This window comes from Rhinoderma darwinii, chromosome 4 (assembly GCF_050947455.1).
Source record: "Rhinoderma darwinii isolate aRhiDar2 chromosome 4, aRhiDar2.hap1, whole genome shotgun sequence".
NCBI classification, from domain to species: Eukaryota; Metazoa; Chordata; class Amphibia; order Anura; family Rhinodermatidae; genus Rhinoderma; species Rhinoderma darwinii.
Window position 1 is genome coordinate 378,422,979 of NC_134690.1, and position 104,283 is coordinate 378,527,261.

General features: G+C 44.3%; 1 protein-coding gene across 1 annotated transcript; it reads right to left on the minus strand.

Moving 5' to 3' along the window:
* Positions 1–1,924: 1,924 nt before the first annotated feature.
* PPP1R21 (protein phosphatase 1 regulatory subunit 21) lies at positions 1,925–80,402 on the minus strand. The gene is made up of 22 exons (XM_075863194.1): positions 80,087–80,402; positions 68,947–69,015; positions 68,713–68,859; positions 65,821–65,919; positions 64,462–64,626; positions 61,367–61,425; positions 59,044–59,138; positions 52,533–52,585; positions 46,645–46,794; positions 40,871–40,972; positions 40,690–40,778; positions 38,986–39,122; positions 34,866–34,958; positions 33,119–33,246; positions 30,872–31,024; positions 24,926–25,018; positions 23,229–23,435; positions 22,466–22,501; positions 16,774–16,890; positions 15,477–15,575; positions 8,316–8,444; positions 1,925–2,866 (listed from the first exon to the last, which is right to left on the minus strand). Exons 1-22 carry the CDS (start codon positions 80,141–80,143, stop codon positions 2,837–2,839), a joined length of 2,307 nt encoding a protein of 768 aa, XP_075719309.1. The 5' UTR covers positions 80,144–80,402; the 3' UTR covers positions 1,925–2,836.
* Between the last annotated feature and the right edge of the window lie 23,881 nt (positions 80,403–104,283).

Consider the following 104,283-nt stretch of genomic DNA (forward strand, 5'->3'; position numbering starts at 1 on the left):
TCTATATATACGCATATGCGCTTCTAAATAGATGAAGTATAGGGATTATTGGTCTGAGACACTTAATCTCAGTCTACAGAGATAGTATACATAGTTCACATCGTTTTATATTTGATCAATTAGACTTTATAGTGGATGGGATGTATGGGCAACATATGGAGTGATGTTGCCCTTTTTCAAAATGGGTCCGACGATCCTTTATGGGCATTGCGCAGATGTGAATCTACGATATGTCTAATGACTCATAGTTGAGACAGACAGGATCCGACGTCATTCATGAGAAACATCTATGGGTGTATAGCCCTTTTTCAATATGGCGACTAGCGCCTCTGGTAGACAATGCGCATGCGTATAATGACGTATCATGCGATGACTCATACACACAGGTGCTAGGATTACGCAATGCTTAGTTTCCATGTAGTAAGGAAGTGTACAACGCTATCAGCCGATCCAATGAGGGTAAGATGTTTTTAACTTTATTTTATACACCTGTTTTCTTACACTATCACATGTCATTATACACATGCAGCCCATCTGATTGATTGGCCTTATTACAGTGAATGCACGATTTATACTATGTATATGTAATGTTTTTATTTTTTTTTTTATTTATGTACTAGCACATTCACAGGAGATCCTATTGATATGAAAATTTTGTATACCTGTTGTAGCATTCTTGCACAAGTTTATTATATGTATGTAATTGGTTTGATGACCCTGTATTGCATATATATGCGTTTTGTATGTCACATTATTATGCTTGAGAAAGGCTCGTATTGAGCTGAAACGTTGCACCGTGGAATAAAAGGATCTTCACTTTGAAAATTTGGTAGTGCTGTCTCCATTTCTTCTTTATCTCTTATAATTGAGGATGCGGTTGCGTTCAGAATTAGCCAATCACATTTAAACTCATGTTAAATAGTAGTCAGTACACAGCTGCCATTATTTAAAGTGATTCTGAGCAACACCATATAAAGTTCAGCTCTTCCATTAGGATTTTCCTGACATTTCCTTTGTTACATGTGACAGCAAAAGCCATGGTCCGTAAAGAGCTTACAACACATCAAAGGGATCTGATTGTTGAAAGGCATCAGTCAGGAGAAGGGTACCAAAGAATTTCCAAGACATTAGCTATACCATGGAACACAGTGAAGACGGTCATCAAGAAGTGAATTACATTTGGCACAACAGTGACATCACCAAGAACTGGACGTCCCTCAAAACTTGATGAAAAGACAAGATGAAAATTGATCCGGGAGGCTACCAAGAGTCCTACAGCAACATTAAGGGAGCTGCAGGACTTTTTGGCAGGTACTGGTTGTGTAGTGCATGTGACAACCTTCTCCCATTTTCGTCATATGTCTGGGCTGTGGGGTAGGGTGGCAAGACGGAAGCCTTTTCTAGCAAAGAAAAACACCCAAGCCCGGCTATGTTTTGGAGATGCTCTCATCCAGTCGTTTAGCCATCACAATTTGCACTTCAGAGTCACTATTTTTCCTGTTTCCAACACATCAACTTCCAGAACTGACTGTTGCCTTGCTGCCCAATATATCGCAACCCTTAACAGGCGCCATTGTAACGTGATAATCAATTTGATTCACTTTATCGATCAGTGGTTTTAATGTTATAATGCTCCATATTTGTTTTCTGTGGTACACCTGACTGTACCTGGAATGTATTATATTACCCTGTATATACACAGAACACACATAGACGCAAGACGGACATTCATATGCATGAAAATTTGCAGACGCAAATCAGACACGCTCATGTGAATAAGGCCTAACTGTGCGGTTTAAAAGATTATTATTAAAAGGACCAGACATTATAATCACGAAACAGAATCACAGCCTCTGCTGCTAGTGACAAGTCCCCTTTAAGGGAAGCAGATCTTTTACATTATGGCATAAAAAGAGTCAATATCTAATTTTGTATGAATTTATTGATAAACGTAGTGATTTCTCTCTCTAGTTTTTGTTCAATGTACAGACATTCCGATTTCACAATTGGAGGAATCTTATTATTTATTTGCAAGTAAACAGACCTTGAACAGAAAGAAATTCTCCCTTTATGTCTCTGTCGTATGAGGTCACAGAGCAGAATAACAATGTAATAATACAAGTCCTTTACAAAACAGAACAGACAATAACAGACATTTTATGTGCATTATAAACGAAGCCTGAAAAAAAGTACAAAACAAAAAACATTTTAAAGCTGTATTCTGTAAAGAAATTAAAATTTGGTTAAAAAAAAAAAAAAGTCAAAGAAAAGTGCACCGTAAAAACTTTAAGGCCTCATGCACGCGATCGTAGGCGTGCGCACAGTCCGTGATTACAGCACGAATGGCCCAAGAAGTATTATCCGCAGGCCGCCCGCAATTACGGACCGTGCACATACAAGATGTGCATGGACTAAGGAGCCCTGCAAATGCGGCCCTTAAAATGACGTCCTATTTTTTTTGCGGTCCGGGCGATGGAAACAACGGTCGTGTGCATTGGCCCATAGGATAGAATGTGTCCTACACTATCCACAATTGTGGATAGTATGCGGACCGTAATGCGCGGTCATTGTACATGAGGCCTAAAGGAGGTAAAATGATAAAGTGGAAATATTCTTTCTGGATTATATTCCAAACTTTCCAGTCAGGTCACAGGTGTTGTCAGGACGTGGGGGGGGGAGGTTGACACGTTTCATGTTTGGCGAGATCCTTTCGCAGAGAGAAGGGATTCGATTCACATATATCACAGGGATAAGTTGATGGCAGAAATCCTTGTCTAACAAAGAGCATTCTGCGGGTGTGAATAGCAGCAGCGTTATCTGCCCTTCTCTGCATCAACTATCGATTCTTGTTCTTCTTAGAATTTCCCTGCGGTCACAAAGGAAAAACAAAGAAATAAATTAAAATGTGTATTACGCTTACATTCCAATTCATTTAATAAGACTGGGATTATTCCATCGAACACATTGAATGAGAGGAAGAAATGTAATAAAGACAGTGTCTGTGGGTTCTGAACTCCGTTATCTTACATCCTTCTAAGAATTTAATCAACTCTTTTTTTTTTTTTATAAAATAAACGCAATTGACTTTATTCATATTTGTTACTTTATTTACGGTGCCTTGCTAAAGTCTTCACCCCCTTGGTGTTTTTCCTGTTTGTTGCATTAGAACCTGGAATTAAAGTGAATTTAAAATTTGATTTTATGTAACGGATGTGAGAAAATAGTCCAAATTTTTGCAGTGGAATAAAGAAAAATACCCTGTTAACAAAAGGAACTAAAAACCGCTAAATAATGTCTGGCCTACCCCTTTAACCCCTTGCGTACCTTCGACGTAATAGTACGTCGCTGGCCGCTTATTCCAGCGTACCTTCGACGTACTATTACGGCGCAGGAATAAACTGTCACTAGTGAAATCACATAGTGACAGAACAGCGGCGGCAGCTGTCATTGACAGCTAACCGTCTCTGCTACCGGCCTGGGGACCAATTAGCAGTCCCCAATGCCTGCGATTGCTGTGATTGGTCAGTTTCTGAAGACTGACCAATCACAGCCGTCTGTGACGTCGTCTGCAGGAGAAAGCTCCTGTCACTTTCTCTGATCTCCTCACTTCTGTGAGATACGTGAGGAGATCAGAGAAAGAGGTGTAAAAAAAAAAACCACTATTTTTATTAACCCCTTCCCGAAAATGGGCGTATAGTAACGCCCTGAGGATGAAGCGGGCACAGGAGCTGTGCTCGCTCCATCTTCATCGGGTGTCGGCTGTAATATACAGCCGACATCCCACTGCAACTACAGCGATCACTGTCCTCTCCGATCGCTGTAGTTTAACCCCTTAAATGCCGCTGTCAATAGCGACAGCGGCATTTAAGTGATTGATACAGAGGGAGGGGGCTCCCTCTGCACCCCATTGCCCCCCCCCCCGCGAAAAATCGCGGGGTTCTGATGGTTGCAATGGCAACCAGGAAGCCTAGCAACGGCTTCCTGGTTGCCAGGTACGGGAGCCTATTAGGTCCTGCCCAAGGCAGGACGTAAAAGGCTCAACTGTCAGTTGTAAAGTGACAGTTACAATACACTGCACTACATCAGTACATACAGAAGTAGTGCAGTGTATTGTGCAGGGGATCAGAAGATCAGATCTTCCAGTCCCCTAGTATGTGTAAAATAAATTTAGATTAATAAATAAATACAAGTTTTACGTAATAAAAACAATAATCGCCTTGTTTCCCTGATCAAGCCCTTTATAATTAGAAAAAAAATGAAAAAAAAGACAAAAACTAGACATAATAGGTATTGCCGCGTTCGTATCGGCCTGACCTAAAAAAATATCATATTTATCCCGCACGGTGAACACCGTAAAAAAAATACCATAAAAAACAATGGCAGAATTTCCTTTTTTGGTCACGTTGTTTCCAAAAAAATGGAATAAAAAGTGATCAAAAAGTCGCGCGTAGCCAAACATGGTACCAATAAAAACGACAGTGTGTCACGCAAAAAATGTATGTACTCCGCACAGATTACATATGCCCCCACATTATAAACTGAAACACCAGTAAAACACTAAACAAAACTACTACCAAGCAAAATCTGCACTCCAAAAGCCAAATGGCGCTCCTTCTGGGCCTGGCAGTGTGCCCAAACAGCGGTTTATGACCACATATGGGGTATTACCGTACTCTGGAGAACCGCTTAATAATTTATGGGGCGTATGTCTCCAGTGGTACAAGCTGGGCCCAACGCATTGGGCACTGAAATAGCATATATGTGGAAAATGTCAATTTTCAATCTGCAACATCCACTGTGCACTAATTTCTGTAAAACCTTTGGGGGTCAAAATGCTCACTACACTTCTAGATGAATTCCTTGAGGGGTGTAGTTTCCTAAATGGGGTCACTTATCGGGAGTTTTCACTGTACTCGTACCTCAGCGCAATGCAACATGGCGTCAAAAACAAATTTTGTAAAATCTCCACTCCAAAAACGAAATTGCACTTTTTCCGTTTAGACCCTTGCCGTATGTCCAAATAGCCGTTTACAACCACATATGGGGTATTTCCGTAATCAGGAGAAATTGTGTAACACATTTTGGGGTGTCTTTTCTCCTGTATTCCTTGTGGAAATGAAAAATTCTGAGCTAAAGCTACAGGTTATTGGAAAAAAAAATGTTTTCATTTTCACGGACCAATTCTAATAAAATCTATAAAACACCTGAGGGCTCAAAATGCTCACTACACCTCTAATGTAATTCTTTCAGGGGTATAGTCTCCAAATTGGGATCACATCTGGGGAATTTCTACTGTACTGGTACTTCAGGGACTCTGCAAATGCGACATGGCCCCCAGAAACCAATTCAGCAAAATCTGAGCTGCAAAATCCAAATGGTGCTCCGTCCCTTCTGAGCCCTGCCATGGGTCCAAACAGCAGTTTATTACCACATAATGGGGTATTTCCGTAATCAGGAGAAATTGCTTTACAAATGTTGGGGTGCTTTTTCTCCTTTATTCCTTATAAAAATTAGAAAATTCTGTGTTTTTTCCAAAAAAAAGTCTCTTTTCATCTTCACAGACTAATTCCAATAAATTCAGCAAAAAACATGTGGGGTCAAAATGATAACTATACCACTAGAAAAATTCCTTGAGGGGTATAGTTTCCAAAATGGGGTCACTTTTGGGGGGATTCCACTGTTTAGGTCCCTCCAGGGCGTTGCAAACGTGACACGGCACTGAAAACCATTCCAGTAAAATCAGAGCTCCAAAATCCAAATGGGGGTCCTTCCCTTCTGAGCCCTGCTGTGGGTCCAAACAGCAGTTTATTACCACATATGGGGTATTTCCGTAATCGCGAGAAATTGCTTTACAAATGTTGGGGTGCTTTCTCTCCTTTATTTCTTGCAAAAATTAGAAATTTTTACGTTTTTCCAGAAAAAAAAGTAGATTTTCATTTTCACAGACTAACTCCAGAAAATATAGCAAAATACCTGTGGGGTCAAAATGCTAACTATACCCCTAGATAAATTCCCTGAGGGGTGTAGTTTAAAAAATGGGGGTCACTTTTGGGGGTTTCCACTGTTTTGGCACCACAAGACCTCTTCAAATCTGACATGGTGCCTAAAATATATTCTGAAAAAAGGAGGCCCCAAAATCCAAGAGGTGCTCCTTTGCTTCTGAGGCCGGTGTTTCAGTCCATTAGCGCACTAGGGCCACGTGTGGGATATTTCTAAAAACTGCAGAATCTGGGCAATAAATATTGAGTTGCGTTTCTCAGGTAAAACCTTCTGTGGTACAGAAGAAAATGTATTACATATGAATTTTGTAAAAAAAAATGAAATTTGAAAATTTCAGCTCTACTTTCCTTCAATTCCTGTAAAACGCCTAAAGGGTTGAAACACTTTCTGAATGCTGTTTTGGATACTTTGAGGGGTGCAGTTTTCAAAATGGGGTGTTTTATGGGGGTTTCTAATATATAGGGCACTCAAAACCACTTCAGACAGAACTGAACTCGTCCCTGAAAAAATCGCTTTTTGAAATTTTCTTAAAAATATGAGAAATTGCTGCTAAAGTTCTAAGCCTTGTGAGGTCATAGAAAAATAAAAGGATGTTCAAAAAACGATGCAAACATAAAGTAGACATATGGGAGATGTTAATTGGTAACTATTTTGTGTGGTATTACCATCTGTTTTACAAGCAGATGCATTTAAAATTGGAAAAATCATAATTTATTTAATATTTTCGCTAAATGTTGGTGTTTTTCACAAATAAGCAATGAATTTATCGACCAAATTTTTGCACTAAACTAAAGTACAATATGTCACGAGAAAACAATCTCAGAATCAATTGGATAGGTAAAAGCATTCCGGAGTTATTACCACATAAAGTGACACATGTCAGATTTGAAAAAATGGGTCTGGTCCTCAAGGCCAAAATGAGCTGGGTACTCAAGGGGTTAACTTCAGAAGTTACATAAGAAGGTTGACCTGTGTGCAATCAAAGGGTCACATGATCTGTCACATGATGTCCGCATAAATACACCTGTTCTGAAAGAGTCTGTAATACAACTAAGTAACATGAGGACCGAGGAGCTCTCCAAAAAGGTCAGACAAAGTTGTGGAGAGATATAGATCAGGGTTGGGTTATAAAAAAGATCTCAAAATGTGAACATCTCTCTGAGCACCATTGATCTATTATAACAAAATGGAAAGAATATGGCACAACTACAATCCTGACAAGAGAAGGTGCCCACCAAAACTCACAGCCCGGGCAAGGAGGGCATTAATCAGAGATTCATCAAAGACACCAACCATTACACTGAAGGACCCCCGGAGATCCATAGCAAAGATGGAAGAATCTGTCCATAGGACCACTATAAGCCGTACACTCCACAGAGAGGGGCTTTATAGAAGAGTGGGCAGAAAAAAGTAATTGGGGAACTCAAAACATGTTTTCTTATATTTTTCTGTAAGCAAACATCATGTGGCAGACTCCCCGAACACGTGGAAGGAGGTGCTCTGGTCAGATGAGGCTAAAATGTAACTTTTTGACTATCATGGGGAACGCCATGTGCGACACAAACCCAACACTTCCCATCACCACAAGAACATCATTCCCACAGTGAAGAATGGTGGGAGCAGCATCATGCTGTGGGGGCAGGGACTGGAAAACTGGTCAGGATTGAAGGAAAGATGGATGGCAGTAGAAATTTTTGAGGAAAACCTGTTTCAGTCTGCCGGAGATTTCAGATTGGGACGGAGGTTCACGTTCCAGCAGGACAAAGACCCTAAACATAGAACTAATCTACACTGGGGGCGTTTAAGGGGAGACAATTAAACGTCTTGGAATGGCCAGAACTCAATCCAGCTGAAAATCTGTGACATGAAGACGCTGAACACCAAACACAACCATCTAACAAAGGAGTCGGAGCAGTTTTTCCTGGAAGAATCTGCAAAAATCTCAGTGTCTAGAAGTGCCGAGACAATAGAGAAATAGCCCAAGAGACTTGTATCTGTAATTGCAGCAAAAGGCTCCACAAAGTAATGACTTTCAGGGGGTGAATATTTATGCACATTTAAGTGCTCCCTTTTTTATCCTCGTTTGTGTCGCAGCAAAAATATTTTGCACCGTCAAAGTGGTCGGCATGTTGTGTAAATTAAATGGTACAAACCCCCCAAAAATTCCATTTTACTTCCACGTTGTCATGCAACAAAACACTGAGGGAGTGTGAATTATTTTTTTTTCTCATTCATTTCTAGGGTTCGTGTCCCTTTACTGGTACCAATTTCTAGCCATCACAGCTCATTCCCGGTCCTGTGGTCTCCTCACTTACCTTACTAGCCATCTTTAATGTATCTATTTCCTCCCGTTGCTTTGTTAACGTTTCGTTCATGACGCAGAGGTGATCGCTCATCATGCTCAGCTGATCCTCATAACTTCTCTTTGTTGTAATTAACTCATCCTACAGAGGAAACAGGTTATTAAATGTATCTGAAGGAGATCTCTACTGTATATCGTACAGTTTGTCTATTAAAGGGGTCGACTAACTAAGACAGTTCTATTAGGAAATTATATATATATATATGTCATAGAGTGGGACCATCAGTCAATATCCCTATATATATATATATAGCCAGAGCAGCTAAGTATCAGCGGCTCCCGCTCTGGCGGACCTGGCCCATTGTTGTATTACATAGACGCCATGTAATAATACAGTTCCTCTGCAGTTGCCTGGGGAGTTAGAAGCCGGGTGCACAGCGTTCAGCTGATCGATTGGACTGGTTTTGGGTTTGTTTTTTTAAGACGGGGTTGTGGTGATGAGACTCACCTTTATGCAGTACCTCCTGCTACTAGATTTATACACTTCGACTCAGATCATACTGCTTTCGTAACGGACATTCACTACTATGGGACTTACGGAAACAGCGTAGGTCAGCGAGCTACGCGGTTTCCGTCTTCATGGTCGGAAATCGCACAATTAAGCCGGAGCACAGAGAGGTAGAACGGGGTTTAGGGTGCCCCTTTCTAGAGATAGGTGCGGGTCCGAGAGATGGGACCCGCATCTATCTGACACTTATGACATATCCTGTGGATATGTCCCAAATGTCCCTGATGGGAAAACCCCTTTAAGATGAACAGTTACCCTGGAATACCACTTTCTTCTTTTAATCTTACTAGGTTAAAATTCTGTGCTGATTGACTGCTTTAAAGGTAAATCAAGAAATTAATTTTTTTAAATTGGATACGTAGCTCTAAATCCCCTGCATAGACTTTAGATTTAAAACATAAAATGATGGCTGCCTGTAGCCACCACTAGGAGCTGACTATATACTGTTATACATTGAACGCTATAAGACCGTATACAGAAGGCTCCTAAGCTCCCTCTAGTGGCGGCTGCAGGCAGCTAGAATTTTAATATGTAACTACGTCTATAAAGAGGATTTGGAGCTCTGCGTTACAAAAACAAAAAGGTCAGACTGCTAAAAAGATGAAGAAATTAACGAACACAGAATTGTGGACCTAAAAACTACGACATGATAAAAGGTGGCGTTTCGCTTTAAATCAGAATCAAAAACAACAAATAAATTCAACGAATATAATCCAATTAATATAAACTAAAAAAGAAAAAAAAAGCAGAAAAAACATGAAATGCCGCATTTTCTTCTTTAGACTTTGCTGTTATTAAAATGTCCATGCATCTTCCTGACATTGCACAAATGGCAGACTACATTATTCATGTCCAAAACAGGAGACTGGAGCACCGCTGATGGCAATCTGTATTCTTCAACATAAAGGTCATCAAGGAATATAGCGTGCAGGGAACGAGAGCAGATAAGAGGAGAGAATAGGATAAAAGGCAATAATATACAGAGGAAAAATGAAATGCTATTTAGAAGACATTTCTAGAACGCTATCAGGCCTGATGTAAGAACCAAAAGAGGAAATCAGCAGAGACTTCTAATATTCGTCTTCTCTACGTGGTGACAGAATTAGCATGAGATCAAAAATGTCTGGCTACAAAGAGCTTCTACTTATCTGGCATGGTGGTAAAGTGTCAGTACAGTGTGCAAGGGTAAACAGGCCATTCTCACATAAAAATATACAGAAAACTTCATTTAAAGGGCACCTACCTACACACCAGACATTTTTAAGATGGGATGTCCAGGATTTAAAAAAAAATAGTCTGATTCGGCTTGGTCTAGTATTGCCACTCAGAATAAAATTCACATGAATATGATTGAGATGCAATACCAGACACATCCTATGGACAAGAGTGGCGCTATTTCTGAAAAAAAAAAAATGCAGACCTTTTTTTTTTTCCACAACTCCTTTAAGTTAAAGGGGTTAATCCCATAAGCACGGATGTCGTAGCAATAAGATAAATCAATAATTACGTATATGACTAATTTTAGAAAGTGAGGCCATCCAGGAGTTTTCTTGTGTAGCTGGACTAAACCAGCATATGACTTATGTACTTACTGCGAATCAATGGAAATGAAAGGAATTGTTAAAATGAAAGGGGTTGTCTGGTTTAGATTTTAAAAAAAATAATTAAAAAGTTTAAGAAGTTGGCCGCAACATGTAAAACAAGGGCTGGGCAAAATAAGAAAAACAAGTTATACTCACCTACTAAATCCCCCGCCGCTCAAGCACTACTACTCCAGTGGTCCCCGACGGTCTGTTTACCTCTATAGGAAGTGATGACGTCCCAGTGAGCTGAAGCCAATCACTAGCCTCAGGGATGTCGTGCCATTCTTGCCAGCATCTCCGCTAAGGCCAATGATTGGCCGACAATCACTTCCTGTAAAAGTTTACAGACCGGGTGGAAACCACTGGAGCAGCAGCAAAGGAATGGTATGAGAATTTACATGGGGAGTATGCCTGGTTTTGCTATTTTAGCCCAGAATAGCAGAGAGTGGTCCGGCACACAATCCAGGTAAAATCAATACTGATTTATTGTATCAAATTTGAAAACAAATAAATAAAAATCCCCGGGTGACGAACGCTTATGGGTTTCGAACCATTCGGTTCTTACTCATAGGTATATGTAGCTATGAGTAAGAACCGAATAGTTTGAAACGCGTAAGCGTTCTTCACCCAGGGATTCTTCTTGGTTTTAAAACTTGATACAATAAAGCAGAATTGATTTTACCAGGATCGTGTGCCGGACCACTCTATGCTATTCTGGATCTCCATCTACGTCCGAAGTAGAACCTATGTCTAAAGCACCGATACAAAATTGATGTAGTATAAAGACCTACATGTGTGGTGAGCGGACCAATGTTTTTTTTTTTTTGTCTATTTTAGTCCATACCCTGCCTGCAGCCTGTGTTTTACAAGTCCCGGACAACCCCTTTAATAAGGCCATGTTCACACAACATAATTTCAGGCGTATTTCAGGACGTAAAACACTTCGAAATACACTTGAAAAATGCCTGCACACAGCTTACCATTGATTTGAATAGGAAATACTCTGAGTAGTTCATCTAAGGTGTATTTTTATACTTTAAAGAGCGCTTCATAAAAATATTCTTCGAAAAAAAGTGACATGTCTCTTCTTGAAGCATTTTACCAGCTGACTTTTCCCATTCCCCATTGACACTCCAAAAAACACTTTGAAACTACAACTCAAAATCCACTTCAAAAACGCTCGTGAAAATCTGAAAAGCTTTGAAAATCAACTCCAAAAACACCTGGATTTCAGTGGCTGCGCTCCCTTGACATCCGCCTTGTATTTTTTTAGCCTGAACATTTGCCGTGTAAACATAGCCCAAAGGAGAGTCCCTCGTTCAGGACCCCCATCTATAAGCAGGTAGCAACACTTTCTCTCTGAAGGACCAGGCCGGTCTGTGCATTACACAGTTTATTGATTTCAATGTGCATCATGTAAGGTTTCTTTTGCCCTCTGGTGGCGCTGCAGGAGAAATGAACACTTGCTGCCTGGTCCTCCCATAGATTACAAGCGATTGCTGGGAGTCCTGGTAGTGGGACACCTTATGATCAGCTCATTTTAGTGGAAGCCTTTAAACAAAAATGGGTTGCCCAAATTGGACATCCCTTTAAAGAGACCCATGAAGCAGATGGGGCAATGAACATGAAATATCATCATACTAAGATAAGAATGTCAGCGCCAATAACCTGGATCCGCAATTAATGGTAAATAGAGTAGTCACCAGCATTTTATTGGGGTAAAGCAGAGATATGGTCCTATGAAGGGCAGGACAGGGATGCAATAATAGCTCATTGTCCTACAAAAAAAAAAAAAAAAAAAAAAAGATAGAGTCCCCTTGTTAAATATCTCCATTTCTTTAGAAAAGTTGCTAATGTTTTTCATAGACAGCATTTCAGGGCACTGATGTTATAAAGAAAAAAAAAACGCTGCGTTTTGCGTGCGCAAAAGGCACTTAACAGCTCCGTGTGTCATATCTGTATGATGCGTGGTTGCGTGATTTTCGCGCAGCCGCCATCATTATGACACTTTGTATGTTTGTAAACAGAAAAGCATGTGGTGCTTTTCTGTTTTCAATCATACTTTTTACTGCTGTTGCGCGAATCACGCGCGTCCCACGGAAGTGCTTCCGTGTGCTATGCGTGGTTTTCACGCACCCATTGACTTCAATGGGTGCGTGATGCGCGAAATACACACAAAGAACGGACATGACGTGAGTATTCAAAATCACGGACTGTCTGCACGGCCCCATAGACTAATATGCATGGACGTATATCACGTTGGTCTGAATAAGCCCTAAGAGTTAGGATGAGTGCAAACAAATTAACTCAGAAAACCCCTTTAGAGGGTTCGTTCACACGGCATATGTTTAAGGCAGATTTTAAGAAAACAAACTGCCTCTGGATCCAGATGTTTTTGGAGCGGATTTTCAAAGCGTTTTTCAAGCATATTTTGAGGTGTATTTTCGAAACTTTTTTATGTAGTGTCAATGGAAACTCAGCTTGTAAAAAGCTTCAATAATTGACGTCACTTCTTTTTTACGAGGCGTTTAATTCAGCAGCGTAAAAATACACCTCATATGAACAACACAGTGTATTTCCCATTGAAATCAATGAGAAACTGTTTGCAGGTGTATTTCAAGTGTATTTTGAAGCATAATATGAGCATTTCACGCACCGAAATACACACACACAAATATTGTCACCAACCTATGGATTGTGCAGTGAGGACTACTCACTATTCACACGACAGGGTCCGAGTGGCGGCCGATAAAAACGGGCGTTTTAGAACGTTTTTCCCGGCCGTTTTTCATCCGTTCGTGTTGCAGTTTTTAAGGGACGATTTTGACCCGTTTTGCATCCGTTTTTTGCCCTGTCCGTTTTAAAAATCGGATGAATTTCATTTGTAAATATTTTTTGCCACACTTCCCTCTGTAGATACTGGCACACAGCCCCCCTGTAGGTAGTGCCGCACCGCCCCCCTGTAGGTAATGCCGCACCGCCCCCCTGTAGGTAGTGCCGCACAGCCCCCCTGTAGGTAGTGCCGCACAGCCCCTCTGTAGGTAGTGCCGCACAGCCCCCCTATAGGTAGTTCCACACAGCATCCCCCCCTATAGATGGCACCCCCGCTACCTTTCTGCAGATAGTGCCACTGGTCAGGGACTTCTCCTGGAGCGGAAACACTGGCCACAGCGCCGGGGATTCTGCTTCAGAAGTCCCTGACGTCACTGTGTCCATATATGGACACAGTGAAGTCGGGGACTTCTCCTGGAGCGGAATTCCGAAGCGGTGGCCGGGAATTGGGGTTTCCGCTCCTACAGGGAGTAAAAAAATACCCTCCTCCTCCTCCTCACATGCACGTCGCACTGTGGGGAGAAGGAGAGAGCGAGCGACGGAAGACACAGCCATCACTTGGGACACATTCCAGTGATGGCCGTGTATTACCCGGCCCCATAGACTTCTATGGGAGCTGGGCGGCCGGCCGGCCAAAAATAGGGCATGTCCCATTTTTTGACGGCCGGGTTTCCAGGGCCATCAAAAAAATCGGTCGTGTGAATATCCCCATTTGGGGTCTATTGTTCCAACTGCGGCTGTGTGACGGCCGGGAAACTCTGTCGTGTGAATAGGACCGAAGACAAATATTTTGAGAGGTCTGCAACAAACATTCAGCAAATTGTCTAGCAGGAGGATGTCTGAAGAGGGTGAATGCTGACGTAGACACGAGGAGTTAACTGGTGAGAAGTAATAAATGAAATGTCATAAGATGAGACCTAATAAATTAGTAAGAAAATCTTAAACCGGATTATCATCCGTAACACTCCTATATGATCTTTGGGAAAACTACCGGTAGACCCGGCCGGAAGATCTAAACCTCTGAAAGTAATTGATCTTTTTATTATTCATTTCTTAGTTTTTCCACCATTAGTTCAGTCTATTTGCTGATTCGCTATCTGGCTGTTCCCATGGTTTCTGGATACTTGGAAGCCGCGGGTTATAAAGATTCAAAAACACCAGAAACCCGTTATTCGGAACTTCTCTACCCAAATGGAAAACAAGGAGACTTTGCACGTCTACAATTCCCTGTCAATAAATGTTTTCACGATAAGGTTAAGTGCACACAGGGCGGGTACGCTGTGCAAAAGGTACACAGCGTATCCGCCCAGTTGCCCGCAGGGAATTCCGGCCGAAAAACCGCACCAAATTGTGGTGCAGTTTTTCACCCGGAATGTCCACTGTGGAAATCCTGCAATAAAAAAAACCCCACAAAAAAACGGCTATACTTACCATGGCGACGCATCCCTCCGACGTCCTGACGTTCTCCAGCCCTGGGATGACGTTTCATCCCATGTGATTGGCTGCAGCAGTCACATGGGATGAAACATCATCCCAGGAGGCCGGCATGGATGAAGAAGTAAAGAATTTTAGGTAAGTATAAGATTTATTTTTTTTCCAGAGTTGCGGTTTTTGCGGTGGAATCTTTTCCGCTAAAAAAATAGCAACATTTGCTATTTGTCGCGGGTTTTACCTCCCATTGAATTCAATCCTGCACCAAAAAAGCAGCGATTACGCAAATACAATTGACATGCTGCAGAATAAGAAAAACGCAGGTCAATTTCTGAGCGTTTATTCCGCTCATCATCTACGCAGCGTGTGGATGAGAATTTTTCAAATTTCATCAACTCTGTTGCTACTGTATTAGGCTGCGGATTTTCCGCAAACTAAATAAGTTGAGGAAAAGCTGCAGTGTTTACGCAACGTGTGAACTCGGTCTTATTGTAGTGGTCACTGCCAAAAGTGACGTATCAACCACAATTGCTGCACAGAAAACCATTATTAATGCGTTACTATTGTCGGTGTGTGGTTTACTAATAACAGTAAAAGTGTCATGTCTTTTCCGATATTCACTGGCACACAGGTCACGCAGTGGGGGGATACGGAGCACGCCGCTGGCCTTTGTATTTAGTGATCGTCTTCACTCCGGATAGTCATTGTGAGAGATCAATGGACGAGTGTGCGGACTGACTTGCCAGCTGGCCGCCCTTACCTGCAATCTGCTGATGCTCAGACTGGCCGATTTTGTTTCTTCTGTTAAGCTCTGATTGGATTTTTCTGCCAATGTTAATCTTTTAGCAAAAGCACGGCACTGAAAATACAAACACATAAATGACGACCGTCCTTTATCTCATGCTTGCCCAAAATGGAGTATTATAGTATTTCTAGGCAGGAGGGACTATTACTATACACGGCTTGAATATATGTTATTAAAAAGAAAACTACGGAAACGATTAAAGTAATTACTACCACATAATCCTTCCTTACTGGCTTTCTGGTAAGAGTGGTTGAGTGTGTAGTTAGCAGAGACGCTGTAGCGATCTATAAATGTAGCAGAGCTAAATTCGTCATTTCATTTTATTGGGCTGCGCAATGTTCTATAAAACAAACCGATTTGCATCCCTGTGTAAATAGAGATATGACAAAGTGCTGTGGCAAGTGACCACCTCAGCTCTACAATATCTATATCCTAACATTTAGCTAAAAAGTTGGACGCCATAAAACGACATTAAATGCGTGCGTCTTTTCATTGTATTAAAAAAAAAAAAAAAAAAAAAAGACCTGCCAGCACTCCAGTTATGTCGGTTTAAGTAAATCCTAGTATTCCCAATAAAATAACGTAGTGTAGAATCTTTTCTTAGAATTCTGCATTGTGTAGTTCCTCTGTTACTCCTCCTGGAAGTATATGAATACATTTACAACTAGGTTTTCTCATTTCCCTGGTCAATTGGGGATGCCCCTGCATAGGGTGGGACTGATTTGGAAGTGTCAGACTGTGTAGGGATAAGGGGGAACAGCAGCACCCAGTTCTAGTTGTCAATTTATTCACACATTTCCATGAGGAATAACAGAGGAACTGCAAAACAAATTCTGAAAAACAAAAGATGCTCCAGAATGGTTATTTTACGGGGAATGTATTACTAAAACAGACATGACAGGAGAGGTGACAGTTGCTCTTGCAATTTGGAAGCCTTTTTAACAGCACAATATTAATGCCAATGCCTTCTATTAATCCACTAGGATCTATGCTTGGTATTTGCAGATAATGCAATTGATTTAGGGTCTGACACCTTTATTTTTACCATTCTTCATTATGTTTTAGTAGCAACGAGCATCACCTACACATGGAATACGTTCTGGAGACAGGTAATAGCGGGTTGATTTCCAAAAGAAATAATGAGAAGTGCTTCTAAATCTACTCCCAGCCTCCTGCCGAAAGCCATCTCGCTATACACAAGAGTATTTCATTTCTATATTAACAGCTGACAATTACTAGTACCCAGACATACCTCAGCATGGAAATGGACGGACTTGCTGTCTGCCAGCTGTAGTTGTGTTGTGAGTTCTGCAATTCTTGTCATGTAATGATTTTTTATCAGTCCTTCCCTCGAGTCGTGATCTGAAACCTGTTCATGACAATAAGGGGATTATTTTTAGACTGACCGGTCGGTCTCGGAGCGCTGATCAACATCTGTGCTGTCAGTCAAACTTCCTGCGGGCATTATCTAAATCAAACCCGGACCTGTGCAGCCGGCGCACCGATAATGACTGCAGCTCAGATAGACACAATGTGCCAAAGCATCTAGGAAAAAAAGAGTGCCCTTGCTGTTTAAGACGCACATTAATCTCGCTGAGTGTGGAGACGAGTCTGCAGCTAACAAAAGCTCTACAGGAAACAAGTCAACAAGATCTGTTCAATGCGTCTCTTCCTACACAGCTTCCAGATGAGTCAATGAAACTGGTAAACATTTTTAAGCTGTTCTGATATAGTGCAGACCTGTATTTAGTCCCCATAGGAAGATAGGGGAGGGGGTAGGTGTCCCTGTCCGAGCTTCTCAGCAATACCACTGGGTCACGAATGACTAGTTAGACAGCGTGAGTTGTTCTGCGGTTAGGAAAGCTTGATGACAAACCAATTAGATGGGTTGTCCCCCAGATTATTCCACGATTCCGGAACAGCAGATTTTCAGATTTTATTTTTTAGCTCTAACAGGAGAAAAAGATGTCACTGCAAAGGGCCTGGATGAGAGGTAGGCAAAGGTATTTTGCCACACTGTGAGGGGGGTGCAATTTTCCAATGACTGCTTCCATCAGTGATGGAGGTGCTCATATGTACCGGAGGCCTGGCGTAACGGTGAGCGTGGCTGGCGGTAAACTCACGATTCTTCGGTTCTCTTCTTCTCCTGACACCAACGCTGCACTCAGGTTCTTGTCGCCGACCAGCGTCAGTACGTAGTGTGTGGCGGCGCACACAACATCTGATGCTGGACAGTGTCAGGATCCAGAGTGGTGGCACCCAATGTACACTACGAGGATCCAGTGCAGCGGAGATCAGCAGTAGAGAAGCGAAGTAGTACATTTGTTTTTTAAGCCTGGTCTAAGGGCTTACTGTAGGGGTCCGGAGTCACAGTCTACAGGGGGCACGGCGTGTGCGTCACAGTCTACAGGGGGCACGGCGTGTGCGTCACAGTCTACAGGGGGCACGGCGTGTGCGTCACAGTCTACAGGGGGCACGGCGTGTGCGTCACAGTCTACAGGGGGCACGGCGTGTGCGTCACAGTCTACAGGGGGCACGGCGTGTGCATCAGTCTACAGGGAGCACGGCGTGTGCATCAGTCTACAGGGAGCACGGCGTGTGCATCAGTCTACAGGGGGCACGGCGTGTGCAGCAGTCTACAGGGGGCACGGCGTGTGCAGCAGTCTACAGGGGGCACGGCGTGTGCAGCAGTCTACAGGGGGCACGGCGTGTGCAGCAGTCTACAGGGGGCACGGCGTGTGCAGCAGTCTACAGGGGGCACGGCGTGTGCAGCAGTCTACAGGGGGCACGGCGTGTGCAGCAGTCTACAGGGGGCACGGCGTGTGCAGCAGTCTACAGGGGGCACGGCGTGTGCAGCAGTCTACAGGGGGCACGGCGTGTGCAGCAGTCTACAGGGGGCACGGCGTGTGCAGCAGTCTACAGGGGGCACGGCGTGTGCAGCAGTCTACAGGGGGCACGGCGTGTGCAGCAGTCTACAGGGGGCACGGCGTGTGCAGCAGTCTACAGGGGGCACGGCGTGTGCAGCAGTCTACAGGGGGCACGGCGTGTGCATCAGTCTACAGGGGGCACGGCGTGTGCATCAGTCTACAGGGGGCACGGCGTGTGCATCAGTCTACAGGGGGCACGGCGTGTGCATCAGTCTACAGGGGGCACGGCGTGTGCATCAGTCTACAGGGGGCACGGCGTGTGCATCAGTCTACAGGGGGCACGGCGTGTGCATCAGTCTACAGGGGGCACGGCGTGTGCATCAGTCTACAGGGGGCACGGCGTGTGCATCAGTCTACAGGGGGCACGGCGTGTGCATCAGTCTACAGGGGGAACGGCGTGTGCATCAGTCTACAGGGGGCACGGCGTGTGCATCAGTCTACAGGGGGCACGGCGTGTGCATCAGTCTACAGGGGGCACGGCGTGTGCATCAGTCTACAGGGGGCACGGCGTGTGCATCAGTCTACAGGGGGCACGGCGTGTGCATCAGTCTACAGGGGGCACGGCGTGTGCATCAGTCTACAGGGGGCACGGCGTGTGCATCAGTCTACAGGGGGCACGGCGTGTGCATCAGTCTACAGGGGGCACGGCGTGTGCATCAGTCTACAGGGGGCACGGCGTGTGCATCAGTCTACAGGGGGCACGGCGTGTGCATCAGTCTACAGGGGGCACGGCGTGTGCATCAGTCTACAGGGGGCACGGCGTGTGCATCAGTCTACAGGGGGCACGGCGTGTGCATCAGTCTACAGGGGGCACGGCGTGTGCATCAGTCTACAGGGGGAACGGCGTGTGCATCAGTCTACAGGGGGCACGGCGTGTGCATCAGTCTACAGGGGGCACGGCGTGTGCATCAGTCTACAGGGGGCACGGCGTGTGCATCAGTCTACAGGGGGCACGGCGTGTGCATCAGTCTACAGGGGGCACAGCGTGTGCATCAGTCTACAGGGGGCACAGCGTGTGCATCAGTCTACAGGAGGCACTGCGTGTGCATCAGTCTACAGGGGGCACAGCGTGTGCATCAGTCTACAGGGGGCACAGCGTGTGCATCAGTCTACAGGGGGCACAGCGTGTGCATCAGTCTACAGGGGGCACAGCGTGTGCATCAGTCTACAGGGGGCACAGCGTGTGCATCAGTCTACAGGGGGCACAGCGTGTGCATCAGTCTACAGGGGGCACAGCGTGTGCATCAGTCTACAGGGGGCACAGCGTGTGCATCAGTCTACAGGGGGCACAGCGTGTGCATCAGTCTACAGGGGGCACAGCGTGTGCATCAGTCTACAGGGGGCACAGCGTGTGCATCAGTCTACAGGGGGCACAGCGTGTGCATCAGTCTACAGGGGGCACAGCGTGTGCATCAGTCTACAGGGGGCACAGCGTGTGCATCAGTCTACAGGGGGCACAGCGTGTGCATCAGTCTACAGGGGGCACAGCGTGTGCATCAGTCTACAGGGGGCACAGCGTGTGCATCAGTCTACAGGGGGCACAGCGTGTGCATCAGTCTACAGGGAGCACGACGCGCATCACAGTCTACAGGGGGCACAGCGTGGGTCACAGTTTACAGTCTGTTTCGATTATTGCTATAACGTCCGAGAAGGTCACTATTTTTAGGTGGTATGTGAATGGGTGCAAAGTCCCCGTGAACAAACTTATTGTACTCATAAGAGCAGGAAGTGGCGGGACCAGGAAGAGAAAAACTAATGATATTAGTAATAATTTGTGTGGATTTGACTTAACATATTATATGCTTCATATACAATGTGTCCATTTCACACAAAATAGTCCCTGACCGCACAGGTGGGTTTAGGAATGTTTTTATTTTTTTAAATTATTTTTCCCAACTGTAACATATGGGAGAGGAGCATGCTGGGAGGACATAATCTGTGCCCCTCCAGCATGCCTCTGTATGTGGATATGACCTAATGCCCGCTGGCCATCAGATCACTACCAGCAGTGATCTGCATACAGAGGAATGCTAGGGGGGGGGGGGCAACGACACGGATCATGTCCTCTCAGCACGCTCCCCTCCTATGTGTTATAGTACGTGATGTTATTGTGTCACAAATTTTCAAGGTAACTGCTCGACCGCAGGACTCCCAACACTCACTTTGAGCGCTGTGTTAAAAAATATTTGTCACAGGGAGAGAATGGCAAAACGCTATACGGGGCATATACGTATTGTGGTCGTCTAAGACTTAAAGAGGATCTGTCACTAGTTTATTAATTCCAGTCTCCTAACTGATCTAATAGACGTTTTGCTGCTGATAACTACAGTGTGATTTGTTTTAAAAAAAAGTTTATTATTTGCAAAGTTATGAGCATTTTTTCTATATATGCTAGTGTGGCTCTACTAGCCAAATAGGAGGTGACTCTTTCTTTTCTCTCTGGGCGGTGTAATGTTTTCTGTATGACGCTGTCCAATCAGCATACAGCTTCTCCCCCTTCCCTGCCCAGCAACACAGTGTGATCATATAGTATACAGCTTCCATTACCAACTGTGTTTTCAACTGGCGATATCTCTAGTTGTTTCAGAGCTCTAGGTGGTCCACAGCCGGAGATATGGCTATTTGAAGTGATTCCCCTTCCCTCCAGCCTCCGTCTCTCACACTGTGTGAAGCAGCTTCACGCTGATAGGTCAGCGTCAGAGGCTGTGAGGAGGCTCCACCTCAGGAGAATCGCTGGTGTTGAAACCCACTGGTCTAGTATAGCCTCATTTACATATTTAGAAAAACACCAACTTTTAAAATAAACTTTTTGGAACACCATTTTCACTAGCACTATCAGTGTGACAGCTCCTATTAGATTATCTAGGAAATAGGGCATTACTAAACTAGTGACAGATCCTCTTTTAAAGAGTACCTCATACATAATTTCATTTTAGGTTGTCATAATATAAATAAGGTTGTAAGGTTATAATAGTTGCTCTCTTGCTTCCCTTCATGCATACAAAAATTCTGGCTACCTTCAGCCGCCACTAGAGGGAGTTTATTGTATATGGATTCATTATGGAGTTCAATGGGAGCTGCATAGATCCGTACATAGCAGTAGCTGCTGCAGGCAATCAGGGGATGTGTAACAGGAAAAAAAATGGAGCTCCCTTATAAAAATATATTATGAAATGAATTAGCACAGTATTTGGAACCTAAAAATGACATATTCAAAATCGGAGGTACACTTTAATGGCCTATTGGTCACCCAAAAACAGATCTAACTAATAAATAACTAAACACAATTTTTGATTTGGGCATATGGGCAGCCTAAAAAGGATCCGTCAGCTCTCTTGACACGTCTGCTCTAGTAACTTCCTCACAAAATAACAATTCTGGATCATCTTTCACATCTTTGCGTTGTGTTGTTCCTCTGTTATTCTTCCTGAAAATGTATGGATAAATTGACAACTGGGTGTTTACATTTCCCTCGTCAATAGGGTGTGTCCCCATGCAGTTGGACATGGTCTGCTGATTGGACAGTGTCAGAGTGTATAGACATGTCCTATTGACAAGGCACAATGCAGAGTTTTAAGAGAAGATGCTCCAGGATTGTTGTTTTACGAGGAATACAAGTATTAAATAAAGCAGAAATGTCCGGAGAGCCGACAGAACCTCTTTTACAATATAATGGCACATGTGAACAGCTCGTTGATCGGCACTCGTTTGCTCCTTTCACAATGATGGCTTATATATAAAGGACAAGCGCTTGTTACTACGATCGTTCGTCTCCATACATTTTTATCATGTCGGCAGCGCATCTCCCCGATTACACAGCGAGAAGTCCTGCCGACAACCATAATATTTATTGCTGCATAAACAAGCAGATCAGCCGATAAACGAGTGTTCACACAGGGCACTGATCGGGAACGAGCGGTCATATGAACGCTTGTTTGCCCGATCATTGGCCTGGGTAATAGGGCCTTAAGCCTACTTTGTGTTAAGACATTCTGTATGTTAAGCCATGTACCATACCTGCAGATTATCACTACTCATGGTTAACATGCCAATCTGTAAGGAAAGAGATAAACAGATAAATTAGCAATGAAGAATAATCACATTTTTCATTGTTTGTATATCATTTAAAATACATTCAAATTCTGCCGTATTTAAAAAAAAAAAAAACACAAAAAAACAGAGACCTGGAGCAGATCAAATCCATTTCTGGATTCTGTGCTCTGGCTGTCAATAATACACTAGAACCTCACCTATGGCTGCACAATTACTGGCGCAGGCACAAATTCCAGGTCACACACGACACATGAAATGAAAAGGGTTTTTATAGAATATAGATTGCCTATCCTTAGGACAGGCCATCAATATCAAAGTCCTACTCCCGGCATCCCAGTGATCACCTGACTGAAGGAGCGCGCACTGTGTCCCCTTCATCGCTAACCAGGCACAGCGCTATACATTCGGTTGTGGCTGTGTCTGGTATTGCAGATCAGTCCCACTCACTTGATGCTGCCCCTTATACACCTTTGATATGCAGTCTGCCGATATACGGTTACTGGTGGCGGGAGCTAGTATCGATTTAGTCTTTCCCTTACAGGGTCAGAGCAGTATTACACTACATGCCTTTTAAATGGACATAGATTCATTTCAATGGACGTGCCAGGTCCTCCAGAGTGAGGGCTACCCTGACTCCTAGTGATCACATCGCCCCCCTCCCCCCCTCAGGACAGTTTTAGATAAAATGTGTATCTAGAAGAAAGAACAACAGCAGATCATTTCTTACCAAACTTGTCGTTTTTGTGTCAACAGAATTGTCTTTCACGTGTAACAAGGCATTTTCCTGTGCTGGGTCGGATGACTGTCCCATATTCTTCACTATATCAGATATCCGTTGTGTCTCCTCTAGCTTGATCTTGGACAGCTGCGCCTCCAGCATCCAGTGCTCCTTCTCTTGCTCTAGTTTGCCGATCTTCTCAAGACTATGCTGCACCTGCGGAGACATCACAGTGACGTAGACCAAGCAGAAGAAAGCTGCATTTATCAACAGGCCCACCCAACATCAAATTTCCAGATTGAGATCTGGGCTATTGGGATACAGTCATTGTGGGCCATACTAAGGCCCAGTTCACACAGACTTTTTTGACACGTTCTTTTAATGCGGAAACTGGGTCGGAAAACGCGCCAAAGAACGGCTGAAAATGCCTCCCATTGATTTTGATGGGAGGTGCAGGCGTTTATTCCCCACAGGCGCTAAAAACGCTCGCGTGAAAGAGAAGCAACATGCCCTATCTTCGGGCGTTTATGCCTCTGACCTCCCATTCACATCAATGAGAGGCAGAGAAAGCGTATTTCGCAGCGTTTTTGCACGTGCCGCCCAAATGGGCACGAGCGAAAAACGCAGCAGACGGCGTGCAGGCAGATCAAAATCTGCCTCAAAATTCCAAAACGGAAGAAAACTCAAAAACGCAGTGTGAACAGGGCCTAAAGCAGTCCAGGGCAATTTTAAATCAACTTTGGTGGTATCCACTGGCAATCTAATATTTATGGGAACTGGCAGTCCATTGGTCAAGGTCTGCCGTCACTGGAAATACAGATGGTAGTTCTACTTAACATGCAATACGGCTGAGACAAACATTCACACTATTGAGGAGACCAGGGTTATAACCATAAGCCGAACATTGATTCAGCTGAGCGATATTTCTCCTGCCTAGGGCCACGTTACAGCCGGGTTTATAAGAATAAATTGATATAAAATCTGATTGATGCCCAGATAATTATCTGAACATGAAGAAACCCTGGCAGCATGGCCGTGGGTAACAGGTCTCCCTATAGAGCCTCTGCCCATCAGCTGGGTCTCTCCTTTTTGATTGGTAGGATATGGCATGTATATATCAGAGTGAATATACTGTGTGGCCAGCTAGTAATGCTGCCCTGTGTGTACTGTGGCAGGTATCTAAACCCCCGGCTAGAATAGATATTTGTGCATTCTGACTGCCCACCCTACTGCAAGATGCACAGAAAGTCTTTGTGGGCTGCATGTGGCCTCTGGACCATACATTTTGTATATAGGACTTCCATGGTTCTGTAGCAGCGATCACAATTACTGGACTTGGGACATTTGTATACATTAGATCAGATCATTACAGCGCTCTCATTAAAGTGTTTCTCACTATAATCTGGTAATCTCGGTGAGATCGTCACTGGCCATATACACGATAGATGTGACCACATGACCTCTAGCCTCAACCATTATAATGTAAACTCTGATTGGTCCTCTTCACAGATTTTTGGCAGGTCTAGTCAAAATCGTCTATATCCGATGACAATAAATCTGATGTATATTAAAAGCTGTAACAGCGTAAGGAAGACTCCAGACAATCCTCAAACAGAATGCCATTAGACCCAATAACGATGTGATCATGTTCAGCGTGCTATATACCACTGCATAGGATATAAAGATTTACACAACTTCTGACGTACCTGCTGTGCAAGTCCTTCCCTGCTCTCTGTAGAACTGAGGAGCACTCTGCGGTTCACCAACGCCTCCTCATAAGGCACGGAGTCTGGACAAGCCTGCAACAGAAGCGAGAACATCAGAACAACCGGAGTCATAAGACACTAAACTGACCTGCGTATTTACGAAGGATCTACACCTAGAAGTACATTTTTCTCTTTCACCACTAAAGGTGTATTTACAAGTTTTGGTCATACAGGGTTTTTTTTCCTATGATTTATGCGACAAAAACATTTAAATACACCCTTAACCCTTTCATGACCAAGGGTTATTGATACCCCTGTGTCCAGGTCACATTTTCCATTTTTGATATGCACTTCTTTAAACTATAATACCTTTGTAACCTAGATTAGTTTAATTAGTTCAATGTTTTTCATTTTTATTATGAGCAGACAAATCACTAAAAATGTGAAAAAAAACAACACTTTTTTTATATAGATTGCTCTATAATATATATATATATATATATATATATATATATATATATATATATATATATACACACACACACGCACACACACACGTATACACATATACACAAACTCTCACCCTGGATCGCTGTGAGCAGATAAGAGGGTTATAAGTCTATATTCACATGACGTGAAAAAAAGGGCAATTCACAACGGATCAGCTGTCAGTTTTTCTTGGCTGTTTTGCATCGATGCATCTCAAAATTTGAATCAATTTCCCGGCCAGCTGACCGTTTTTCACCGAAATTTGCCATCCGTTTTTCATGGACGTTAAATAAATAAAAATTGAGCCATTTTATTCGTTAGGGTTTTTTTTTGTCGCAGCCACCTGAAAACACCACAGTGCCCATGTAGATAGTGACGCAATACCACTGTAGATAGTGTCAGTGCCCAGTGTAAATAGTGCCCACAGTGCCACACTCAGTGCCCATGTAGATAGCACCAGTGTCCCCTGTATATAGTGCCTAAATAATGCCACAGTGCCCATGTAAATAGTGCCGCACCTCCTGTAGACAGCACCACACCCTCTGTAGATAGTGCCACCCCCTGCAGATTGCATGCACCATCCATCCCCCCCTGTAGATAGCGCCACCACCCCTGTAGATAGCAACATCCCCTCTGTAGATTGCGCCACCCCCTGCAGATAGCGCCGCCACCCCCTGCAGATAGCGCCGCCACCCCCTGTATGTATCAGCACCCCCACCCCGTAATTGGCACCCCCTTACTGTAAATAGCACCACTGTAGCTCCCTGTTGGAGCGGAATCCATCTGCAGGGGATCCTGCTCCTAGGGGGAGCCCCTAATGTCTCTCTCCATATATGGACAGTGACGTTGGGGTTAACTCTAAAAGCGGAATCCTCTGCCTCAGCAGCGCCATATAAGGATAGTGACGCCAGGGGTTTCTTCAGTACCGGAATCCCCGGTCAGGGTGTCGGCCGGGGATTCCGCTCCTAGAGAGAGCCTCTGACGTCACTGTCCAAATGGGACAGTGACGTCAGGGACAATCTCTAGAAGCAGAATCCCCAGCACAGAGCTATCTGACACCGGGTATTCCGCTCCTAGAGGGAGCCGCTGATGTCACTGTCCATATACGGATACGGACGCCAGGGGCTTCTCCAGTAGTGGAATCCCCGGTCGGAGTGTCAGCCGGGGATTCCGCTCCTAGAGGGAGCTTAGGTAGCACTATCTGCAGGGGGTTTTGCTCCATCTACAGTGGGGGGTGTAGCCCGGGACTCTTAAAGCCCTGGAAGACATGAGAGTGCAGCGCTGCTCACACTGAAGCAGCACTGCACTCATTAAACCCTGTCCAAGTCTGTCAATGTTTATATATGTGGCAACAGCACGGGGCATCGGCAGTTGGAACGTCTATAGCCGTATGGCAGTCGTGAAGGGGTTAATGACTGACCATTTGTGTTTTAGGCTCTGTTCACAGTTCTTAACTGACCCATGATGTATACATTTTCAATTGTCCCACTGACATATAATGGAGTCTGTCAAATTTCTAGTGGGGTTCTGTTTTGGGTTTTCTTACAGCAAGGGTAGCGCTGCAGACTAGTCTATTCTTGTTGTCAATAATACTGGAACCCTGACGGAGCGGAACTTTTTTTTATGTGAACAGAGACTAACACATATAAACTGACCAGTTTAATAAAAAAAGATTGCTCTAAATAAGAAGCGTGGAAGCCGAACATAGCAAAAATGTGTAAAGTGCATCTGATCCTTAAAGCAGCAGGTCATTGTACATAAAAGTATTATTTATATTTTTCCTTTATTTTGACCCCAATAAGGTCTATTCCACCCTATGGGGAGCTCAGAATGTGTCCGGTCAAGAGGACTGGACAGTGCCTTATGCCAGGGCCCCATAACAATTTTACACGCCAAGATTTTCACACTTACCGGTCGAGGAAGACCAAAACGCAATGTTGTCGCTAATGTTAACCTATCGGGGGGTAGATTTGTACAAGCTGCTTTATGCTCTTGTGATTTTGCAAACGCTAAAAATACACACGACCAACGTTTATTACCGATTAATTATCAGCCGTTACAACTTTCACATAGAAATATAGTTAATAAGGCTAAAAAAAAAAAAAAAGACTCAGGTCCATCAAGGCCAACCTACAGTATAATCCTACCATGTTGACCCAAAGAAAGGCAAAAAGCCCTATAAAAACGTGGATGTCAATTGCCCTATATTTCTTTCCGATTTCAATTATTGCAATCAGAATAAATCCCTGGATCAACATCCCATCTCCAGAATCTAGTACTCATAACCTGTAATATTATATCTTTCAAGAAAGACATCAAGGCCCTTCTTGCACTAGTTTAAAGAGGCTCTGTCACCAGATTTTCAAACTCCTATCTCGTATTGCAGCAGATCGGCGCTGCAATGTAGATAACAGTAACGTGTTTTTTTTCAAAAATGAGCATTTTTGGCCAAGTTATGAGCATTTTTATATTTATGCAAATGAGCCTTTCTTAAGTACAACTGGGCGTGTTTAAAGTTATGTCCAACTGGGCGTGTATTGTGTGTGTACATCGGGGCGTTTTTACTTGTTTTACTAGCTGTTGTGAATAGAAGTGTATGATGCTGACGAATCAGCATCATTCACTTCTCTTCGTTACCACCCAGCTTCTGGCAGTGCACAGACACACAGCGTGTCCTCGCTCATCCGACGCGATGAAGTTCCTGTGGGAGGAAGTGAGTGACGTCACAACGTGATCTCGCGAGGACACGCTGTGTGTCTGTGCACTGCCAGAAGCTGGGTGGTAACGAAGAGAAGTGTATGATGCTGACGAATCAGCATCATCCACTTCTCTTCGTTACCACCTAGCTGCGTGGCACTGGTTGCTAAAGTTAAATTTACTGTACACCAATAGCTGCAAGTATTTCAGTCGCAGTTTACCCAGTGTTTTACTATATAATGCTTAGTTCTAGAATTAGTTTCTTCAGCCCAAGTGGATAACCTTACATTAAACTTAATTTGCCTTTCCACTGCCATGCCGCCAGCTTCCCCAAATGTAACAGGTTTGTCACTCAGCTTTCTTAGAACCCTGAATAGTTCTAAAACATATTATTAAGTTTTTATAGTTTTGGGCAAGTGCTTTTTAAAGTATTAGGTGTATATTCCTATAGAGCAGTATAGTAGTGTGCAAAATATATGCAACTCTAGGGATACAAATATATGTCCACCACCGCGCCACAGCCACATAATTACAGCTCCGTGGCGGTAATGTGCAATTAAAGCGACACCATATTGATATTGCAGAAAAGAACGTAGAAGTAAAAAAACACTAAGTAGCCAAATTCTAAAATTTATAAGCCACAAGCCTCATCTGAGCAAGAAACATGTAACCGATAAGCAATACAGGAACACAATACTTCTGGGAACATTAGCTATGGGAGCAATACTATTAAAATGAAATAAAACAGAAGACATATCCATAGGAAGCGTCACAAGGAAATTTAGGATTTCTTAGAACAAAACCGCAATTACACAAACATGTTCTATTCATCATCTACTTCTTCACACAAGAGTAAGACGAAATCATAGACGTCTAGGACGGAGGTAGCAGTTTGCAGTGGATATAATTGCATTATATCTTGGTGTATAAACCCGACCTAATGTCTGGGAGGAAGGAGGGAAGACGGTGGGCAGCATCTGGATGCGACAGGATTTCAAGTCAGTAAATTTATTGTCAAGTTAATTGGAAATATAGACATAATTAGCCCTCCTAGTACTCTTACTTGACATAATAATACGAACACAGCACAAACTATGCAACAGGGAAACAAAGTGCAGTAAAAAGATGAAAAGCAAATGAGTTAAGGGACCAGGTATGACACTAAGGTACGACAAGACAAGACATAAGGAAGCTAAATCATTTATTTTTACGTTGGCTTTACGCCGGTCCCTTAATTTAATCTTTCTTGTACAATTAGGGCCACTACAGGTACGCCTGTACACCTGCTAGCTAATGCAAATATCCAACCAGTCAATCAGGGGGGACCAACCTAATGCAGAACAGCCAGCAGACATGGACAAGTTGGTGTCCAGACCGAACATCAGAATAGGGAGAAAATGTGATCTGAATAACAGATCACAGAAAGTGATTTACTTAAAGGGGTTGTCCAGCTTAGAAAACACATTTTCATATTCCCTATTAGGGAACTCTATGTTAATAAAGGGGGATCCCCGTTCAGGATCCTCATCTCTTGGCCAGAGTAGAGAGCGGTTACAAGGAGCGTCTCTCGGTCTGGAGGACCTGTCCTGTATTACACAGACAATCCAGTTATATGAATCTGCATTGTGTAATGCTTAAATTCCCCTGTGGTGGCGCTGCAGGGAAATTGAACACTTACTGCCACGTTTCGTTATAGATTATGGCTTATCGCTGGGGATCTCAGCAGGTGGATACTTTTTGATCAGCTTATTGTCAAGAGACCCTTATAATAAATGCCAGTATGGTCACAGTGGTATACAGGATATTTCTGAATTGACATGCCACATACACTTCTACCCACCAGAGATGGCCATCAGTCCTCAAAAGGATTAATACCCCTGGTTGGTTGGGGTCCCAGCAGACGTACTCCCACCAAACAACCTTGTCCTACTGATCATAACCTCCGTTACATAGCACAGTGAGAAAGGTCTAAATGCAGTGTCATGCTAAAATAGCCTCATGGGTGATACTATGAAAAATACATTTATAGATGATTTTTCGTAAAAGGAAAAACCTACTGCCATACTTATACCAGGATGTTAATTGCAACCACATATACATATTGGATGGGTGGAAGTGCTCGGTCACCACTCCTAAAATTAATACCGACTACATACAATAATATTTTGCAGCCGAGCTTCACGGATGGCAAAACGCACTTTAAAGCGGTATCTGACCTTAAACTAAGTGCATAGAATGAGCTCCTCCTTCCTGAGCAATTACCATCATCTCTAAAATAGTTTTCCTCCTCCCTTACCTCCCAGAAAAAAAAAAAGTAAGTTGTTAAAATTCAACTCAAAAGAAACATGATCATTATAGAGAAGGATAATGAAAAAAAAATCCAAGACAAGGGCCCTAAAAATAAAAATCGACTCATTCCGACAATTAATAGCTGTACGTTTTCTAGGCAAAAGCTGCTCTCTGGGCAGACACTACCCAATTATAATGAAAACCTTAAATATCACAAGGCTCAGAACAGTCCTATAGCAGACATTTTGCTGGCATGAAAACAAATGAATGCTGCAGACTAGACTTGTTCAGCACAAATTGTCAGCAGTATCCGCTTTGCTGGAGATGTAAATATTTAATGGCCTGTGGTAGATGTCTTACTACCGGCCTGAAATGCTATGTCGGCTTTCGTAGAGACAATATTTGTTCTCTAATCAGGACGTAATGCAGGTTAAAGACTGGGAGGTAAGAAATTGTACTTTGTGTACAAACCGTCTTTAAAGCTTTCATGTACTGGGCGGCTTTCTGCTTGTACTGAAGCATCATTTCGGCTGAGAGAGGATTGGTGAAGCTCGGCCTCCCTTTTGGTCCATAACTTAAGGATGTCATGAAGTAGTTCAAGTTGTTGGAAAAAAATGTTGCAATCTAATAGAGAGGTGAAAGAAATGTTAAAACATTAAAGAATATATTATCTCATGGTAAAGAATATATTATATCAATTTGCTGTGCAGCTGAATACAGCCTATTGTTCCCGGTTTCCTATTGAATGGGAGTTAAAGGGGCTGTCCGGGCACAGGGCTTTTCATACTGATGACCTATACACAGGATAGGTCATCAGAATATGATCGGTGGGATCGGATCATCGAATATGATCGGACCCCACACCGATCAGCTGTTCCGGCTGCCTCTGGGCACCGGATGTCCGTGCCATAAGCAGATGGCTCTGGTTACAGTATAGCAGTCACGTGGGCTTACTGCAGCTCTGCACCTTTTCAAGTGACTATAAGCAGAGCTGCAGTACTGCAACACGGCCGCTATACTGTGTACGGAGCCGTTTGCTTCCGACACCAGCCACTGCATAATATCTGGTGCCAGCTGGAACAGCCAATCAGTGCGGATAGCCAATCAGTGCGGGTAGGACGTGGTTTCCGTAACTCCCACTGTCTTCTATGGAAGTTACGGAAACAGAGCAGCTTAGCAAGCTCGGCTGTTTCTGTACTGAGAGCAGCAGGAGCAGGACGCGGTAGGAGGAGGGTCGGGGGGTCACCATTCTAGAGATAGGTGCTGGTCTAAGAGGTGGTACCCGCATCTATCGGACATTCTGTGGATAAGCCATAAATGTTCAAGATGGGAAAATCCCTTTAAGGGGTTGCCCTCTCCCCTATTATGCTTAAAGGGAACCTGTCATATTGAAAACGGTGTCCTATCTGCAGGCAGCATGTTATAGAGGAGGAGCAGGCCGATATATAGCGTTGTAGGAAAAGACTTAGAATAACATGTAATTTATTGATATAAAACGTCTGATCTTTTTATGCTTCGGAGTCCAGTGGGAGGTCCTACTTAGTGATTGACCGCTATCTCTGTATGAGTGTGCATTCAGAGATAGAGGTCAATCACTAAAGAGAAGAGCAGGACAGACCACTGGACTCCTAAGCCCAGAATGATTAGTGGTTTAAATCAATAAATTGAAGTTATATTAAATCTTTTCCTACAACGCTATATATCAATCTGCTCAGCTCCTCCAGCTCTAGAACATGCTGCCTGCAGATACGACACCAATTTCAATGTTACAGGTTCCCTTTAAGTAGTTACTCTTCTGGCGTTCTAATTCATCCCAAAGCTAGATCAGAACTAGAGAATTGGCCGAGCATGTGAGGGAACTCTCCATTATAGGTGACAGCGTCATTCCCATCTAAGACATTTATATCATATCCACAAGATATGCTATAAACTGATAGATGTGGGACTCAGCTCTGGGACCCGCACCTATATCAAGAACAGGTAAGCTTGTTCGGCTGCTTCTGTAACTCCCATTTATTGTCCGCCTGGATGTGGGTATCCCGAGGATATGCCATAAATGTTATTAGTGGGAAATGTGAGTAACGGATAGTAACATCCTATAACCTGTTTTACTGTTAAAGCGACCCTCCGGTCTCAGGACAAAATTATAAATACGATGGGATTTATGGAGAATATTACATGGTCCCCTCCAATTGCCCCCTAGGCCGTGTATCCGCTGTTTTAGGGTCCGCTCTTTGTTGTATCAAAATGGCCACAGCACTTCTCAGACTGAGTCTAAGACACACCCTCTGTTCACGGATTGGACAGAAGTGCTCACATGAGCAGCTTTGGCCAATCCGAGAACAGTTGGAGTGCCTGAGACTTGTAGTCTGAGAAGCGCTGCAACCATTTTTGAAGAGCACAGAGGGGCCCCTAAAATGGCAGATCCGCGGCAGAGGGGCACAATTTGAGGTCACCGGGTAATATTCCATATACCCATTCACATTTAAAATGTTGTCCCAGCACCGGAGGGTCGTTTTAATGTTAGTTTCAAGAGATTGCCTGACTGTGAGCAACGGGTGTGACTATAATGACCAAGTCCACTAATTAGAAAGTTGTTCACATACGTCCATGTATGACTTTTTTCTTACAATTTTTTTTTGAAGGCTTGACATGCACAAGTGTTTCCACTACGTAATAAAATGATAACAGTCGTAATAACCGCAGCAATGTCACTACCTTGCTTGTCACATTTGTTAAAGACACCAGTGAAGACAAGACGCAGTCATTTGTGGTTTTAAGTTTATCGGTGGCTCCCGGCAGCTCCTGCTCGAGTGCAGCTTTATGACTGTAGTGCTTGGAAAGATCTGCAACGACATAAACAAGTAAAAATAGACAAACTAGCGAGTCCTCTCGAGTGATAAGCCTGGCATAAAGCACATGGGGAAGTAGCAGATATTATTCGGTTAGCATTTATAGTGTCTGCACAGAGCCCAGATTTCTCTGTGCGTCAGAACATGGGGCGGGAGAAAAAGCTTATAGCAAATTTTCCGGCATATCCCATATTCCACTTAAAGAAAAATATAAATAATAAATAATTTTCTCATTCATTCTTTAGTCAAATTGAAAACAGACTTGCAGAAACCTAAATAACCAAAAGGCTATTCCTCCTGTCCCCTTTTATCTACTGTCCAGTTAAGTGAACGGTCCTAGGCCGAGTATTGCAATCCAGTGACTGCTTACTGAATGGAGATGTGTAGCAATTCTTGACATAGCACTGGGTTCGGAGTGGCCAATAAAAGCCAAATTTGCTGCAGCCCCTTATTCCTGGCATCTGTGTGGATCCCAGTGATCAGGCATTGATGAAATATCTAGTGGATGTGCCATCAATGCCAACACTACGTTTTTATATTAACATTTTTTTTATTTTTTTAAATAGTCTTTTTTGTGTGTTTTTTTTTTTTATATGTTTTTGTCCATGTCCATGTTATATATATATATATATATCCTGAAAGATTTCGGTTTTCACACTGGTCACTGAGCAGGATCACACTATTGACAATTCCCTGCTCTGTAGAGATAAAGAGAGGGCTGCTGTAAAGTTATCATTATAAAGTTGGGGGCAGATAACACCGGATCCACCATTGATAATAAGTGCACCGTGACCTCTGCACAGGTTACAGAGCATGCCCACAAAAAAATCAATGAGTGTAAAGCAAATCTCTGATCGAGTGTGCTAGTTTAATTCAATGAGGAGAAATAAATAAGCCACTGCCAAACCCCTTTGGCTGTTGCTGATCTCTTGTGGTAATAAATCCAACATACCCAATCCTTTTTTCCCCCCAATACCTGCCATAAGGGGAGAGTCAGGTGACCGTGATACACAATGGAAAGCCTAAAGTAGTGGGTATGGCTCAGCTTTGTCTAATGTGTATGGGCGCCTTAAGTTTAAACGGTAACTAAACTGTTAAAAAAACTTTTGACATGTCAGAGGTTTGGATCAGTGGGGATCCGAGCACGGAGAACCCCACTGATCACTAAAACGAAGCGGCAGAAGTGCACGGGTAAGTGCTGTGCCGCTTTGTTTCTGATCGACTCGCCTTGGACAGTTGAGCCAGTGGTGTACGGACTCATAGCCTTTCTATCGAGCCCATACACCACTCTGAGCACCTCTTCTGCTTCGTATGGATCCCCACCGATCAAACACTTTTAACTGTCGCTAGATGGGAAATCCCATTACCATCATAAAATAGAGCTCATAACCGGACCCAGTGTATAAACAGTATAATCTATAGAAGTTTCACTGCAAAATTCACTGTAAGCAGAACAAAAATTGGAGTCATGGGCAGTAATGTATTTAGGGATTTGGAGCTGATAATTGGACTCAAAAAAAAAAAAAAATTTCCAAAAAATCTCTGGAAATAAATCTCTGAAGACGACAACTAGAGAGCGCATGAAATGAATGGTGTCACTAAGGATGCATTACCTTTCATAATATCATGAAGTCCATGGAGAGAGTCAGATATCTGTGTCAGTATGGAACCATAGTTGGCTTTCAGCAAACCTTCTGGTTTTGTGCCTAAAAGTAATTAGTAAAAATAGATTATTAAAATATGAATCAGGTCATTAATATTGCAAAGAGCCCCCGGAGAAATACTGAATACTAATTCTGGAAGACGGCGGCCATTCTACCAATGCGATGTGAGGCGGACAGAGGTATTAACGGCAGATAAATACTTTGAGGACATTTAGTGTCACCTAAGTGTTCTTATATAAGCTGCATTGGCAAAGATGTTAAACTTGGTTGGCTACTGCTTAAATGGCGCTGTCAGAAACTGCCGAAAGAGCAGATTTACCCAGGGGTATAGCCACAACCTCCCGCTGAGAGTTCTGCCTGATGTATTATTTAAATTATTCGTTTTAGTACGAGACTGGAGGCTTGTATTACAAAGCCATTTACGTTTTAATGGGGTTTTCCAAAGGGGGGTCCCTAAAAATTGATGGCCTATCCTCAGGATAGTCCATCAATAGCTGATCACTCGGGCTCCGACTGCCAATCAGCTGTTTTGGAGGGGCCGCAGCGGTCGTACGAGTGCGGCTTCCCCTTCATTCTGGTGACTGCTTGTATTGTGAATCGCCGACAGCAGTAGCGGCGATTCATAGTGATAGTATTACAGCCGTATCCCATTGAATTGAAGGGAATGGGAGAAGGCTGTAATACTGTGAACCATCGCTATTGCGGTGTCAGCGATTCACAGTACGAGCAGTGACCGGAATGAAGGGGAAGCAGCGCTCTTACGAGCACTGCGGCCCCTTCAATACAGCTGATCAGCGGGGGTCCCAGCAGTCGTACCCTGAGGATAGGCCATCAATTTTTAGGGACTGGAAAACCCCTTTAAGTATTTTTTCTAGCAGGACCAATACATTACAGCTTACGGTATGAACCATTTATGACTGCAATGTAGCCTTTAGATGTATACTATGGCAGAATATAGGCCTCATGTCAGATACGAGGTAAAATAAACTAGTAATACTTAGTTGTCAGTGGATCTATTTGTGGAAGGACATGTACAATGCAGTTGCCTGCGGTCTGCGGCGATTGCACATTGCCGTCTTGTCACCCAAAGGCTAGGGCGCAGTGTGAGACAAAAAGTTGTGCACACCGCAGACCGTACTGCCGAGTGACCAGCCAACGGAGACAATTACGTAACAATACTTTGTTTTAATTCCTTGCCAACCTTAAAGTAAATGCCCACCCTGAATTGGCAATTTCTTTAAATTAAATCTTTTTGTGTTTTAAAAAGAAAAAGAAGGACAATAACATAAAAACGTACATGTACAGCGCCCACCCCAAAATACAGCCATGCCGGGAAAATATACAGGGCAAATAATAATAAACCATGACAACCAGATTCATCCAATTATCAACTGCAAAATCCCTAATGGACCCTCGTTGTGTATTGTACCATTGTGTGTATTTGGAAGTGGAGAGCAGGTCAAGTATTTGTTGGCGGCTGAGGTGTAAGGAAATAAAGGTTATTTCGTAAGGAATTTGTCTGCCTCATTATGTCTCAGGCTATCCCAGCCTTTGTTCAGCAATTGGGAAGACATTTAAAGAGGCTCTGTCACCAGATTTTGCAACCCCTATCTGCTATTGCAGCAGATAGGCGCTGCAATGTAGATTACAGTAACGTTTTTTTTTTAAAAAAACGAGCATTTTTGGCCAAGTTATGACCATTTTTGTAGTTATGCAAATGAGGCTTGCAAAAGTCCAAGTGGGCGTGTTTAAAAGTAAAAGTCCAAGTGGGCGTGTATTATGTGCGTACATCGGGGCGTTTTTAATACTTTTACTAGCTGGGCGCTGTGAAGAGAAGTAACATCCTCTTCTCTTCAGAACGCCCAGCTTGTGACAGTGCAGATCTGTGACGTCACTCACAGGTCCTGCATCGTGACGGCCACATCGGCACCAGAGGCTACAGTTGATTCTGCAGCAGCATCAGCGTTTGCAGGTAAGTCGATCTTACCTGCAAACGCTGATGCTGCTGCAGAATCAACTGTAGCCTCTGGTGCCGATGTGGCCGTCACGATGCAGGACCTGTGAGTGACGTCACAGATCTGCACTGTCACAAGCTGGGCGTTCTGAAGAGAAGAGGATGTTACTTCTCTTCACAGCGCCCAGCTAGTAAAAGTATTAAAAACGCCCCGATGTACGCACATAATACACGCCCACTTGGACTTGTACTTTTAAACACACCCACTTGGACTTTTGCAAGCCTCATTTGCATAACTACAAAAATGGTCATAACTTGGCCAAAAATGCTCGTTTTTTTAAAATAAAAACGTTACTGTAATCTACATTGCAGCGCCTATCTGCTGCAATAGCAGATAGGGGTTGCAAAATCTGGTGACAGAGCCTCTTTAAGGGATGTTAGAGGTTGGTGATTGTACGTATGTACTGGGGGTGCCTACTAGTAATATGAGGTGGAGCAACGGGGAGTGGAGTGCCCCTTCTCCTGGCTTTGCATTCCCCTAAATTATGTTCCATATGAAGCAAAATAAGTACCCGTGGCTGCAGGTTTAGGAAAACATTACAATGCTGTCCTGTAGTACTAGGCGTGCTGATCTGAGTGGCATTGCAAAAAATAAAATTAAAAAAAAGCAGAGGGTGATTGCATTTTGGGCTTGCAGCTGTGGGCAGACATTTAAAGGGGTTGTTTAGGATTAGAATAACATGGCTGCTTTTTTCCTAAATCAGATCCACAGCTGTCCATAGATTGTGTGTAGGACTGTGTCCCACCCTTGCTTTTAATCAAAATAGGTCCAAAAGTCTGCGATGATGTATTTCTTAATATATCTTCATAGCGTTATTTCTGATAAAGAGTTAAATGATAACATTCTGCACTTTCTAAACTTCCCATTGATTTCAACAAAGAGGGACCTCACTTGCAAAGACCCCTACCCAGATATTGAGAGTAACATTTACAGAGAACCTGCAGGCAGGGAAAAAGCCGCAGAGCTGAACTGAACGGAGTGCCCCCTTAAGTCTAGCAATCGGTGGGGTTCCCAGCAGTTGCACTCTCATCGATTAACAAGTAACGACATAAGGTACGGTCAAAGATATTTTTTTATATTACTTCATTATGTGTGAACCTAAATTGCTGTCAGGAAGATTTATTGTGGACAGTTGGAGGAGAATGGGTATTCTATTTCTAAGGCCCCATGCACACTGCCGTATTTTCATCCCTCCGTAAATGCGATCAGTAGTCACCCGCAACTTATCCGCATATACAGAATGGTATCCACATATACGGTCCGTAGTGTATCCGTAATGCATCCGTATATACAGATCCGCAAAAAGAAAACCACAAATGATCTGCAAACCAGGCTTTGCCTAGCAGCGCTTCCGTAATTATGGACGGTTACGGGTACACATCCATAGCCGTCCGTAATTACGGAAGCGCTCATAGACTTCTATGGGGAGTCTGTGCCATGATTACGGACAAGAGTAGGACATGTTCTATATTTTACGGATCATTTCCACAGAATGGACACCCATCCGCAAAAATACGGAGGTGTCCGTAGCCCATAGAAATGAATGGGTCCATAACTACGGATGAAAAATATGGTGGCGTGCATGGGGCCTAAGACTTATGGTATTTGACCCAATGACCTTTGTATTCTGCCATTTAATTACAAAGGTCAACACGACTAAAAACCTAATGACGTTTGTATTCATACATACCAAGACGATTCCGTATTATATCACACGCGGAATGTATATGTGTAAGTAGGGGGGGGGGTAACGCCTACCCTCGTATTGTGTTAAATAAAGATACGTCTTGCCACTCATGGCAGAGACACATTTGAACACCAACGCTGCGTGTCATGGCGTCTCTCGGGCCGGTCTCTCCCAAACCTCCAGAGAGAATATTAATGGATTCTGAACTTTTGCAGATAATCTAAGAGTAAATTCTGCAGCGACAGTACCGATATGACGTCACTCGCTACTACTGGAATTCCCCTTTAACGTTAAAAAGCCTGTATGGACCTCAAACTTTGATCTTCTAAACATTAGCGCCTTCTCTGGTATCTGTTCTGTTACTCACTGGGTAAGGCAAGGAGGGCAATGTAAGTCTTCAGCTTCTCAAACAGCGACGTCATTCTCTTCACGTCCCGCTGCAGTTCCACGTTCCGCTCCCGTAAAGCTGCTGTGCAAAGGGAAAATTCTGATTCCTCCTCCAAACTTGGGGTGGAAACATTGAAAGGGGAAAAGGGAAACAAAGCTTCCATCAAAGTCTGTTCTATCAAAGCGTTTCTCAGTTGAAAGCTCCACCACTTTTACCTTATAGTAGCCACGACTGCCCACTGGGTCTAGGCTGGAGATCTAGGATGTGCCCAAAAATCTCCAACTCACGTATGTTCAGTTCACTTCATTTAGGCCATTTACAATGTGTATTAATGATGAGCGCAAGGTGAACGGGAGGTACCCGTCTTCTTACATGGTACACATCCAACCGAGAGAGATAGCCGGCTGCTACAATGGTACGTGTAGTAGGAATCAGCAGACAGTGACCCCTTTGGCTTTTCTCCTACGTATTGCATCTCACGACTGATGCGGTGTAGGAACTGCAACACAGCCCCATTTACTAGAGCAGCGCTGGGTTAAAATATCAGTCACGGTCAGTCGCAGTCACGGTGCCTGGTTGCACCAGGCTATTCACAAAGTATAGCCCTTCACCGTTCCACCAACGCAGTGATCACAATCGTTTTGTTTTTTTTAATACTAAAACTGCATAAGCTTTGCGGAGCCCTGTATCTAACCAACTACAAAGGAATTATTAGTTCTATACAGGAGTAGTGTTAAAATTCCTTTAATCCGGCATTAATAGAACTTCATAGGCGCAGAAAACGATATAAAACTTATGCTGCGTTGGTGTGTTCCGTTGTCCTGCTCCATCAAAGGAGCAGAACGAGGGAATAACCGAACTAACGGTTCCGTTGCACAACGGATACCGCCTGTTCCGGACGGAACCCATTGACTTTAACGGGCTCCGTCGTGGTGTCAGTGATTTTACCGGACACAATACGCCATGGTCTCCGGTAAACTCAGACAAACCCTGCCAGATCTGCAATGGAGGCCCCTAACGGAGCCTCCGACACCGATGTGAACAAAGTGCAAATATAAAATATGCTGCTATTACTTTTTGGATCAGATGAGCCTCACAATTGGTTTTCTCTGATCAGTCTTGAATTATGCCGAGGTGCAAGCTTTTTGAATTTCTGGATTATCGGTTGATGGATGTATTTTCTATAGCCTCATGTCTTTATTTACTGGATATATGTGCGGCTCTCATGCATCACGTTTTTACGTTCAACTAATAATTCCCTGTCAGAACCATCAATCTTTATTTTCATGCGCGGTCACCACTTTGTACTGCCGAGGCTGTCGGTGGATCAGCACAGCTTGGAAATTTGTTCAATGTCAGCCTGACTGATCGTATTGAAAGGATCTAGTCAGAGAATAGATAGCTGCGTCTGTGGACGGGGAACAAAAAAAAAAAAAAAAAAAAAAGACTGGTTCATTCCCAGTTGCAGCGGCATTGCATCACTTGGCACGGAGATGTTGTATAGAGCCGCTGGGAATAACGTTAATTGCGCTCTCGGATGTGGGCGAAACAACGAGCAAGACATATTCACAGTCACAATGGCTGCAAACCAAGACAATTGCTGTGCTAAAAGGCAGAGGAAACGTCCAATATTAGAAGGCAAATGCCATTATGATTGTAATGAGCGTGAATTAAGATGATTACCTTTTTAACTGGTACGGAAGTATCTTCTGCAGGTAAGAGACATACGAGGCAAAGTGCTCCGAAAACAATATCAGCTTCACCGCCGTTTCCTGGGAATGAAATTGGAATCTGACATGTAAATTGGAGAGAGATTTATAGGCATTCCGGGAAGGAGGCAAAATAATGAGGGTAGAAATATTACCAGGACTGTAACGGTGCCCTCAGTAATGCTTTCATACAAGCAGAGCATTCCTTCCTCCAGGGGACGCACGTACGAGGCATTTTCGTGAAGGTAGTGAGAGAACTGCAGGAAGGAAAACAAGGCATTAGTGGATCTAATGGAAGCGATTTTGCCTCGTATCAGGCACGGTGGAGGCATCACTGTCAATTACAGAAGTATTTGTCTAATGAACTACGAGGATCAAATTGGCACTAATCCTTTGAAAGATCTGTCCAAAAAAGAAATATATGCGAGTGAAATAATTGCATTGTCTTAAACAGAAAACAGGCCCTATAGTATGTACAGGGATTAACAGCAGTGATATTAAAACCTTATAGTGATAGGAACGCAGAGAGTAACAGGGTGTATATTTAACTATGAGCAAATACTGCCATCTACTGGTATCTGCAAATACTGCCATCTACATGAGACAATCCAATGTACAAATTCAGAATTATTTTTTCCCTGTAAAATTATCAGAAAAAATGGCAGTACATAGAAGTGCTTGAGAAGGTCTCGCTGTCGAACTCTCAGGCTCTGTGCACACGTGTCCATAGGGTCCCATTAGCCCAAGAAAGGCAAAAAGAGTGTACTTTTGACCTCTATTGGTCTAGTCTATGTCAGTACACCTTTTTTTTTTTTTTTTGATGGATGGAATAAGGTAGTAGACTGGATTTCCATCCCACACAAAAAAAAAAGTAAATAAAAGCCCAGTACACATTATTATATTTTTAAACATAGAAAGCTTATGGATAATGGATGCCACTTTATGGCATCCTTCACAGGCCTCTGTTAACCCCTTAGTGACCACCAATACGCCTTTTCACAGTGGTCAATAAGGGGCCTTAGGCTAGGCCGTCACCTTTTCACGGCGGCCCAGTCGAAGTCCTGCACGGGTGTCCTGCTCTAACGGCCGCAATCGAAGTTTACTTAGATTGCGTCCGTTTAACCCGTTAAATGCCGCGGTCATTTAACTTGTTTACAGAGCGAGGGAGCTCCCTCTGTCACCCATCGGTGGCCCGCCAAATGCAGTCGCGAGCCTTTGATGGGGTGTCATGGCAGCCGGGGGCCTGATAAAAGCCAGAGGCACGTCCTAATAGATTGTCTGTCAATTTTACACTGCCAGGCATTAACGCTCTGGTTTACCTATTATACCAAAGCATTATAGCAGCGAACTAAAGATCGCATAGTAAAGTCCCCCAGTGGGACTAAAAAAATGAGTAAGTAATGTGAAATAAAAATTATTAATAAAGATTACAGTGAAAAAAACAAAAAATTTTTCCCATAAAAAGTATTTTTATTTTGTAAGTGTATAAAATAAATAAAACTATACATATATGGTATCGCCGCGACCGTAATGACCCAAACAATAAAGTTAATATGTAATTTAAACCGCAATGTGAACACCATAAAAAAACAATGGAGAAATTGCTATTTTTTTCCATTGCCCCCCAAAAAGTCATAATAAAAGTTAATCAATAAATCCCATGTACCCCAAAACAGAACAGTACCAATCAAAACTACGTCTTGTCCCACAAAAAACAAGCCCTCATATCACATTGATGGAAAAATAAAAAAACGACTGCTCTTGGAAAGCGACGATGCAAAAACAAATAATTTTAGTTCAAAAGTGTTTTTATTGTGCAAAAGTCGTAAAACATAAAAAACCTCTACATATGTGGTATCGCCGTAATCGTACCGACCCATAGAATACGTTTTTTACGCCGCACAGTGAACGGCGTGAATTTAAAATGCATAGAACAATGTCGGAATTTCAGGGTTTTTTTGTATTCCCCCAAAAAATAAATTTATAAAAGTTAATCAAAAAATGATATGTACCCCAAAATGGTGCCATTAAAAAGTACAACTAATCCCGCAAAAAAGTCCTCATACAGCTATGTCAGAGGAAAAATAAAAAACCTTACAGCTCTTTGAATGCGACTATAGAAAAACGTAAAAAATAGCTTGGTCATTACGGTCTAAAATAGGCTGGTCACTAAGGGGTTAAGCATATGCATTGGGTAGCCCCATTATATGGACAGTTACCCCCGGAGCTTCCCCAACAGCAGAGGGAGTCTGGATGGTCGCTCTGCCCACACACTTACTTTACCTCTGGGATATTGAGTCACAAGTTGGTTTCCCCTGGCCCCATTCCCGTGGCCTTTGTGGCCCTGACCCCAAACCCCACCAGTCTTGCACTGCCCAGAGAAGCTCTTCCAAGACTGTGCCATACAGAGAACCCCACACACAAACCGCATGGCAGCCCAACTATTACTGCGACGTTAAGAACTCCAAAGCAACCAGAGTCCCCAGCCGCTTTTTGTCTCCGCCCAGGGAAGCTACATCACTGGATCTTCTCTGGGGTAGCCCCAGTGTCAGAACTGTCCTTATAAGGCCAATTACATCACTGCAGCTTCCCTGGGGTAACATGGATGTGTGGTTATATGTGTAGCACAATCTTCGGGGGAGCTGATCGGGGGAGCTGCCCTGGGCATTGCAGGACTAGGGGGGGGGGGGCACAAAGACCAAGGGAATGGGGCCAGGGGAAATTAGAGGGGAGTCATCCCTGGTTTATGATTTTAATTCATATAGTGACGTACGTCACCCATAAGCTATAATGTTATCCATTAAACGGATACCATTGTAGTCTATAGTGATGGATGCTACTGTTCGGGCATTAGTCACAGCTTATGTTTAATGTATACCTCAAGCGTATTGCCGAAACGTGAGGTGAACATAGCCTAAGAAGTTAAAGTCAGATGTTTTTCTTCAGGTTTCTGAAAAAGGTGGGAGAAACACAATATGGCTGCCAATCCAAATTCCAGTGGGGCTGTCACACAGCTGTCCCGGACTCCTAAATGGCAAGTCTGTCTATTATGAAGGGATACATCCCCCGATGCCACATTTCTAAATACGCTGGCAGATATAAATAAGAAATGGCTGACAGATTTAACTTGGCAAAAGAGGAAAACTCAGGGACTTATATATATATATATATATATATACACATATATGATATTTCCTCTACTTTAACCTGTTCAGGTCCAGGGTAATATGACTCTTCAGGACCAGACTCTGTTCAGCCGTTTCTAGTACGCGTCCGTTTTGAGGCTATAAGCTGCTTTGAAGGGGGGGGGATAGTTATGCTGCCGTGCTGGTAGGTGTTGTTCATCTGGCGGGTGGATGGGCACATAGTCTGGGAGAGTCACATAGTGCGGAGAGGCCGTGTGCAGGCAGCATGGAGGTCTGGGCAGGGACGAATATGAGGAAGCAGCTTCCCCTTATGTTTCCCTCTCTGCGCTGGGATTAAAGCCATGGTAGCTCCAGTGATATAACTGACCACATGTGAACAGTTACGTAGCTGGAGCTTCTAGACATGTTTGTTAAACAGAAGTTGTGATCGACACCTAAACAGCGTCATTCGTAACCCATAGGCTTTAATGGTATTTGTTTCATTTTTCCTGGAATCTACGTTAAACAGAGGACAAAAACAGTGTGACCATAGCCCTTTTACTTACAGTATTGGTAAGATCACAACAGAGTCCCTTTAACCCCTTTGGCCTTGAGAACAGAACAATTATTTTATTTTATTTTCCCCTTTGCATTTTGGCGCTCATAACTTTATTTTTTTTACAACATAGCTCTATGAGACTTTATTGTTTGTGGGACACCTTGTACTTTATGTAGGTGCCATTTTTTCATTAATATAAATATTTATTTTGGACAAATGCAGAAAAAAAAAAGCTGTAGTTTTCATAATTTTTTTTCTACAGAACACAGATCATGATACATTATTCTATACTTTTGTTGTGCAGATTGTTACGGTGGTGGCGATACCAAGTATATATCTTATTTTATGTTTTGAAACATATTTTGTAAAGTTTGTTAATTAGAAAAAATTTGAATTTCTGTGCATTTTTTTTACAGATTTTTTTATTTAATATTACTTTTTTTTTTTTTAATCCCATAGGTAAATTTTTCATTTTGCTTTTTAACTCTAATGTACTGACATATCTATATGCCAGTACATTAGAATGTGTACAGTATACAGGCAGTTGTTAGGACATACCTCAGTATGCCCTAACAACAGGAAATATGGTCAGACAGCCCTGGGGTCGTTCTATGGACCCTGGGATGTCTGTCCATACAAAGTAGGTGTCTTGATGCGTTACAGAGATTTTCTGTGACGCGATCAAAGGGGGGTCCCCCGACTCATTTTCCCTTTGAATGCCGCGATCAACCTTAACGGCGCAGATCAGAGGTTTCTCCTATATCTGACGTAGGCTGCCGCTGTGTATTACAGCTGTTGTCCCGCTCCTGATCGCACAGGCACACTTGCTGTACCCATGCGATCAGCAGGACATCTATGCTCATAGATGGATGCACGTAGATGGCCAAGTCCAACAGAGCAGGAGTCACTTCTTGTTAGCGGCTCTCCATTATGTGTCAGAGGGGAGTCCAGAGCAGAGAACCTACTCTATGACGAAGTTATCCCGGTGGAATCATCACTTTAAAAGCGTAGCTCCACTATTCCTCACGTGATGTTTCGTCCTTAATGCAATCCAACCAGGACGACATCTGCATGGAATTCCAAAAACATACATTTTGCTTCCTATGATTGAACTTTAGATAATAAAATCACGCTGTGAACCCCAACGCCATAAGGACCATAGTCAAACACTACAAGAAAATACTTGTCATGGAAAATAAAGTGATGACACAAAACCTGATACTATCACTTCTGCGATTCTAGATTATACCGCAGTTTTATGCCAGAAACAAGCGCCGGACTATCGGATGCCAGATTTAAAGAGGCTCTGTCACCACATTATAAGTTCCCTGTCTCCTACATAAGGAGATGGGCGCTATAATGTAGGTGACCGTAATGCTTTTTATTTAAAAAAAAACGATCTATTTTCACCACTTTATTAGCGATTTTAGATTTATGCTAATGAGTTGCTTAATGCCCAAGTGGGCGTGTTTTTACTTTAGACCAAGTGGGCGTTGTACAGAGGAGTGTATGACGCTGACCAATCAGTGACCAATCAGCGTCATGCACTCCTCTCCATTCATTTACTCAGCACATAGGGATCCTGCTAGATCAGTATGCGCTGTCTTATACTAACACATTAACGATACTGAAGTGTTTAGACAGTGAATAGACATTCCACGGGATGTCTATTCACAATCTCTGCACTTCGTTACTGTTTCTATGGTAGTTACAGCAGAGGAAGCGTGATCTCGTTGTAACCTGTCATTTACAGTGAGATCTCGCGAGATCACGCTTCCTCTGCTGTAACTACCACAGAGTAACGAAGTGCAGAGATTGTGAATAGACATCCCATGGAATGTCTATTCACTGTCTAAACACTTCAGTATCGTTAATGTTTTAGTAGAAGACAGCACATAAGGATCTAGCAGGATCCCTATGTGCTGAGTAAATGAATGGAGAGGAGTGCATGATGCTGATTGGTCAGCGTCATGCACTCCTCTGTACATCGCCCACTTGGTCTAAAGTAAAACTACGCCCACTTGGGCATTAAGCAACTCATTAGCATAAATCTAAAATCGCTAATAAAGTGGTGAAAACAGATCGTTTTTTTAAATAAAAAGCATTACTGTCACCTACATTATAGCGCCCATCTCCTTATGTAGGAGACAGGGCACTTATAATCTGGTGACAGTGCCTCTTTAAAGGATTTTTTATCATAAAGAATTCCCTGCTCAGCAGAACGCACAGCATATGTCAGATGTACCTTTTGATTTAACGGTGAGATGACATCGATGGCAGAGTCTATAGGAAAGATCTGGACTCTCTGTTCTGTGTATGTATGAAAGTTCAAGAGGGCAGTGACTAGATCCTGGACAAAGGCCAGAGCCTGGCTGGCTAATTCCCGTGCCTTTAGCTAGAGAAAATAGAAAAAAACAAAAAAAACGACAACAAAGAATTCAATTCACCCGGTTCATTAGCAAGAGAAAAGTATAGGACATTCTAGATATCAACATAATGCACGTCAAACTCAGTGCACTTTGCCAGAGGCCTAATGGATAAACAGCAGCGTTCTGTAATATTTATAGGACCACATGTACGAGTATACAAAGAAAAATCAAGAGTTCATTTAAAGGGGTATTCTCCCAATCAGTAATTTTTCCACAAAGCCCAGAACCTTCATAACATGTATAAACATACCGCACCATGCTAAAATTAACTTACTTTGTATGTACATAGCTCCCTTTCTCTCGTGTGTACGTCTTCCTCATACAGTAGAATGGGCGGTCCTGTTTCTAATACCACATGACCGCTTGGAAACTACAGTTCCCAGCATCACACTGTGTCCCCACTGCTCTGCAAGAACCTCCATATTCCCTTATAGATTTGTTTGTATCTGTCTATATAAAGGGTTAGAGATATATAGACATGCAGACAGTGAGCAAAGGCGTTTGTTGACGCTGATTTTTGGAAACCGCATTAGAATCCGCAACAAAAACGCCCTAAATCTTCCTCTATTGATTCTAATGGGAGGCAGAGGCGTCTTTTTCCCAGGTGGCTTGACCGCTCATGGAAAAAACAAAGCGCCATTCCCTTTCAGGTCAGTTCACACTGCATTTTTTGGCGCCATGTCAGAATCAGTGGTAAAAAACATCCCAAATCTCCCCACATTATATTCAATGGGAGGCAGAAGATTTTTTTTTTTCCCTCTCCCGGGTGGCTTTTGACTGCTCGTGGAAAAAAATGGCAGCATGCTTCTTCTTGGAGCGGTTTCCGCCTCTGACCTTCCATTGAAATCAATAGGAGGCAAAAAAAAACGCGACGCTTGTCTGAACCATTTTTTGCCCAAAAAAACAAAAAACACCCCCATGGTTTTTGGATTTGATTAAAAAAAAAAGAACAAACCGCTGACATTTCTAAATTTGCCTAAAAAATCCTGAAGGAATTTTGAGGGAGATTTTTTTCTGCCTGACAAAAACCTGTGTGTGACCTGACCCTTAAGGCTATGTTCACACGGAGTATTTTGGGGGAGGAATATCTGCCTCAAAATTCCGTTTGGAACTTTGAGGCAGATATTCCTCTCCCTGCACGCCGATTTTCGCGGCAATTATCGCGCCGTTTTTCGCCCGCGGCCATTGAGCGCCGCGGGCATAAAACAGCGAGAAATACGCTTTCTCCTGCCTCCCATTGAAGTCAATGGGAGGTCAGAGGCGGAAGCGCCCGAAGATAGGGCATGTCGCTTCTTTTTCCCGCGAGGCAGTTTTACTGCTCGCGGGAAAAAGACGCCGACGCCTCCGATTGAAATCAATGGGAGGCGTTCTCGGGCCGTTTTTGCCAAGTTTTGCGATGCGGTCTCCGCGTCAAAAAACTCGGCAAAATACCCCGTGTGAACATAGCCTAATATAGCATCCCTCTTTCTAAATTTACACCAGGACTGCCGCTTCTGCTTGCGATTTGTGCGCTCAGCACCGCCACACATCAGCGTCTCTCCCCCTTTGAAGTCAATTGTCTCCACCAGGTGTCGGGACTTTGCTATTTGTATAATTGTGGTAGAGAAGGGGAATACTTGCAGCAGAAGGAATGTCAGTTCGTACTGACGGCTCCCCCAGCTGCTCTGCTCTGTAACTTGTGAGTGTCTTCTCTCCGGCCCAGGTACATGGGGAGCCGTGGGTACGAGCGGACAATACTTCTGCTGCAATAAGAAGCGATCAGATGCTTCTACCAATGGCTCCCCATGCTCCTGGGCTCTGTAGCCATAGAGAAGACACTCAAGTTACAAAGCAGAGAAGCAGGGGGAGCCATCGGTACAAGAGGACATTCCTTCTGCTATAAGTATTCGAGCACTCCACCACAAGTATACTCACGTATGCGCGTGCTCACCCTTGCTAAAGATGAGGGGAGAGACAGCGATTCCATACAAAGAATAGGTGGACAAACTGAGCATGCGCAACCGTAAAGTAACTAGTGAAGGATGTCTCCAGTAGAAAAATATTTAAAAAAAAAAAAAGTGGTGTCATGGGGTCTTTTGTTTGGGGGTTCTGGAATAGTGCATTTAAAAAAGAAAAAAAAAAAGAAAGAAGGAACGAGTTTATATAGATACATATTTTAAATGAATACAACACACTGAACCAACAATGACATCTTGCAAAAACCCCTGTTAAAGTACAGGGCCGAACGGTCATTTCTGCTGGTTGCTATTGGAAACAGTTGACAAGACTGTTGACAGACACACCCCTGACTCGTCTAATGAAGATGGACAGTTAGCTTTCCCTATTACAGTCCCTGATGTAAAAGGCCACATTTCCCATAATGAAAATCTCCACAGCAAGCTCAGTGCAGACTGTGTACCAGCAGGGAATGCTGGGAAATAGTAACTGTGAAGCCTGCACGACTGATTGCAGCTCTGGAGTATTATACAGGCTGCAACTCAGGATCAGTATAAGAAAAGTGATGCAATGTATTATAAAAAGTTCAAAACGAAAACGGAAATGATGCACGAAAAAAAGTCACGGCAATCAACAGCTTTTATTAGCCTGAACCCCATATTTTAATGTATTTATGTAAAGAAAAAAAAGGCCTAAATACATTGATAAATTTGGCCATTGTGCGTTTTCTACCAATATAAAATTGACAATAAATTCTTACATTAAGAAGGGACCCATACTATAAAGACATTGTGCCCATAGACTATCATCAAAGTGGGATTCAACTTCTTTGTCTGTCCACCGATCCAGGGTCTTGAAGAGAAGGCACGCGGGCGTTTCTGCACAGAGGACATTCCCCATACATGTTTTACAGCCCTGCAATCATTTCACAGAGACACAATTCGGACGCGGTGTATGCTGGAAAATATAATTCTGTCCAGATTCCAGCCTTTGGGCACAAGTCCATTATTGTGTGGGACCCTTTAATAACAAGGATTCTGCAAAATGTATGAATATAGATGTCGGCACCGGTGACATAAAACATTGGGCTTTACATCTGTACACGGACCTATAAATACTGAATTAGTGTGTAAGTGTTAATCAGGGGGCCATAAAGCCCCATGCCTGGACGCCTTAGGCTGGATTCACACAAGCATGTTCGGTCCGTTATGGACGGAACGTATTTCGGCCGCAAGTCCCGGACCGAACACAGTGCAGGGGGCCGGGCTCCTAGCATCATAGTTATGTACGATGCTAGGAGTCCCTGCCTCTCCGTGGAACTACTGTCCCGTACTGAAAACATGATTACCGTGTGGGACAGTTGTCCTGCAGCGTCGTACATAACTATGATGCCAGGAGCCCGGCCCCCTGCAGTGTGTTCGGTCCGGGACTCGCGGCCGAAATACGTTCCGTCCATTACGGACGTAACATGCTCGTGTGAACCCAGCCTTACAAACAGGACTTTTCCTTTTTCTTAGCAGGCAGGGTTGCAAGATGTATGTCATTTTAGTACTAGTTAGTTGGCTAGGACGGCTTACATAGAGGAGATGGAAAGTTGCGTCAGAGCCGAGTTTGCCATGGAGTCATAATTCCATAGGACTGCAGCTAGACATAGTAAATTATCTTGAAGGATTTTTCTGGGATATAAAAGTAAGACATTTTATATTTAAAATGTCAAAATGCCAATGTACACCAGTACTACATTTTTACAAACTGTACGCGACTGACTGCCAATCTTTGCCCGCCGTTGTTACGTTTTGTTCATGCAGATGCCAAGTGGCAGGGAGTGGCCATTGTGGTCATGAGACGTGATGTGCGGGTATTTTATTGATGTATTAAATTTAAATGTGGCTGTCTCAGTCATACTATTCCTTTAATACCACAAATCAAAAATTTCTGAAACAAAATCTGCCGCGTGTGACTGCACCCTTAAAGGGTTTGTCTGCTTACAACAACCACTGTGCAGAAATTCTATTATAACATGTAGACGTCCTAGAAAGTTATCCTACCTTCACGATCCCCCTATTAGACAGACTAAAAAGTCACTGCAAAGAGCACAACTGGGTATGACCCAGCTCACCTGAATGACTGCCATGTAATACCACATTTACCCTGAAGGGCGGCAGCTTTCCATAATAACAGGTGATTGTCTGGGGGTTTATCAGTTGATTGCCAGGGGTCTACAACTGAGGAGGGGGATATCCTCATTGTACAATAACGGTTATTCAGTCACATACGTACAGATCTCTTATGATCAGGTCATTTTAAGGAGATTTTCAGCACTCCCAAAAGTCATATTTTTCCGAGCATTCAATGATCAGAAGCACCAGATATGTTTTAAATTAAAAAAGCAGTTTTATCCTGTCACTTTACGGCAAGCCTTAGGCCTCATGCACACGGTAAAGCCATATGCAGGATGCTTCATAATAGGGACCACCGTAATACGGTATTCGATGGAACATGGCACTTTTTTCCTGTTTGATTCACATGGTATTTGAAAAAAGAAAAAAAGCAAACCAAAAAACAAACATTGTATGTGTCCGTATAGAATTTGAAGCAGACAGAGGAACTGTGGTGCCCCTAGATTGAGTGAGCAAACCCATGATCAGCCATAGTCCAATAAGATATTCTGAGTGCAAGACGGCGAAAAATGACCCTTTACGGTATTAAGGATGATCCTCGGAGTCATGCAAATGTTAACCTTTTATCAACATCGTAACATGCAACGCGTTTCAAAGCCGGACCGACTCCATCAGGCAGTTTTACATATTGATTATGTAATATTGATTATGCAAAACTGCCCGATGAAGGAGCCGGCCCGGCTTTGAAAAGCGTTGCATGTTACGATATTAATGAAAGGTTTACATATGCATGACTCCAGGGGATCTTCTTTAATACCGCAAAGGGAAAGCGACTTTGTAAAAAGTTATTTTTCACTGTCTTGCACTCACAATATCCTAGTGCATTCGATACTGCTTATTCTCTGTCTGGGAAAAGCTCTTCACCCAGAAAGACCCGTGGCTAGCAGTCTCCCGAAGCAGCGCTTGGACTATATATACACATCTTTAGGACTACGAGGTTGTTGTGCCCACAGCACGATGCTGCCAGGTGTGTGTATACCTCTCACGTTCCTGCCCCTATTTATCGTGAGTTGATGCTCTATGTTGCGCCATTGTGTTTTTTTTCCTTTAAAGTGAGTCCATTTAGGCCCCTCTCACACAAGCGTGAATAACGCACAGCACACGGACCCATTGAGATCCAGCGAGAGTCCGCTGAGTGAAAGATACTGCATGTCCTAGGTTGGTGTGTTATCACGCACCTATGCGCCCATTGAAGTCAATGGGTGCGTGAAACCACGCACTGCACACGCATGTTCGGTGCGTGACGTACGCATCAATTAAGTTGAAAATAATAATAAAATAAAAAAAGATGTGCTTTGCGAGTGCGCAAATAACGCATACATACCACTCGCAAAGCACACTGATGCATAACGCCACACACAAAAAACTGATTCACACGCGTTTTTCACGCACGTGAATCTGACATGCTCGTGTGCATGGGGCCCTAGAGAAAGCTTTCTCTACCAGGCATCCAAACCAGAGAGTCCCTTTTATCCAGCTATGTAGGGAACACGAAGGAGACAAGTTCCTTTAGTTTTATATCACCCAAAATATAATGCACAACTGGTAAATAGAAACAATATGGTTAATAGGAAAATAAAAAATCAAACCTGATGTCTTCTGCTGTGTAAAGGTACATTCAGGGCATTGAAATCACTAAATCCTAGTAAATAAAAAAATAAAAAATTGTATTAAAGAAAGGAACAGATATTAGCAATTAGACACTCGATGTGGAGACACAAGGTCCATTACTACACCGGAGACAAGATGGCAATGGAAGAAAATGTGAACGGATAACAATAAAACTCAGCGCTGCACCGGTGATGTCCATGACCTTGGAAACTCATTCTCTAATAGAGCGATGAATACTTCCTCCATATAAAACGTGACACCAGTTATTATCCTGCAGGTCTATCTAAAAAACCTTTTATATTGCCGGGAATGATGCTTGAGTTCCCCAAATGTCTTACAATAACACGCACAATTTAAGAAAACAGGACACAGACAAACCTCGGGGGACACTTTTTACAGGGGATCTTTGGTCACACTTCTTGCACATGACCGAGATCGGGCCGTTAAAAACGGTCTGAGTGTCGGCTGGAGTTCCGAGCCCGACCGCGGTACCGGTGAACGGGGCTCCGAGCATCATAGACATTTTATGATGCTAGGAGTCCCTGCCTCCCCGCGGAACGGCTGTTTCGTACGGTATTATTTTGTTCAGTTCGGAACAGCAGCTCCGTCGGGAGGCAGAGACTCCTAGCGTCATAAAATGTCTATGGTTTATACGACGTTCACCGAGCGGTGGAAGCGGCACATTAACTTTATTCTGCGGGTCAAATTTACGTTTGTTTTCTCCTTTAAAATCTTTTACAAAAAAAAAAATAAGAAAGCCGTATTCGAAGACTGATCACTTTTATATTTTTCCGTCTAAGGAGCTGTAAGACCGAATGTCTTTATTTTGTGAGAGAGCTGTAGTTTTTATTGGTACCATTTGGGGTACATACAAATTTGATCACTCTTTATTCAATTATTTGTTTTTTTTTTTGGCAATCCTGTCATTTTGCTTTTATTTTTGTACGGCGTTCAATCTACAGGATAAATAAGGTTAGATATTTTAGTAGTTCTGACTTTTACAGATGCGGCGATACCAATTATGTATATTTTTTCATGGTTTACATTATTTTACAGTAAAAATGGGAAAAGATTTTAGTCTCCTTATTGGACTTAAAAATGCAATCATTCGATCGCTTGTACAATACACTGCAATAATTCCGTATTGCAGTGTAATGTCATGTTGACGGTGTCCTATTAAACCCTGCCTCTGGCTCTAGACCCCCGGCTGCCATGAAAACCCATTGACATCCCATCTGCCCCTCTAACGGCTTAGATGCCACAATCGCTATGGACTGCGGCATCTAAGTGGTTAAACAGCCACAGAGCAGCGTATGGTGTGGGCTCTATACTTCTGCCCCCCCCCCCCGGCAAAGACGCACAGTTATGTCATTGGTCGTTAAGAGGTTAAGTTCTCTCTGAGTATAGTAAACATGTATTTTGGGATATTGTACAGAGGCAGGTCTTGATTATTCTGCTAAGTTGACTTTTTTAGATGTCCATTTCAAGCAAGGAGACGAATAGCCAAGAAATTAATATTAAAAAAAATCCACCTAAAGTGGAGGAATGGCTTAAAGGGGTCGTCTCATGAAGAAAACCCCTTTATAAACAGAAGCCAGTGCAGCGATCCGCTGTAATTTCCGGGGAAAGCCGCGGTCAGACGCACATTTACCCTGCAGCGGGCAGATCAAAAATCTCTGTTTTCTGGTTAAGGTGTAACGTTATAATGTCATGTTTTCTATTTCTGTATTTTATAATATTTGTACCAATAAAAAAAGTTTAAATCGGGGTTGTCTCAGGATGACAACCCCTTTCTGTATGTCTTAATAGGGCATATGATGTCCTCCATGTGCCAGAAAGGGGAGCTGCTCTGTAATAGCGTCTCCTGCTCTGGCAGACCTCACTCATCCATGCTTTACGTGTATTCCTAGACTTGGCTTCCCCCAACAAAAACATCGAATCATTGGGGGCGAGAGAACCCAGATTCACGTTAAAAAACGCACGTAAATCTGGTCCATGTGTGTTGCGTTATTGCATTTGTGCTTTGCGAGTGGCATGTGTTATTCCCGCACTCGCAAAGCACATAATTTTTTTCTTTTTAATGGAATTGATGCGCAAATCACGTTTTCACCCATTGACTTTAATGGGCGTGTAGGTGCGTGAAAACGCTCCACTATAGGAGATGCAGTGAGTTTCACGCAACGGACTCTCGCTGCGTGAGAACTCCTGCATGTGTGAACGGCCACCTTGAAATGAACGGGTCCGTGTGCTGTGCGTGATTTCCATGCGCGGCACACGGACGAGTTTTACGCTTGTCTGAATGAGCCCTCCGTCATTTAAATGTGGCACAACACCCACTGCAACTTTTACACGACCTGGTATCACCAAGACATATGCGTGCGTCTCCATGCTTTTCTATGGACAGACTAAAAAGACACATAGCACCTGCAGGCGCAGTCTATCCTTAGCGAACAATGAGGCGTAGTAACAGATGATCCATTGCATCCTAAAGGCGACAAAGCTACCTCTATTATCCGGAGTCGCTCATATACTAGAGACTATGGTAGGTTTATGTTACTTTTGATTTTTTTTTTACTTTCTCTGCGAGACGATCACCCAATCCCTGTATAGGTCAAAGACAAACATGGCTGTACTTGTCTCCCTGTATTATGTATGGGTGTCACACTGCTCAGATCCCATCCACAATGAACATACAGTCACCTCCGCAGACTTACTGCTGTTTTGATAAACACAAGAGCAGGAAAAATTAAATTTTAATACAAGATTTCTTGAAATAGAAATAACGGGAGACTCGAGACAGAGGGAAATGGCAATTCTGCGGCCGCCTAAATAATTGATTTGCCATTTCATCTGCTAAAGTTGCTTCGATCTCGGAACAGTAACCACTTCTTGTGCTGCCGTTTGCCTGCCTGGTGTTAAGGGGTTAACCATATAATGAGATTGGAAAAACGCAGTATGTAATCTCTGAGTCATACCGAACTTATATAATGCTGAACGGGAGACAAGCGCGTAAATTATTCAGCAATACTTTTCTTTTTCTTGTTTTTTAAGGAATCGGAGCCTTCCAGCCAAGAGAGGGATTAATGGATTGTTATCCTCTAACTTTACCACATTGTCGGTCCTCATAGACCTTATGCAACTTGCGTTATAAATTGTTAATTCTTCTTTACGTCCAATGCCGGGCAGAAGCGATAGGATATAAATGACATTACATGTGCATCGTAGACAGGAGATCTGTTCTGATTAGCTCGAGTCCTACATTCCCTTAGATCTCATACATTCTTGTCTTGCACAACTCCCACAGGAACCCAATATCTTTCTAACCCGACCCATATACAAGTAAACCCCGAGTCATCTGCAAAAGCAGTTCCCAGCCAAAGGATCAGTAAATAGATCAAGGGGGTCGCCAAGTCATAGACAGGTAACATGCACGTAGGCACAGAACAGAGCCTCAGGCGCAAGTGTGAACATAGCCTAAAAAGCGTTACCCGCTGCAATTATTTATTATGGAGTCTTTCGATCAGCTGCCTTCAGAAGCCCCCGGCAGTCAGACATGGACACCATGGGAAGCTGCGTCTGGACACATTTCCACTGCGGATGAAATGTAGTTTACATGCCAGTCACTGAAATGAATGTGACCCTACACAGTCTGTCAGTGTGGAGTGAGATACCTTATTGACAAGAGGAATTGTAATGCCCAGTTGTCACATTTTCCATACATTTCCAGGAAGAGTAATAGAGGAACACCACAGCACAGAGTTCTAAGAAAATATGCTCCAGGTTTGTTATCTCATGGGGAATTCAAGTATTTACTATAACAGACATGTCAGGAGAGCCGACAGGTCCACCTTAAAGTGTTTTGATAAAGTCTCCCTATCCCCCCAGACTTCTTGTGCTATCTTGTCATATTACAAGGGCACATCGAATATCATCCAGATATCTTTTTGAGCAGTACATGAGAAGCAGAGTTAAAGTGTAGCTAAACGTTTGACAAACTTCTAACATGTCTTAGAGACATGTCAGAAGTTTGGATCGGTGGTGGTCCGAGCACTGAGACCCCCACCAATCTCTAGAATGAAACCGCTGAAGCCCTCGTGTGAGCGCATAGCCGCTTCGTGTCTGTTCGGCTATTTCCGGAAATAAATGTATCTGTGTCCGGACTCAATAGAAAGTCTATGAGCTCGTACATCGATACATCGGAAAAAGCCGAACAGACACGAAGCAGCTACGCGCTCACACGAGCGCTTCAGCTGCTTCGTTCTAGCGATTGAAAATATATAACCCCAGCACTCACAGAGGTACGCAAAAGATCCAGATGCAAACAAATTTAAGTTTTATTGCAACAAAAGATGGTAAAGTTGAGGTGGAAAGCGACTTGGTAAAGACGTTTCGGCCGAACCTCGGCCTTTGTCACGGTCGCTGACACACAGGGAATATCCGGCGGACAACCCATACCAGTGATATCGTCTTACAGCGACCGTGACAAAGGCAGAGGTTCGGCCGAAACGTCTTTACCAAGTCGCTTTCCACCTCAACTTTACCATCTTTTGTTGCAATAAAACTTAAATTTGTTTGCATCTGGATCTTTTGCGTACCTCTGTGAGTGCTGGGGTTATATATTTTCAATATTGTGGGATTCTCGTCCCTACCTTACTAGCACCACGCCAATTGATTGAGGAGTGCATCCCAATATCTATTTTCGTTCTAGCGATTGGCGGGGGTCTCAGTGCTCGGACCCCCACCAATACAAACTTCTGACATGTCTCTATGACATATCAGAAGTTTGTCAAACGTTTAGCTACACTTTAAATGATAAAATTGTTTCTGCTGCCACAAGGGGGAGCTCACGGTGTAATGATTTATTATTAATGGGAGCTTTATAAATCCCTCTGCAGTGAGCTCCCTCTAGTGGTGGCTGCAGGCAAACAGAATATTATTATGTAACGCTACAGCTGTGTTAAGGGAAGCAGAGGATCTGGAACTCTGTATCAGAAAGTGGTCCAATGCCTATAAAAGAATTCTGCCCTAAACGACCTCCATTAGTCCCTGCACCATCCCAAACCACCAGGAATATTAGGAGTTAAATGTAAATTCTGTAAATTCCTTGCAGTCAGTATAATGGGGAGAAGGAGGCGTTTTACCACCTTCACCATGGGCACAAACACACTTGAAAACCCCTTTATAAATCCTGCGTTTCTTCTGCACGAGGTTGGAGTGCTACCTGAGTGGGAGAGATTTTAAACAAGGCTGTGTAACATGGAGAGGCAGCTTCTTGTACAGCAGGTGAACGGTGTCCACTTCTACACATATACCTACATGTACTCAAGTGGTGGCCAGTCAGAAATGTATGGCGGACAACCTGGTCTACTACAAGCTCCAGACTACAGTATGGCTGCAAGAATAATCTATTTGTTTTGATTGTCACTTCACTTTTCTTCTTACTTTGCCAATTGTAAAGCGCTGTGGAATATTTTGGCACACATAAAGATGACTATTGTCATAAGGAAAAAATAATTTGGCAACATTACGTGGTACGAAGCTCCTATGTGTAAGCAGATACTGCAGTGGCTTTGTCCTCTTTTATCTATGCTTCATTCTTTAAGATTTTAAACTCCAATGAGCAAGACTCTTCCAGCTTCCTCCCTCGCGCTTACTGCTCAACCCATGTGTCAGTCTTCACTGTAGATCTCGTATTCCGATCACAAACTTGTACTATCAGAAATCATGTGCTGCAAGTCCCCCACAGACAGGGGAGGGCTGCGTGGCATTTAAGCAGTCCGAGTATGTTCACACGCTTACTAAAAAACGTCTGAAAATACGGAGCTGTTTTCAAGGGAAAATAGCTCCTCATTTTCAGACGTTTTTTTTTTTAAGCCACTCGCGTTTTTCGGCCGTTTACGGGCCGAAAATAAGCCGTGTGAACATACCCTAAGGGTGTGTTCACATCAGCGTTAGATTCCGTTGATAGGTTTTTTGACGGAATCAATAGCGCTGTCGACTATGCCATCCATTCCGGCAAAACAAAGGAAACCTTACAGAACGGAGACAAACGGAAAGCATTCGCAACGGAAGCATTAGCATTGAAATCAATAGTAATGCAAACGGAAGCTATGGTTTCCCGACGGAAAGGTCTGACGGAATCCATCAACAGAACCCGGACGCAGATGTGAACACACCCTGCTACTCCAACATCAATCCGCCATACCCACAAACCATTCCCTCTTTCTTTTTTGCATTCATGGGGCTATACGTGCATATATTGACGGATACACTGAGAAATGAAGGAGAATAGTCAAGCAATTAAGAGTTTAGAAATCCAAGGTTAGACTTACTGGAAGTTGCTCGGCATGAATACGAATGTTCACTTTATTCACAGCTTACCTAATAATTTTTTTTTACACTATACATCACTAGAAAACTAGAATTTATAGCAGCTGGAGATCATTGAAAACCATTCGATCACCACCACCGAATATTAGTTCTACTTACTTGTATCATTGAACGGAACTTTTTCATTGATGATACCCAGAGACTCCTCCAGTCTACAACTCAGATCTGAATGAAGAGTTTTCAACTGATTCTGGCTGATGAAACAAATAATACATTTCAGACATGGAAAACACAGACCTTTGTTTTATTAATCGGATCATATAGCTTCAGAACGTGCAAAACAAGACGGCGAGGACATGTCATGAGTCTCTATGTTGCTCTTTTTCCTACTCTGAAAGTAGATGTAGATTTTCTTGTCATTTAAAGGTTACGTGCACGATGCAAGCAATTTTTTGTATTGGTCCAGTGAATCTAAAATAAAAAAAATTGCATTAACTCTGCAAAAAGACAAAATAAATCCTCTCGTTTGGTGTATACAGCTCTGATGCAGACCTGTGTCTCCATGGTTACCGACAATCCCGGTGTGTCACCTGACCGTCATGTGTTGCTGAACTCACTATGCACCTCCTCTGCGGTCTGTAGCATAGCAAGAAAAGAGGACAGATCCAGAATGCAGAATCAGACTACACACATGGTTTGTTTGTAGTCTGTAACCATGGAAACACCTTTTTTTTTTTTTTTTACTGAAAAGACTATTTGCATATATTATTTTATTTTTTTAGAGATGCTTTAAAACAATTACAAAAAAAAGTGTACATACCCTTCATTTATTGTGCCACAACCCAAAATCAAGGCAAAAAAAATAGAATAAGGACAGTGCTAGATACAGCTAGAGTAATTTTCAAAATACATTTTTTTTTTTCCTCCATTTTCATCTTTGCTATGGAATTTTTGGAAACTATACCCTCCTTAGGACAAAAGAACCATAGCTTCCTTTCTCAATTGCAAGTCCACCAAACCCTGAAAGGCACCTTCCCTCAGGTTTGGGAGGCTAACAAAGTAGGGATACACCATCCTGGTAAGCATACCGATTTCTATGGGCCACAAAGACCCAGGTTTATTGCCCTTAAGAGGGTAGCCGTGTCTAGATTTTGAGGCACTAAATCACCCGCATGTCGTTCGTTATTATCCTAAATGTGCCCCTATCAAAACTGTCAGTTTTAGCATTTTGTCTAAAAAAGAAGTTATAATACAGCGTGCGCCGTATGTAAATTACCGGAGAAGTGTCCTGAGAGGAGTCCAGGTGTACTGGCCTCGGCTTCACCTGAGCACGTGCAGGATGCCGTTGGACTCATCTCAGGATTCTTCTCCGGTAATTTACATATGGCGCACATTGTATTATAACTTCTTTTAAGACAAAATGCTAAAACGGACAGTATTGCGAGGGGACATGTTTATGATGCTATTCCCCAGCAGTATAACGAAATGCTGGTGGTTTGCGCCCTAAAGTTTAGTAAAAAATTTTAAGGATACGATCATGCCTGCCGTTTTTGGCAGTGCCACATGGAAAGATCGTAGAAGACCTAATCAAGGGATAACGGTAGGTGCCGGTCACCGTCTATATCCCACTGTGGAGAAAGAAAAACACTGGTCTCTTCACACGACGAGTAAAGAAACATATTTCAGAACACATAGACATCGAATTCACTTGCTTTCAGACCTTGCATTTCCGGACTCGTTCAGCGGTGTATGAAATTTGCAAACATGTCCTTTGTGAGGTTCAAAAATAGATTTGTCTCTCAGGCCAGCGATTGTGACCAGAACTGTCCCTCTAAACAAGCCAATATCCACATTCAATAGAGACTCTTAAAAATAACGCCCTCTAGAGTGTGTCGTCCACAAATGTAGGGAAGATAGATCGGTTTGCCTTAACCCCATTAAGGTCCAAGCTATGGGTCACCCCCTAGAGACACAATATTCCTGATGCACCACAAATAGCTGTACATTCTTCTACATGATATAAAGCCACATAATAACTCCAGACAAGGATTCCTGGGGTTATGCTCACCGGTGGTTACCTACTCCTGCCTGCTAACATAAGTTCTTATGCTTGTAAAACCACACTACTGAACTGGCGGATCTGGTAAATGACGGCATCGGAAACTCACATATGTCCCTCTAAACAAGATACCCCCATAGTCAGATGGAATCAGATGAATGTGCAGCACTTCTTTCCACTCCTTTTCTAGCTTTGGGATTATTCCCTTTAGAGGATCCTCCAGGACCTTAACATTGATGGCCTATCCCTAGAATAGGTCGTCAATCAGTGGGGTCCGACCTTTGGAAATCCCTACGATCGTCACGGCGCTCCTTCACCGTTTACAGCACTCCGAATACAGAACTTGAGCGGCTCTTTGCAGCATTGCTTATTAAAACACAGACATTACAGATCATTTCTGTTCTACATTGCGTCAATACTTACCAGTCTTCTGACCGTAGTCGGCATTCCTTCGCCTCCTTCTCCAGGCCCTGAGCTTTTACCTAAGTGAAGTAACATCAAAATTAGATGAAAGTGCACGGCCATTATTTACTTTACAGATCATCCCCATAGAAAGATAAATGATGAACGTGAACAAGGCATGTGTGCAAAATTCCAAAACTGTGTGACATCCGCAAATAAATACAATTGTAGCGGATAGCAAGTAGTTCATCTAAATCCACTACAAGAGAAACTATTAAATAATGTTATTCCCTATATTACTGTAAGGTAAAGCAATAAAAATTCTCTATCAGAGTTTTTATGGCACTTTACTATTTCAGCAAATAGAGATGTTGAGGATAGAAGAATCTGCAGGCCAAGTACTGGCTGGTACCATCAACTATGCTTTAGGGCTTGAAATAAAAAAACGAATCATTGATAATGATGGTACAGGAAAGGAACATACTAGATTTAAAAAAAGGTTGGAATACGGCATACGATAAAAAAAAAAAGACAACTGTGCATGCAAAGGTTCGCTTTATCTCAACTGTGAGTGATATTATTGTTAAGTGAAAGCGTTTAGGAGCCACAGCCACGAAGTGGTGACCACAAAGTTACAGAGCGGGGTCACTGAATGCGGAGGTACATAAAAGTCACCACCGCTCTGCTGACTCAACAACTCAAGAGTTTAAAACCTCCTCTGGTATTAACATCCGCACATAAACTGTGCCCCGAGAGCTTCATGGCATGTGGGCCGAGCAGCTGCATGCCAGCCTTACATCACCAAGCACAATGCCAAGCGTCGGATGGAGGGGTGTAAAGCCGCCGCCACTGGATTCCGGAGAAGTGGAAACGTGTTCTGTGGAGTGATGAATCACGCTTCTCTATCTGGCGGTCTGAAGGACGAGTCTGAGTTTGGTGAATGCCAGGAGAAGTTACCTGCCTGACCGCATTGTGCCAGCTGTAACGTTTGGTGGGGGAGGGATGCTAGGGGGTTGCTTTTCAGGGGTCGGCCTAGAACCCTTAGGTACAGTAAAGGGAAATCTTAATAGTTCAGTATAGCAAGACATTTTGGACAATTATACGCTTCAGACGTTGTAGGAACAGTTTGGGGGAAGGATCCGTTGTTATCCAGCATGATTGTGCCCCACTTAACAAAGCAAGGTCCATAAAGACATGGTTAGGCAAGACATCTCACATATATACATATATACATATATATATATATATACACACATACATACACACACACACACACTAGTCCTGCGCAATGAATTAGAATATCAAAAAGTTAATTTATTTCAGTAATTTAATTTAAAAAGTTACTCATATATTATATAGATTCATTACACACGGAGAGATCTATTTACAGCATTTTTTTCTTTTAATGTTGATGATTATGGTAACAGTTAATGAAAACCCAAAATTTTGTGGCTCAGAAAATTAGATTATTATATAAGCCCAATTTCAAAAATGATTTTTAATACCGTACTGAAAAGTATGTCCAGTATCTGCACTCAATACTTGGTCGAGGCTCCTTTTGCATGAATTACGGCATCAATGTGGCGTGGCATGGAGGCGATCAGCCTGTGGCACTGCTGAGGTGTTATCAATGCGGCGTGGCATGGAGGTGATCAGCCTGTGGCACTGCTGAGGTGTTATCAATGCGGCGTGGCATGGAGGCGATCAGCCTGTGGCACTGCTGAGGTGTTATCAATGCGGCGTGGCATGGAGGCGATCAGCCTGTGGCACTGCTGAGGTGTTATCAATGCGGCGTGGCATGGAGGTGATCAGCCTGTGGCACTGCTGAGGTGTTATGGACGCCAGGTTGCTTTGATAGCAGCCTTCAGCTCGTCTGCATTGTTGGGTCCGGTGTCTCATCTTCCTCTTGACAATACTCTATAGATTCTCTATGGGGTTTAGGTCGGGCGAGTTTGCTGGCCAATCAAGCGCAGTGATACTGTGGTTATTACACCAGGTATTGGTACTTTTGCCAGTGTGTGCAGGTGCCAAGTCCTGCTGGAAAATGAAATCAGCATCTCCATAAAGCTTGTCAGCAGAGGGAAGCATGAAGTGCTGGGAAATGTCCTGCTAGACGCTGCGCTGACTCTGGACTTGATATAACACAGTGGACCAACACCAGCAGATGACACGTCCCCCCAAACCATCACTGACTGTGGAAACTTCACACTGGACCGCAAGAAACTTGGATTGATGCCTCTCCACTCCTCCTTCAGACTCTGGGAACGAGATTTCCAAATGAAATGCAAAATTTCAGCAACAGACCAGTCCTTGTAAAGGCTTGGGAAAACTTTGCAGGTGTTTTGTGTTGAGTAGCGGATAAGAGGGTCACACCACGAGTCTACAATCTGCAACTTTTACCCAATATTCGCATTTTCTGAGAGACTAAATTTTGGGTTTTCATTAACTGTTAGCCATAATCATCAACATTGAAAGAAAAAAATGCTGGAAATAGATCCCCCTGTGTGTAATGCGTCTATATAATATAGGAGTTTCACTTTTTGAATTGAATTACTGAAATAAATTAACTTTTTGATGATATTCTAATTCATTGAGAAGGACTAATTATATATATATATATATATATATACACACACACACACACACACACACACACACACACAACTAAACATAGAGCGATCAGCACTATAAAACATCATTTGCACACATTATATTTTCAAAAGTGTAAAAGTTTGACCGCAAAGAAAAATAAGAAATAAACATTCTTGTCACTATCAATATATTTCTATGTATTATTCTCTAATGAGGGTCATAACTGAAATGGCAGAAAAATAGAAGCATGAATTAAGGACAAGGACTTTTTTACATGGAGGAAAATCACTGCTTGAGAAACTTGATCTTTCCCTTTTCTCACAGAAAAGGAAATATAATGTTCACCACCTATAGACATTAACACCGGGCCATATAGTACTCAGTGTGGGGTTATCATCTCTCCCCTCCACTGCATTGTCAGCCACATTCTTCTGCCACAAACATTAACCGAAGGAAGGAAGTGGAGTCACGATTAACGGCAGAGCTTCCCTCAAACAAAATCATCATCATCATCATCTTCTTACCTCTAACTTTGCCTTGTCACTCTGTAACTTTTCAATAGTCTCCATGTATTTCTGCTTAAGGCCTTCCACAACAGCTTGGTGCTGGGCAGCGCCCGTCTCCAGGACTTGTAGCCGACTTCTCAACTCATTCTCTATCTGCCTGTGCTTCTCACTGGCCTCAAAGAACTGAAAATAAGCAGAAATCCATCAATATAGGTTCTTAAAAAGTAACTAAAAAAACTGTTGAAATGTCAGTGTCATGCCCGAGCACTGAGACCCCCACCCATCGCTAAAACAAAGTGGCAGAAGTGTTCAGGTGAGCGCCGTGCTTCTTAGTTTCTGATCGGCTTTCATCGGAGCGGCGTACGGGCTCAATAGAAAGTCTATGAGCCCGTACACAGCTCGCTAGGCTTTGCAAGGAAAGCCGATCAGAAACGAAGCAACGCAGCTCTCACCTGCGCACTTCTGCCATTTCGTTTTAGTGATAGGTGGGGGTTCTCAGTGCACAGACCCCCACTGTGACATGTCAAAGTTTTGTAAAAGTTTAGTTACCCTTTGAGAATGTCGCAAACTAGAATAGCATATTTACCTCAGGGCATATTTACCTCAGGGCATATTTACCTCAGGGCATATTTACCTCAGGGCCAGGCTTACTAAGTCACTGGGAGTTCCATGACCATATAAAAGCATGATGCCAGGGGAGTAGTTCTATGGGGTGCAGGGGTAAGCAGTCACACCCGGACTCTCATGCCCTGGTCCCTCTGTCATATAAGACACACGGTATTATTGATGACATATGGTTGCTGGGGGTCCTGATAAACATTTAGCATTAGGGCCCAGAAGCTTCAATCTGCGTCTCTGCATGAGGCTGCGCGCATTTATACATATCACAGAACACCGAGATGACTTGTAATATTAGAACTTACAATTACGTATAATAACAACCCTCCACTGCTGAGGAACCTCTTTTTTTCTTTTTTTTTTTTTTCAAAAGAGAAAGAAAAAAAAAAAGTGATTTAGGACATCTCTGTATAATCGTCAGGTTCTAACATGAGAATGTGATGTTTATATAAAATACTATTTAGAAATGTCAATGGAAAATTATACGTAGACAATTGTCCGTTCTCAGCGAGAAAGTAACATTGTAGCAGCAATTCTTATGGGCAAATATCATCATGATTTGATTCCGCTATGATCTCCTGATCCTCCTATCAAAGCGTTCAGGTGCCTTGCTGAGCAGATAACCCACCGATCAGGGGACTGTTCAGTGGGTGTAACAAGTATATATAGTCTAGTTTAATGCTATTACTTGCAGAGTTGGCAAAATTCCTTTAAATGAGTCGCAAGTGAAAGTTGCAAAAAGTAAGACTTGTTTCCGACCTGTATGTGCAGCCTCTCGTTCTCCTCGATCTTTTTCTGAAGATCTTCATCAAAGACATTTTTTTGTTCCTGGCTCATTTGAGACGACTCTACGTGTTTCTAGGTGGCAAAAAGATATAACCGTAAATAATGTAAAACGCTTAAAGCGCAACTAAACATCGATCAACTTTTATTTTGTAGAATTGTGTAATATAAATAGATTTTGTCATATACTTTATTAATGAATTTGGGCCACTCGGACACTTTTCTACCACATTTTATTTCTTGCATTTTTCCTGTTGCTTGCAGAAATCCGTACACCGTTTGAATGTACTCGGTGTACGGACTCTGCTGCCTGTGCGTACGGGTGGGCGGAGGGCCCATCCTTCTGTCAGATGTGCACACCCTCATCGTGACGTCAGGAAGGTCTCTCTGCCCCTATGTACTATACAGTTCTCTATAGAGTAGCAGACAGAAGCAGAGCGCAGGGAAGAGAATGTGATGAGCTCGGCTGCTGTCTGGTCTATAGTGTAACAGGCGATTGACTAGGAGAAGAAGCGCAGGTCTACCGAGGGTACAGGGAGCCGCCGCTAGACCTGCGCTGCTTCTCCTAGTGAAGTGCCTGTCACACACTAAAGACCGGACTGCAGCAGAACTCATCACATTCTCTTCCCTGCGCTCCACTACTGCTGGTTACAGCAGTGTATAGAAGGAGAAGAGGGGACAGGGAGCCGCCGCCAGACCTGCGCTGCTTCTCCTATTGAAGCGCCTGTCACACTACAGTCCGGACAGCAGCAGAGCTCATCACATTCTCTTCCCTGCTACTCTATAGAGAACTGTATATAGTACATAGAGGCTGAGAGACCTTCCTATGGGCAGATTGAATATTGCATACAATACTGGCAAACATCACACACGCTAAGATATTCGCCCCTAGCCAAAATCCGGAAGTGCGAGAAAATAGATGTGGACTGTTTCACAAGAAAAAAAGCTGCAAAAAAGGTACTTTGATGTGAATACAAATTGCTAGGAGTAATGGATTCACATAGAGGGACATGATAGCAGTTTAATTTTTTTTTTGGGTGAAAGTTTAGTTACATTTTGACATCAAGTCATGAGAAAGGAAGAGGATCTTTTCCATAAAAAGCCGCTGGAAAAGGTTTTCTCACAGTCCCTTTGATGGTATACAATCCCATTATGAATATCAGTGTTTATATCGTTACTTCTCAGTCCATTGCATTTTCTACATTACAGATAAATCGGGCGCAACCCGACATCACATAATAAAAAAGACAACAGATCAGATCAAAGGAGAGTTCAGGCAAAGCAGAAAAAAAAATCCTTCACGGAATTTGCTGCAAATTTATGGCAGGATTGACATGTGTTACACGAGGATTTCACCCTTTGCAATGCAAAACCTGCAGCAAATATACCCTACATAATAGGCATACTTTAATTCCCTAAAAAATAAGAATTTTGGAGCATCTTTTTTTTAGAACTCGCTTTGTGCCGCTCCTTTAAATTTTTCCTTTTTTTCCTCCTCTCCAAGCAGTGCGGATACAGTCAGACTATGCTCATAACTTAGTACAGGTGGGTCAGGCTCACTCAACTGGTGGAAATATGGCGGGTGCCAGAACATCATGGTCAACCCCACCACGTGCGCTGTATGGCCCTGTTTACACAGAGTGTTTTTTGCAGGCAGAAAAATCTGCCTCAAAATTCCTTCAGGACTTTTCAGGCAGAATTTGACCGGCCTGCAAAGTCTTGCCGCAATTTTCACTGTGTTTTACGCCCGCGGCCATTGAGCGCTGCAGGCAAAGAATGCAGTGAAGAACACTTTCTCTGCCTTCCTATTGATTTCAATGGGAGGTCAGAGGCGCAACCGCAGCAAAAAAGAGCATGCTGCTTTTTTTTTTTTACCGCGAGCGGCTAAAAACCGCTACGGAAAAAAAGCCTCCGGCTCCCATTGAAATCAATGGGAGGTGATTTTGGCCGTTTTTTGCTGCTAATCCCGACGTGGTTTCTGCAGCATTCAGGAGAACGGCGGCGGAGATGAGAGGTTTCTCTGATCTCCGCCGCTATAGAGCGGGACTGGGGCTGTGTAATACCGCCATTGCCCCGCTCCTGACATTAGTGCCCACGCGGTCAGCAGGAGGTGAGCGCAGGCACTGAAGACAGAACATAGGGGTGTTTTGTAGTGCGCCCGCCATGTTCTGTCTTCAGTGCCGGCACTCATTAGTGCAGCACTGGCCACATCACATCATCCTGACCCCGCGCACATGTCAGGACTCAGCAGCAGGGCAATGACTGTATCACACAACTGCAGCCCCGCTCTCATACATTCATGTGTTATTATACTTAGCTGTGTGGCCGCACAGCTTGGTATCGAAATACATGAAATAACGGTATCGAACCGTTTGGGGATGCACAGTATCGAAGTTTCTATGCATCGTGAATCCTTACTTAGAATATAAACATTTCTGTATTTTGACAGGCAACGCGCATATGACAGTATTAAGATGCAAAGTGAAAAGGCAATCCCTCTTTGGCACTGTCCCCCTTGGAAGTTTGTTGCGATCTTACCTCGATCGTTAAAATTGGTGATATCACAAGATCGGTAAGATCGCAACAAACAAACAACCAGGGGGGACAGCACCAAAGAGGGATTGCCTTTTCCATTTGTATCTACTTCATTCCTACAATGAAACCCTGGTAGTCCTCCCCACACCGATATGTGCTTCAGGCCATTCTGTTCCCAGAACAACGTTATCAGGTGGGCACAACTCAAGAACCCTTAATCCGATCTCCAGATATCCTTGGGGTGATGGACCACGTGCGCCGTTTTGTTATTTTGTCTTCTTTCAGACAGTAATAAGAATCAGGAATACAGGAGAGAAGATAATGCCTCAGCACCTTGGCCTTCTTGCCTTTGGCTTCCATCGCGGACAGCTCTTCTTGTAGGAGTTCCACCCTCTTGGCTAGCTGCTGGTTCCTGAAGGTCAGGCTGTCCATCTCCTGCTGCTGCTTCCTCAGGGACTGCTCTTTCATCTTCATCTGCTCCTGGAAGAAGTGACCGCCAGCGTTACTCAGTCACCATTGGTTTTAGCCACGTTATATATTTACATACGATTAATAATGAATTGATACCTTTAAAGCTGCAGAATTAGCTTGTTCATCTACAACCGCCTTCTTCAAGACCTGATTCTGGGCCCTTAACTGGAAAAAAAAATAAAAGTTTAAAATTAAGAACAACAATTGGATCATGTATGCAGACGTGAACTTCCCAGTGCAGCTATGTATGAAGCTCGGGCTCCACAGTGCAATGTTCAGTTCACGAGGTTCCCACTCCTCCAGCCGGACGGTGAGATTTTTGCTCGATTTGAGTGAAAAACGCTTCCGTACTTACATTGACTTCTATTGTCACTGTTCACACATTGCAGATTTGTCATTTTCATTGCGTATTTTACCCTTTGCAATGCAAAAGCGTTTGTATTTTGCGGCCCGTAAACAACCGATCCGCAAAGCACAGAAGGCATACGAACAGCCGGATCATAGACTTGAAAAGGCGAGACCGAGCCACAAACACGGACAGGAGTAGGACCTGCTCTGAGTTTTGCGGCCCCATCCCACGGCCCCCACATCGTGAAAAACAAAGGTTGCCACAGATTAAGGCAGGATTCATATTGCGTTTTAGCCCCATTTTTAGCGTGCACGTTGGGAAGACTCATAACGTACACACTAAACGTCTCCATTAGGTGTCCATTAGCCCGACAGAGGACAAAAAAGAGTGTCGTTTTGGCCTCCGTAGGGCTGGTATACCTCAATGTACTTTTTTTTTGGAGGGTGGAATAACTGAATAGAGCACGTTATAAGTCAACGGAGCATTTTGGTGACCGTTTGGATCTGTCGTACGACGGACCCATCACAAATAGAAGCTATGGCCATAGTGCGAACAGAGTTTTACAAGAATATATGACTTAAAGTTCATGTCAAATAAAAAATACAAATAAAATCTATTCTAATATACTTGCCCTAAAAATCATGACGGCTGTTAGATACACTAGGCCTCAGTGACAATGTGTCCATAGTGATGTAACATCCAGAGAGAAGAAGTGATACATTCATACATTGTCCCTCCATGATCAGGGGGTTAAGCGACTGTGTAAGGCTATGTTCACAACTGCGTTGTGGTTTCCATTACTGCCGAAAACTACCACGCACTGCCGGATCAGTCGTATGATGGATGCCAGCAGTGCCTAATGGGGTCCAATATGGTGTCTCTCAGATTTGTTTGGAAAAATAGTGATGCACCTATCCCTATTTTTACAATTAAATCTGACAGAAATGCAGAGGAGGATCCAAACTACAGTGTGAACATAGCTTATCACATGGTCCTGCTAAGTCCGTCACATGCCCGAACAGGGATAACCTCTATGATAGACTTTTTTAAATGAAGAATTTATATTTCCTGACAGGAGGGTAGATGGATGTTTTATAGTTAAATATTCACAGTTTTGCTCATTACAATAATTAGTTAACGTGCAGATTTGCTAACTGACCTTAGTCCCCTGCTCAGCATGGATGCTTCTCTTTGTGCAAAATTTTGAGAATAACAACAATTGCCTGTCACATGGGCTGCAAGTCAGGCTGGGAACAAATGTTACCAAAGTCTAGCAATATTGTACTGTTAAGTCCCAGATAGGTTATGTTCAAAAGCACGCTTACCTTAAATGTTCCATGAGATTTTGCACAGCAGTTTCCCCTCGATTACCCCATTCGTGTCCTCCATCTAAACCCTCTACTAAACACAGACATTTCCTCCCTCTCCCCTCCAGCAGTCACAGAAGTGTCCTCCCTCTCCCCTCCAGCAGTCACAGAAGTGCCCTCCCTCTCCGCTCCAGCAGTCACAGAAGTGCCCTCCCTCTCCGCTCCAGCAGTCACAGTAGTGCCCTCCCTCTCCCCTCCAGCAGTCACAGAAGTGCCCTCCCTCTCCCCTCCAGCAGTCACAGTAGTGCCCTCCCTCTCCCCTCCAGCAGTCACAGAAGTGCCCTCCCTCTCCCCTCCAGCAGTCACAGAAGTGCCCTCCCTCTCCCCTCCAGCAGTCACAGAAGTGCCCTCCCTCTCCCCTCCAGCAGTCACAGAAGTGCCCTCCCTCTCCCCTCCAGCAGTCACAGAGGTGCCCTCCCTCTCCCCTCCAGCAGTCACAGAGGTGCCCTCCCTCTCCCCTCCAGCAGTCACAGAGGTGCCCTCCCTCTCCCCTCCAGCAGTCACAGAGGTGCCCTCCCTCTCCCCTCCAGCAGTCACAGAGGTGCCCTCCCTCTCCCCTCCAGCAGTCACAGAGGTGCCCTCCCTCTCCCCTCCAGCAGTCACAGAAGTGCCCTCCCTCTCCCCTCCAGCAGTCACAGAAGGGTCCTCCCTCTCCCCTCCAGCAGTCACAGAAGGGTCCTCCCTCTCCCCTCCAGCAGTCACAGAAGGGTCCTCCCTCTCCCCTCCAGCAGTCCCAGAAGGGTCCTCCCTCTCCCCTCCAGCAGTCCCAGAAGGGTCCTCCCTCTCCCCTCCAGCAGTCCCAGAAGGGTCCTCCCTCTCCCCTCCAGCAGTCCCAGAAGGGTCCTCCCTCTCCCCTCCAGCAGTCCCAGAAGGGTCCTCCCTCTCCCCTCCAGCAGTCCCAGAAGGGTCCTCCCTCTCCCCTCCAGCAGTCCCAGAAGGGTCCTCCCTCTCCCCTCCAGCAGTCCCAGAAGGGTCCTCCCTCTCCCCTCCAGCAGTCCCAGAAGGGTCCTCCCTCTCCCCTCCAGCAGTCCCAGAAGGGTCCTCCCTCTCCCCTCCAGCAGTCCCAGAAGGGTCCTCCCTCTCCCCTCCAGCAGTCCCAGAAGGGTCCTCCCTCTCCCCTCCAGCAGTCCCAGAAGGGTCCTCCCTCTCCCCTCCAGCAGTCCCAGAAGGGTCCTCCCTCTCCCCTCCAGCAGTCCCAGAAGGGTCCTCCCTCTCCCCTCCAGCAGTCCCAGAAGGGTCCTCCCTCTCCCCTCCAGCAGTCCCAGAAGGGTCCTCCCTCTCCCCTCCAGCAGTCCCAGAAGGGTCCTCCCTCTCCCCTCCAGCAGTCCCAGAAGGGTCCTCCCTCTCCCCTCCAGCAGTCCCAGAAGGGTCCTCCCTCTCCCCTCCAGCAGTCCCAAAAGGGTCCTCCCTCTCCCCTCCAGCAGTCCCAAAAGGGTCCTCCCTCTCCCCTCCAGCAGTCCCAAAAGGGTCCTCCCTCTCCCCTCCAGCAGTCCCAAAAGGGTCCTCCCTCTCCCCTCCAGCAGTCCCAAAAGGGTCCTCCCTCTCCCCTCCAGCAGTCACAAAAGGGTCCTCCCTCTCCCCTCCAGCAGTCACAAAAGGGTCCTCCCTCTCCCCTCCAGCAGTCACAAAAGGGTCCTCCCTCTCCCCTTTAGTAGTCACAGAAGCGTCCTCGCTCTCCCCTTTAGTAGTCATAGAGGGGTCCTCCCTCTCCCCTTTAGTAGTCACAGAGGGGTCCTCCCTCTCCCCTTTAGTAGTCACAGAAGGGTCCTCCTTCTCCAGTAGTCAAGGCAGCATTATCCCCCCTCCAATAGTCACAGCAGTGCCCTCCTCTCCCCTCCAGCAGTCACAGAAGGGTCCTCCCTCTCCCCTCCAGCAGTCACAGAAGTGTCCTCCCTCTCCCCTCCAGCAGTCACAGAAGTGCCCTCCCTCTCCGCTCCAGCAGTCACAGAAGTGCCCTCCCTCTCCGCTCCAGCAGTCACAGAAGTGCCCTCCCTCTCCCCTCCAGCAGTCACAGAAGTGCCCTCCCTCTCCGCTCCAGCAGTCACAGAAGTGCCCTCCCTCTCCCCTCCAGCAGTCACAGAAGTGCCCTCCCTCTCCGCTCCAGCAGTCACAGAAGTGCCCTCCCTCTCCGCTCCAGCAGTCACAGAAGTGCCCTCCCTCTCCCCTCCAGCAGTCACAGAAGTGCCCTCCCTCTCCCCTCCAGCAGTCACAGTAGTGCCCTCCCTCTCCCCTCCAGCAGTCACAGAAGTGCCCTCCCTCTCCCCTCCAGCAGTCACAGAAGTGCCCTCCCTCTCCCCTCCAGCAGTCACAGAAGTGCCCTCCCTCTCCCCTCCAGCAGTCACAGAAGTGCCCTCCCTCTCCCCTCCAGCAGTCACAGAGGTGCCCTCCCTCTCCCCTCCAGCAGTCACAGAGGTGCCCTCCCTCTCCCCTCCAGCAGTCACAGAGGTGCCCTCCCTCTCCCCTCCAGCAGTCACAGAGGTGCCCTCCCTCTCCCCTCCAGCAGTCACAGAGGTGCCCTCCCTCTCCCCTCCAGCAGTCACAGAGGTGCCCTCCCTCTCCCCTCCAGCAGTCACAGAGGTGCCCTCCCTCTCCCCTCCAGAAGTCACAGAAGTGCCCTCCCTCTCCCCTTTAGTAGTCACAGAGGGGTCCTCCCTCTCCCCTTTAGTAGTCATAGAGGGGTCCTCCCTCTCCCCTTTAGTAGTCACAGAGGGGTCCTCCCTCTCCCCTTTAGTAGTCACAGAAGGGTCCTCCTTCTCCAGTAGTCAAGGCAGCATTATCCCCCCTCCAATAGTCACAGCAGTGCCCTCCTCTCCCCTCCAGCAGTCACAGAAGGGTCCTCCCTCTCCCCTCCAGCAGTCCCAGAAGGGTCCTCCCCCTCCCCTCCAGCAGTCCCAGAAGGGTCCTCCCTCTCCCCTCCAGCAGTCCCAGAAGGGTCCTCCCTCTCCCCTCCAGCAGTCCCAGAAGGGTCCTCCCTCTCCCCTCCAGCAGTCCCAGAAGGGTCCTCCCTCTCCCCTCCAGCAGTCCCAGAAGGGTCCTCCCTCTCCCCTCCAGCAGTCCCAGAAGGGTCCTCCCTCTCCCCTCCAGCAGTCCCAGAAGGGTCCTCCCTCTCCCCTCCAGCAGTCCCAGAAGGGTCCTCCCTCTCCCCTCCAGCAGTCACAGAAGGGTCCTCCCTCTCCCCTCCAGCAGTCACAGAAGGGTCCTCCCTCTCCCCTCCAGCAGTCACAAAAGGGTCCTCCCTCTCCCCTCCAGCAGTCACAAAAGGGTCCTCCCTCTCCCCTTTAGTAGTCACAGAAGCGTCCTCGCTCTCCCCTTTAGTAGTCATAGAGGGGTCCTCCCTCTCCCCTTTAGTAGTCACAGAGGGGTCCTCCCTCTCCCCTTTAGTAGTCACAGAGGGGTCCTCCTTCTCCAGTAGTCAAGGCAGCATTATCCCCCCTCCAATAGTCACAGCAGTGCCCTCCTCTCCCCTTCAGTAGTCACAGCAGTGTATTCCGCATCACCTCCAGTAGTCACAGCTTTGTCCCCCCATCACCTCCAGTAGTCACAGCTTTGTCCCACCATCACCTCCAGTAGTCACAGCTTTGTCCCACCATCACCTCCAGTAGTCACAGCTTTGTCCCACCATCACCTCCAGTAGTCACAGCTTTGTCCCCCCCATCACCTCCAGTAGTCACAGCTTTGTCCCCCCATCAACTCCAGTAGTCACAGCTTTGTCCCCCCCATCACCTCCAGTAGTCACAACTTTGTCCCCCCCATCACCTCCAGTAGTCACAGCTTTGTCCCCCCCATCACCTCCAGTAGTCACATCAGTGTTCCCACCTCCAGCAGTCAAATCACCATTGTCCCCCCTCCAATAATCACAGCAGTGTCCTCACTCTCCACTCCAGTAGTCACAGCAGTGTGGAGCTGAGAAGAAAACCCAGTCGCTAGGCTGAGTATTTCGGGTTTTTCTAGTCACCATAACAACCCGATTTAGTCCAGAACTGATGTAAACAATATATTAATGAATTCCTTAAAGAGGCTCTGTCACCACATTATAAGTGCCCTATCTCCTACATAAGGAGATGGGCGCTATAATGTAGGTGACAGTAATGCTTTTTATGTAAAAAAAACCGATCTATTTTCACAACGTTAGGAGCGTTTTTGGTTTATGCTAATGAGTGTCTTAATGCCCAAGTGGGTGTATTTTTACTTTCGACCAAGTGGGCGTTGTACAGAGGAGTGTATGACGCTGACCAATCGGCATCATGCACTCCTCTCCATTCATTTAGACAACAGAATCGCGTTCTTACTAGAACATGATCTGCAGCCACATACACAGCGATTCTGCTTGATTAACGTTAATCCAGTGTCCTGATAAAGAATACACATGACCATCCAGCCTGGACGTCATGTGTACTCAGAATCCTGACACTTCTGAATCTTTTCTGTGAGATTCCAGCAACGGCTACGAAATCTCGCGAGATTACGGAATTAAACGAGATTTCGTTTCCGTTGCTGGAATCTCACAGAAAAGATTCAGAAGTGTCAGGATTCTGAATACACATGACGTCCAGGCTGGATGGTCATGTGTATTCATTATCAGGACACGAGATTCTGTTGTCTAAATGAATGGAGAGGAGTGCATGATGCCGATTGGTCAGCGTCATACACTCCTCTGTACAACGCCCACTTGGTCGAAAGTAAAAATACGCCCACTTGGGCATTAAGAAACTCATTAGCATAAACCAAAAATCGCTCCTAACGTTGTGAAAATAGATCGTTTTTTTAAATAAAACGCATTACTGTCACCTACATTACAGCGCCCATCTCCTTATGTAGGAGATAGGGCACTTATAATGTGGTGACAGAGTCTCTTTAAATAGTAATTGTCTAATTAAATGTTTTCAGAATCAGGCCATGCAAAAGCAGTGCAGGAATAACCTTACTTTACAACACGGCAGCTGTAAAGAATGAATACATAAATAGATGCTGCCCTTAGTTTCTCGCTGTATAAGTCAATGGAGAGGTTGAAGCATTTGATGGGTTTCCTGTGGTGCGTCAAAGAGTCAGAGTCGCAGCACTAGAGGCGTTGGAGGACGTGGAAACGTGAAGTCAAAGTGAACGGTGTAGGACTGCAGTGCAACAATGTAGGCGCAGTTACTGTTGGCGGAGGACAGGGGGCGTAATTCATAAATTAATTGCATTGGTAGGACTCATGTTGTATCATTCCCTGCAGGTTCTCGCCCTTAGGCCTCATTTACACGAGCGTGTGCGTTTTGCGCGAGCGCAAAAACCGCAGCGTTTTGCGTGCGCAAAAGGCACTTGACAGCTCCGGGTGTCATCCGTGTATGATGCGCGGCTGCGTGATTTTCGCGCAGCCGCCATCATAGAGATGAGGCTAGTCGACGTCAGTCACTGTCCATGGTGCTGAAAGAGTTAACTGATCGACAGTAACTCTTTCAGCACCCTCGACAGTGCATTCCGATCACCATATCGAGTAACCTGTTTAAAAAAAGAGGTTCGTACTTACCGAGAACTTCCCGGCCGTTGCCTTGGTGACACGCCTCTCTTGACATCTGGCCCCACCTCCCTGGATGACGCGGCAGTCCATGTGACCGCTGCAGCCTGTGCTTGGCTTGTGATTGGCTGCAGCTGTCACTTGGACTGAATTGTCATCCCGGGAGGTCAGACTGGAGGAAGAAGCCGGGAGTTATCGGTAAGTCAGAACGTTTATTTTTTTTACACGTTCACGTATATTGTTATCGGAAGTCACTGTCCAGGGTGCTGAACCAGTTTAACTCTTTCAGCACCCTGCACAGTGACTGTCTCCTGCCGGGTTCGGTCAAAACGAGTTCGGCCGAACTCGGTAAAGTTCGGTTCGCTCATGTCTAAGACACTCCGTTCGGATGTTTGTAAACAGAAAAGCACGTGGTGCTTTTCTGTTTACATTCCGTTTGACAGCTCTTGCGCGAATCACGCAGTTCGCACGGAAGTGCTTCCGTGCGACCTTCGTGGTTTTCACGCACCCATTGACTTCAATGGGTGCGTGATGCGCGAAAAACGCACGATTATAGAACATGTCGTGAGTTTTTTTCAGCGCACTCACGCTGAGCAAAACTCACGGACTGTCTGCATGCCCCCATAGAGTAATATAGGTGCGTACGACACGCGTGAAAAGCACGCGCGTATATTACGCTTGTGTAAATGAGGCCTGAGGCCTCATTTACACGAACGTGATATACGTCCGTGAGACTCGCGTGCTTTTCACGCGGGTCGCACGGACCTATACACGTCTATGGGGGCATGCAGACAGTCCGTGAGTTTTGCTCAGCGTGAGTGGGCTGAAAAAAACTCACGACATGTTCTAAAAATCTGCGTGATTCGCGCAAGAGCTGTCAAACTGAATGTAAACAGAAAAGCACCACGTGCTTTTCTGTTTACAAACATCCGAACGGAGTGTCTTAGAGATGACCGAACCGAACTTCACCGGGTTCGGCCGAACTCGTTTTGACCGAACCCGGTAGGAGACAGTCACTGTCCAGGGTGCTGAAAGAGTTAAACTGTTTCAGCACCCTAGACAGTGACTTCCGATCCCAATATACGTGAACGTGTAAAAAAAAAATAATAATTCTGACTTACCGATAACTCCCGGCTTCTTCCTCCAGTCTGACCTCCCGGGATGACAATTCAGTCCAAGTGACAGCTGCAGCCAATCACAAGCACAGGCTGCAGCGGTCACATGGACTGCCGCGTCATCCAGGGAGGTGGGGCCAGATGTCAAGAGAGGCGCGTCACCAAGGACGCGTCACCAAGGCAACGACCGGGAAGTTCTCGGTAAGTACGAACCTCTTTTATTTTAAACAGGTTACTCGATATGGTGATCAGAATTCACTGTCGAGGGAGCTGAAAGAGTTACTGCCGATCAGTTAACTCTTTCAGCACCATGGACAGTGACTGACGTCGACTAGCCTCATCTCTATGATGGCGGCTGCGCGAAAATCACGCAGCCGCGCATCATACACTGATGACACACGGAGCTGTCAAATGCCTTTTGCGCACGCAAAACGCTGCGTTTTTTTGCCTGCGCAAAACGCACACGCTCGTGTAAATGAGGCCTGAGGCTAAGTTCACACTACCATTACTATCAGTTTACCTCTCTTCCGTCAGAGGAAGAGAGGATCCATACATTAAGTGGAAAGCAACGGTTCCGTTAGAATCATTGATTTCAATGGTAATTATTTTGTATCAGTTGCTTTCCGTTTGCCTCCATTCGCTAGGTTTCCATTTTTTTTAAATGGAAACAAAAGTGCAGTCTGCAGAACTTTTGTTTCTGTTAAAAAAAAAAAAACGGAAACCTAGCGAACGGAGACAAACGGAAAGCAACTGATACAAAATAATTACCATTGAAATCAATGGTAATTCTACCGGAGCCGTTGCTTTCCGTTTAATGTATTGATCCTCTCTTCCTCTGACGGAAGCGAGGTAAACTGATGGTAACGCCAGTGTGAAAGAAGCCTAGGCCCTATTCACACGACAGGGATTCCCGGCCGTGTGACGGACGTTATTTGAATGGCCATTACATGGCCGTAGTAGGAACAATAGACCCCAAATTGGGCTATTCACACAGCCGGTTTACCATATTTATATAGATTTTGTATGTTTTACTACTTTTACACAGTAAAAACACTTTTTCCCCAAAAGTATTTGATTTTGTGTCTCCATATTTGAAAAACCATAACTTTTACATTTTTCCGTCAATGCAGTTGTACGAGGGCTTTTTTTTTTGCGGGACGACTTGTAATTTTTTTGGTACCATTTTGGAGTAGATGCGACTTTTTGATCACTTTTTAAGAAAAAATTTTTTAAGGCAGGATTCACGAAAAACAACAATTTTTCCATTGTTTTTTATTTTATTTTTTACGGCGTTCACAGTGCGGGTTAAATAATGTAATAACTTTATAGTTGGGGTCGCTACGGACGCGGCGATACCAAATATGTGTAACTTTTTTTGTTTGTTTTTTTAATAATAAAGCATTGTAAGGGGAAAAAGTGGGGTTTTCATTTTTTTTCACTTATTTTTTCTTATTAAACTTTTTTTTTTACTAGTCCCACTAGGGAACTTCAAGATGCGATCGTCCAATCGCTTTTATAATACACTGCAATACTTTTGTACTTTAGAGCGCCCACTCTCCAAAACCACTCAGATGCGGCGCTCGCTATTGAGCGCGGCATGTGAGGGGTTAAAATGGGTGAGATCGATATTGATCTCACCCGTTAGAGCAGGGATGCCCCCAGCCCTCACCTACCTCTGGGAGTAGGGAGATATAATGGCTCCCTGCTCTATTTATTTATTCCGATGCAATTGCCTTTTACGGCGCTGCATCGGATAAAAGACCATTAGTGGCCGCCGTAAAAACACTAATGAGCGGTCACTAACGGGTTAAAGAAGACCTCTCACCTCTCCGGACGTCTGTTTTGGTAAATACTTGTATTTCCAATGGCATCAATGCTGGAGAACCCGTCTAAGAACCTTGAGTTGCGTTGTTCCTCTGTTATTCCATCTGAAAACGCATCAATAAATGTGGACGGACATTCCCCTTGTCCATAGGGCGGGTCCACACACACGGACACTGCCCAATCAGCGCCCAGAGTGCACGGAGGCACAAGGGAAATTGTTACACCCAGTTGTCTATTTCTACATTTCCAGGAGTAATAACAGAGTAAGGCCTCATGCACACTGCCGTGCCTGTAATCACGGTCCGCCATTACGGGCACTCGCATTTTCGGCCCACGATCCCTTACAAAGTATTAAAACACGGTCCGTAAAAAGCAAAAGATAGGACATGTCCCATCTTTTGCGGAGGCTTTCTACAGCACGGACACCTTCCTGCAAATATACGGGAAGGTGTCCATGGTCAATAGAAGTGAATTGGTCCATAATTACAGTCTGCAATTACGGACAAATTCTACGGTCGTTGGCCTTTACGGAACAATGCAGAGCGGCTATTTCATGGGCAAGTATTTACTACAGACATGTCAGGAGAGCTCTTTAAAAGATACTTGCCTATTTTTCAGATATTACGTCATGAAGATGCAGAATCAGCCCTCACGCCTTAAAAAAGACCCCCCCCCCCCCCAACCTAATGCTATTAAATCGTGACAATTGCAGAAAACACAGCCGTTTTGGTGCCCGGTAGGTCGGTGCCCCTTCTCTTGGCTTTGGTGGGTAGAAGGCCGGCCGTTGTCACGATTGGTGGTCTATTGATCGCAGCGCACCGTGTGGCCACAATTTTGCACAAACTCCGGTCTGCGCTGCCATCACTGAACCATCAATGGTGTTACCAGTAAAGGTGTATTCACATGTGCAGGTTTTGATCAGGTTTTTTTTATACAGTTTTTGAATCTCAGTTCTGCATCACACAGCAGAAGTCACCATTCAATGCATGGACTATTAACCCCTGTATGCCCACTGCTGATACATTACATATGTGTCAGGATACAGATGGGATCAGGAATAGTGGTGGCACTGTGCCCTCCTCACCTTGGAGTACTCCTGTGCCAGCTTCTGGTACTTGCCCTGAAGCTCACCGGTGGCCATTCTCGGTCTGTGTATTGAATGGATGGGTGGATAGATGAAGGAGTGTCAGTGGGATGAAGCCCCCTGACCAATACACAGCACGACGCCGGGGGCTGCGGTTCCTCGATACGGTAGAATGTAAGTCCGGGCTCCTGTATTTACCATACCTCCCCGCTGAGCCGGTGCAGGTCGGTGGGGGGCGCTGTGAAATTGATGGATACGGTATGTACCGGAAGTCACATAGCAAAACACTTCCCTGATGCCCGGCGGGCACCGCCCACACCCGTCACTTGCAGCCAATCGATTAGCTCAACGTGATTCACCAATGACAGCTCAGCTGTCATCCCTGGTCTGACCGGTGGCATATGAAAGAAGGTTTGTGATTGGCTGGTAGGTGCGGCGCGCTTGTGTCATTGTGGTGTGTTGTGATTATTGTGCAGCCTCATTCCTTTGCTTTATGTCTGTTGTGCTGTCACATTTATTCTTTTATTTATTTTTTTAAAGCAAAATGTCATTATTTTTACACAACTTTTTCCAAAATGTGGATTATTAGGTTGAGGCTCTACAACGTTTATATGTGCACTGTCAATAGCATTGTGATATCACATTCATAGTTACCCTATGGAATTGCATGACATCATGTCATGGAATTCAGAGCCCTCCCCCAACTTTTTACAATCGCAGCTATACAGCATGTCAGTTTACGCCGTGATTTTTGCATTAAATTTCAGTGCAACACATAGCGTGCGATGCTTCTCTGTGGAGCCCTGGCCTTAACTCCTTGTTTTTCCATTTTTATTTTTTTTCCTCTCCGCTTTCTAAAAGCCATAACTTTTTCTGTTGACTTAGTCTCTGTTCACATCTGCGTTGGGGTCCCGTTCTGACATTCCGTCGGAGGTTTCCATCAGAATGGGATCCTGAGCAGACAAACTGACACTGACGGAAACCAGACACTAACGGAGCCGGTGTCCGTGGTTTCCGTTTGTCTTTTTTGTGCACCGGATCCGTAGTTTTACCGGAAGCAAACTGGTGATGTAAACGGAACTTGTGTCTGCTCAGGGTCCCGTTCTGATGGAAACCACCAACGGAACGTCAGAACAGGACCCCAAAGCAGATGTGAACAGAGCCTAAGTTTGTTTTTCGCAGGAGGAGTTGTAGTTTTTAATGGCACCATTTAATGTACCATATAATTTAGGACATGTTCACAAAGGTCGGATACACTGCATAAAAATACACAGCGTATCCGCCCTGGAGCCCACAGGGAATTCTGGCCGAAAAACCGCACCAATTTTTGGTACAGTTTTTCAGGCAGAATGTCCGCTGCAGAAAAACGGTTAAAAAAAGCCTATACTTACCCCAGTCTCCATAGTCATGGCCACGCGTCCCTCTGCTGTCTGTGCAACCCAGTCTCCTGAGATGACTTTTCATCCCATGTGACCGCTGCAGCCTGTGATTGCTTGCAGTAGTTACATGGGATAATTCTTCATCCCAGGAGGCCGGCCTGGATGGAGAAGCATAGAAAATGGGTAAGTATAAGGTTTTTTTCAGGGTTTTTTTCTGAGTTGCGATTTTTGTCACAAAAATCGTAACATTTGCTATTTGTTGCAGGTTTTACCTTCCCATTGAATTCAATGGGGAAAACCTGCAACAGAAAAGCAGCGATTCCGCAGCATAAATTGACATTCTGCGGATTAGAAAAACGCACCGCATTTATCTACCGATGGAGGGCTTTTACTCTTCCAATCAATAAAATACACTTCCTAGCATAATAAAGTCATTCCAAATTCCAAAAATATCATTACAGATCTCTTCCCAGAACATATTTCTTTTTGGGCACATCCATAGTAGATAAATGGGTTAAATACACCAATAGAATTATAATGTTGGAAAAGAATGATTTTAGAAAGAAGGGGAAGATCTCTTTTTTCTTTTCCGGTTGGGCCCCTTGGATTCAGTGTCGGTTTGAGGCACTGGACAGGGAAGTATTGGAGGCGATGTAGCGGAGGGGGAGGAGAATAGTGGTTTGGAGATATTATTATCTTTTTTTTATTATTTTTTTTTTCGTTTGGGATGGGGGTTTATAATGTTTGTCTTAACTGTTACGATGTTCTGTGAAGAAACTAAGCAGCTGTACGTTGTTGGTTCATATTTTTTTTGTGCAGAGTTAAAACGATCTAGTGATATGCTCTGTTTTTTATAGGAGTTATAGAGTATATGTATTCAGTAGGGTTGTGGTAAGAAAGTGGAACTATTAGGGTATGTGCACACACACTAATTACGTCCGTAATTTACGGACGTATTTTTCGGCCGCAAGTTCCGGACCGAACTCAGTGCAGGGAGCCGGGCTCCTAGCATCATAGTTATGTACGACGCTAGGAGTCCCTGCCTCGCTGCAGGACAACTGTCCCGTACTGTAATCATGTTTTCAGTACGGGACAGTAGTTCCACGGAGAGGCAGGGACTCCTAGCATCGTACATAACTATAATGCTAGGAGCCCGGCTCCCTGCAGTGTGTTCGGTCCACTACTTGCGGCCGAAATACGTCCGTAAATTACGGACGTAATTAGTGTGTGTGCACATACCCTGATATATGGGCCATTTGTTTCTATGGTCCTAGAGTATAGAAATGAGCACAATGAACGTAGGTTGTTGGTTTGGGATCATGTTGCTAATATTCATTGTTGTATACAGGGTATATGCGATATGTACAGTTGTTTGTTTTCTGTATTTGAAATTTAGGAAGACTTGGGAAAAAAAAACAAAAAACGCATCGTAGGTCAATTTATGAAAGTTTTTTCGGCTGAGTGTGGATGAGATTTATTCAAATATCATCCACTCTGCTGCTACTCTATTACGCTGTGGGTTTTACGCAATAAAATCCATTGCGTAAAATAACTGAAAAGAAATAAATCTTTGTGGGGTGGAATGGGAAAAAACAGCGATTCATTCATTGTATTTTGGGTTTCATGGTTTTTTTTATGGTGTTCACCATGCAGTAAAAACGAGATGTTAACTTTACCCTAAGGGTATGTGCACACGATAGCAGGCATTTACGTCTGAAAAGACAGACTGTTTTCAGGAGAAAACAGCTGCCTCGTTTCAGACGTAAAAGCTCCTCCTCGCATTATGCGAGGTGTCTGACGCTCGTAAATCTTGAGCTGCTCTTCATTGACTTCAATGAAGAACGGCTCAAATTACTTAGCAAAGAAGTGTCCTGCACTTCTTTGACGAGGCAGTCATTTTACGACGCGTAAATGACAGGTCGTCTGCACAGTACGTCGGCAAACCCATTCAAATAAATGGGCATATGTTTGCCGACGTATTGTAGCCCTATTTTCAGACGTAAAACGAGGCATAATAAGCCTCGTTTATGTCTGAAAATAGGTCGTGTGAACCCAGCCTAAGGGTCAATACGATAACGGTGACATCAAATTTATATAGTTATTTCACTACTTTTACAAAGAAAAATCGATTTGTACAAAAAAATGTTGTGTCGTTATATTCGGAGAGCCATAACTTTTTTATTTTTCTATTTTTATTTCGTTTTCTGGGAAGTTAACATGGCCAAAAAATAACAACTGGCGGTTTTTATTTAAAAAAAAATTCCGGTAATCACTGACGCGGCAATTACCAATTGTGCAAAAAAAATATATTTTCATTTTTTGACATCACTTTAGGGGAAAACTTGTGAATGAAATTTTTTTTATTTCTTTATTTTTTTTTTTTTTTGAGATTACCAAAAACTAAATTGAAGTTACTTGTGCACTTGAACTAACGATCCGTATTGCAGTGTATTGTAATTTTTACCGGCTCCTAAGAACACAAAGATGACAAACCTGGGGCTTTTATTAGGCCCCCAGATTGCCATGCCAACCATGAGTACCCCGCGGTTGCAGGAGGGCTGACAAGATGACAGAAGGGCTCCCCCTCTTTCTAACGGCTAAGTAACCGCGATCAATAGCCATGGTTAAATAGTGATTAAACGGCCTGGATCAAAGTTAACTCCAATCCCGGTCATTACAGTGAAGTGTCAGATGACTTTAAAGAGGTATTACCATTTTATAAAACAAATGTTACTTGTATAATGAAATTGACATAATTTTCCAGTATATTTTAAGTATCAATTCCTCACGGTTTTCAAGCTCTTTGCTTGCTTTTATTTAATAGGAACCGTCATTCAGCGGCCACTGTGTGCCTAGACGGGGCTTCCTGCTGATCACCAGGGGTGAGAGAAGACTTCACTATTAAATAAGGGTTGTCTTCATTTCTGCTTTTGGCTAACAAACAAAAATAAATTCACGTAATAACAGCACACTAAGCGCACTTGGCAATTTCCGTATCTCCCATTGACTGTTAGGGCTCATTCACATATCTATATATAGCGGAAACAACGGAAGCATCGGTTCCGTTGTCTGACAGACACCATCCATGACCAACGGAACCCATTGACTTGAATGGTTTTCTGTCAGGGTGTCCGCGGTTTTACCGGAAGCAATAATTAACGGCACCTCCTCAGATGTGAACAGGGCCTAAGTTGTGCGAAGCAGAGTTTTCCTTTTATTTCTCTAACCTTTTCTCAATTATTAGCAGTGCAGGGTTTGATTGGAGTTGTAGTCCGTTTTACCAACTTGAACTACTATCAACTATTGGGAGATTTGAACTGCCCACCTGCTTGTCCTTACGCCTAAAATAATAGAAACTTGCTAGTAAATATAAATCCTTGAGTGGACTGTGCGTCGTACAGGATCTTTAGGGTATGTTCACACGCTTAGCAAAAACCGTCTGAAAATACGAAGCTGTTTTTCGCAGCGTTTTTGGAGCTGTTTTTCTATAGTCAATGAAAAACGGCTCCAAAAACGGCTCAAGAAGTGACATGCACTTCTTTTTTGCAGGCGTCTTTTTATAAAATTCGCCCTGTCGGAACAGAACGCCGTTTTTTCCCATTGAAATCAATGGGCAGATATTTGGAGGCCGAAAATAAGCCGTGTGAACATACCCTCTCTACGTGTTTCCTCCTCAGGCTCCAGCTCTCTATCCGAATTGGTCACCAAGCACCATGGCCCATTCTGATATTTCCCAGACACAGCACCACTCTCATACTTTGGCCCACACCGCACACACCTTCATAAAATTTGCACACTTTAAACTTTTAGATATAATTTGCTCCATTTCCCCTTCGTTTAGTTAATAAATGTGGCCTAAAGGGATCGGTCATCCGAAATTTCACACTGGCTTGTGAAAACGCTTGATTTTCCTCCACGTGGATTTTCTGATTGGATGTCTGTCCATGTGATAATGAACTTTAAACCCCATGGATTATGAATTTGGGCGCTACGGCTGAATATTTTCTATGTGATTTTGAGCATTAGATTTGCTATATTTGAAATGATCAAAGTAATAACATTTTGGCATTACGTATCCTGCATTGAAGTGCAAACTATGTGAGTGATTGAGCTTAAAATACGTTTCCTTGTAGACCACTCCAACTTATCTTTTCGCTTTTCAAATTTAAGAAGTGAGAAGTGAGAAAAATGTAAAAATTTTGCCCAAATTTAAAGGATGTTACGTTGTGACTTTTTTTTTACAGGCGTAAAGAGTTTGATAAGCATTAGCCACTGTTTCTGGGGTAGCAGCTCACCTCTATTTATTGTGTCCAAAGGTCGGACCCCACAAATCACATCGATGGCATATCCTAGGGATATGCATAGGCATGATGTCCTACATCATATGACCGCAGCCGGCAGTATGCATGACGGGAGATGGGGACTGGCAGTGGTGAAAAACCAGAGAGAATGCGGTAATCTAAGCTTATGAGCAAGTTTGCTATTTTCCGCCTAAAGAAAACACCTTGAAATTTGTATTTATTGGCACATTATGGTTTGATATATGCCTGAACAATAGACAATCCACTAGAGGGAGCACTATACCACATTAGCTTTATGTATTCTTTAAGATGCAATGACAAACTTGTGCCACTAGAGGGTGCATGATACCACAAGATTAGCTGACATTTGTTTTATTAAAGGGTTTCCCCACCATAGACTCTAAAGACATAATGACAATTTATACTCTGCATTTCGGATCTGTGGGAGTCCCAGTGATTGGACCCCTATGCTCTTTGGTCGCCAATGATTCCCTACAAAAAAAATCTCTATTTTGCTCTGAAACCCTTTTGGAATTGCTCAGAGATTTCTGTTACTGTAAATCTGACAATCTAAGCAAACATCCATTATAATCAATGACCATTCGCTTAGAATTTCATGTCAGACTTTTAGTAACAGAGATCTAGTCAATTAAATGGGGCTAAGCTGCAATACCAGATATATCCCATGGACAAGGGTGGCGCTGTTTCTGGATAAAAATGCAAGAGCACAATAACCATATACACAAATGAATACATTATATACATGTGCATCTGTGGAGATAATATTTTACAGTGATAGTAGCTGTATGTCTTCCCATGGACAAGTCGCCAGACAGCGATATTGTTGGTTTAGGTCACATTAATGACTTTGTTATCTTTATGAACCTAGTGTGTTTTTCCACCCCAGGACGGGATGACATATCACTAGGGTCCTATCGCTAGAACACCCACCACTCCTTAGCCTGAAGAGCATTCTCTCCACACAGTGCCGATCCTCAACCCCATTGGAGTGAATGGGACGGAGTTGCAGTACCTGCTCAGCCTGGGTCATGAGTGGCGCTGTTTAGGGAACATAAATACTAGTGACATACCATAAGCTTTAAAGGGTATAGGTCATAAATGTCAGATAAATCCGGGTCCCACCTCTGGGACCTGCACCTATCTCTAGAACGGGGCCCCCTAATCCCAGTTCTGCTGCTCTGGGTTGCGGCAGAAGCAGGCGAATTCCGACCATGAATTAGGAAACAGTGTAACTCGTTGAGCTACGCTGTTTCCGTAAGTCCCATGGAACTGAATGGTATAATGGAAACAGCGTAGCTCGCATGCCACGCTGCTTCCGAAACCACCATTCACTACTATGAGACTTATGAAAACGGCGTAGCTCAGCGAGTTACTTTGTTTTCATAACTCCCGACCATATAACCAGTAAATGGCTGGGGAGGCAGAGGGAGCAGAAAAAAGGTAGAACAGGTTTAGGGGGCCTCATTCTAGGGATAGCTGCGGGTCCCAGTGGATATGTCATAAATGTCTCTCATGGGAAACCCCCTTTAAGTACTAGGGCCCTGACAGCCCCTTTAAAATTGCTTCTAAAATACAACAAAAAATTAATGCAAAGTAATGGAGGAATAATGGAGGCTCATAGCAAAATGCTCACAGCCCATATTTCTTCTCCACACGTGAATAGATGGGATAAAAAAAATGATGTGCCCCATTGTGTAGAAGCCTTTATACAACGTAACAGCTACTTTATCAGAAGCGCTCAGTACAGCTTATAGATATCTACTCCTCTCACCTAGGAAATAAGCTGTAGCCCTAATTGTGAACAAAGAATAATACAAAAATGATACAAATGACACTATTCATCTGTACCTCCCATGAGGTCTCTTATTTTCTTCCCAACAAATAGAAGGCAAAAGTCGGAGCCCCCAGCAAAGAGACCTTCTGGGATAAGCTGCTGCCATGTGGACCGGAAATCTGAGAGGTTTGCTCTATTAAAGTTTTCTACTTAGTTACTACACTATACATTTAGGGTAAATTCATAGAGTTGTAGCATAAATAATGTGGATTTCCGCAACGGATTTCGTTGCGGAAAATCTGCAGAATAATACAATAGCAGCAAAGGGTTGGGATTTGAACAAATCTCATCCACACGCTGCGTAAATGTTAAACAGAAAAAACACTCAGAAATTGACCCGTGGTGTTTTTTTAAAAAATCCGCAGCATGTCAATTGTATTTGTGTAATCGCTGCTTTTGTGTTGTGTGTTTCCCCTCCATTGAATTCACTGGGAGGTAAAACCTGCAACAAGTAGTAGATGTTGCGTTGTTTGAGGCGGAAAAGCAGCAATTCCTCCGCAAAAAATGCAACTAATGCAAATAATAAATCTTATACTTATCCAGAATTCTGCGTTTCTTTGCCCAGGCCAGCCTCCTGGGATGGCGTTTCATCCCATGTGACGGCAGCAGCCAATCACAGGCTGTAGCAGTCACATAGGATTAAACGTCATCCCAGGAGACCGGGGCTGCATGTTGGACAGTTCAGTTCGAAACCATGGGCATTATTATCGAGTTGCACCCCTTTCTGCCGCTTTAGCAGCCTCCACTCTTCTGGGAAGGATTTCTACAAAATTTTGGAGTGTCTATGGGATTTTTTTGCCCATTCATCCAGAAGAACATTTGTGATGTCAGACACTGATGGTGGATGAGAGGTCCTGGCTCACAATTGGCATTCCAACTCATCTCAAAGCTGTTACCCATCCCCCATCATTGAGTTCAAGTGTAACCACTCAAGTTTCTCCACACCAAACTCCCCCAACCATGTCTTTATGGACGTCATGCACAGGGCCACTCTGTTCATACTGAAACAAACAGGGCCGAATCCCAAACTGTTACCACAAAGTTGGAAGCTACACTGGTCTAAAATGTATTTGTTTCCTGTAGCATTACCCTTCACTGGTAATAAGGGACCAAACTCTAAAAAAAAAACAAAAAAAAACAGCCCCAGACCGTTACCCCCCCCCCCCCCCCCCTCCACCTCCACCCTCCACCAAATTTTATAGTAATCACCATGCATTTCGGAAGGTAGAGCTTTCCTGGCATCTACCAAACCTCAGATTATCATATATTGAGTAATTATTCATCACTCCCCAGAACATGTTTCCACTGCTCCGGAATCCAGTGGCGGCGTGCTTTACACCACTCCATCCGACGCTTGGCATTACATAATGATCTTAGGCTTGTTGCAGCTGCTCGCCCACGGAACTCCTTTTCATGAAGCTCCGGACGCACAATTCTTGTGCTGATGTCACTTCCAGAGGCAGCTAGGAACTCGGTAGTAAGGGATACTACAAAGGAGAAGCAATTTTTACCCGACACAGTTCAGCACTCGATGGCCTTGCTCTTTAACCCCTTAAGGACGCAGCCTAGTTTGGGCCTTAAGGCCGGATTCACACGAACGTGTGCGTTTTGTGCGCGCAAAAAACGCTGCGTTTTGTGCATGCAAAAGGTCCGTGTGTCATCCGCATATGGTGCGCGGCTGCGTGATTTTAGCGCAGCCGGCATCATGATGACACTTTGTTTTTATGTTTAGGCTGGGTTCACACGACCATGTTACGTCCGTAATGTACGGAACGTATTTCGGATGCAAGTCCCGGACCAAACAGAGTGCAGGGAGCCGGGCTCCTAGCATCATAGTTATGTACGACGCTAGGAGTCCCTGCCTCGCTGCAGGACAACTGTCCCGTACTGTAATCATGATTACAGTACGGGACAGAAGTTCCACGGAGAGGCAGGGACTCCTAGCATCGTACATCACTATGATGCTAGGTGCCCGGCTCCCTGCAGTGTGTTCGGTCCGGGTCTTCCGGCCGAAATACGTTCCGTACATTACGGACGTAACATGGTCGTGTGAACCCAGCCTTACAAACAGAAAAGCACTTGGTGCTTTTCTGTTTTCATTCATAGTTTTTACTACTGAAGCGTGCATCACGCACGGCACCCGGAAGTGCTTCCGTGTGCCGAGCGTGATTTGCACGCACCCATTGACTTCAATGGGTGCGTGCAGCGCGAAACACGGGCAAATATAGGACATGTCATGAGTTTCACGCAGCGCACATACGCTGGGTGAAATTCACTGACAGTCTGAACGGCCTCATTCATTAACATAGGTCCATGCCACGCACGTGAAAATCCCGCGCGTAGCACGGACGTATTATACGTTCGTGTGAATAAGGCCTAAGGCTCAGAGCCCATTTTTCAAATCTGACATATTTCACTTTATGTGGTAATAACTTCGGAATGCTTAACCTATCCAAGCGATTCGGAGATTGTTTTCTCGCGAGACTTTGGGCTTTATGTTCGTAGTAATATTTGGTCGATATATTGAGTTTATTTGTGAAAAATGTCTACATTTAGAGAAAATTTGGACAAAATAGCATTTTTCTTAATTTAAATGCATCTGCTTGTAAAATAGACGGTTATACCACCCAATATAGTTACTAGTTCACATTTCCCATATGTCTACTTTAGATTGGCATCAATTTTTTAACATTATTTTATTTTTCTTGGATATTACGAGGCTTAGAACATAAACAGCAATTTCTCATATTTTTAAGAAAATTTCACAAGCCTTTTTTTTTATGTACCTGTTCAGTTCTGAAGTGGCTTTGAGGGGCCCATGTATTAGAAACCCCCATAAAACACCCCATTTAAAAAACTAGACCCCTCAAAGTATTCAAACCAGGTGAAATGTGCAAATTTCATTTTTCTTGCTGAATTTCAATATTATTCCATTTTCTTCTGTAACACAGAAGGTTTCACCAGAGAAACACTACTAAATATGTATTGTCCAGATTCTGCAGTTTTTGGAAATGTCCCACATGTGGCCCTACTGCGCTCGTGGACTAAAACACAAGCCCAAGAAGCAAAGAAGCACCTAGTGCATTTTGAGGCCTCTTTTTTTTATTAGAATATATTTTAGGCAGCATGAAGAGGTGTTGAGGTGCCAAAAAAGTAGAAATCCCCCAAAAGTGACCCCATTTTAGAAACTGCACACCTCAAGGAATTAATTTATGGTTGCGGTTACCATTTTGACCCCATAGTTTTTTCACAGCGCGTATTTGAATTGGGCTGTGAAATTTAAAAAAAGACATTTTTTCCAATAAGATGTCATTTTTTATCAAAATCTCTTATTTTCACGGGGAACAAAATGCCTCATTTTGTTGCCCAAATTCTCCTGAGTGCAGCAATACCCCATTTGTGGCGATAAACTGCCGTTTGGGCCCATGGGAGGGCTCAGAAGGAAAGGAGCGCTGTGTGTTCTTTGGAGTCCAGATTTTGCTGGATTGGTTTTCGGGTGCCATGTCGCATTTGCAGAGCCCCAGAGGTATCAAAGTAATGGAAACCCACCAGAAGTGACCCCATTTTAGAAACTACACCCCTCAAGGAATTCATTTATGGGTGTTATGACCATTTAGACCCCACAGTTTATTAACAGAATTTATTTGAATTGGGCTGTGAATGAAAACATTTTTAAAATTTTTCCAATGAGATGTAGTTTTGGGTCAAAATTTCTTATTTTCACAAGGAATAAAATACCCCATTTTGTTGCCCAATTTGTCCTGAGTGTGACAATATCCCGTTTGTGATGATAAACTGCCCATTGGGCCCATGGGAGGGCTCAGAAGGAAAGGACCACCATTTGGCCTACTGGGGATTTTCTGGCGCTAAGTCATGTATGCAGAAGCCCCTGAGGTACCAGTACAGTTGAAACCCCCAAGAAGTGACCCTGTTTTAAAACGACACCCTATAAAAGGCATTCATCTAGAGGTGTAGTGAGCATTTTGACCGGAGACATACACCCCATAAACTGTAATGTGGGTTCTCCCGGGTATGGCAATACCCTCAATGTGGCTGTTAACAGCTACCTGGGCACACAGCAGGGCTCAGAGGGGAAAGACGAGGGGGGATAAGCTGTGCGGAGTGCATCAGGGTAAGTAAAACTGGGGTAGATTAAAAATCAAGGGATGTATGACAGAGCCCTGGTTTTTCGGGAGACACGTGTCACATTGGTATATTGTGTCCTTCTTTATCCCCCTCTTATAGCAGACTTTGCAGCTCTTTTGACTTTTTCCCTTCTTGCCAGTTTGGGGAAGTTCTCCTGGTACGATGTGTGCGTGGCCTCGCTTCCAGAAGTACTGGGTGCTCCCTCTTCATGGACCCTAAAGATTAGGTTCTTAATAACCACCTCTTGAAATTCCAGGAAAGTTCCCCTCTGGTCTGTGCATCGACGTAGCACGTACGCATTGTACAATGCCATCTGCATGATGTGCACGGCCAGCTTCTTATACCACACCGCATGGCGCTGTAGGGCTTCAGGACTTGATCTGACAAGTCCACCCCTCCCATGTACCTATTGTAGTCCAGGATGCAGTCTGGTTTGGGGGTCTCTGTACTGGTACCTCGTACAGGTTCATGGGTACTGGTGCGGCCATGTATTGTTGTCAATACAAGGACATCTCTCTTGTCTTGAACTTGACACACAATATGTTGCTGCTAGAATGTGCCCTGCTCTCACCCCATCTTGTTTGCCCAGAGTCTTAGGGAGGCCTCTCAGATTTCTTCTAGCAGTGCCGCATGACTTCTGGAAGCGAGGCAGTTGAAGAGTGGGACGCGGGTATAAAAATTATCCAGGTAGAGGTGGTAACCCTGGTCCAGCAGTGGGTGCACCAAATCCCACACAATTTGTGCATAACTCCCAGTAAGGGGGGGGGGGGGGCATTCTGGGGGCTGAATACTGGTGTCCTTTCCTTCATAAATCCTAAATTTATAGGTATGCCCTGATGCACTCTCGCACAGCTTATACATCTTCACGCCATACCTTGGCCTCTTACTCGGCAGGTACTGTCGGAATTGAACCCTCCCTTTAAAATGTACCAGGGACTCATCAACGGAAACACACTTCTCGGGAGTGTATGCTTGGGAAAACCGGGCACTAAAACGGTCTAATAGGGGTCTCCATTTATACAAACGGTCAAAACTGGGGTCATCTCGGGGTGGGCACGGCTCATTATCAGTATAATGTAAGAAGCGAAGTATTGCCTCATTTTTTTATTTTTTTTAGGTTCCAGTTCAGTTGTGAAGTTGCTTTCAGGGGCCCATATATTAGAAACCCCTATCAAACACCCCATTTTATAAACTAGACCCCTCAAAGTATTCACAACAGCATATAGAAAGTTTATTAACCCTTTAGGTGTTTCACAGGAATTTAGAGCAACGTAGAGGTGAAATTTATATCCTTTTTCTTCCATTTTTGTCTGTAAAACAGGAGGTTTTAACAGAGAAACGCAACTTAATACATATTTCCCAGATTCTGCAGTTTTGAGAAATATCCCACATGTGGTCCTAGTGCGGTAATGGACTGAAGCACCGGCCTCCGACGCAAAAGAGCACCTAGTGGATTTTGAGGCACCATGTCCAATTTGAAGAGGTCTTGTGGTGCCAAAACAGAGGAAACCGTGACGTACTATTCAGTCATGGAGAGCGAACGGGATGGTTACCATGACTGAATAGCACGTCACTGCAGGGCCGCCATCAGGAATTTCAGGGCCCCCTACAGCTACATTTTCTGGGCCCCCCTACCGTGGCACCGCCTGTTAACGGTACTCCGTCCAGTACTATATCATGGTACCCAGGGCCGCCATCAGGGGGGGTATTAGGGGTACTGATGTGAGAGGCCCGGCCAAACCTAATTGAAAGGGGGGCCCGGCGAACTGCCGCGACTTGCCTTTGGTAGAAAAAAAACAGGCCCCGTTTTTTTCACCAAAAGAATGTCATGAGCTGCGGGCCCCCCTTTCAATTAGGTTTGGCCGGGCCTCTCACATCAGTACCCCTAATACCCCCCCTGATGGCGGCCCTGGGTAGCATGGGGGCCGTCAAACACCGCCGCCCGTGCGACCGATCACGCGCACCACGCAAACTCTCGCGCATGCGCACCGGCGACCGCCTGGAAGCGCGCACCGAATTTTGAGGCAGATTTTGACCTGCCCACACTATCTTGCCGCGTTTTTTGCCCACGGCGATTGAGGACAGCAGACAGAAAACGCAGCGAAAAATGCATTTTCTGCCTCCCATTGATTTAGATGGCAGGTCAGAGGCAGAACCGCGGCAAGAAAGGATGTGCTGCTTTTTCTTTTTTCCGCGACTGGCTCCCATTGATTTCAGATTAAATCAATGGGAGGCGGTTTTGGAAGTTTTTTGGTGCTGATTCTGACGCAGTGTCCGAGTCAATATCAAGGCCCAAAAACGTTGAACTGGGCCTTATTGTTAGGGCTTATTCAGACGAACGTGTAATACGTCCGTGAAACGTGTGTGATTTTCACGCGCCTTGCACAGACCTATGTTACTCTATGGTGCCGTGCGGACTGTCAGTGATTTTCACGCAGCGCGAGTCCGCTGCGTAAAACTCACGACATGTCCGATATTTGTGCATTGTTCGCGCATCACGCACCCATTGAAGTCAATGGGTGCGTGAAAATCACGCCCAGCGCTTCCGCAGCCGTATAAACTATGAATGAAAACAGAAAAGCACCACGTGCTACAAACATACAAACAGAGTGTCATAATGATGGCGGCTGCGCGAAAATCACACAGCCGCGCATCATACGCTGCTGACACACGGAGCTGTTATGGACCTTTTGCAAGCGCAAAACGCCACGTTTTTGCGCGCGCAAAAAGCACACGCTTGTGTAAATCCGGCCTTAGGGTAGGAACACACTAGGCATGAACACTGCGGATTTTATGCAACACATTTTATTGTGGAAAATCCGCAGCGTATTACAGTCGCAGCAGAGTGGATGAGGTTTGAACAAATCTCATCCACACGCTGCAAAAATAATGGACCTGCAGTGTGACTTTTTGGCTTTTTAAGTCGCATGTCAATGTATTCTGTGGAATCGCTGCTCCTCTGTTGCAGAAATGCTGCGGTTCTGCCGCAAAAATCACAAATGAGAAAAAAAAAAAAAGCCACTTTTTTAAATTGATAAAGTTTAGACTTGCCCCGGCCGTAGTCCTGGTGACGCGATCCTCTATTCTTAGCGCAGCCCCGCCTCCTGTCATGACGTTTCATCCCATGTGACTGCTGCAGCGGTCACATGGTCTACAGCGTCATCCCAGGAGGCGGGGCTACGTTCAGAAGAGAGAGATGCGTCACTTAAACTACGGCCGGGGTAAGTCTAAACTTTTTTTTCCCTGCAGGATTCCCGCAGCGGACACGCCTCACGAAACCTGCGCCACTATTTGGTGCGGTTTTGCTGGCGGAATTCCCTGCGGCTCCCGGGATAAGCTGTGTAGTTTTACTCAGCATATCCGCCTAGTGTGTCCCTTATGATGTCGCTCCTGGAGCTGCTGCCGGTCTCTAAATAGGCAGTTGGTCCAGTAGAATTTGGAATTATTTTTTTTTGTGAACCAGCTTAAAAAAATACAAAACTTTGGTGTTAGGGCCTGTTCACATCACTGTTCGCTTCCGCTCCGGGGTTCCTTCTGAGGTTTCTGTCGGGTGAACCCCGCAACGGAAAGTGAAAGTGATAGCACAGCTTCCGTTTCCATCACCATTAGCGCAGTCGACTGCGCTATTAATTCCGTCCGAAAACCAGCCGGAATGGTGACGAACGGAAACCATTAGCGATGTTTCCGTCACCATTGAGATCAATGGTGACTGAAACGGAAGCTGTGCTGTCACTTTCACTTTCCGTTGCGGGGTTCACCCGACAGAAACCTCAGACGGAACCCCGGAGCGGTGGTTCGTCACCATTCCGGCTGGTTTTTGGACGGAATTAATAGCGCAGTCGACTGCGCTAATGGTGATGGAAACGGAAGCTGTGCTATCACTTTCACTTTCCGTTGCGGGGTTCACCCGACAGAAACCTCAGAAGGAACCCCGGAGCGGAAGCGAACAGTGATGTGAACAGGCCCTAACACCAAAGTTTTGTATTTTTTTAAGCTGGTTCACAAAAAAAAATAATTCCAAATTCTACTGGACCAACTGGCTATTTAGAGAGCGGCAGCAGCTCCAGGAGCGACATCATAAGGGACACACTAGGCGGATATGCTGAGTAAAACTACACAGCTTATCCCGGGAGCCGCAGGGAATTCTGCCAGCAAAACCGCACCAAATAGTGGCGCAGGTTTCGTGAGGCGTGTCCGCTGCGGGAATCCTGCAGGGAAAAAAAAGTTTAGACTTGCCCCGGCCGTAGTCCTGGTGACGCATCTCTCTCTTCTGAACGTAGCCCCGCCTCCTGGGATGACGCTGTAGACCATGTGACCGCTGCAGCAGTCACATGAGATGAAACGTCATGACAGGAGGCGGGGCTGCGCTAAGAATAGAGGATCGCGTCACCAGGACTACGGCCGGGGCAAGTCGAAACTTTATCAATTTAAAAAAGTACCTTTTTTTTCTTCTCTTGTGTGATTTTTGCGGCAGAACCGCAGCATTTCCGCAACAGAGGAGCGGCGATTCCACAGAATACATTGACATGCGACTTAAAAAGCCAAAGTCACACTGCAGGTCCATTATTTTTGCAGCGTGTGGATGAGATTTGTTCATATCTCATCCACTCTGCTGCGACTGTGATACGCTACGGATTATCCACAATAAAATGTGTTGCATAAAATCCGCAGTGTTCATGCCTAGTGTGTTCTTAACCTAAGGCCGGATTTACACAAGCGTGTGCTTTTTGCACGCGCAAAAAACGTGGCATTTTGCGCATGCAAAAGGTCCATAACAGCTCCGTGTGTCAGCAGCGTATGATGCGCGGCTGCGTGATTTTCGCGCAGCCGCCATCATTATGACACTCTGTTTGTAGCACGCGGTGCTTTTCTAATTTCATTCATAGTTTATACGGCTGCGGAAGTGCTGAGCGTGATTTTCACACACCCATTGACTTCAATGGGTGCGTGATGCGCGAACAATGCACCAATATAGGACATGTCGTGAGTTTTACGCAGCGGACACACGCTGCGTGAAAATCACTGACAGTCCGCACGGCACCATAGAGTAACATAGGTCCGTGCGAGGCGCGTGAAAATCACGCACGTTGCACGGACGTATTACACGTTCGTCTGAATAAGCCCTAACAATAAGGCCCAGTTCACAGAGTTTTTGGGCCTTGATATTGACTCGGACACTGCGTCAGAATCAGCACCAAACAACTTCCAAAACCGCCTCCCATTGATTTAATCTGAAATCAATGGGAGCCAGTCGCGGAAAAAAGAAAAAGCAGCACGTCCTTTCTTGCCGCGGTTCCGCCTCTGACCTCCCATCGAAATCAATGGGAGGCAGAAAATGCATTTTTCGCTGCGTTTTTTGTCTGCTGTCCTCAATCGCCGCGAGCAAAAAACGCAGCAAAAAAACGCGGCAAGATAGTGTGGGCAGGTCAAAATCTGCCTCAAAATTCTTTAAGGAATTTTGAGGCAGATTTTTTTTTGCCTGCAAAATACTGTGTAAACAGGGCCATACATAAACAACACTTTGAGATAATTTACTCACTGTGTCAGAAGAGCTGCTCCCACTCCAGTCCTCTTCCGGCGATGTCTTCCAGGGGAGGTCTTCGGTCCAGACGTCCAGTCCTTCACCTCCAACCAGGCTCCAGGTAAGTTTTGTCCATGTGTGTCCGCGGCTGCGCGCGCTTCGTTCGCGGGTGCGCGCGCGGCCGGTCGCGGGTGCGCGCGCTTCGTTTGCGGGTGCGCGCGCGGTCGATCGCGGGTGCGCGCGCGGGCGGTCTCCAGTGCGGGCGTTCGTGGATGCGCGCTCGCGAGTGCGCACGCGCGGCAGTTTCATTGTGCGCGAGATCGGGTGCGCGCGCGGGCGGACGGTTTGACGGCCCCCCATGACGAGGGGAGGGGGCCCGCAGCAGCAGCAGCAGCTCACGACATTCTTTTGGTGAAAAAAACGGGCCCCATTGCAGGGGCCCGTTTTTTCCTACCAAAAGAATGTCGAGGCAGTTGCCGGGCCCCCCTTTCAATTAGTTTTGGCCGGGCCCCTCACACCACTACCCCTAATACCCCCCTGATGGCGGCCCTGCGTCACTGAGCGTTAAGGGGATAAAAGAGGCTCGGTTACTACATTATAAGTGCCCTGTCTTCTACATAATGTGATCTGCGCTGTAATGTTGGTAACAGCAGTGGTTTTCTATTTAGAAAAACGATCTATTTTCACCAAGTTATGAACGATTTTAGCTTTATGCTAATTACTTTCTTAATGCCGAACTGGGCGTGTTTTTACTTTTGACCAAGTGGACGTTGTAAAGAAGTGTATGAGGCTGACCAATCAACATCATACACTTCTCTCCGTTCATTTACTCTGCACATAGTCAACAACGCAGGATCACTATGTGCTGTCAGATACTCGCACATTAACGTTACTGAAGTGTCTTGACAGTGACTAGATGTCACCTCCAGCCAGGACGCAATGTCTATTCACAATCCCGACACTTCGGTAACGTTTGTGTGGGACTTACCGCACAGCAAGCGTGATCTCGCGAGATCACATTGTAAGTGACAGCTTACAGCAAGATCACGCTTGCTGTGCTGTAAGTCCCACACAAACGTTACCAGAGTGTCGGGATTGTGAATAGACATCCAGTCCTGGCTGGAGGTGACAAATATTCACTGTCAAGACACTTCAGTAACGTTAATGTGCGAGTATGTGACAGCACATTGTGAACAACGCAGGATCACTATGTGCTGAATACATGAATGGAGAGAAGTGTATGACCCTGATTGGTCAATGATTGGTCAGCATCATACACTCCTCTGTACAATGCCCACTTGGTCAAAAATAAAACCACGCCCAGTTGGGCATTAAGAAAGTCATTAGCATTAGGGTATGTTCACACGGCTTATTTACAGACGTAATTCGGGCGTTTTCCGCCTCGATTTACGTCCGAAAATACGGCTCGATAGCGTCGGCAAACATCTGCCCATTCATTTGAATGGGTCTTACGATGTTCTGTTCTGACGGTCATTTTTTTTACGCCCCGCTGTCAAAATGCGGGGCGTAAATAGACGCCCGCGTCAAAGAAGTGCCTGTCACTTCTTCAGACGTTAAATGGAGCCGTTTTCCATTGACTCCATGGAAAAATAGCTCCATTTACGTCCGTAATTGACGCACCGAAAAAGCGCCTCAACATGCCATGACGGCTGAAATTATGGAGCGGTTTTCTCCTGAAAACAGCCCCGTAATTTCAGCCGTAACGGACGCTGCCGTGTGAACATACCCTAAAGCAAAAATCGCTCATAACTTGACAGTTTTTCTAAATAAATAAAAAAACACGGTTACCTACATTATAGCGCCAATCTCATTATGTAGGAGATAGGGCACTTATAATGTGGTGACAGAGCCTCTTTAAATTTGAGTTGTCTACTGCTTAAGGAGGTTTTCCCAACAGGGACATTTATGACATATCCACAGGAAGAGTCATGAGTGTCAGATAGATGCAGGTCCAACCTATTTCTGGAACAGGGCCCCTTAAACCCTGTTCTATCTTTCTGTGTTCCTGCTAGCGCTTGTGATTTCTGACCATATAAGAAGAGAACAGCGTCGCTCGCTGAGCATACGCTGTTTCTGTAACTCCCATATATGGCAGCTACGGAAACCGTGTAGCATGCGAGCGACGCTGTTCTCCCCTTATATGGTCTGAAATCACAAGCGCCAGCAGGAACACAGAAAGATAGAACAGGGTTTAAGGGGCCACGTCCTAGAGATAGGTGTGGGTCCCAGAGGTGGGATCCACATCGATCTGACATTTATGGCATATCCTGTGGATATGCCATAAATGTCCCTGATGGGAAAACCCCTTTAATAGCTCTTACAAGTGACCAGAGCAGCTCTAGAAGATTAGAAATACCACAAACTGCTTTGGAAAGATGACATCCTATGACAGTGCTACATATAAAGTCTCTGTGAGCTCTTTAGTACAACCCCTATTACTACTACTACTACCAATGTTTTTTTATGGAGATTGCACGGCTATGTGCTTGATTTTATGCACCCATTTGCAATGGGTGTGACAAATACCTGAACTCAATGGCGGATCATCAATGGGCGATTTGGGGGGCCCATGGCCGCCCCAAGTACAATGCGTTTTTGCTGCAAATCGCAGCAAAAACCACACCAAAACTGCATTGTGTATGTCCTGTAAAGGAACTGCAGGCATAAAAGGTCATATGACCTTGTCTGCAGTTCTTGTTACGGATTAGAGATCTGCTGGTCACATGACCGCAGGTCCTGCAAGAGAGAAGACCGTGAGGTGAGGTGCTAGGTAAGTATAAAGGGATCGTGGATTTGTTTTCGGGGGTCTGTCGTCTGTCTATCTCGGGGGTCTGTCGTCTGTATATTTAGGGGGGTCTGGTGTCGGTCAATATGTAGGGACAGTTCTTTGACAAGAGGCATCGTAACACTCATTTGTCAATGCTCGCACAAAAACGTGGTGTTCACTATAGACGCGGCAGGGCGGCGGTGGGAAAGGGGACCCAAGTTTGTGGAACAGCCCAGGACCTATGGTCTACTTATTCCACCACTGCCTGAACTCAATACTTTTTGACAATAAAACATTAACAATAAAATAGCAATTTTTTGCAAAGTTAGGACTTGAAAGAGATGCAAGAAAGATGTCATCTAATATTAATATGTTTTAACCGGTGTGATCATATAATGGAATGCCTAAATTTAGACTGCCGGTTTGGAGAGGGAATAAAAATAACATTTGTTCAGTCGGCTAAATTCACATACAATAGAGATGACTCCGGTTTGTTACCTAGCAACTGCTGTACGGAGAGAAGCGGCTGTCACTCACTTGATTTCTGTCCAGGGGATGAAGACATCCTCCTCCACAAAATCTCCCTGATTGGCTAGAGGTGATGTAATATTTAATTATTATCGTTAGAATAACAAAGTATACATGTCTATAACAATAAATGATGCCGCACGTTTACCAGGCAGTAGACCGTATTATAAGCTGTTCTGGCAGTGAAGAGGTTAACTATGCATTTACACAGATATTAGGAGACTTTAGAGAGTTCACTAAGAAGTTCATACTAAAATGAGATAAGCACAGATAGCAATATAGGGTTTTTGGATTGCTGTCATAGTGAGGGGTCCCAGGTATAAGCCAAACTGGAGTCTTTAAAAGGCTATGCAAACCTTTGAATGGCATTTTTTTTTTTTTTTTAATAAACAGGGCGGTCAGTGTGATTAGTGCAACTTTCTAAATAGTTTTTATTAAAAATTATTTTTACTTTTTGAGATACAGCTGCTTTGTAAGCTGTATCGTTTGCCAAATCCTGTTCCCACCAGGTCTGCGGGACTGACTGGTTCAGTGTCAACAGGTCCTGACACGCAGGATCCACCTGTAATCCATCACATCTAAGATATGAACTTAGATGTGATCGATTACAGGTGGATCCGGTGGGTCAGACACGCAGGACATGAAGTCACTGAATTGGTCAGGTCCGCGGGACTGACTGATTCAGGTCTTAGTAAAACATACTTCTGCTCTATATCAGAGCTATGCCATTCTGACATGGTAGCTTCTTTTCAATAACTCCAAGCAGAGATCTTGAAAATGGATTAGTTAATACACAGCGAATGCTTAAAAAAAATATGATAAACTTTATTATGGGATTAACATTAGAATATACACCTTCACAGTAAAAACCAATCCATTGATAGCTTTGTATTGCGGGTGGCTGACCACAAATGATTGGATGCTGGAATACAAATCAGTCCTCCAAATACACTTTTAAGGCTCTGTTCACACTGGCATGCTAAAGCTGTCATACGATGGTTGAAAATTGCAACAAATAGACCCTATTGACTAATAATGGTGTCCGGGGTTACTAAAACTACAACTAGGAAAAAGGGAGAGGGTGTAATAACAAAACAAAAAACACGCAACTCATGAATGTTATAAAACAAAAGTTTATTTTGCAATACTTTTATCAGAATGAATTGCATATCTTTGGTAAAAATAAACTTTATAAACATTTCCATTAACAGAGGTTAGCATACAAAAACTAAACATCTGTAAACTATTTTATGCTGAGGACTGTTAAATCTGGGGAGGAATGGAGGCACAAAAATAAAGAAAAAAGGAGGGAAGGGGGTCCATCGGTTTTCTAATGGCAGTTTACTCTATACAAACCTATAAACTTTTCCAAACTAACCAAAAAAATAAGTGTAGGATTAATTTAAACAAATATTTCACATTGATCAACGTATTTTGATACATTTCTTTAAATAAATAATAGATACAATGACTTGGCAATCACAAATGTATTTTTTTCTCATATATCACTAAAGGATGGCAACATAATACTCGTAATGTAAGCACTTTATTCAATCAAAATAAGGTCATAAAACAAATAATGGCACTGGCAGTTATTCTCAAAGAAAGGGTTATTGGCTTTTATATATAGCGAGCGGCCCTCACGTATCAAAGAAGTCTCTGAGAAAGAAGTAGACTTTCTGCCGATACCGACCAATCAGAATCCACGTTTTATTTTTCCAGTGCAGTTTAGTAAATGAAAGTTGAACACTGATTGGTTGCAAAGGACAAGCCAATTTTCCCCTACGGGACTGTTCTGATACGGGAGGCTCATTATACGCATTAGCCAAATACAATTCTTTACAATATGGTTACGTTCCATTACAATTATCTTGGAACTCGGGCAATGATGCAACTTGTTAAAGTCCCTGCAGATTCAATTCCTTCAAAAAGGTTGTATCACAAAAAGTTATAATTAACAAGCCAACAAGAGTAAAGTAACTAATATATGACCATGGAATGATCCCCTCACAAGTGATCAATATTATCCCGGTAGTTACATTATATACAGGAGCATAAACATTATTCGGGGTAAAAAATAAAGCAAAAAATACAGAACTATTGGAAGGCGCTGCAGATGGATGGAAGGTCACATCCGCAAGAAGGTGTCTGTGTCGGTCATGTTGTGGCTACATAGTTGTTTAATAAGGATATGGGGGGGGGGGGGACATATGAACACATCAGTAGCTCTGCTGTATGTATACTGTAAAGGCTCGGTATAGATATTAACCCTAGCACTAGGTTGGATTTTTTTGTATTAGTTTTAATATTTTGAAAGATTGGACAGAAGCAGCAAATCGAGTTCTCATGTAATGCAACGTATTCCCAACAATTGTATAGATCAAAAATCAAATACCTGAAGGACAACAATCCATGAAAGCAAAATGAACACTCAAAACACCTATGTGCTACCCCAAGTCCCCTATCATACTGCACCCGGCATCTACATAAAACATATCTATAGGCCCCAATTCACCAAATGTAGACCTAAAGAGTGTCCTTTTGGCCTCTGTTGGGCTGGTATAACTTATTTTTTTACTGTATGGGATAGTGTAGTAAAAAAAAATATAAAGCAACTTACAACTGGGAAGCACGATGCTTTCGGACGTGCAAATTATTGGCCTAAAAATGAATCTAGTGAGTGAAATCTAAGAGACTGTAGCCTGACAGATCTACATCTACAGCTGTTAGCCTACTCTCAGACGTCCACAACAGTCGCTGCAGCTCCATACTACGGAGATATTGAAATTCAGGCTATCACTAGAATTGTACTGTCATTTGTTGCAGATTTGCGCTGCGGAACCCACCTCAAAAATAGTATTTTCCTGGTCTAGCGCAACCCACGTGATCACATTCTGACCTGGTCTGGAATCACTGCGCTTTGAGAAAACTGGAACTCAGGCTCTCACTGCATTCCCATGGGAGACAGAACGACGCTCCATAGAAATGCATTTAGAGCCCGAGTTCCGGTTTTCTTAAAAGCGCAGTGATTCCAGACCAAGTCAGAATGTGATCACGTGGGTTGCGCTGGACCAGGAAAAGACGCGATGCATGGATCGGTAAGTATTTCTGCACACATCACCCCACTGAAACACTGTACAAGGAAAAAAAAAATGTTACATTTTTTTTTTTTTTTTAAAAGAGTGCTCCTTTAAGTCCCATCTGTCTATGCGGCGTAAATGATGGGCATCAACCATGAAATCTGTTGCATTATTGGTAACCATCATCAGTCCATTAATGGATCACGCAGCCATCGCAGAGTTTAAAGAACTATAGGCCAAAAAATTACATGTGGGGCAACAGTTCTGTCTTTAGTGCCTAAATGAATTCTTCCGTTCATTAAAAATCTGTCCTATAAGTCGTAATATTTATGACCGGTTGTTCTAAAGCTGGTCATCTACTAGAGATGGCCGAAAAGACAGATTCCACAGTCTGCACCTTTTCGTGGCGCAAACAAGCATGAGACCCTGTCTGAAGACGGATATCGGAGGAAAAGTTTATCTCCGTGATATTTTTTTTCCCGGTTCTTGTCAGGTGGAGTCTTGTTAATAGATTCAGGATAAACGCATCTCTTTAATAGAAGCCCGGACACAGATCAAGGCAGAAATTTATCAGTGATTTGTCATTTATTTGATGGTGT

Bases quoted from the DNA above. Each gene is read 5' to 3' on its own strand.
- PPP1R21 (XM_075863194.1), bottom strand. From the start codon at position 80,143: ATGGCCACCGGTGAGCTTCAGGGCAAGTACCAGAAGCTGGCACAGGAG. The intron at 65,920-68,712 runs GTGCTGAGGCAT...TTTGCCACCTAG, and splicing joins CCAAAGGCAAGAAGGCCAAG to AAACACGTAGAGTCGTCTCA. The intron at 34,959-38,985 runs GTGAGTAACAGA...AATTACTTTTAG, and splicing joins TGCCCTCCTTGCCTTACCCA to GCACAAAACCAGAAGGTTTG.